General features: G+C 44.0%; 5 protein-coding genes across 7 annotated transcripts; 3 read left to right on the top strand and 2 right to left on the bottom strand.

Moving 5' to 3' along the window:
- Positions 1-5,935: 5,935 nt before the first annotated feature.
- On the bottom strand, positions 5,936-31,519 carry WDHD1 (WD repeat and HMG-box DNA binding protein 1). The gene is made up of 26 exons (XM_085063784.1): positions 31,445-31,519; positions 30,368-30,479; positions 29,835-29,859; positions 28,647-28,707; positions 26,574-26,685; positions 25,998-26,048; positions 24,783-24,878; positions 23,274-23,366; positions 22,251-22,357; positions 21,138-21,273; positions 20,790-20,979; positions 20,439-20,629; positions 19,642-19,826; positions 18,337-18,578; positions 17,699-17,836; positions 16,604-16,760; positions 14,804-14,918; positions 13,348-13,479; positions 12,644-12,861; positions 10,903-11,051; positions 10,185-10,244; positions 9,320-9,363; positions 9,024-9,182; positions 8,504-8,643; positions 7,412-7,547; positions 5,936-6,830 (listed from the first exon to the last, which is right to left on the bottom strand). Exons 1-26 carry the CDS (start codon positions 31,510-31,512, stop codon positions 6,630-6,632), a joined length of 3,318 nt encoding a protein of 1,105 aa, XP_084919910.1. The 5' UTR covers positions 31,513-31,519; the 3' UTR covers positions 5,936-6,629.
- Positions 31,520-32,517: 998 nt separating this feature from the next.
- Positions 32,518-40,787, top strand: SOCS4 (suppressor of cytokine signaling 4). Its single transcript, XM_085060998.1, has 2 exons — positions 32,518-32,653; positions 38,944-40,787. The coding sequence occupies exon 2, from the start codon at positions 39,045-39,047 to the stop codon at positions 40,353-40,355; it is 1,311 nt and encodes a 436-aa protein (XP_084917124.1). The 5' UTR covers positions 32,518-32,653; positions 38,944-39,044; the 3' UTR covers positions 40,356-40,787.
- Positions 40,788-59,510: 18,723 nt separating this feature from the next.
- On the top strand, positions 59,511-71,828 carry MAPK1IP1L (mitogen-activated protein kinase 1 interacting protein 1 like). Its single transcript, XM_085060999.1, has 4 exons — positions 59,511-59,609; positions 67,536-67,563; positions 68,097-68,810; positions 69,267-71,828. The coding sequence occupies exons 2-4, from the start codon at positions 67,540-67,542 to the stop codon at positions 69,276-69,278; spliced, it is 750 nt and encodes a 249-aa protein (XP_084917125.1). The 5' UTR covers positions 59,511-59,609; positions 67,536-67,539; the 3' UTR covers positions 69,279-71,828.
- Positions 71,829-80,514: 8,686 nt separating this feature from the next.
- On the top strand, positions 80,515-85,271 carry LGALS3 (galectin 3). 2 transcript variants are annotated; one of them, XR_014852382.1, is made up of 8 exons: positions 80,515-80,600; positions 82,723-82,776; positions 82,904-82,926; positions 83,214-83,708; positions 83,858-83,946; positions 84,184-84,352; positions 84,970-85,179; positions 85,223-85,271. XR_014852382.1 is itself a non-coding variant. In XM_085061002.1 (7 exons), exons 3-7 carry the CDS (start codon positions 82,909-82,911, stop codon positions 85,123-85,125), a joined length of 927 nt encoding a protein of 308 aa, XP_084917128.1. In that variant the 5' UTR covers positions 80,516-80,600; positions 82,723-82,776; positions 82,904-82,908; the 3' UTR covers positions 85,126-85,271. The 2 variants fall into 2 exon arrangements, 1 of the variants encoding a protein (XP_084917128.1); XM_085061002.1 differs by having other exon boundaries at positions 80,516-80,600; positions 84,970-85,271.
- Positions 85,272-86,219: 948 nt separating this feature from the next.
- DLGAP5 (DLG associated protein 5) lies at positions 86,220-106,385 on the bottom strand. Of its 2 annotated transcripts, none has more exons than XM_085061001.1 (20): positions 106,251-106,385; positions 105,503-105,560; positions 102,764-103,013; positions 101,340-101,542; positions 100,784-100,888; positions 100,262-100,346; positions 98,463-98,567; positions 97,637-97,711; positions 95,720-96,008; positions 95,217-95,335; positions 95,014-95,131; positions 94,538-94,623; positions 93,852-94,012; positions 93,055-93,147; positions 91,411-91,630; positions 90,164-90,413; positions 89,754-89,811; positions 88,543-88,708; positions 88,123-88,172; positions 86,220-87,452 (listed from the first exon to the last, which is right to left on the bottom strand). In XM_085061001.1, exons 3-20 carry the CDS (start codon positions 103,002-103,004, stop codon positions 87,330-87,332), a joined length of 2,547 nt encoding a protein of 848 aa, XP_084917127.1. In that variant the 5' UTR covers positions 103,005-103,013; positions 105,503-105,560; positions 106,251-106,385; the 3' UTR covers positions 86,220-87,329. The 2 variants fall into 2 exon arrangements, with proteins under 2 accessions (XP_084917127.1, XP_084917126.1); XM_085061000.1 differs by having other exon boundaries at positions 95,014-95,134.
- Positions 106,386-107,330: the final 945 nt, after the last annotated feature.

Consider the following 107,330-nt stretch of genomic DNA (forward strand, 5'->3'; position numbering starts at 1 on the left):
GCAGGCTATAAACCAGAAGAATCAGTGAATATTTAAGGTTGGAAATGACCTCCAAGATCATCAAGTCCAACCATTCCCCCAGCACTGCCAAGGCCACCACTGACCATGTCCCCAAGTGCCACATTCACATGATTTTTGAACACTTCCAGGGATGGTGATTCCAACACTTTCATGGGCAGCCTGTTCCAATGCCTGACCACTGTTTCAGTGAAGAAATTTTCCCTAATATCCAATCTAAACTTCCCCTGGCACAGTTTGAGGTCATTTCCCCTTGTCCTGTCCCTGTTCCCTGGAGCACAGCCTGACCCCATACCTGGCTGTCCCCTCCTGTCAGCAGCTGTGCAGAGCCACGAGGTTCCCCTGAGCCTCCTTTGCTCCAGGCTGAGCTCCTTTCCAGCTCCCTCAGCCTCTCCTGGGGCTCCAGACTTTCCCCTAGAGGGAATGTGCCTTGTTTTTCTCCCCTGTGCTTGCTCAGAACTTGGAGGTTATTTTCACTGTTTAAAGAGAAGAAATTCTTAAAGAGCAACAAAACAGGGAGTGCAAAAAGCCCTGAGATTGTAACATGAATTATTCTGAAATGTAGAATACAAAGTCTAGAGGAGGTGAAAGCCCTGTGCACCCACTGGAGGGTACCAGGGTGTCCTTGTGAGAGCCAGGGGATGCTGCTGGGGGCCAAAGCCCATGGGGAAACCCATCAGAGGCCTCCTTGTCTTTGAAAGTAGGGAAAATATCCAACAGGGACGGGATGGAGCAGGTCTGTGTTCAGGCTGCAGCTCCTTGACCTGTTTGAATCTGCCAAGGTGTCTCATGGCTGTGGTGGCATCAGGTGGGACCCAACTGGGAAGAGCTGGAGCATCATTCCTGTGTGCCTAAGGTGTTTCTCAGGGTTGGAAGAGTGGTGTCCCAAAAGAAACCTCTCCATGCTGAGGCTAAGAATGAGGAGACCCCAGGCAGTCCTCACTGGGGCAGATTAAGCCAACTAAAAGGTGTTTCAAAAGGAATTTCTGCACCAACAGATGCTAAAAAGCTGTCAAAATAAACAGAAGTCATGCACAGAGGACACCTGTTTTTGCTCTGCTGGCTACAAAATGAGATCATTTAAGACTGGGCTCAGAGCTTAAAGTTCAGGATGATGAATTCCACTCTCTCAAACCACCTGTGTTGAGCCAACACATCATTAACAGCTCGAGCAGCAAAGGAGCAAAGCAGATCAATCCTGCTGCTAACAGCAAGTCAGACCCCAACGTGGTCCTGGAATAATGACTGAGCCTACAAGGAGATGAATCTCACCATCCCAGCCTGGAGACATCCTCCCTGTGCTCTGGAAACCCAGCCTGGGATTTATCAGCCCTGGAATCAGTGCGTCAGTTCAAAGGGTGAATCACGAGCGCTTTAATTCTATTACCCAGAATAACGAGCAAAATTGATTACAGGCTCCTAAAATACTTGTCTCTTAGAGGAGGATTTGTTGCTCCATGAGGACAGAGGATACCCAGGGTCTGAGGGATTTTCTGCAAATGGGATCTGCATTTTAACTTCCTCAGTGGGGTCTCATTTTAGAGATGAGACTGGAAGTTGAGTTTTTTCCTACCACAGCTTTCCTCTCCTGCCTTTGCAAAGCAGGGACACAGGATCTCCTGCCAATGGGCTTTTCCTCCCCAGATTTGGAAAACTTCAGAGGAATTGGCCTGGGCAGGCTGCAGTAGGTGATTTCATGTTTATGAATGTGAAACCAGACATGAAACAAAAGTCTCCAGGCTCACATGGACCTGGATGCTTTTTCCAAGAGAAGCTACCTGACATCAGCCAGGACAATCTTTAGGCCCCTCCATCCCACCCCATCCCACCCCATTCCATCCCCAAGGGTGGCTCTGGACTCACCCTCAGGTGGAAGGGAACAGCAGCAGTGTCCCTGCATGGCTCCCCTCAATTGCTGCTCACTGCTATTACCCCGAGGTATCGATAATGTGATTTGGACACCAGGCTGTTCCCTGGCAACACATGGCTTGAAACTATTCCTGCAAATTTCCCCTGCCATTCGTGTCCAATTGAGTCAGGATCAAGTGGCTCTTTTCACAGCCTGGGTCGGTATTTGTGTTTTGCTTGCCTTTAAGTAAATTATTTACTATTAAATTTGGACAGCAGCATTCAGCTGAGCACGTTCAGAGCATCAGCCAGGCAGAGGGAGAAGCCAGATCTGCTGTTCTCTGTCAAAGCACTCTGTGAGACACCCAACCTCCTCACAGGCAGTTATCACTACTCATCCCCTCCTTGGATTATCCAGCCAGGACCACCAGGTCACTCCATAATCAGCACAGTTATGTTTTTTGGAAGAAAGCTGAGGTGGATCTCACAGCCAGAAGACCTTTGAGAGGGGAAATTTTATCCAACTGCAGGTTCTGCCTTGCCCAGCTCTGCCCTGAGAATGCAGGAGTGATGGATCCATCCTGACTCTCCCATTCCACAGAACCATAAAATCATTTGGCTTGGAAAAGACCTCAAAGATCACCAAGTGCAACCATTAAACCAAATCACTGGGATTTCAAGCACAGCCAAAGAAAACTCTCCAAATCCCAAATAACACGAGATGGATTCATGACATGCAAAGGGCAGTAAGATTTCTCTGTCAGGACTTCGAGTTACACACCACTAAAAATAATGAGCAGGACAAGGAAAATATCCCTGGAAGTGTTTGAGGCCAGGTTGGATGGGGTTTGGAGCAACCTGGGATAGTGGAAGGTGACCCTGCCCATGGCAGTGGGGGAGCAAAGTGAGCTTTAAGGTCCTTTCCAACCCAAACCAAAAAAACCACCACAGGAAAAGCATTTTCCTCTCATTATATTCCTGTCATCCTCCTCCTTAGCTCATGCCTGGTCTGGCAACACGATGCTCCAAAGGCAAAAAAGGCTGGGCTGTGTCACAGCATTGTTTTCCTTCAAAACAAAACTGTATTATGAAACAAATGCTGGGAAAGGCAGAGAAAATATTCCTTGGTTTATTTGTAGCACAAATGTTCTCACTCTGAATAAATGCCGAGCTTCCTGCAGACCTGGCACTCCCTCTGAACTCCAGCAGGTTAGTGCTGCTAACAGACTGTCCATCATTTCAGGCTCCTTTTGTTGGGTTTTAGCTGCATCTTTCCAGCCAGGATCAGCTTTGGGGTAGATTTGGAACAGTAGCAACAGAGGTAAATGGACAAAATGTCACATAGAGGAATATTCAGGATTATTCTCTTTTACAGACTTCATGACTTGCTTTGGTTTTCGTACATTACTTTTAAAATGTGACTCTCTTCTCCAGAAAAAGTGCAGAAAAAGGGAGTTTTTTTAAGGTCAAATATGCAGTGAAACACAACAACAGCCTCAGACACAGCAGAGCCTGGTGGGTCAATTATTGGAGCCATTAAAATCCAATCCAAAGACTGGACATTTCTCCAGTGCCATTCTTCTCTCTGGTTTTCCAAGCTCCATAGGAGCAACAAAGACCAGGCAGGCTCCTCAGCACAGTTTTCAAGTTGACTTTTCTAAAATTCCTTGTTTTCCAGCAGAAAGGTGGCAAATTCAGGACAAGCAAGCATTTCTGAAGACTTCAGTGAAATTCTATTGAATTATTTCAGAACATTCTTTAAAAGAAAATATTATAAAAAATGAAAAGAAAAATCAAAACCAAACAGTAGAGCTTTAACTGTTTTCACTTGAAAATCCATTCCACATTTTCTGTTTCTTGGTCTGGCATTTCATTTCCACTCAAATTAGGATTCATACTTACCCCTGCCCTGCTGGTGCTGTTGCTGGATGAGTGAGCCCTGTTCCTGACTGGCTCAGCACAGCTCCCTGGAAAGCTCCAGGTGATGAGGGATGTATTTGTAGCTCTGCCTGGAGCTGTGTAATAGAGCAAAACCCAGCTCTGATGATAGAAATGTAACAGCAGCCTCATGGGAGGTGATCCTCCCAGCACTGAAGCAGCTGAAAAATTCACTTCCATGGTCTCAGGAGCTGTTTGCTGTTTATGGCCATGGACAGCAATCACCAGGGAATGAGACCTGAGAGGAGCAGCTGAGGGAGCTGGAAAGGAGCTCAGCCTGGGGAAAAGGAGGCTCAGGGGGAACCTTCTGGCTCTGCACAACTGCTGCCAGGAGGGGACAGCCAGGGAGGTCATGCTCTGCTCCCAGGGAACAGGGACAGGATGAGGGGAACAGCCTTAACTTGTACCAGGGGAAGTTTAGATTGGATATTAGGGGAAAAGCTCCTCACTGGAAGTGTGGTCAGGCTCAGAACAGGCTGCTCAGGGCAGTGGTGGAATCTCCATCCCTGGAGGGATTTAAAAACTGCATAGATGTGGCACTTGGGGACATGGGTTAGTGGTGGCCTTGGCAGTGCTGGGGATGGTTGGACTCAATGGCCTTGGAGGTAATTTCCAACCTTAAAAATTCCATTATTCTACCCACAGTCACACAGCTCTGATGCAAATTTTTAAATCTGGTGGTGGAAACAGCTTTGCCAGCTCTAACCAGCCATGAGATCCAGGCTGTGACCCCAAAGCTGTGGACATCAGGTCTGATGAAACCCACAAACTGCAAAAACTGTTCTGCTGGGAGAAAAAACACATGGAAACCAGGGAGCTGCAGGCTGGTCCCCAACATCCCCAGTGACTCCCATGATACCACCCCCTAAATCCAGGAACCTCCTTCTAAACTGACCTTTGGCAGGTTTGTTCAGAAGAGCCACAGACTGCAAACATGCAGCTCCCAGAAAATGCCCCTGGAAGTTTACTTTGGCTGTTTCCTCCCTCCACTGGGAGCCAAAAGGACTTTGGATGCTCTGTAGGACCAGCTGGGTGCAGCACTGGGTGCCTCTCCAGATCTAGTGGAAGGTTTCCCTGCCCAGGAGAAAAACATTTCAGTTCACCCAGCCCAGTGATGTTTCATCAGGATGTTTTCCTTACCACTGCAATCCCATTTTCCCCCAATATACCCAGACAGGCTTTACTGCCTAAAAATAAATCCATCTCTAATACAATAATTTCTTCCCAAAGAATGCAGGAAAATCACTATAATGTGACTTTCCTCTCTAGAGCTTCCTGCATTATGCTAGTGCAAAAAAATTATTTATGTTAAATATTACTTGCTGCCCAGTATCAGCTTAAACAAATAAAATGTGAAATAATAGATAAGAACTGTGGATGACAAAAATGTTGAAGCTGTCAGGTCTTCAGGATTTTCTCTGTATTTCCCTACCCTGGTTGACATCATGACCCTCTGGTTTTTGTTTTCTCCAAAATGACCCACAGCCATTGCTAAAATAGTCTAATAAAACTCTTATGTTAAAATTTAATGACTTTTACTGAAATCTCACTGAATCTTCAATCTACAGATTTCAATGTTAAAAGTGTGTTTTTAATGCAGTCATTTGCCTTTTATACAATGAAAGAATTGTTTAGGTTGTAAAAATCTTTAAGATCATCAAGTCCAACTGATGCATTTTCAGTAATAATCCCAGAATGGTTCAGGTTGAAAAGGACCTTAAAGATCATTCCATTCCACACCCTGTCATGGGCAGGGACACCTTCCACTATCCCAGGTTGCTCCAAGCCTCATCCAACCTGACCTTGGACATTTCCAGGGATTCAGGGGCAGCCACAGCTTCTCTGGACACCCTGTGCCAGTATGAAGAGGAATGACAAAAGAAAACAAGGAAAGGATGCAAACACAGAAAAAAAAATTGAGAACTCTTCAGTCTCAGCTGTTATACTAAAAAAGTTACATTATTTTAACTGATCTTAGAAAATGTTTCAAAATTTGTATTTGCTTCAAATCCATTTATTAGTATTCAAATACATTCACCCTGTCTCCAGAGCAGGGTAAAACCAACTGACTGCCTTAGGGCTGCTAGGCAGAAATGTGTTTAATTACAACTGCAAAGGAGACTCCACCACCTTAAACAAAGAAACAGCCACATTTTATTTAAAGAAACCAACATTCAAAACAGTACAAGTTCTGAGCACTTTCTGGACCCTCCTGAGGTATGGATTGGGAAAGCACATTGGCACAGTCTGGAATGGCTTGGCTTTGCACACCTGACCTTCCTAACTCAACTTCTGCTCTGGTTTTTTATCCCTCCCCATATCAGGCTCTACCACTGCCACAGATGTTGAAAATGCAGCTTAACATGTTAACCTTTCTTTAACGTGTTAACCTTTCTTCCCCTCACACCCATTTCCTAGAGTGTCTTACTCTCAAGGCAGTAGGGATGGTAGGGAAGCCATTATTTTGCCTCTCTAAAACCACAGGGCAGAGTTTGGATGTAGTTCACCCTCCCCAGAAGGATTAACCTGCATTTAGCACCCAATTTCACCAGTATCAAGGCCCACAGGGTGCACCACAGCCTCACAGCACTGCCTGGGACTGTGCTGCCAGGGAACAGCCCATGAGCAGTAAATTGTAAAAGACTGTGAGAGGGGATTCAGCATTTCCCTCAAGAACTGATAAAAATACACTTTCTAAAAGACTATTTGGAGCCAGGCACTCTTTTTGCCAGTGCTCTTGAAGCATGGCAGCCAATTCCTCAGCACAGAGGAGTTTCTTCCACGAATGCTTTCAGAACACAGACACTGAGAAGGCACCACTTCATTTAGCTCTGCTTGAAGGCAAAAGCTGACAATCTGTTGTTTGTGGATTGATCTAAAGGCTTGGATTTTTTGGATGCATTTGTGTCCTCAGATTTCTGCTCCTGGTCCTTTTTCACTTCATCTCCCTCAGCTGTGGGACGCTTTCGCTTTTTGTCTTCTGCTGAGTCATTGACTCTTCCTCCTCTTGCTTTCTCAGTCCACACCTTTGAAGGAGAACAGAAAACTACAAATTACGCCACAAAACTCACCACTTTGTTTTATACACCTTATTACTTTGATTTTAAGGTACTGAAATAGTTCCTGAGAAGAACTAATAAGGATTAAGTAAGGAACTATTTCCTTGCTTTCCTTTCTTCTAAAAATATTCTCCTTCAAAATTGGACTTGGTTTGAAACTGTGTAAGAAATTGAAGCTCTTAATTGTCTTTCTGGAGAAATGAGAAACCCAAAATGCCCAACAAGTCAAATTAGAACAAATCTAAGCCCCAGTGAATTAAGCCTGGCTATGGGACTTCAAACTTGTTCCTTTCTCTTTTGTTATTTGTTCATTGATTACGTTCCTCTCACAAGCCTCACTTTGGAAAAGCTGCTTTCTGATATTGCTTATTATTCTGTTTATATGTTCATAAATTATATGTCATACATCATGGCACAATTCAAAACTGAAATCCATAAAAATGGACAAGAGTGGAATTTAAAGAAAAAATTCCTACCTGAAAATAGCCCAAGGGTTCACTGGAGGGACAAAAATATCAAACCCACAGAATTAGAGAATATTTTCTTACCATCCTTTCCTCTGATGTCAGCATTCTAAATCGACTCATGCCTTCTTTTATTACTTCTGCTTCGTTCAGATCAGGATTATCTGCCAAAATGTTTGCTCTGTTCTCTTCTAGCCACATCTGGAAACCTGTCTTTGGCCTAAAGCAAGCACACAAAAATTATTTGGTTAAGAAGATTACAGGAAAGCCACATCCTCCCAAAGCAACATTTCTGAACAGCACCTAACTGGATTTTTTTGTTCTCAGAAGACCTCTCAAGGCAGCAACCTCCTCTCACCCATTGCAGGATGCTCAGAACATGCTGACAAAGCAAGACTAAGTCAAGCATTTTTATTAAAACTGTGATATATATGGAGATTAACATTCCACTTTTAGAATGACAAAGCATAATGGTTCTCTTCCCTTCTGACAGGGTCCCATCAACTTAAAAATAGAGCACATTCATTAGCACATCTCAGCTCATCCTTCTCACAGCTCTCCATGCCACTTGTTGTAGAACATCTTCTGGAAAGGTTAATGAAAAGAATGCCAATCCAAATGAGTAATAATTACCTTCATCTTCCTCAGTTAAATGAAGCCTAAATGAAACATGGTTGTAATAATGCAGGTTTTATGAGGACTGGGATTGTTAGGAAATACATCTGCTCCCCAGGAACAAGACAGATTAGAGCCCTAGCTAGGAAGAGATGTGCTCCTCAGGTGATTGAAGTTTTTATTGAGCTTCTCTTTAAAAAAAAACCACCAAAATAAAACCTTTTCACATAGGACCCTTAGCTTTCAGACTTGGAGATTTTCTAGAGCTGTTTAAACTTTCAGCATTTCCTACACTTGGTTTCATTTATTAAAGGTCATTACCAGTAGTAATCAAGGCAAAAACCATTGCTTAGAGCCCCAAAATGATATTTTGAATTGCTCACTAATTATTTACTCCCACATTTCTGAAGTGGGTTCACAAATGTGACAACTTGTGAGCTAAGCTTTAATCTTCATGTTATATTTCTTTGGCCAGTCCAACATCTTCAGAAATAAAACAGGTTTTGGTCTTGCATTTCTATCAAAATTGGAATATGGCATTGAGGTGCAAGTATCACTCACCTTCTATTTTCTGTGTTTTCCTGTGCAGTGACTTTAGCTTCTTGGGACTCATTTCCTGCTTTTTCTTCTCTTTCTTCCACTATTTTTTCACTGGGATTAGTTGTAGGTGTGCGAGGCTGGAAGAAGGAGGCTGCTAAAGCCTACAGAAATTGAGAATAAGAAAGAGAAAGGTAAAACCACCTCATTCTCAGACAACATGTACCACATAGCCTAACAAACCCCAAGCCTTTCCTGAAGACATAATAACCACTTGCATTAATAGAACATCTAATCCATCCAATTTCAGCACAGATGTTTACTCTATTTAAAATAAAAACTCAAGATGCAGTACATAAAGTAATTTTTACAATTGATTTTTTTCCTGCTGTTTCATGTGCTTTCATAGTTGTTGCACTATGCTTAAATGAATTTTGCCATCTAAGCTGCTTTACTCACAGGCTTTCATACTCGATAAAAGCTGGTAAAATTCAATTTTTGTTCTTTCCTCCTGAAACAATGTAAGGAAGACTACAAACATTACCTGCTTGGTCTTGGGTTTGGGAGTCAGAGGCTTTATAACTGGAGGGTTCTGCTTGTTCACAGCTCGGCTGCCAGACGAAGATGTTTTCTTTGAGTATTTGCTCATAGTGTCTAAAACATTTGCTGAGGGCATCACTGGGTCCTTTTTGCTGGATGACACCTAGAAAAAAAATAAATAGATGTTTTATTTATTTGCTGTCATGTTCCCCTTCAAGGTAGCTGTTATATTGGAAACTTCAGACAGAATCTGTTGTGGTTTTCTGAGCATCACAATCAAACCAGCTGCAAAATTCTTACCTTAAATGGATTCACTCGTCCTCGGCTGCTGGATCCAACCAGAACTGTTTCAGAGGAAAGACAAAAGAATGTAAAAATGTGTGCACTCACACATGTATCTAAATCTTTGAAGCAATGTGCACATTTGAGACGAGCAGAAAGACACTTTAATAACCCTGTGAAGGTTATGCTGTACGTGCTCAGCTATTCTTAGTTATCAGAAATGCCACACAGGACTCACAGCTTAAAATACAAACCCAGAGGAAGACCCAGTACTTCCTCCACTCCCAAATCCGTTTCCACTCCTATTATTCTTGCTCAAGGGTTGGCAGGCTGCTGGAGGTCACATTCTGCCCCTGCCTGCCCATACTCACAGTTCTACATCAGGATTACTCACTCTGCCTTGCAAGTGATAAATGGGCCTGTGATTAGTGAAACAAATCCATTGATCACTGTTCTCATTTCTCCCTTGTCCCAAAGAATGCCTTCATGGCATAGCCAGGCAGGCACTGATTCAGCATTTTTGGCACAGCTAAGGCAATCAGAACAGTGTTATGGAACATCATTAGGTAATGAAGACAGGAACAGGGAACCTCTTAAAAATGTCAGAACAACAATCAGTGCAACCAGGCCAGGTTGGACAGGGCTTGGAGCAACCTAGTCTAGTGGAAGATGTCCCTGCCCATGGCAGGGGTTGGAATGAGATGAGCTTTAAGCTCTCTTCCAATCCAAGCCATCCCATGATTCTGTGAATTTCCCATTTGACAACACTGTTATGCACTAAATTTAAGTAGTAATGGGAGAACAGAGGATAAAAACAGGAGCAGATGTTGTGAAGAATGACAAAGGGGTCGTCATTTTATCCTGGAATAAATAATTTACTCACCAGACTTCGGAGCAGTCACCTCTGCTGAAGTGACACCTTTGGAGAAAGGATTTGGCTCTTCTGAAAAGAAAAGGGGTACATACTGAAGTGCAATAAAATGTCATAGGATAACTTCTTAAAAACCCAAAAAACAATGAACAGACAAATAATTAAGGATGGGGCTTGGAGCAACCTGGTCTAGCGAAAGGTGTCCTTGCCCAATGCAGTAGGGCTGGAATTGGATGATCTTTAAAATCCCTTTCCAACTCAAACCACTCTGTGATTCCATGATTACAGCGAAATTACCTTTATCTTAAAGCATTACTTTTCATTTTCAGACAGTACAAAAACTTTTACAAAACCACCTGTCACTTCTACCTAGATTTAGAATTGTACATTTATTTCTTAAACCTTAAGCTTATTCCTTAAATTGTGCCCAGCAAACTACCCATCCATCAATTCAACCCCTGCAAGACTGGAGCTGAAAGAAAAGTAACTGATTAGAAGGTGACCCAGTCCTTTAGGAATAAAATCAGAAAACAGGAAAAAGTCCCCCAGGAGCCCTGCAATGGTTAGTGAGTACAATGCACACCCAGCTGTGACACAGCAGCACACTGAACTTGTTTCTCTGCAGTGCCTGCAGGCACAGGCTGGAATATGGACCCTCTTCATTCCTTATTAAGTCTGCAAAAGTTATCCAGATAACTTCCGGTCTATTCAGAAAATATATTTTTCTTACTCTGTTTTTGCACTTCTGGGATTTCTTCTGCTTCCTCACAGGCATCACTTTCTTCAGCATCTTCAGCATCTTCAGCATCTTCCACTTCTTGGTCCTGCTGAACATTCCTGGCTGGCAGACGACTCCACTCCGTGGCAGAGCTGCTGTAACTGAAAGGAAGGAATTCAGCAGAAGGAAGTGGTCACCAAATTCAGAAGGAAAACTCAAACAACTGATAGCAAGCTTACTTAATTTAGGCAATAAGAACAATAACATTTGGCATTTATGTGCCAGATTAATTATATTATTAATTATTATTAATTATACCTTGATTAAACTGTGATGATTAAATTAAAGGTTCATTCACCACTTCATAACTGTATTGCCAGAACACTTTGCAACACATAAAAATGCAAATGTTAAAGATCTTCTGTAAGCTCTATTTAAACACATATACCTCCAGTATCACCAGATCACTTTTCTGCATCCACGAATATACATTGTATCATTAATATAATCTATATTTATATGAACATATAATTATATTAATATAATGTACACATATATTCATGTACGTGAATATACAGGTAGCAACGTGGATATATAATTTCACACTCAAAGCATCACATTTTAACACTTGATCTGATTATTCTCTAAATTCCCAGTACAGTAGGAGGTACAAGTCTTGCATTTTCCTCCTAAAATTTGCCAATTACCAAAATCTGTATAACATACATAAACAAAAGGTTCATTTCTTTCAACCAAAACAGTCAGTATTAGATTACTCTGGCACTAAGAACAATACAGTGTTTGTGATGGATTTTAACCCTCAGAGTGACTGAAGTTGCAGACAAGGGATTACAGCTTCCACACATGTTCCAGAACAAGCCAGAGCATTCAGAAATGAGTTTTGACTGTGCAATTTCACACAGAAGAATAAGGGAAAATACTGCAGAAAAATTCAGCAACTTATCACTTCCTTTTGCTTAAAAAAGTCCCAAACTTCATACATAAAATTGCTACAGGAAGACATTGCTTCCAACAACATGATCTAAATGAATATAAGTATATAATATTATTATAAATTTAAATATGTTAAAAAACAACCCCACAACCATTTAAAAGCAAAACCACCAAAACACACACACACACCCCTTTTGCCTCATCATGTTTTACAAAGCAAATGCAGGTAGGAGAGGAAAGGTTGATAGCACAGATACAGAGAAAAATAATACAAAGCCAACCTGTAGTATGTTCCATAGCTTTGAAGAGCTGGCATTAGTTAGGAGGGAATAAGACTAAACAAGATAAACTGAGATGGGGTGTTGAAAAAAGGGAAGGAGTAGAGGAAGATAGGATTTTAAGACAGGCCTAGAATGAATCAAGATTGAGAGACTGCAACAAAGAGGAAAAATAAAATAGGTGGGAGTTAAATAACCAAAGGTAGGGAAAGGTGGGAAGAAAAAATTTGAGTCAGAGCAACTCAGTATTGAGCCTGCTTTGGCTCTGAAGCTGTTGGACACAGGCAGACAGGAAGCAAGGAGTGGAGATATTTCCTTCTGTGTTGGTATCCTGGGACAAACAAGTCCTCACAAGATATCAAAAGGATGTACCATTTTACAAGTATAATTTACACGCAAAACAACACAAACTGTCACTTCACAACAAATGTACTGCAAACCGTGGGCCAGAAAAGTGCATCACAACATTAACAGAGCAGTAAAAACCATCCCAGCTTCTCAGCCATGGAAATTCCCATTACCCAGAGCTCGAGTGCTTTCGGAAATCCTCTTCCTCCTCTTCATCCCCCTGTGCTTCTGCCAGCTCTGAGGCTTTCTCCACAGCCATCTCGCTGAGGCGCTGGGCGAGGTTGAGCCGGCGGGAGCGAGAGGCGTATTTGATGGCCAAATTCACCACGCTCTGGGTCATGAGGTCAGCGAGCTCCACACAGCGGAACTCACGCTCCAGTTTGCAGGAAAGCTGCAAGAGAAGAGGCCTGGGGAGTCAAATGTTTCAGTTTCACAGCTCCATCGAGATTCCTGCAGGAGGATGTCATGGTCTTGGTGGAGTGAATGAATAAAGACAAGCCACCAATGATCATGAGCTACATAGCAAAGGAAAAGCTTTTTATTTCCTTCTTCCCCCACCCTTCATACTGATCAACAAAAACAAGATTAACTGCAGCCCACCTTTTACCATAGTCTGCACTGGCTGGATCACATCAATCCCTACCCAGACTCTTAATAAGAGGAATCACATCAACATGTACATCAAATGCCATCTACAAATAAATTACAGAAGCATAAAATGGTTTGGGTTGGAAGGAACCTTAATGCTCATCTCATTCCAACCCTCTGCCATGGGCAGAGACACCTTCCACTGTCCCAGGTTGCTCCAAGCCCCATCCAACCTGGCCTTTAGCACCTGCAGTCTCAGGGATTCTTTCTATTATGTATATGTACTTACAGCAAACAGCTTCATTAGAAGTTCCTGCTGTTCTTTCACTGCCTGATTTTTAGCATTTTCATCAAATTCATAGCCATTTTTGGATAAGTAATCCATGTGGTTGTGAAATATGACAGAACGCCAGTACTGCTCCTGAAAAAGGGAGAAGGATGTGTGTTGGAACTCAGAGGGGAAAAAACATAATTTCTAACAATTCACAGTGCATTTTATCAACTTATTCTTAAATGTTCCTTTTGTCTGACAATGAGGATGAGGGGTAGACAATTCTCCTTAAAGTCAATGCCTACCAAGGAAAAGATAGATAACAAACACACACAACCTGATCCAAGCAGTTGCCATGTATGTTGAATTCCATTTACACGACAGGCTTGCAGAAGGATTCACCCATATCCTATGTTCACCCATATCCTATCAGTATAGACAATTCTAGAACAAGTTAATTATTTTATCTGCTGTCCCAAAGCAAACTGGAAGTATTCCAGAATAACTCATTAAACTTAGACATTTAACTGTGAGACACATAAACATTAAATACAATGCAAGTATGGCTATTAGACCAGGCTAGCCCTGTTTAAAATAATTATAAACTTATTCAAAACCAGTATGTTTTCAGATTTACTGGAATAACTTTTCTTAACCTACACATATTCCCTCAAGTCAAATTAACAGTTACTGCCATTCTCCTCCCATTATTTTGGGTGGAGGGAGGAATGGAAGAAATACTCTGTCAGATAAAGAACACAAAGACTTAACCAAATGAAGGAGAATTCATTAAAAACGACAGTATGTTTACTATTGAAGCTTTTTATCTACAGTTCTATCAAAGCGAATAAATTTCAAATAGCATTAAACTGTTCAAAGGCTGAGGTTAGAATTTGATGTTCATTTCTCATTTGTGCAGTACAACTGAGCATCGCAAATTTGAAATACTTAAACCAACAAAAATTGAAGAATACAGATACTTTTCCAGAAGTTGTCCACAGGCACATCTTGCTTCAACCAGCCTCTAAATAAGCCAAGCCAAGCCAGAAAACCTGTGTTTTCAGTGATTATATGAATTTGAATACTTAGTACATCTTCCAAAAATTTTACTATGCCTAAAATATTAAAACCCAAGCATTTTCAAGAGCATCTTGACAGGGATCCCAAAATCTGGTATCACTACCCACTAAAAAAATGAGAGTGAGGAAGACTTCACTGGTCAGAAATAGATTATGTATAAACACAACTCTGCATCAGCTCTGCCAGTTTTATTTTGTATTCTTCTAGAAACAGTTGTGAACTAAACCAGAAAAGCTACACAAAACACTAAACCCAAATAGCCCCCTTGGCCACGTGTTTTACTCAGAGTTTGCACTATCCTCTTTCACAGCAGAGGTGATTAATAGCAGTCTTGTATTATCCCTGCTACAGGGACACCTGAGACTCCCAGCTGTGACTCCACACCATTCCATACCTCCATCTGCCCCTTCTCTGTTGTCACTTGACAGTAAGGGAGTTTAAAAGACAGAATTGCTACGGCAGGTCGTGGCAGGGTGGGAGGGAACCGAGCTCCTTTACAAGGAATGCACCTGTGGCAGGAAACAAAACAAACCACAGTCACCAGATGTTCCACATCTAAACCATGTGTCCTAAGCAGCAAGATACTTTAAGAGGATTTGTCCTTAGAAAGTAGTAATTAAGCGACTGGCTTAAATACAGCGATGTGTAAGATTGCATGATAAAGTTATTTTTACATGGCAAGCAAAAAAAGACTTCAAAATCAGCAAGGCATAGGATGCTCTTGTTCACAGTAGAAACTCCAAATGTGGCATGTAGCACACACTGATCTTAATCTCACATAATGTTTGACTTAACAGCTATTACAAAGAATAAATGCAACATATTAAAATCAAAAACCACTGAACAACTGAAGGCATAGACTCGTTGTTGCATCATATTTAAAGGAGTAATTTCTGGTAACAAGCACTTAAGCAAACCATTGAGTGGACAAGAGCTGTATTTCCTGCAGCACCAATGCAACATTGACAAAAACATCTGGGTTTCTGAGCTGCTGTTTCAGAGCAGCTTTTGACAAAAAAGAACAGGAAGCATCAGTGTTCTGGCTATCTCTTAATTAAGGCATGTGGTGTTTCTACAACAACCCTCCCCCTCCTTATCTTCATTATGCTGCTGGCTTTGAGGAAAATGTTCTCTGCAATTCAGAGAGCAGCATTCTCTTTCTTGGAGCAGAAGGAAAAACTCAGGATGAGAGACTCACAGTTGACCATCTTATCACTGGGATGTGTCCTGCACATTTTTGGTGAATTTTCAGGAGGCAAACATAATGATTTGGAGGGAGAAACAGGCAGGGAAATGACATTTAACAGAGATAGCAAATTATTTCCCTTATTCCAAAAAAAGCAGAGGATTATGAAGGATGTCATATAAGTTTAAACAAAATGCAGTCTCCCACCAAACTCTACAATTGTCCATGACTAGTAAAGTAAGAGAATCTAAATTTCAGTAAAGTATCTGAGCTGATGGATTCTGCTCTGGTAGGAAAAGGACAGAGACCACTGAATAAAAAGGGCTACAAATAAAACTTAGCAACAAAATGTCCAGCATGCATGTCACACTAAAAAGAAACAGTAACTTAGACACACCAGTATCACATTTTATAGAGAAATGGTTAACTTTCAGCTAAATATTCGAGCAATTTAACATCCAAAATGTTTCTTCAAATCTACAGTTAAAATATTAATATAATAACAGACAGCTCTGATTTATCTATGTCTAATGATGTAGATTAATTATAGGATTGGATTCTTTTTAAAGGCACAAAAAGGGAAAACATAGGGGAGGGAAAAGCTACCAAGAACCCCAAAACCTTGGAAAAAAAAGAAAAAACAACAAAACCATCAAAAGCAGAAGCAGATTTCTAACAGCCACCATAACTTCAGGAAGTTTCTGTAGCAACATGCAGTTTTATAAATGTGTCAATAAAGTGCACACACACCTCTCAGCCAAGGCAAAGAGCCATAATTAATTGGTTACAAATTATAAAACTCTAATGAGTTACTCAAAATCAGTTTAACAATGAATCCTCCAGACAGAATTATCTTTGGGAAGTTACCATTTGCTGTGCATATTTCCCAGCCACTTGTTTCAGCACAAGCTGAAGTTTGCAGTTTCTCCCAGTAAAAAGGGATTGAAAATGGATCCTCTGGGATTGAGTACCAAGACAAACAAAGCCTTTCCTGATGAATTATCTGACCTGAGCTGCTGGGGGTTTTCATGGACGCCAACGACCCAATAATGATCATATTTCCCTTTGCAATGCTCTCTGGTGTTGCACACTGGAACCCAAGTGTTCCCAAGTCCTCTGTTCAGCATCCGCACGATTCCCTCGGAATCCACGTAACAAGGAGTACCTGTTTGTTACAAATTAAAACAGTTTCCTCTGACAAGCTACTAATTATAACCCAGCAAGATGGAAGTGGGTACAGCCGGGAAATGATGGTTTTCATCATTTACAGACAGGACATCCTCTCTCAAACACAACACAAATTGGTTGGGAAAAGGCAGTTTCCTTGGAAAGATGCGCCACCTTCTGTCAGCCAACACCACTGCTGCTCAACTGACAAACTCAAAATTAAAGCATTTTATGGAGAAATCGAATTTATACTGCTTGGGCAGATTCCCAAAGGAAATCAGCTATTATACCATTACTTTTTATATTTATTATAAAAGGTCCTCCCAAGCTACCAACTTTTGGGGGTCAGGGAGCTCTCATGACGTACTGCAGAGTTTATTTCTTTTGGCTGAGCAGGAGAACCAATCAGGAGAACAAGTTCTGATAATGTTTGAGTGGGAAAATATTAAAGATCTCTGACAAATATATTGGAAGAATAGAAAAATAGAACTTGGTTTAGCGTTGAGGAGATTGAAAGGAAAAAGTCCAGGTCCGAAGATCAACATTATTAAAAGGGCATTAATTATCCAAATTGTTCCATAAAATAACAGGATGGTTTGAATTGGAAGGGACATTAGAGATCACCTTGTTCCAACCCCTGCCACAGGCAGGGACACCTTCCACTATCCCAGGCTGCTCCAAGCCCTGTCAAACCCGGCCTTGGACACTTCCAGGGATCCAGGGGCAGCCACAGCTTCTCTGGGAAACTGTGCCAGGGCCTCACCACCCTCACAGATAAGAATTCCTTCCCAATATCCCACCTAGCCCTCTGTCAGTTTGAAGCCATTCCCTCTTGTCCTGTCACTCCATCCCTTGTCCAAAGTCCCTCTCCAGCTTTCCTGTAATCCCCCAACAGTGTCAATATTTCTCAATACCTCTCATGCAGATGTTTCATACCTTCTCCAGAGAATCCAACCCACACCAAATAGGATTTCCTTGTAAGAGAAAGAGGGTCTCCATGCAAGATTTGTTTTTTCTTTCTTCCTAGTTCCATCAGCTGTACTCCAAGGCACTGGTCCCCATCAAACCCAGTACCTAGGAAGAAGTTTTCAGTGACTGTGTTAGAAAACAGAAGAATTGCCTTGGCTAAATTAGTTTTGAATCAACACTTAATGCTAATGCAGGGCTATCCATGAATACCACTGTCAGCCACACAACTATTTGTCATTTTGGACACACAAGATGTGCATAACAACAACTTCCTTAATTTCCTGTAGTAATTCCTTCTGGCACATCTGAAACCCAGGTTTAATCTATTAATTTCACTGCTGCAAAGCTCTCCCCTTCCCCACAGTTTAATCTCAGCATCCCAATATCAAACATAGGCTCTGCTGTCAGAAGTCACAGATCTGTGGGTTGTGATGGATGTGCTTGCAAAAGCATCATCCAGAAGAGGAAAAGGAAGAAACATCACAAAGAAAAGAAGAAAACACTCTCTGGTGATTACAAACAAATTAATTACTGTGTGAAGCCAGTGAGAGACGAGGATTGAAAACAACCCCAGCTCCAAAAGAAGATAAAAGGGAGAAAATTACCTCTGTGATAAACAATCATCAGCTGCTCTCCATGTCCTGCCATGGACACCACTGGGCCTGGGAGACTGAAGATCTCTTTCTGAACTCCCCCAACTGTGAACACACGGACCAGCAGGGCACTGGTGGCACAGGCAGCCCAGCCCTGACCCAGACAGATGGCCTCAATCTCTTCATCCTTTGGCATATCCACAGTCCACTCCTTGTTGGCATCCCAGGAGCCAAAATGGATGCAGTGGAGCTTGCTAAGGCACAGACAAAGAGCCAACAGATATCTCAATGTGAACTAAATTAAATACAGTATCCAAAACCACACTAGTATATTACATTTTTATCAGAGATCTGTGATGGGATGACAAATTTCAAGTGGTCATTTGCAAAGGTGTTGCTCTTATTATTAGGAACTGAAGAGCCAGCTTGACCTCCAGCACTGCAGATTTTGAGTCTCTAAAACCTGAAGTAAAGGTCTGAGGGCAGATTTTTTAGATGAAAGCAGATAAATGTCCTCCTTCACATCTTGAATATCAGTCCTTATTAGAAATCTGTCATATTATGCTGTCTTTCAAAGGGAAAAAATATTAGAAACTTCAGCTCTTCATAATTGAAAGCTGCCTATGACCAATCCACAAACATTGTGCCTTTTGAGAGATTACCCATTCCCACTGAGAAAAACACTGACACTTTCAAAGTCAGACAACCAATATATAACAAATAATGTTTTTAAAGGATGCTTTTCAACTTACCACAAGGCTGTATCTGTGAAAATAAGAAGAAAGCGTTTTCTTCAAGAAATATCCACAGAAACCAACAATAAAATATTGTTGCAATTGTTCTTAAATGCAAGAACAGAGTTTAGCTGGCCCAGCTGCTTAAATCTTTCTGTGGTTTTCATAAACTTGTGTTTTTTGCACTTGTAATTCTTATGGGTATCACCAAACATCTCCTTAGCAACAGTGTGAAAAGAAATAACTGAATCCTTATGATTGATCTTTGATCTGAGCAGACTGAAAAACTATTGTTCATGTTTACAATTCCCTTTGAGCCTGCAATGTATGAAGTTTCCAGTATATATATATTTGAAAAAGGAATCGAAAAGAAATCCTCACGAAACAAATTATATTTTTCAATACTCTTGAAATCTTCAAGTAGGTGGAAGCTAAAATCCTCCTCGAAATTGGTCCCATAAATAAAAAGCATGATCAAAAGCCAAAAAGCTCGAAATTGATAAAAGCTGAAAATAAAAGCCAATATATTTGAAACAAGTTAAAAGTAGCTCCCTGTGACAGGTTTTGCCGAGCAATGACTTACCTTGCAAGTTCCTCTGTACTCTCACAGGCCAGCAGAATGGCTTCAGTGGAGAGGTCAGCCATGGTGTGGCCCAGGGAGTTTGGGAGGTGAGTGGCATGATGCACAGAGGTGTCATGGAATTCAATATCGATGGCGTTGTCCTGCTCGTCGTTGTAGCAGCGAATGATTCCAACGGAATTCCACACCTGCCAAAAGGAACAACACACACCCAAAAATACCCATCAAATCAAAAGCCTTAAACTCATCAAATCTACTGCCCTAAGCCAGCCTGCTGTAACTATTTTAGCTGAAACAAGAGTGGGTGGGAGGCTGGAGGAGGACTGAAGACCTGTGTAATCAGGACCAGTGGTTCCTAAAACAGCTGAATTAGGCAGAAGGTAGTTTTACCCTCACTGCTCAACCATCTTCTTACAAAATCAAGTGTGAAGAACTTGCAGATTGAAAGAAATAGTGAATGATTAACATACAAGGCTTAGCAGCACAAAAATACCCACAATTCTGACTAAAAAAGGATTTTTAAATGGATTTGGTAGAACTCAGCACAGGTACAAACTGTATAGCTTGATTTTGTCTGAAAGCCAAGTATTTATTTCTAAAGCTACTGAAATGTAAACCAAAACATTATGGAGTCCTTGCATGAAAATAAAGCTACTTTCCATTATTTAGCTTCACACGCTGAAGTATTTAAAAAAAAAACCAAACAATCAACAATCTTGGCTTATATAAAAACACAACACGAACTGGACAATATTAAATATAAAAGAAGCATCTAAATCTAAATTAGCACAAAGATTTACCATGAATCGATGCATGAGATGCACAGGAGTGGAGCCAGACTGGAAGGGCTTTTGCCTGGGGGTTGGCATTGGCCCATCATAGAAAGGTTGTTGTGTAGATGATGGTGGCAAAGCTGAAAAGCCACCAATCTGATCATCACCATCATCCTCCTTGTCAAGAAGATTGGAACTAGCTTTTATCAACCCAATATCTAGAAGTTAAAAAAAAAATCCATCTTACACACAGTATTATGACAGACTATAGGTTTAAAAATTTTTAAACAGTCAAATTTCTCTGGAAAAATAAAGCAGAATATATGTGAGTAGAGGATGCTCAGGAAAACAGCTCTGGCAAATAAGTTCATTGTGTACCTAGTGAGTTATCATCGTCATCAATTACTGCCCGTCTCACATGGCCTGAGGGTTGCACAATGTCATCTGCATCATCCTCATTATCTCCAGTTTTTGGGGAAGAAGGTGGTTCAATTGTGTCCCCATTTAAATAATCATCATCATCACCATCAAACAGATCATTGTAGTCCTTGGCTGCTGCACTGGCAACCTAAAACCAGATTAGCAATTAGCACAAAACTCCTTTAGGACATGGAATTCAAGAAATTAATACACAAGAGGGAACTTGCAACACACAAAACAGAATGTTCAATATAACTTATAACCTAAATAATTATATTAATTCAGGAAATCATTGGTACTGAGCACCTTGTCATTTGGCTTCTCTATGTCACCAATATTTTCCAACAGCCCCAGATTTCCTTCAGTGTCTGTGTAAGCAATTTGCTTATATTTAGGGTGCCATGCCAGCCCACAAATTGAGTATTTTTTCTCATGCTTCATCCTAAAAAGGATAGGAAAATAATGCATTTTTAGTAAGCTTCTCAGGGCAGAACCCTCCCCACCAAGAATTATTGGAAAAAGTGGTAATATTTACTGGTACAAGAAAGTGATATTACACATATTAGGATAATTAATAGGTGACCTTCAGAGTAAACAGCTGCTATAAAAAAATAGAGCAAGTCTTCCTTTTCTATGAAGAAAATAATTTAAAGTTTAAAAAGCAATCAGACTCATATTCTTAAAACAGCCTCCTGATATACATATAGAAGATAAATTCCCCAGCACTCATTTATTCCAGAACCATCCAGTTATAGGAAGAACATTATTTGTTTCTCTTGCACTAAACTGATAAGTTAATCCTCTATCTTTTCCACCCTTTATCCTCACAAAAAAATCATTCCATTAATTATTTACATAATCTGTCTATAATTCTTAACATAGACATTACAGTTACAATCAGGTTTCTTATCCAAAATATTCAGATAATTCTCTTCTGTTCTACCACTCTTAATATTTTTTTTAATTGGGGGGATAGTTAGGGTTTTTTAAGAGCTTTAACAAACCAAAGTGCAATTTGCCAGTCTGTCCTTTTTTGCCTACAGGTGAGGATGACTGACTGACTTATCTATATTTCCCTCCCTCGAGGAAACATGTTACTGACAATAATCTTGGGGTTTGGGATGTGAGGAAAATTTCTTGCCATCAAAGCTCTCCTTTAATCAACAATCAGATTCAAAAGTAGTAACAGATACTCACAGAAGGACAGATTCTGGAATTCGAACAAAATCCACATTCAAGTCCCTTTCTTAAGCTGCCTGACAGGTTAAACCACAAAACCCTGTAAATCTTACTTACTCTTTTTTAAAGAGGCAGAGTTCTACATTTGCACAAAACACTTTTACAGAAAAGACAACAAAATTCTATTCCAAGAAAAAAAATATTAACTTGGGGATGGATTTATGGAACAACACTGAATACCTCTCTATGCACTGCTGGGTTTCCACATTCCACACCACTATATTCCCATCCACACTTCCAGCTGCCAGGAACTGCCCACAAGGAGACCAAACCACAACATTCAGGGGCTGAGGAAAGAATAAAACAAATAACAATCAAAAGTGACCAATGCATGCACAGCATTACTGTTCTGGAGCTTAAAACAGACAGATATTCTGGAATAAAAAAAATTAATAATAATCATCTTTAGCAAACCATATCCAGCCTCCTGTATATGGGCTGGGGGTAGGTAGGTCTTTTTCTTTAAAAACTATTATAAAAATGGTTGCTTTAAAAAGGCATTCTTTAAAGATAGCACACCTATTTTTGTTTCAGAATATCCATCTTCTGTCATTAAACACTGCCATGAGGTCAAACAAAACCCAATTCTACACATGCAGACAGAAGCAGAGTGTATTTTGCAAACTCAGCACTAAATGTTGCTTTATTTATTTTGAACTTAATACAGTTCCATAAATTAAAATCCAAGGCTGTGTGTTCTGCATCTTAATAACTCTAGAAGGTGGTTCTCTTCAACCCAAATATTTCCAAGCACATAGTGAGGCCAAAAGAAAGAAGGTGGCACAGTCAGGTCTACTAAATTTCAGCTCAATAAAATATAAAGTGAACAACTCCCATCTCTGTTCTGTGTGCAAATAATACTCCTGGCATTTTCTGTAAAAAGCTCTGTATTTAGAGCAATTTGTGAAAACAGATGTTCTTCAGCTGCAGTGGGTGAGTCACCAGGAGACTTTAGAGACCTGGTGGGTTACTATAAATGAAAGAGGGGAATCAGAGCCACATCAAGGTGTTTGACATCATTCAGTATCTCTGCCCTGTTTTCCAACAGAAAGTAACAGGATCAGAAATTAAACAGAAAATGTGAACAATCATTACCAGGAAAAAGGGGTCAGGGAAGGGAGAGATACTGTGCAGAAGACAATTGCTAGAAGAATAACATTTAAATTACAGAGTATTTAACAAGCCCATGGTTTCTGCACCTACCTGTGTGATGGAGGCATCTGACAGACTGAATTTACTATCCCAGGTTTCTCTTCTGAACAGTTCAACAACTTTATCCACAGGAACTGCCAGCAGCTGCTCAAAGGAAAAATATTACACAATTTAGAACAAGTTACCTGTCAAATAGAACCCTCAAACAGCACAGCTCCTTCATTCAGAACCCTTACAGATGTGACTGCCTCAGTACTCAACAGCTCTCTAACATCCCAGCCATGCCAACTGAGAGAGGAAGCTGAAGTAATTTAAATTACAAGGTTCTGTAATGCTTTCCACATGCAACAGAGCAAAACATGCATGTTTTTATTGTAATCTTCATTTCCTTCTGGCAGAAAACTGCACCATAAGGTTAGAAGTTCTTATTCATCAAACATCTGACACACATACACATATAGTTGTCAATGCTCTGAGCACAAGGCTTAGATTACTCTTTACCCTCCCTCCCCAAACTCCTTTTGATCAGGCTACAATTTCTCAATAAATCTGATTTGAATAGCTGATTCCTAAAACAATTCATTTCATCTTTGATAAAACTACAAAAATGTTACTGGCTGTTTACTTCTTTAGGATTTATTTTTTTTAGGATTCAAACAATTTCCTTTGTAAGAGAAGCAAGACAACTGCTTACATTTCAAATGCATGAGTGTGTGAAGAATTAGCCTAAAAGTTGAAAGTGTTTGTTTTTTATGCAATATGGATGTTGAAACCATTTGTACTGAGGGTGACACTCACTCTTCCATGGAAAATTGATACATAACACTGTCATAGCAGCCAAGGATTTTGAAGAATCATGGAATCACTTAGATTGGAAAAGACTCCTAAGGTCATCAAGTCCAACCACTAACCTGACAGTGTCATCTTCACCACTAACCCAAGTCCCCAAGTGCCACATCCATTGGGCTTTTATACCCCTCCAGGCATGGGGACTCCACTACTGCCCCAGGCAGCCTCTGCCAGGTCTCACAACCCTTCTGGTGAAGAAATTTTTCCTAATATCCAACCTAAACCTCCCCTGATGCAACTTGAGGCCATTTCCTCTTGTCCTGCTGCTTGTGACCTGGGAGAAGACACCAATCCCCACCTGACTACACCCTCCTGCAACTTTGATCTTCAGGTGAAAAAAAAAGGGAGCAACTTACTGAGGAAATATTTACAGAGTAGGGCAAAATTTACTTAAAGCAGGGAAGGACAGAAGTCCTTTGATGCTCTGTTGTGAGCAATTTGATTATTTCCCTCGTGTACAATGTTCCTTCCTATTCAGCACAACAAGAGTGTTTAGTGCTGGTTTAGGTTGACAGCTGGACTCCTGCCAAACACAGTCTGGAGCTTAAACAAGGAACCATTTCCAGCTTTTCATGTTTCCTAAAAGGGAACTTCACCCCAAATATTTTCCTTACTCCCAGGAGGTGCAATTTGGGTTTGCCCAGATTGAATTCTCCTGTTGGACTCGGAGGCAAAAGAAAGATTAAGATGTGACAAAACAATGTCACTTACCTTCCCAGTGCCAGGTTGCCAGGCAAGCCTGCAGATTGATTTAGCATTTATCACATCATTACATTTCTGCAGCAGCAGCCAGCTTTTGGTGCATGTCTGAAAACAAAATTTAAAAAATAAGCTTTCCAGCTCAGCAAAAATCTACTGTTTAGTATAAATTCTTAAAGGAAAAGGCTGGGGGAAAAAAAAAAGCAAAAAAATAGATCTAAACTGAAATAATCCCTTTCATCAAAATACAGTAGTACATACTGCCTTAAAAATACTTTGTCAATGTAGCCCTGAAACTCTTTTAATGACAATGAAACTACTTGTAACAGAAATAAGATCAGCGAACATGTATTTTTAATCAAGTGCAGAACAAACGAGCTCATCTATTTTTAGGTTATAGAGAAATGTGGCCAAAAAGCATTTTTCAAACCCAGATCAACTGCAGCAAGGTGACACACAGCAGCCTGAATATGGTCCCAGCAGTGTAAGGAATGCATGGCTGTAATCTCAGATCCCAGCACAGATTCATGCATCAAACTGCCCCAGTCCTGGAACACTCTCAGTGTAATTTCCCCAGAAGGTACCCAGTGTCAGTCTGGAACATGAGATTTCACACTACAGCTATGCTTGTGTCTTAAAAAGGTAGCAATCCACAAGTGAGGGGGGTATATTTTCAACTGTACTTACAGAAATAATTCCTCAGGGATTCTTATTCCAGTCAAAGGCTTTTAGCAAAACTAATGTCATATCCATATGCAGAATTGCTTTATTAATGCCTTCACCTGAAATCCTCTTTTCAAGTTCCTTAGAGTTCCAAGAGCAGAGCCAAAATGTGTTTATTACAATTAATAAATTGTTTACCACAATCAAAATTCCTTAGACCTGAAAGCAACGAGCTGAAATTCTGAAATGAGGACTCTGATGTCAGTTGCTATCCTTATTTTGTCCTTGGCACTTACAGTGTTGGCCAATTAGGAAAGATGAACGGAAGGAATCAGAGATTTCACAGACAGGAAGAACAAAACACAGCTACCCTGGCAACATTTTATAATCAGGTTTTGGAATTTCTCCCAGTAGCAGATAGAAGTATTCTGTGAAGCGTTGCTAGATTTCATCCCCAAAAGGAAAATCATGTTGCAGGAAGGTTATTTCAGTCCAGCTCTTCTTGCTGTCTGTGAAATCCTGGATTTCTTAGGAAACACTTGACATGGGAAGGGCAGCTTTTACCTGATCTGCAATGTTCCAGACTCTGACAGAACCGTCACAGCTCGCCGATGCCTCGGGAAGAGAACGGAGTAAACAAATTAATAATTAAAGACAGAGAGAAATTAATGCTACAAAATGGAAAAATCCCTATATGCTACAGACATATGATGGCGGTTTTAAGAAGAAATCCTCCCTGTTTAAATCACTTAAAGACTTAAAATTTGCCAATGCTGTCATCTTGATAATTGTACTCCAAGCTGCTCTAATTATAAACCCTCATACTTCAAGTGAGCTATTTATTTGCAAAACAGGCTCAGAATTAATATTAAATTTCTTTAGCGAGGCATCTTTTCTCCTCTAAATTAGATTTGAGAAGAATATAGACAGTAACTGAGTAGTAAAGCAAAGACTGAGTACTCCTAGGAGGCAATAAGTTGGGACACACTCCATCACCAGCAAGGTCAGCTGAAATTAAGTTGTCTCATCTGCCCAGCCACTGGTTGGTTTTTTTTGTAAAAATTACATTTTTAACTTTTTTTTCCACCCAGGGAAAATAAGATTCAAAGCAGAAAGCAGATAAGAAAGGGTTTTTTTTACCAGGTAAACATCCTTGGGGTCAAAAGAGAGGCTTAAAACAGGAGCATCGTGTCCTCGGAATGTTTTCTGCTGGCTGCTGTCAGTCACCTCCACAACTTTGATCATAAAGTCACTGCAGATCACAATGACATCAAATTATTAACATTGATTTTAACAATGACAAACTGTGTTTTTATGGCAATAAAAATCGGGCATTAAATATCTTTTGGGGAAGTTACAGCTCTCAACACCATATGATGTAATGGAAAATGAGGGTCTTGTGGCTTGTTACAATAGGAATAAGGCCAGATTATTTTAATCAGAATATTATTTTTGTTCATGTCAAAATACATAAAATATGGTTGTTTTTTGAAAAAGATATATGTACACACAGGCCACGAATGTGTTTAATATAATATTCTACATGACTTATTAAAAATGTCTGCTCAGATACCAGAGAGCTGATGACTTAAGAACTATCTGCTGAGTGGGACTAATATTCACTACTGTAATTATTTAGTCACGTGGCTTTAAAAAAAAAAAAAGCAATTGCAAGTAGTTTATTTTGTGTGACATTTTAACAAGATTTTAAAGACTATTTAGTGTATCAGATACAATAAGAGAATTTCTACAACTTCACTCCTTCTTCCAAAATTACAGCCATTGGTGCAGTTTAACTCAAAATATCAATCCTAACTCCTAAGACAAAGAGCTCCTGTGACAAAATTCCAGTACCACTCCCTCTCAAACCTCATTGCAACACCCTCAGAGAGAAATTTCATGTTAGGACCTAATTCTATAGGGATGACCATTACTTTTAACTGTTTTCATATAGTTCATGTGAACTTTGGCAGCCAGCTGGATGTTAAATTTATATAAAACTGAAGTTTGCAGACCCCATGTAAAAATGGAGAAATCTGTGACAAATAAAAGCATTTTTTCTTAGCTGCACTCCTTCACTTCATGGCTTCTCCTTCATTACCTTACAGAAGATCTCACTGAGGGGTGGCCTGACAGTCTTGTGAGCTCTTTTTCCTAAAAATGTGGGAGCCTCAGCCAGGCTGCAGGAGTACTGGGGCTTTAGAAAAATTTTAGAAACAGCAAGGAATTTGCTGTCTGCCTAATCTCTCTAATCAAAGTCAGATCCTGGGGCAGAACTGTTCCCCTCAGAAACAAGCACTGGCAAAGGGCCCAAAGCCATGATCCCTGTCAGATTTGGAGATTACAGTGGGTACTGCCCAGCCTCCCAGTTTTGGTGCAGCTGCTGCCAGAGTTCACAGTCCAGCATGTTCATCCAAAATGCTTTTCTGGTTCAATTCACACTGAGAGGAGTCAGGAAGCAGATCTCTGCCATCTCCCCAGTGGAGCACAAATTCCACAAGAGAAGCAAGCAGACAGCCTGAATTAGCTGTGACTGCCCAAAGAGTTCACCAAATCCAATTAAGAATCACCTGAGCCTTAAATACCTGAAAAATCCCACCAAAACCCCATTGCCTGCCAGCTATTCTGCCTTCTCTGTTAAAGCACTAGAGTATATTCTGTAAAAGCACACGTGCTGCCCTAAGAAAAGAACTAAACTGCATATTAAATTCCCCTCAGGCAAGTCTTGAAAGTGTCATCTGTTATCATTTGACAGATCAGTGATGCTTATGCCAGAGAATGACTCAAAGCTCTCACACAAATCAGAACCAATCTAACTTTTACATGTGCACATTCATCTGCAGCTCCATGATCCTGAGCAGTCAGGACATCATCCTCAGCTCCCAGTGACAAAACCCCCTATGAGAGGAGACATCCATAAGGGTGAACACTTGTGCATCAGACTGAGAGCTGAAAACACTCAAATACCATAAAGAAATTATTTCACAACACCAGAGTTCTATATAAAACTACTTGGTGGATCAAGTATCTCCCAGAGCATCATTTCCTAAGCTTCTTTTCATTCCTATCTTCCCCTCCATCCCCTTGAAGGCATTTTCCAACATTTTAAAGCCCTCAGAGGTTTGTGGGTTCATGACCTCGTTGGTAAAAATCAGCCTGTGAGGGATTTGCCAGATTCTGTGCTTTTACAGAATATTACCTTACCCACATTACCTGGATCCAGCAGCAACTCTGGTGCCATCCCTGCTGAAGGTGACATGGTTGGAATTCTCAGCTAAATACCACCAGGGAAAGATGAGAAGTATATGAACTATAGCTCAGTTCTTTGCAGAAAACAGAAGGCAGATGTTTAGTAAAAATTAATCCAGATTTTAAAAACTGCAAAACAAAGGAAATAATTATCCCATACTTGGAAAATAATATATCTTTAAGTGACAATAGTACTCCTCAGTTGTATACAGCAGTAAAACTTTAAAATAAAGAAATGCCTTATTTCCTTTTTTACGGTATTTTGTGGGGGAAGGCAGTACTGTGGTTGGGGTTTTTTGTTAAGCTGTCTAAAATTATAGTAAAAATCTTGAAGGTAAAGAAAGCAGCAGTTAGCAGTAAATAACCTAAAAAAAATTAAAGAGATTAGATTTATTACCTAAATTACATTAACGTCTCAGAACAGTCCCTGATGACATTTCATTAATGAAGAGTAATTTCTGAAAAAAGGTTTCCTGACATTTAGTCTCTCACTGTTTAAAAATAAAAAAATCCTCAAAACTAGAAGCACTTTTTTCAATTTTTCCCTCTAGTATTAAAACCAGGATTTTTCTTCATCCATTCTTTAATAGTTTCAGCAATTTCTGGCTCTGCCACTGATTTGCTGTGAGAACCCACTCAAGTCACCTCATTTGGTTTTTGAAAGGACAAGTAATGTGATGAAAATCAACAGCAAAACACTCTAAAAATCAATGATGAAAATAGATTGTACAGGTATTGAGGAACAGACACATGAGGGATATTAAAAGGGACATAGGAAAGGGGATTCATTTAAAGCAGTAGTTTTAAATAGGGTTTCAAATTATAATTGTTATAATGCAATACAAATTTGTTAATACTCAAGTTATTTCTTCTTTCATACTCCTCTCCAAAAATCACAAGTAGTTGAAAAACAATTTTAAAATTTCCCTTTATCACTTCCAAATTAAACACACAATATTTGTAGGACTGATGGAGGCTTCTGGAAGTCTTGTCTTCTAAAATTGCCGCAAAGGCAATATTTTAGACCCACTATTATTACTGTAACATAGCAAGAATTGGACATGAAGGAAATAATGTGACAATTCTCACGCTAAATACATGAACATGCATAGTAAAAAGAATAAGTTTCTATTATATAAATCCTCTTCTCACTTTGGTGACATAGGGTCAGAGACATCTTTAGCCCAAACAACAATTTTGAGAGCGAAACAACATCAACCAATTATTAAAAAAAAAAAGTTACTAAACCATTAGACACTTTGTGAAAGCAAGTTTTGATTAAAACAGATTATAATTCCTTGGACCTTAACACAGGCCTACATAAAACAACCTCTTGGCTTTCTTCCTAATACTTGATGATCACATCCTCTGCTGGGAAACTTCTACTAACTCACATGGTGAGAAAACACTGAAACAGGCTAAAAAGTTCACTGCATGATTAACTTAATCTGCTGGGTTTGTTTCTCAGAAAGGAGATCAAAGTCAGAAATTAATATAACTGAACGTGAAGGAAGAGGTGGGGGGGGAATACATTACAAAAGTTTAGGATAAGGAATAATTCCTCTATGACTGTGTATGGGGTACAGTGAGTTGTGAGAGGTAATTCTTGTTCAATGTTACCCACAGAAGCAGCATCCCTGAGCTGGAAAATCCCCAGCTGTGAGGAGCTGTGTTAACAGCCATACCTTCAGAGCACATGAGTAAGCCTTTTCTCCCACATTAATGGACTTTGGGTCATCGTCATCCAGGTTTTCCCAAATCCTAACATCTCCATCACTGCCACAGGTTACAATGCAGCTGTGGAAAGACACAGGATTTGTTAACATCCAGGAATCTGCATCCTTTTTTGAAGTATTTGGTTGTAATGCCAAACGAGGCTTTTTGTGGTTTCAAGGGATTGTTACTCGATCATCTTTTATGAACAGTCTTTGTGCCAAGGCTAAAGAGCTAAAGAAAGGAATAAAATAATATGGACTTTAACCATACTCAGTACATAAGGTGTATCCCTTGAGTTCAGTTTGAGAGAGCTTGGGTTTTTTTCAGTTTACCTTTTAATCTATAAAAAGGTTACACTAAATAGATAGTTTATATTTATACATTCAAGAACTAGCACAAGATTAAAAGATAGCAATCCCAACATTGCATTCCTTCAACTATATTTTTAATTTCTTAGTGCATACATAAACATATTTACTCCCACACTACACTGATTTCTGCTAAAATCTATGAAGTCACTCTCATAAAATGTGTATATAGAGCTTTTATATATATACATATAATACTTACTCTCTCTCTATATATATACATAGGGATATATATATATGATTACATTTCAGTTATAAATCAATCATTTCTAAACTCAGAGCACCTAAATATGTAACACAGCCAGTTCTCAACACAGGCATAACCCAAAGGACTTCCTGGACCACGCCAGGCCATAAATCCATCCCAGTATCTCACACAGCAGTGATTGATATAGAAATTTATAGAACAATTAAGACAGCAAAAGCCCTCTAAGACTGTCAAGTTCAACTGTTCCCCCAGCCCTGCCAAGGCCACCACCAACCATGTTCCCAAGTGCCACACCCACAGGGCTTCTAAAACCCTGTGGGGATGGGGACTCCACCACTGCCCTGGGCAGTCTGTGCCAATGACTGACCACTCTTTCAGTGAAAAAAATTTTCCTAATACCAAACTCCTGGGAAAGCGTCAGACAGGAACAAGTCCACCCCTCCCTCAGTCTCTAGGAGCAGAGCTGTTACCTGCCAGTGTCATCGAAGCAGACATCAGTGTGTCCCTCGGTGTGGCCATATCGCATTGGCTTCTGCATCTTCACTCCCACCTGTTTATGGAAGGGGAAAAGGAGGGGAAATAGCATCGATTAAAAAGAAACGCATCACAAAAAGCATGCTGGGACACCCACCCGTTCAACCACCTGTGGGGATGGGGACACAGGGATGGGAGCACTGCTGGGATGGGAGCATAGGGATGGGGACATGGGGACACAGGATGGGAGATGGGGACACGGGGTGGGAGATGGGGACACTGTGGGGATGAGGAGATGGGAATGAGGACCTTGCTGGGAAGAGAGCATAGGGATGGGAGAAGGGGACACTGTGGAGATGGGGGACACGATGATGAAGTCACAGGGACAAGAGATGGGTAGCGATGCCACCACTGTAGCGATGGTGACATTATCGTAGGGATAATGGGGATATCGTAGGGATGGGGATATCGCAGCGATGGGGATATCGCAGCGATGGGGATATCGCAGGGATGGGGACATCGGGATAGGGGTACAAGGAAAAAGACATGGCAACAAGAGGGGGGAACATCACAGGGCTAGGGACACTGAATATTGCGGGGATGAGGGACATGGTGATGAGGTCACGGGGACAGGAGATGGGGACACTGTAGCGATGGTGACACTGCAGGGATGAGGATATCGCGGGGATGGGAGATGGGGACACCGTGGGGATGGGGACACGGAGATAGGGGCATGCGGACGGGGACAGGGCGGGGATGGGGCCCGGGTTAGCGGGGCCCGGGTTAGCGAGGCCCGGAGGGGCCTGGCACACTAGGGCCTGTCCCTCGGCCATCCCGGGGCAGGCCGGGCGAGCAGCCCGCTAGGAACCCCGATTCCCCCAGTGCCCCCTCGCTCCGGGAAGGCTCCGCACCCCGCGGGGTCTCGGCGCGGTGTCCCCGCCATCCCTCCCTCCTTCCCCGTGTCCCGCCGCTCACCGCCGCCCGTTCGAGCCTTCCCGCGCCCGCCGCCGCCGCTCCGCCCTCAGCGGGGCCGGGCCCGAGCCGTCACAGCGGGGCGGAGCCGGGGCGGGCAGGGGCGGGCAGGGGCGGCCCCGGCAGCGGGGATGGCGGCGGCGGCCGGGTGAGGGGCCGCGGCTGCCAGCGCCGAGCCCGCCGAGCCGCCGGCAGCGGCTGGGGACGGAGCGGGAGGAGCCCGGCGGGCCATCGTGAGTCGGGCTCGGGGGGTTCGGGGCGGCGGGCGTGGGGAGCGCCGGGACGGGGAAATCGGGGTCTCCTGTCACCGACGGGGCTCGGGCTCCGCGCCCCTGTCAGTGCCCGGCGGGCTCGGACCGGCGTCTCCTGTCAGCGGGGAGCTTGGCCTGGGTCCGCCCTGTGTCGCCGGGCAGTCGCGCCGGGCTCAGCGCTGTGTCCCCCGGGAGACTCGGGCCAGGCTGGGCTGTCCCCGGGGAGCTCGGCCCGGGCTCCGAGCCTTGTCACCGAGGGGACTCGGGCCAGGCTGGGCTGTCCCCGGGGAGCTCGGCCCGGGCTCCGAGCCGCTGTCGGTGACGGGAGGCTCAGGGTCTCTTGTCGCCGAGGGCGTTCAGTCCGACATCTCCTGTCACCGGGGGGATGCAGCTCCAGGGTCTGCGCTCTGTCACCAGGAGCTTCGGTGCGTTTGCTTCTCTAAAAAGCCCCTTGCCCCCTGTGTGATCCTAACCCATCTAGGGCACATCTATTCCCTGTTTATCCATCTGGATGTGGATTAAATGGCAGCAGCTCCAGAGGCACAGGGACAGCAGGGAAAGCCCAAAAGAGGGGCTGTGCCCTTCACCCGCCTTGGGCAGCACCCCTAAAACAGCACAGGGCTGTGCTCAGCCGGCTGCAGCATCAAACCCTGCCGGAGATCATTATGGTCATTATGGAATTACTCTGGAATTCCAGCCATCCTGGTGCGTGTGCAAGGTGGAGTTGACAGCAGTTGTAGTCAGGCAGGTAACGATTGCACTGCAAAAATCATTATGGGTTTGGGGGTTTTTTTTGGCTGAAAAATAGGAAGAAAGCGTCGTGGCGGATTTCTTGAAGCACTAAAAAAATGCTGGAATTGAACATAGCTGATATAAGGAGTTAAAAAACAGAGTTATCTGTTTTCCCTTTATGTAGCCTTAATGATCTGGCCCAGTTTATTCCTGCTTCTAAGAAAAAAATTGCTTCCAGGCAAAACCCTTTTATCTTCAGTTTTGCTCTGCAGCAGTGTTATTGGTGGTTGGGGTGAGCACAGTGATTTATTTATATTGGAAATGTGGTTCTTTCTAACACTCACATTGCTGGTAGTTTCATGAATGAAGAAGTGACAGGATTACAAAGCAGGCACACTTCTTTAAGAAAAAAATAAAAATATGGCCAGATTTCATTATTAAACCTCGTGGAAGCTGTGTAGAGACATGTTTTCCACGGGTGTATCCTACATATTTCAGTAAATCGTGATTTCTGGCGAGGATAATGCGTTCTAGAGAAATGATTCGGAGCTGAACTGCTTATCAGATGAGTGGGAAGACCAAGCTATTCCTGCTAGCAAGCCGCTGCCTGGGATGGAGACAAATGCCTGTCAAATGTGTTTATTTTTCTTAATCACTTTAATTTTCAGAGGCTCTGATACAAACTGCACCTAAAGTATTTTGCAGCATAAAAGCCATTTTACATTCCGTTCTGTGGAACAGCTAAATTCCTTGTCTGGAGGTGCTGCCTGCTGGGATAACTCTTGGAACAGCATGGGAAAACAGAGGGGAGGTTTTCCAGGGGGGTGTCAGTGGCCACTTGTCCAAGGCACTGCAGGCCCTGTGGCTTGGCCATGTCCGAAGTGACACTGCAACAAATGTAAAATTTTACTTGAAATCCGGTTGGGAACTCAGCCTGCTGCTGGCTTGATTAATAGGTGTGAGTGGCTGCGAGCGGGGCGGGAGCGGGAATCGCTGCTCTCCTGCTCGGTTTCTGGGTGGAGCACGGAGTGTTGGTCATGGACCATAAAGCTTTCACTGATTTAGTGCTGGAGAGGCTGCTGTGGTTTGCCAAGCGCTGCCTGCATCTCTCCCTCCACACATGAGCAGAGCTTCATTAAGGCAGGAGATACGAATAGCCCTCACCTTTGGCACCTGCCTCCAGCTCAGTTCACCTCCTGGGAGTGAATAAAATATTCCCTGTGTTGGGGTTAGCTGGGCATGGCCCCCCTCCTCCTACAGTTCTGGGGATAAATCAAGGGGATTTCCAAGGAAGGAATATTTAGGTTGCCAATGGTACCTTTAGAAAGTCTTTTTCTTGTGTGTGTGTGTGTGTGTGTGTGTGTGTGTGATAATTGCTTTAATTTGCTGGAAAGACCTCTGGAGTCAAGCTTAGATATTTTTGGATGGTATTGTAAATCAAAGTAAAGCCAAGACTGAAGAAAAATAATTTAAGGCAGAGGAATTGATTTTTTTTTTTTTTGGTTATCCTTAGTAGGTTAGGAAGGTCAGGTTTTAAAATGTGGTCTTGTGGCCAAAATCTAATTGGGTGAAATTAATGAAAGCAGCTTGTGACCAGTGAGATTTTATTTTAAAATAACTTTAAGTTGCAAGAAAAAGTACTCCAGTTTATTACAGCTTGCTCTTCTCTCTCAGGATTTTATCAGCTCTACAAAATCAATTTCCATAAGAATTCCAAAACTGATTTATTGTTCTTTCTGAGCCATCTTTTGTTGTTTAATTAGAGGCACAATACAGCGACGTTTTGTGTGCTTGAACAGAAAACTTTCCAAGTACTTCCTGCACTAGAAGGGCTGTGCAGCGTGGGAGCAGAGAGGTGGTGGGACCTCCATCCTGGGAGCTTTTCAGGACATGGCCAGGCCATGCCATGACTCCCCTGAGCCCACACTGGCAGCAATCCCTTTCCAAGTGGGAGGGTGGGCTGGAGACCCCCCACCATCTGCTCTTTTTTTATACAGAAAGGGAAGCAGCTTGATGAAGAGGACTGTTAGGCTAGAGGCAAGGATCCAGCAGCTCAAGACATAAGTATCTAGTTAAAGCAGTTCAGTATTCAAGTGTTTATTGAATTAATAGAAAAAAGGTCTGTCTACGGTTATGGTTTTGATTCTCCTATTGGCATTATTGATCAGACATATGGTGAGGCTGCTGCTGTCTTATCACAGCTGGGGATTGCAGCCTACCCTTGGCTAGGAGGGAATATTTTTATCCCTCCAAACAGTGACTGGATATTGCTTTTAGTCTGGCCTTGAAGTCTTAGTGTTGAGGCATCACCTCGTGAAAGGAGCAGCATCTTGTCTGCAGACAAGAGAAGAACCTCTGAAGGAGTGAGCTGGGCAGAGCACAAAACCAGCAGCAAAACCCACCCAGCTCTCTGCCTGTCCTCAGGGACTGTGGCTGTGACAGTGTTGGGTAACCTTGGACTACCAGCCAGGTCCCATGGCCTGAAGTGAACTCTGTTCATCCCTTCATGTGCATTTATCTTTGCTGTTTGCTTAAGGGAAAGAGTTTCCAGCATAAGGGTTTTGTCAAATCTGCCATCACTGGAGATGCCTGAGGCGTCCCCGTGCAGGACGAGGCTTTTGCAGGCAGGACATTCATTATTTCTCCCAAAAGGAGCTCAGAACTGATGCGTGTGAGCTGCACAGCGCTGGACTCCTCCATTTAACCTTCCCCTCTAGGGAAAAGTACACTCTGTGTTCCCTCTCTTTTATCCTTGCCCTCCTGTCCTGCTCTTCCAGCAGCGCTCCAGCTGTTAATGGAAGTGGTGGCATTTCCCCTGGACGCTGCAGTGAAGGGAAGAGCTGGTTTAGATGGATGGCCCGAAGTGATAATAGAGCACTGAATGCCTCCCCTGCTCTTTATGCCTTTTTCTTCCTGACACTTCAATTATTTTTGCTCCCCATTTTATTGGTGGGGCTGTGAATCACCGATCCAGAAGGGCATGAAGGCTGTAATGCCAAGCAGTGGGATTCGGGAGTTTGTAACACACGGTCAAGTTCAAACCTGGCTTTAGTAGGATGACATCCCTTTTTTCTTCATTTGTTCCCTGCTCTTTTCACAGCTCTAGTGCTCTGTCTGATTAGCAATTCCTGCTCTGACGTGGCAGAACTGGCGCCTGGGTTCCAGCAGCCCTTCAAACCCCAGGGAAGCAGCTCTGGCTAATGGTGCGTGGCTTCCCAGCATCACGTGCTGCTTCCCTTCCCCAGCTTCAGTTTCAGGGTTCAGGTACCACTAATGATTCACGACAGAAGAAAGGTACAAAGGAGAAGATGGCTTTACAGTTCAATACAACAGCAACCCAGAAATTCCATAAAGCCCCGAGCTTCTTTCAGTTGGAAGGCTGAAGTTAGGAGATAACAGGCACTTCTGGGTTTTGTGTGTTTTGCAGTTTTTAATTAAAAGCCCATATTCTGCCTGTTCTTATGCCTTATATGGGCTGGATGAGCAGAATGAGATAACTGAAGGTTTCAAAAGCAATTACAAACTGTTGTATCCTAATTTTTAAGCACTTGACTTTGCAACCTCAGTGATACCTCTCTGTTCAATTAAAAATCCCATATATAGACAGTTAATGTATTTTACTACAGGATGAATCTAAAAACTTTTTGTCTTCAGTGACTTCAGATTATCACCAGGATAAACGAGATTGCTTTTTTCCCCTCTTTTTTTAATTGTGGAGAAAATTCAGTGCTCCACTCTAGTTGTCTCTGGATGAAAAATATCAATGTTCCAAAAGCAATCAATGAATCCTGGTCTAAATAAAGATGTTTTGAGTCTCATATACAAATGTCTTCTTTGTGCCTTGCCATGCTTTCGCAGAAAAGTGATTCGCAAAATCCCTTGAGAAGAAAAATAAATCTTAAATTTAACCTTTGATGTGTAATTGCTGGAATATGGACCCCTTCCTGTGATTCCTCTTGGTACCAGTGAGGTGCTATTCATCTGCATTGCTCTAATGCCATTTTTCCCCCAACACATTTGCAATGTTGAACCTACCTTACCTTCATTCTACATTTCTGCATCTCCTCCCTTCCCCTGCCTTTTCCTTTCCCCCACAGCTCTCAGGTCTGTGGGTTTTAAATAAGGAATGCAATGTGAAAGATTCCTGGGTGAAAGTTCCATCTGGGATGCATTTGGCCCACAGATTGCATGTGAGCCTTTTGGCAAGGCTGTCTTGTTCTTTTACTGAAAGCAGAGGCTGAACTCAGCCTGCGCAGCCCCAGGGGACTGCAGAGAGGTTGTGTCATGCTGGCTAATCCTGATGATGAGAATGGATTGAATGGAGAGAGGAAGTGGATGCCCTTTTCTTTTCCTGCTTAGTATTTACCATGTCAATTAGTTGTAAAAAAAATCCAAAACCCCAAACCAACACTACAGAAAAACCCACAGCCAAAAAAAAAAAAAACCCAGTGCAACAGAGGAGCTGTGCATGGTTTTGGTGCAGAAGCATCACAGAATCATAGAATATCCTCATCATGATAAGGGATGGGAAATATTTCCACATCCTGCCATGCCTCGGGGGGGTATAGCATCCATACCATATTGCTATCTATGTATCTTGAAAAAATCCTGCTCCACTTTCAACTGAGTAATCAAAAGAGGATTTTTTTCATCTTCTTTCAAAGTGCAGCAGTCAAAAGGAAACCTCTTATCTATTTGAGAATTCAATATACCTTTGGAAACAAAAGAAAATGAAATCAGCAACCGTAGGTCTCAAAGCAACACTGATTTTAATAATGTAAACTTCCTTCTCTAATGAGTAATAAGCAGTTCCATCTTTCATGGCCTTTTAAAATTGCTTTTAGTAAGGGGCTGGATTGTTTTAATCCTTTTCAGTATGTAAAGCCCCAGATATTTCAATCCCTTAGGGCCTCAGTATTTCCTAGCTCCTTTCCTTTGAAAAGGCAGAGGAAAACAGCTTTCAGAAACTGACAGAATCTGTGACTGATAAAATTTAGGTTTGGTTTTTTTTTTATCCCGAAAGTGACCCAAAAGTGTCAGTTAAGAAAAAGATCTCTGGCATCCCACCCTGTGGATTAGTAGCAAACAGGCATATCATCTAGGTACAGTAGCTCTTTGTACTCTGACCTACTTGTTTCTGTTCTGGTTTGTTCCTTCCTGAAAGGTTATTTGGAAGAGATGCAGAATTTGCTCCATGAGCAGCTAAAGCAGTATCACCTGCCCCAGGAAGGGTTTCCTTTTGAAAGGGACCCTGGCACAATGGGGTTGCCAACACCTAAAACGTTCTGCTCTGCTGCATAGTCACAATGGAAACTCAAGAAATACGTATGATAGCTTCATGCAGGATGCTTTTCCCAAGGAAGGGTTAAGAGAGCTTTCTCAGGCTGGTATTTTTGGGGTGTGCTACTGAAATCACCTCAATCACATGATTTTTACGTGGTCAGCAATTAATTGTCACTGTTGTGCTGTATCCACCAGCATTGCTGTTGCATTGTGTGTGTGCATAGCTGCTAACTGAGCTGTGTTTTCTTCTTCCTTAGATATTTCCAGAAAGTGCCTCGAGGAAGCTTCCTTATGTAGAAAAACCCCACAAGAAACACAGTGTGCACTTCCTGGCAACTTGTGAAGCAAAGCTGTCACGATGGCAGAAAACAAGGACAGCAGTGCTAAAAACGCAGATGTGAGGCCCAAAAGCAGCCGGAGCAGAAGCGCAGACAGAAAGGATGGGTATGTCTGGAGTGGAAAGAAGCTTTCCTGGTCCAAGAAAAGCGAGCATTGTCCTGATGCTGAAACTGCAAGTGCTGCAGGAAGGTCGGTGAGTGATTTAAGGAGCCAAGAGAGGAAGTACAGCTGCTCGTCCATCGAGCTGGATCTAGATCGGTCCTGCGGCCACAGGTTTTTGGGCCGGTCTCTCAAACAGAAGCTGCAGGATGCTGTGGGTCAGTGCTTTCCCATAAAGAACTGCAGCAGCAGGCATGCCTCTGGACTGCCATCCAAAAGGAAAATCCATATCAGTGAGCTGATGCTGGATAAGTGTCCTTTCCCTCCGCGCTCGGAGCTGGCTTTCCGGTGGCACTTGATCAAAAGGCACACAGCCCCTATAAGTCCAAAGGCAGAAGAATGGATAATTGCTGATTTATCCCAGCAGGAGGAAAGGGAGGATCAGCTGCGAGATGAGGAGATTGCCAATGGGGGAATGGACTCTCCCTCCCAGTCCTGTGACTTCACAGACAGCAGCTCCTCTCGGGGTGACCCGAGGCCTGAGCTGGTGACAGGTAAGGTGGCAAGGAGCAATAGAGATGAGAGTGACATGGACTCTGACGACGAAGTCGTAACTCTGTGCACAAGTTCTAGAAAACGAAACAAGCCCAAGTGGGAAACGGACGATGAGCTGCTACGGATGGAAACGCCTCCGAAATACCATACCCAGATTGATTATGTCCACTGCCTAGTGCCAGACCTCCTGCAGATCAATAACAATCCCTGCTACTGGGGAGTCATGGATAAATACGCAGCTGAGGCGCTGCTGGAAGGAAAGCCAGAGGGAACTTTTCTGTTACGAGACTCTGCCCAGGAAGACTATTTGTTTTCTGTGAGCTTCAGGCGCTACAGTCGCTCCCTCCACGCCCGGATAGAGCAGTGGAATCACAACTTCAGCTTTGATGCCCATGATCCCTGTGTCTTCCATTCTCCTGACATCACGGGACTCCTAGAACACTACAAAGATCCAAGTTCCTGTATGTTCTTTGAACCACTTTTATCCACTCCCCTGAACAGGACCTTTCCTTTTTCTCTCCAGCATATATGTAGAACGGTTATTTGCAACTGTACAACTTATGATGGTATCGATGCACTTCCCATTCCTCCCTCAGTGAAGCTGTATCTGAAGGAATATCATTATAAGTCAAAAGTTAGAGTGCTCAGGATTGATGTACCAGAGCAGCAAAGCTAGAAAATATTTTTGTGAAAGAAATTGTCTCCAAACAGACAACAGTATGTTCAATCTTTTTCTCCTTCTAGGTTTTTTTTTTAATAGCAACTTGATTATTTTTTCTTTTTCTGCATATTATTTACCACCCAAACTAGTCTCTGTCTAAATGTACTTTTGAGTCTTCACAGCTCTCTTTTTTAGAAATTATATTCATTGTGGGCTTTTGGTACTGTTCCCAGGCTAGAGTTTTATGGAATTCCAGGTAGGCTTTCTGGTATTTCTATAGATGGATAGTCATTAGATCTAAAACCCCCTGAAAATCGGTTTTGAACTTGATCTGTCTTTTCTATTGTAGTTGACGTGTTGCTGACATGATTGAAATAATGCACTGTTAACTAAAGATTGACTCATCTGTATTTTCTGCATTTCTTTTAAAATGAGTGCTCTAGCCTCTGTGTGTGTCTGTCTGTCCGTCCATATCCACTGCAGTAAATTTGTCAGTCTATTTCTAACATTACTATTCCAAGCAAAATGAAGTTTGAAAGAGGATATGATCTTGCTATAAATACATCAGGGGACTAAATACCAGGGAGAGGAAAAACAATTCAAGTTAAGGACAACACTCAGGGCAGGAACAAACATGTATAAACTGGTCCTGAAAAGATTTTGGTTGGAGAGGAGGAAGACTCATCGTCATCAGAGCAGCGGGGCTCTGGAGCAGCTTTTCATTTTGTATAATAGCAGTAAAAAAGCAAACTGCTCATAAACTGGGATTTGATCAGTGTCTGGAAGAGATAATCATGTAGTTGCTTATGATAGATGGGGCTTGGACTTGGGAACTCTGTTTCTGTGTTACTCTTTCATTATATGAAGTAGCCAGGTTTCACTGTAGGAGCTGCCGCTGCTTAAATAATAAAGCACAGGGTGGGAGGGTGAGAAGGAAGATATTTCCTTAAAAATCTGCATATTTAACTGTGTGATTCTGCATGGTTGAGCCTGCCGTGACAGTGAACAACTTTCCAAGTATGTTAGTAGGGGGGTTGGTTTTTTTTAATAAGTATAGTTTAAAAAGAAAAAATTCTGCTGATTTTTCTTGCAATGTGAAGCATTCGGTCAAATGGCTTCCTGCCAAATTCCATGTACGGGAAAACCATGCTTGGATAATGCTCCTAAAAGCATTACTTACATTACATGGATAGGCAGATCTGCTGCTGAGCTGTTGGTGGAATCCCACTGAGACTCAGGGGATGTGGGTTCAGGCAGGAAACTCCAGGCTGGCCTTGGGGTGCAGCTCCAGTGGTGACCTGCAGTTCTGTTCCCTGGGTGTGCTTTATCTCCTGTCCCGAACTGGGCCAGGAACTCCTCTGAGATGGTATAATTGTAACTCCAACAACCACATTGTTTCTTCTCCTTTGATCGCAGGGAGCCTTTGTATCCTCTCAAAATGCTGTTGAAACTGAGCCCCAAGCCTGCCGAGTTACAAATGTCTTTAATTTCATGCGTGTGAAAGATCCTATCAAAAAATCAGCAATGACCTGTGGGTCACGTTATCACAAAGTGGTTGGGGTTGGAAGGGAGCTCTGGAGATGATTCAGTCCAACCCCCTCCTCAAGCATAAGATCACATCCAGGTAGGTTTTGAATGTCTCCAGAGGAGGACACTCCACAACCTCTCTGAGCAGCCTGTTCCAGGCCTCCATCACCTGCACAGTAAAGAGGTTTTCCCTCATATTCAGATGGAACTTCCTGTGTGTCCATATGTGCCTGTTTGTCCTTGTCCTGTCTCAGGGCACTGCTGGAAAGAGTCTGTTCCCATCCTCCTGACACCTGCCCTTGTACAAATAAGGTATTTGTATGGATTGGTCGGTTCCCCTCTCAGCTGTCTTTTCTCCAGAGTTGAGGCCCAAGTGCCTCAGCCTTTCCTCATGAGAGATGCTCCAGTCCCCTCATCACCTTCACAGCCCCTCCACTGCAGTCACTCCAGTAACTCCTTGTATTTCTCATACTAAGCAACCCAAACTGGACACAGCAGTCCCAGCTGAGCTCTCACCAGGGCTGAGGAGAGGGGCAGGATCACCTCCCTCAACCTGCTGGCCACACTTTTCCTCATGCAGCCCAGGATACCATTGGCCTTCTTGGCCACAAGGACACAGTTCTGGCTCACCCCAGGTCCTTCTCTGCAGCACTTCCTTTCAGCAGGTCAGCCCCCAGCCTGGACTGGTGCATGGAGTTATTCTGCCCCAGCTGTAAGACTCTGGATGAACTTCCTTAAATTATTCCCTGCCCATCACTGGTTGAACTTCCTTAAGTTATTCCCTGCCCATCTCTCCAGCCTGTCTGGGTCTGGCTGAGTGTCAGCACAGCCTGTTGGTGTGTCAGCCACTCCTCCCAGTTCTGGATCACCAGCAAACTGCTGAGGGTACACTCTGTCCCTTCATCCAGGCTGATGAATAAGCTGAACAAGACTGGACCCATCACTGCTCCCTGGGGAATCTGTGTGCAGGCAAGGAGCAGTAGAGCACAGTGCTCTAGAGTCTCACTGCAAGATTGTAGACTCAGACTAAGCAATGCTTCTATTTGAATCTTTTAATTTCACCTTATATAGAATCCTGTAGATTTGTGGACAACAAATCCATCCTGCAAGGTGGCTGCTCAGGAGTTACCAAGGCAGCTTTTCCATGCACCTCCACCAAGGACCTGCCACCCTGCCCTTGCCCCCAACCTGAGCAGATCAAACCCTGTCCACTGAGCTGCTGCCACTGTGATGATGTAAACAGATTTCCAGGGACATCTGCCTAGAGACCAGCCCGTTTGTTTCCCCTGGGTTTTAAATAGGTTTTGAACCAAAGTCTCCAGGGAGAAAATGCTAACACATCAATCCATGGCATCGCACATGGATGAACTCTCAGCTGCTATAAATCATCATGGCTTTATTGATACACTTATAGTGGCTTATCCCAGCTGAGATCCTCCCTCCTCCATATCCAAATGGAATTGTGGGACTGATGTCAGAAAAATAACCCCTTTTTTGTGTAATTTTTATCTTGTGCTGCTTCCATTCATTGCCTTTTGCATAAACTCTATTTTATCAAGGACAGCTTTATATTGGTAACTTAATTTTTCACCATATCACTGCCATTTCTGCTCTTGTCCACTGTGCCTGTTCTGGTGGGATGGTGGGCTGGGAGTTGGGTGGCTGCAGTACGAAGGAATAGCATCTGGTTCAAGATCTGGAGTGACATCAGAGATATCTGCAGTCTGTTTGATTAAAATTCTCTCTCAGAACCTCTTAATTAGGGCTAAAACTCATCATTTTAGATAGGGATTAGCATTATTTTTATGGCAAGACCACAAAAAAATAGAGCTTGACCAAAAGTTGTACTTCAGAAGTTAGTGAAGGCCACCATCATTTTCAAAGCCAGCAAAGATTTTGTCCCTTTAAAATGAAAGGCCAGGAGAGAGCATTTTTTGGGGGTATCATTCCCCAACATGCTGCATTTCATTGTCATTCTGGATACAGCCTACATTGTTTTGAAATGAGTTGATGCATCACTTACCCCAAAAACAACTTGAGCACTCCAAATTTAGGAAACCTATGTAATACAGCAGTTGGGGGAAGAAGGTGTGGTGCATAAAAATAGTGCCTAAAAAAACTGTGGGGCAGTTAATTGCATTTGTTTAGAGAAATCATATGGAGAAAGTATTGATAAATGGGATTTTGTGAAAATTCCCCCTATTTTTTCCCTGGTTTGTTTGTCCACCTGTGTGACATTTGTCCCTAATGACATTGAATAGTGTTACATGTGCAGTCTGTGGAAGATCCATGGCAGGAACTGTACATGTTTTATGAAATGGAAGAACTCAAAAGGTCTATTTTGTTTAAACCCATTTACCTTCTTTTCTCTTCTTTTCCTCTCTACTTTAGATAAACCTGGTAGGACTGGTTTTACAATATGCCAAGAATTGTCATCCTGAAGTTTTTCTCCCACTGCTGTCACTAACAGTCCTACCAGTGCTGCTCACTCCAACAGCACTTTACAACACCTTGACCCAAAGATAACTAAGCCTTGAATTCAGTTTTGAAACCCTCTTAAAAATTAGCCTAAAAATCAGGGTAAGAACTTCCATTTTCTAGTGTCACAGAATCCCAGAATGCTTTAGGATGGAAGGGACCTTACAGATCATCAGTCCCAACCCCTGGGACTTCCTTCTACTAGATCAGGTTGCCCCAAGTTCCATCCAACCTGGCCTTGGACACTTCCAGGGGTGGGGAGTCCACAGCCTCTCTTCTCAGTCCAAATTCTGCCAAGACAGAAATCCTACATTCTTCAGGATGAAGGTTTAAAGTGGAACAATGAAAGGTGCAAAGATGTGCCAAAAACCTTCTGTTCAAGGCTGTGCAGCATGTCAGTGGTTGAGCAAGGTCATAACCCAAAGGTGACCCTGGCCAAGCCCCCCTGTTTTGGGGCATCCAAGCAGCTTTGCATCAGGAATTGTGTCTGCATGATGTGCTTTGAATTGTTTTGAAAGTTGCCCCATAATAGGACAGCAGAAACATTGTGTATTGAATTGGTGTGAACAGCTTCTGGTAAAAAAAAAGATCTGATTTTCATAAATTATTTTTATATAAGGAGCAAAGAAATGGTCAGGCTCTTGATGCACGCTGGGCAAACTACATATACAAGTTTTTACAGGATGGTTTTAAAAAAAATTAAACACTCTTCTCATTAATTGTGTCCTCTGGAGTTTGCTTTTGCCTGGAATGACTTTTTGCAGGTCTATAACGATGTCAGTCGTTGGCCTGGGGCCGTCGATACAGAGCAACTTCAGCTCCAGCAGGATCATTGATGGGCTTGGGGTACTTTGTGTGTCTGATAATTGGGAATACACATTTCTTCTCGATTTTCCTATTCTCAGCATTTGTCTTGAGGAAATCCAGGATTTATTTGGAGCAGGATATGTGTATCTATAGTAGCACATCCAACTTAAAAAAAAAACCCAACAAATTATCATGATTTAAATGCTTTCCTTTTAAAGATGCTGGTGGGCTTCCAATATGAGGAAGAAATCCTTGTATGATGCAGTCATACAGGGCCTTACTATAAAACTGACATGCTCTTAAATAATTAAAAAGGGGGATACTTTAATTTTGAAAAAGGATGCTGGAGGAAGGAGGTTAAAGGAAGCTTTTAGTCAGATCCAAGGTTAGATTTATTGATCTAGTGATCAATTCCTTTCTCTTTCCTGAATTTAAAGCTAATGGGAGACTGTGGTCAGAGATGAGTGGCTTTTAGTTAAGGTTTTTGACTCTTATAAATAATACAACAAATGTCCTAGTAAGTAATAAGAAATAAGATACTCGCTCATTCTTTTTAAATAGAACAAACGTGGCAAACAAGACTCAGCTGTAATTTTTGAAGTCATTTATTAGACAAATTGCTCTTCTCTACTTCTTTTACAAGAGAGACATAAACCATTATATTATTTATTCATGAATCATAGCCATTAAGATGATAAATCAAATTATCAGCTTCCTGTCTCTCTTCAGTTTTAATCATTTTTTATAGTTCATGCACTATAAAGACAGCTTCCTTCCTATGAAACAAGAGACCTTCAGAGACCTTTTTATTGTAAACGTACATTTCCTTCCCATTTTTAAGTATATCCTAGTGATTTTCCCTGTCAATTTTATCTGCAATAAAAATCCAATAAGGAACTTGTTCATTGATTCAATATAGCAAAGTTAGCCATGAAGTAAGTGATTTTGGTTAACCTCTGAAATAACAGAGCACTGGAAAATGCAGTTAGAGGACATTTTTTTTGCCACCCCTGAATGTGCATGGTGGCACAATATATTTAATAGAGAGAAATATTTAATAGAGAGAAATCTTGACACAAGCTGATGTCTGATAGGTGTGTCAGACCCTTCGCAAAGGGTTTAATAGGATATCTGCAGTAGTATCACTTTTAAAATGCATTTAAGCTCATTTTTTTTCTGCTCTATTCACACAGCCAGCACATCTTCGCCTCTGCCCGTGAGGTGGGAGAGCTGAGGCTGCTGTGTGTGAGCTGAGATGCTTTCACACATCCTCTCTTCTCTTGCTTTCCGCCTGCGTCTGTCTGGCCCAGCGTCTCAACGAGCTGCACGTGATGCAGTGTGGGTGGAGAAGTGTCCATTCAGGAGGAAATGCACATCGATTTCCATTCCCAACAGCAGCAGCCAACTGGTTTTAAACTTGGTCATCGTTGTTAAAGGATATTCCTTGCTCAGGAAGCACTGGTGAGGTCAGAGGTACTGAGGGTGGAAGAGGAGCCTCTGCCTCGCCAGAAATACTCATCCGTGCTACAGTGTAAAAATCAATACTTGTTTACTCAACTCTATGAATAATAGAGTTTTGGATGTAAATATATAATTTATGCATCTAAAATCTATAGCGTGGGGCTGACGTGAGGTGCAATAACTTCCCTATATCCCTTTTAAAAATCCCCATGGCGTCTGGGTGATGAGTTATCTGGCCAAAACACATCCTCAGGCCAGCCTCCCCACAGGCAGGTCATTGCAAACATCTTCCTGTGGGGATCCTTTAGGAATGATTGCCAAGAGCACCACGGATGGCCTTGCATGGGTATTCCAGATATTTTATTGCTAGGGAGAACCCCTTAAATGGTGTGGGTTTGGGACCAGTCTGAGGGATGCCTGAATCAAGCACAGCCCCTATGCTTGCCACACCATGATCAGAGGGCTGGAGCAGCTCTCCCATGAGGAAAGGCTGAGAGAATTGGGATTGTTCAGTCTGGGTGACCTAATTGTGACCTTCCAGTACCTGAAGGGAACCTACAGGAAACATGGAGAGGGACTTTTTATGAGAGCATGGAGTGACAGGGCAAGGGAGAATGTATTCAAAGTGAAAGAGAGTAAGTTTAGATGGGATATTACGAAGAAATTCCTGGCTATGAGGGTGGGGAGGTCCTGGCACAGAGTGCCCACAGAAGCTGTGGCTGCCCCTGGATCCCTGGAAGTGTCCAAGGCCAGGTTGGACAGGGCTTGGAGCAACCTGGGATAGTGGAAGGTGTCCCTGCCCATGGCAGGGGTTGGAATGTTATGATCTTTAAGGTCCTTTCCAGCCCCAACCATTCCATGATTCTGTGATGAACATTCTCACAACATAATTACCATCATTTCCCAGTGAGGATATCTGTCCTGTTTAAAGGACCAAAGCCAGAGTTCCTCTGCTAAAGCTGGTCCCTGGGAATATGGATTCCTCTTCCCTGTCCTGTTGCTATTCCTGGGGTTCTTGCGTATCAAAATGGTGCAGCAGGAAAAACATCAGGCCATGTTACTTACTATAATCCAACATTGCTGGGAAGTGCCAACTTAAAAATATGAATCCAGATTTGAGGTAGGAGACCCTCCATCTATCCAGGAGCTCTTCCATCTTATTTTCCTTATTTTTATTTTTTATTCTTCGGGCGTAAAAAGTCTTAGTTATTTCTTGATTTGGATGTTGAGCCACTAGCTCAGAGCGTCTCTAGAGTTTGTCTCAGCTGAACAGGTTCACTGCCAGACCTTTTATTTTTAATCTCTGTCAATTAGACTAGACCACAGTCCATGGCTTGTGCTAACTTGGGATTTTTTCATCCAGGAAAAGGCTGGGTTTGTCCTTCCTAGCAGTTACATGATTGTATTTCTAGGTCAGGTCTTTATGTGTAGCCAAATGAAGTTTCAAATTGAACAAAACACCTAGTAAGGGTCTTGATGCTTGATGCTCTTATGATTAGAAAGTTGTCTGATCAAATTTTGTTTCCAATTAAAAAAAATTGGATTAGCTTTCAGATAGAGACCTTCGCTGTTATTTTTAGTCTGCAACTAATGAACCCCTGAAAATAGAGTGTATAATGAAAATACGGTGATTGGTTCTGCTGGGATGGTTGAGAAAATACATTAGCAGATCAGAAAGGGTAATAAATCTTCCGTCACAACCTTCCTCATTAAACTAGATAATTTGAAATTGCCTCTGGTGTATTAAACAGTTCATTATTTTGAGGGGAGCAACACGCAAGACAAAAGAGTTGTGTTCTTTTAATTGGTACCCAAAGCCTGGAAAAGAAAAAAATTAAGCAAATTTAGTCAAGAATAATCAATCTGAGCACTGGCTGTGTTGTCTGGAGCCATCTAAAACTTCTCATCCTCTGACTCAGGGGAAGGGAAGGAGGAAAGGTCTCTATGAACACTGAGGCAGTGAGAAGGGAGTAGCTCTATTAAATATGAGATTTGCACAGTTGCAAAATTAGGTAATTTCAGGTTTGTGGGTATTTTTGGGATGATTTTAGCATATTAGAAATTAATCCACTCACACAGCCCCAAACTTAATTTCTTTATCAACATTGTGGTGTTATTCCAAAAGCCTCTCATGCAACAACCACACAAAGGGTGCTGTCAGCCTGAAGGAAGGGTGTCTGCAAGAGCAGGAAGGATAACCAGGCTGGGATAAAGGGGAGCAAGAGAGGGGAATTGGGCTAACAGCTGAAGCAGGGAAGAAAGCCAGTGCCAGCCTCTTCTCTGTGGGGATGGCTGTGACCTCGCAGCAGTGGGAATGGGAAATCTCCACCCTGGTGCTTTTGGCAAGGAATATCTCTGTGTGGTCTTCAGCCCCCCTAGAAACTCCTCATTCTCATCTTTGACCTGGCGAGCTGGAAGCTGAGGACAAGCTGAAGGCTGTTTTTGTCCCTCTCTTTACAGCAGAACCTCTGGCATCAGACTGGGAGCTGCCTGAGGTGTTGCCGCTGCCAAGGGACCGCAGGGTTGGCCACAGGGACATCCTGTCATTTTCACACTCCTGTCATTTTTACACTCCTGTCATTTTTATACTCTCCGAGACAAATTATATCCCAGTGTGCTGCTGCTGGCTCTGGTATCCTTGTACACCAGGAATCTTGGTCCTGTGCCCAAGGAGAGGGCACACATGAAGGGGAAATAGGAGAATATTTTATTTGGGCCAAATGGCCAAAGTGGGCACTGAGTGGGAGGGTGTGAGCTGGAGCACTCAGCCAGATGAGGCACTTTGTTGTCTCGCTAAAAACACACACATTTATTAAGGTAAGGTTAAAAAAAGTTCCCCGTTTGAGCAAAAGCATCTTCCCAAGTCCTCCCCTCCTCCAAAGGAGTTATAAAAATCATCTCTCCTCCCCTTCCCAGCCAGCCTTCCTCACACATGAGCAATGCCTGGTTTCTGCTGGATATTCCCTCCTGACAGGATCTTCTGCTACCTCAGGTATGATCTGCTGGTACAAATTACCTGAGTGGGCGGCAGATTCTTGGCTAGACAAAAGGCCAGGCAAGGAATAAAAGGATCCTTTCTTTCACAGGAACTGGGAGGATGCACTGAATACTTTGATGTTGTGCTTCGTATAATAGCAGAAGCACAAGGAAATAATCCCTTGCCTTATCTGATGTGCTCCTTTTGTTGATTCCAGACAGGCAGGATTATTGAGGGGGGAAAAGAAGAGCAGGAAGGAGAAGAGGGAAAGAGGAGGCAGGGAAACTGAGGAACCAGAGTCACCTCTTCCCAAGGGCTTCCCAAGCTATGAGTTGTGTCCCTGCTCTGTAATCTTCTATCCTCCTTCCCCCAGCCGATACTCCTAATTATTTTGATACCCACACACTGTCATCAAATACAACTCCCAAAAGCACACTTCAGAACTTTGGTTGCCAAATGTTTGGCCACATTCGGCTGGAAATTATTCCAGATAAATTCATTCAGCACTTTACGAGCTAAAAATGGCACATTTGTTAGCACACAAATAACATATGGCATTAGCAAATGAAATTTAATACTGTAACAGCTGAAATCACAAGTGGGGCTTATCCACCTTAACCTGAAATGCTCAGGGGGAGGGAGTAAAGCAAAAAAAAAAACCCGTGTACACTTCCATCCATCGCCCATTGGCTGTAGTGCTGTCATGAGCATCCAAAATTCCTTCTTGTCTCTAATACAAAACTTACTTAATTTTCTATAAAAGCAGGACACATACATGGCCACACCAGGCTGGGACAAAAGTCCATCTGATTGAGTCCTCTGTATCCCACAGTGGCCACAAGTGAAGGCTTAAGGAAGAGGAACTCAGGCAGTGGTCACCCCAGTACATCAATGTGTGCATTACTCATCTCCAAATAAAAATAAGCATTGTATGAGATTGTTTTGAGTGAAACGCTGAATTGTTGCACTGGACAATGCTCTCAGGCATGTGGTGGGATTCTTGGGACTGTCCTGTGCAGGGCAAGGAGCTGGACTCGATGATCCCCGGGTGTTCCTTACAGCTCAGCATATTCTGTGATTCTGTGATTCTGGATTTATGGGCTAAATGTTATCATGTGTCAGAATTTCTGTCAGTAGGGAGAGCCACTGCAAACAACCGACAGCAAATCAGTGAATGAATGAGAGTGGATCTCCATGAAAGTGCACTTCATTCATTTGCTAATTACAGCTCGTTTTTAATTAAGAAAACACATTTTCGCAAAAATGTAATATATACATTGTCTAAAAGAAAGGTAATTTCTAGCAGTAGCAGACCTAACCTCAGTGAAATCTTTGCTGAGCGAAAGAGTCCTTTCATTTTTTACTCCACTTTAGCATAATCGTTTAGCTGGAGTCTGATCCTGCAATCCTTGCTCTTACCTACTTGTTCTTCAGAAACAATGTGTGTGATTAGGAGCTATTCAGAACTTTAAAGAGGACTGCTCTGGTTGTTTTTATCTCCTGTTACTTCTTTAAACCCGCGGTTCGAGCTGGGGGAATGCCTCCTGTTTGGGGAGTTGGTCCTCTCTGCTATTTTGGCAGCACACCTAGTTGTTTTCCCAGAATGTGTTTAGCTGCAGTAGCGCCGAGGGAAGGAGTGTGACACAGTCCCGAACAAGACTGGTTTTCTCAGGTCACCAGCCGGCCTGGGCGCTGTGACACCGGGCTGGAATATCACCGAGGAAGTGTTATTCATGTTATTTGTGTTGCAACAGGCGCTCGGTGCTGCAGACCTCGAAACCAGACCGAGGAGATGCTCCACTTCCCGGAGAAATTCAAACTGGGGAACAATGGATGGCTCCAGGAGCGGCGGTGGAGGCGGGTGGGCTCGGCAGCAGTGCATTAACCAGGCCGGGGCTGCAGTCATGGGATGGGGAATCAAAGGAAGGGAATTTCCCAGAGGAGGAGGAGGAGGAGGAGGAAAACGAGCTCCTGCCAAGCGGAGCAAAGGCAGCGAGAGATCTGGGAAAGGCAGGCAGCGGGGAGCGGAGTTTGCTGGAGGCACTTTTTAAATGCCCGTTCTGCTAAACTGCCTCCAGCACAGCCCTGGGGAGCACGGAAATAACAAGGCAATTATGTCCTCAGATCCCCGAGATGCTGTTAGAGCCGAGCCCGGGATGCTTTGCCATGCACTTGATCACAACAGTCGGTCCTTCTGCTTTCTAAATGGCTGTAGAGAGGAGTATTCCTGCTAATTAATTGGGATGCCTTCGCCCCTGGAGGGGAGAAGAGCTTACGGTGGGATTTGGAATCTGTTTCTTCAGACAATCTTGCAAACATTCACAGGAGGAGGAATGCTGGCGGCCAGGCAGGGAGAGCTGAGCTAGGGTATGATGCTCACTCAGCCCGGAGTGATTCTACTGCTGGGAAGACTCACGATGAATTCTAGATGTAGGATTTCCGTGCAAAAAAAAAATCCGGTGCTGGGTTGACATTATTTTGCCCTGCTTCAACGAGAACTCCCCAGGGTAAAGCTGCACAAAGACAAACCTGCCACTCAAACTCAGCAGGGTTGAGGCTTTCTCATCTCAAACCTCATCCAAAAAGCCCTGAAATCAGTGAGGAAGCTTGGAAATGAAGTTTGGATCAGGCTCATTCCAAACCTTCCGTTATCTCACTTGCAATTTATCACTGAAATGACTGTAATTCTCCCCAGGGAGAATTTCTAGTATTTAAACAGCTACTACCCTGCATAATTTCTTCCTGTTTTCATAAGAGAAAGAGGAACTGAGAACATTATGCTAAATGCCTCAAGAGTCCAAAGAATAGAGACTTTTCACGGAATTTTCTGAATTTATTATCATTGTGAGAGATGTGGCTGGAAACAACCCCAAGGTTAAAAAGTTCAAATTATTGTTTTCACTTTTTTTTTTTAATGACTCTGGAAGTGATCTTGACTTCAGTTAATTCCAGCTTTATTTGCACTTTAAAGGATCTCTGTCAGGCAGATATTAAAAATATATACCTCTCATTTATTTATAGGACTCCTTCATAGTTGGGTGACTATTGACTTGACAAATCCATTTGACCTAAAATATGACTAAGAAGTGTATTTGCGGTTTGTTTATTAGTTGAGAAGTCCTTCCCGGGCTAACCTGTTTTCTGGCTGTACTCTTCCAGCAGGCTGATGGAAAAATAATACCCAAAGAAGGAAGCAGATTCTTAACAGTGATCATGAAAACTGCTTTATTCTCAGGGCATTTCTGCATGGCATTAGCGGCTAAAAGGCACCACTTCAGCCCAGCACTTAAGCTATTTGCTTAATCAGGGCCTGAAAGCTGAGGAGAAGGAGGAGGAATGGCATGGGTGTTATTCCCACAGAATTTCTTGAAGCATTAAATGGTTATTAGGTGATGGGACAAGATTTAAATGTATGAAGTAGCAGTGGGTGAAATTCGTGGGTTTTTGATGGGGTAGCCCAAACTGACAAGGCAATTGCAGCCATCAAATCCCTGCCCGGAGCAGGGAGGGTAGAAGTAAGATACAAAACTCAGTCCTGGAATGGTGTAAACGCCCTGAGCTGCACCAGGCAGTCGGTAAATGCCCACCCCTGTTCAGCGAAGAAATGTTGGGGGAAAATTCTCCCACTCCGAGAAATTCCTAAAACTACTGAAATTAAGAGAAGAACATCAGGAAAGCAGAGAATGCAGCTCAACCATGCTGCCACACCCCGCTGGATCAGCTCTGGATGTAACACTTTCCACAGAGTGTTTTTTACTCAATACTCTGGTCGATAATTCATCACATGCCCTTCAGTAGCACCTTTGTCACATCAATGACTTAGAGATCTTTCACGAGCTCAAACGATCCTTCCGTGCCTCATTCCCTGCATTACTACAAGCCATTTGCCTGTAAATGTGTTCTTTGGCACCCATCAGTGGATCATTGACCTTGCCAGTATGGCCACAGCATCAATACACATCTGAACTAGAGACATGAACAACTTGGTATCGAGCATTTAATTTCATGTATAAAATCCTAGAATCATTTAGGTTGGAAAAGAGCTCTAAGATCATTGAGTCCAACTATTACCCCTGCACTGCCACATGCACCCTGTCCCCAAAGAACATGTCAGTGGCTGTGCAAAACCAGAGACCTCAAAGCCCCTCAGAGGTTTGCAGAGAAAAGTGCCCGAGCACAGAAGTGTCTCCCAGTGAAAAAAATGGATCCCAACACAGAAAGATAAAAACGAGGCACAAAGATACACCACAAATGGTACCACGGGGAAGTGATGAAAAATGGAGTGATTGAGATTTCAGCAATCCGGGCACATCCTTCCTGCTGGGAGCTGCTCACAGGATAGCAGAGATCACCAGCAGGCATCCCGTGCTACAAATGACACTGTCACACAGCCTTGCCTTGGGTGGGTCTCCCACGGCTGCTGTTGCAGATGTAACCCCAGAGTGCCAATTGCCAGTGCCCTGGAGGCTTGGCAAGGGGAGGATCACGCCACATTCCTCCTCTTTCTCCTTCTCCTGAGGACCTGGTGTTGCCCACAGTCATGAGGCCAGCTGGACCTTTGGGCTGTCCCACTGTGACTATTCTAAAATCTCTCCCCCAGGGATGTGTGAATGTGCCTGCGTGTTTATATCTGTCAGAGCATCTGGGCCATGGGGAAAATCAACTCTGCCCTCACTGCCTGGGCAAAACCTCCACAGCCAGTTATTCCTCACCTCCTCCTCCCTCTCAGGAAAAAAAAAGAGCTTCATTTACAATTGCAACATCAGAGCGAAATAAAATAAGGGATCCTTTTATCTGCTTTTCAAGCTTTTGGATAAAGACATTTTCCAGCTTTTTCTCCACAGCAGTGAGCACTTGAAAACATGATCCTTCAGAGAACGAAGGGCCATAATTCTATATTATCATCTGCCTGTTGGAGCCATGGCTGTCAGCCAGACAGCAAATGTCACACAACTCATTGAGAGCCTGAGAGGATTGCAACACCATGCTGGGAGCCACGCTCTGGGATTGGGCATGTGGAGCAAAGGGGAAGGGCAGGAAGGAATCAGAAGGAGGAATCAGAAGGAATTTAGGACATGAGAGGGAATTTCTTCATGGAAAGGTGGTTAAACATTGGAAAGGGCTGCCCAGGGAGGTGGTGGAGTTACTGTCCCTCAAGGTGTTCAAAGAATGACTGGATGTGGCACTCAGTGGTCTGCACGGGATGACAAGGTGGTGACAGTCACAGGTTGGACTCAGTGATCTTTTCCAACCTAAATGATTCCATGACAGAGAGAAGTGATAAAGGTTTGGATCCCTCCAGGAAACTGTGGTTCTCAATCTGGGGGTGAGGGGAAGGTGAGCACCTCTCTGAGAGGACAGATGATGAGGTGAGTTCTATTGCTGTCACCTACAGAGGAATTTCCTACTTCTTATTCACTAAAGAAGAAAAAAAAAAAGTGAAGAGAGCTCTGTCTTCTGCTGCCAGACATAATCACCAACTCCAAAACCTGAAAACAAACTCACACAGTAACTTGACACATGATCAAGGCTTTACATATCCACCACTGTGGGAAGAAAATGTACCCAAAAAATTCACTCCTTGTCACAGAAAGCTCATGTGTTAGTACCAAAGTGACTGTCGAAGTGTCTTTAATGACAGTTCACCTGCTCATAATTTCACAACAAGCAGACAGCTACGCTTCCTTTCCAGTTCAATCCAGTTTATCTCCTCTCCTGAATAGGGTGAATTTGCCATCCCGATGCACTTTGAACCAGTTTTACGATTTTATCTTCATGGCAACAAGCCTCTGCTTTGAGGAAGAGCACTTATTAACTAGAGACAGCGTCGTTTTCAAAGTGATTTATTTTATGAGAGTTTTGAAATAAATGATCAGTCAGTGATTGGCCATAGGGGAAAAGCATATAAAAGCTTACCACATGCATTGAACATACCATCTGGTATCCTTTAAAATCTAGCTTCAGGGTGGCTCAGCTAATTCTTCAGAGTGCTTGATGTTCACAGAGCACACTGAGGCATGAATAGAAAAGAGAGTGACATCGCCCTGTAAGAATCAACACTGGAACTGAAGATTAATATCTTATATCTCACTGTTCCGGCCCATCAGCAAGAGACTGGCATTTTCTTAATGAAAGCTGACGTTACATTCCAGAATTTTAAACTTGTTTAAAAAAAAAAAAAGCACCAAAAACCTAATTCTTTTCAGGTTGGATAGCAAAGTGATGCCTCCACTGTGTGTTGTTCCTCCTGACTGGCTGATGTAAAAGGGAGGTACAACAAAGATATTGTTATTGTTCCTTTGAATTTATTGTTCACGGCATGAACAGCCCTCCGGGTGCGATAAAGTTCCCTGCCTCTGATGCCTGTCACAGCTCGAGATCTGTGTTATTGTCCCTGAAAAGTACTGAATCGGACAATTTAAGTATTGTCTGTTGGTCTTTTACCCCAAAACAAAGGCCGAGGCGGGCAATTATGCCCAATTTTGTCACTGAAAGACAAGAGAGATGCTGAAACCAGAGGGAGTTCAGCAGGGGCCACTGGCACAGTTAGGGGCCAGAGGATGAAGAAAGGCTGTGGAAATTGTGTTTTTGAGAGGGGAGAGAGGGTAGGAAGGACCTCACGGCAACCGCCAGCCATGCAGGCGGGTGGTACTGAGTGGGCAGAGGTACATGGCAGGAGGACAAACCACAAGTGCAGCAAGGAAAGTCTGACGGGATGCAGGAAATAACAGCAGCATTCACAGGAGCTGTATTTAGGGACAGAACATCCAGAGAGGTTGTGCAATCTCCAACTTTGGAGACACCCAGAACTCATGCAGACAAGGTTCAGAGCTATCCCTGTTTTGAGACAGAGGTTAGACCAGAGCTTCCTTCCAATCCAAATATTTACATGAAGCTGAGCTAAAAACAGAGTGGCCAGTGCTCGTAGCACAAAGGCAGCAGCACAGACCCTGCAATGCAGGGCTGTAATAAAGAATTGCCCTCACATTATCACACCAAACAGCCTTTCTGAATAATTTAAATTCACAATTTCACCCCAACGTTTCTTTCATTACATAATTTAGTGTGCAAAGTAACATCTTCCAATAGGATGTGGCCAGGGCTCAGTGTCAGCCCCTCCTAAGTCCTATTCCTGGCACTAAGAGGAATCAATTGAATGTAAATTCCACACTGGCACAGGCTGCCCAAAGAAGCTGTGGCTGCCTCATTCCTGAAAGTGTTCCAGGCCAGGTTGGATGAGGCTTGGAGCAACCTGGTCTAGTGGAAGGTGTTCCTGCCCAGGGCAGGGGGTTGGAATGAGATGCTCTTTAAGGTCCCTTCCAATCCAAACCATTGTGAGATTCCTTTTACAGCCTTCGGCACATACATACACACAGCTGAAGAGCTGCATTTGCCCAAAGGAGGAGAAAAAAATTCAAAAATTCATCATCCTTTCTGCTTCTACACATTGTGTGATCCTAAGGTGAAGCCTGGCAAGGTTGGTGGTGAGATTATTGATTAAAAGTGCCATTGAAGTCCCAGTCTGATATTTAAAGTGAGACATCACCACCGTTTGTCAGCTGCATGTTTGCTCATTAATTAAGGTTTCTAACTACCAGATTGCTCAGGAAGAAACGTCAAGCTCTGGGGACTCCTGCTGTCACCGCTGGCAGCCCCAGGACACAGCAGGAGCTGCCCACAGCACTGCCCTTTCGAGCGTGGAAAAGCAAAGGTGCCCTGAATACAGCTGGGAGGAGGATTGATTTCATTCTTATTTGCTCATTTCTCCCGAGGCCACACCACAAAGGCTGTTTCTACAGGAACTCCCAGTGATCGCTGGACTCGGAAAGGCAATTGCTAAAGAGCTGTGAAGTCAGCCTAAATTTTCCATGGCTTTTATTTAAATTCAGAAGACAGGCTGTCATGTCCTTGTGGGATGGGGTCTATAGCAAATGCCCACTTAGTTTTGGTAGTAATTATTTACAAAAATTAATCAGTAAAAACATTGCCATTTTATGCCTGTTGGAGCTACCATAGAATTCCAGACTGGTTTGGGCTGAAAGGGACCTTAAAGACCGTCTTATTCCCACACCCTGTCCTACACAGGGACACCTTCCAAAATCCCAGGTTGCTCCACGCCTCATCCAGCCTGGCCTTGAACACTCACAAGGATGAGGCAGCCACGGCTTCTCTGGGAAACCTGTGCCAGGGCCTCCCCATGCTCACAGCCAAGAATTTCTTCCCAATATCCCATCTCACCCTGCCCTCTGGCACTGGGAAGCCATTCCCCCTTGTCCTGGCACTCCAGGCCCTTGTTCAAGTCCTTCTCCAACTCTCCAGGAGCTCCTTTAGGTCACTGGAAGGGACTCTGAGGTCTCCCTGGAGGCCTTCTCTTCTCCAGGTGAACACTCCCAGCTCTCCCAGCCTGGCTCCAGCCCTTGGAACATCTCTATCGTTTCCTCTGGACTTGCCCCAGCAGCTCCACATCCTTCTGATTCTGGGGACCTCAGAGCTGGACGCAACACTCCAGTGGGGACTCAGGAAAGCAGAGCAGAGGGGCAGATTTCCCCCCTCTCCCTGGGAATTCAGCCCAGGACACGAGCCGTTTCTGGGCTGCCAGTGCCCAGCTCCTGCTCCTGTTGCTGTTTTTTCCCTGTTAATTCAGAAACAGCCGAATAATGACCTTGAAAAGCACAAATAGATGCTCTCTGCCGAGGGAAGGGCGCCAGCGGCCGGGTCGGCATGCGCTGGGCATCGCCTGTGCCCGCGTTTCTGCTGAGTTTAACGGAATCATCCGGGCATGGGAAGGCTCGGGATTAGTGCCATAGCTGGGGAGGGCAGGGCAGAGAACCACATAGCGTGTTTGGGCCCTGGAATAAGGAGGCACACAGGGAAGGGGCAAAGGGAAAAAAACCCAGGTGCGACTTTAGGTTTGAAACGTGGAAATTGGACGGTTTGGGATAACTTAAAATGAAATTTTGGTGGGATTTTGTGCAAGCTGAGGGGAAATCCAGGCTTTGGGTCATGGCCCCAAGGCTGACAAAGCTCAGGGAGAGTTTGGACAAGGCTCTCGGGATTGCTGGGCTGTCGGGATTGCCTTCAGACATTCCTGCTGGGCGAGAGGAAAATCAGAATGAGATTTTCAGCAATAATATCCATGAGGAGTAGCTGTTTATATGACTTTCCATTACACTGTTTATATGATTATTAATTACACTGTTGAACATGACAGAAGTTGTGCAGCTCCTGCTGAAGTGTTTGTTCTGGAGGCTGTTGGCTGGAGGTCTGAACAAATCGATGTTCTCAGAGCTTTTACTGGAACCACCTATGACAATTTAGCTTGCACACAGGAAGAACATTTTCATTTCTTAGTAGCTAAATCGATTTTTTTTTTTTTTACACCAAGAATATTTTGACTTTTGTTTCCTCTGAATGGACAGAAATGCAAGCGCTTTGCTTTGTTGGTTCTGCTGGTGTTAAACCGCACGGTGCAGTTTGCGATTCACGGACGAGGGGGGGCGACATACCAAGCTGCTGCTTTATATATATATATTTTTTTTTTATTTAAAGCGGTGAAAACGGTGGTGAAACGCTTTTTCCCAGCAGCTTTCCTAGCCCGGCGGACACTGCGGTGACACCCCGGGCTGACTCCCCTCACGAGCCGCGCCTTCCCCTCAGGGCTGCCGTCACGTGACCGCGGGGAGCCCCCCCCCCCCCGCGCTCATTGTCACGTGACTCAACCCACAGCGCGGCGGCTACGGGCGGCTGGGGGCGTGGTCTGCATACGTAATTATGGGGCGTGGCCACACGAGAATGGGTGTGGTCTATAGCGTGATGTCGCGTAGGGGGCGTGGCCAAACGGGGTGGGCGGTGCCAGTGACACGGCGGCCGTCGAGGGGCGTGGCAACGCGCGCGCCCCTCCGGTGTGCCGTTCTGGGCGTGGCCTCCGTGACGCAGTTCCGCTTCCGGTGCCCGTCGCGGTGGCGGTGGAGCTGCGGCCGCCGCGTCGCTCCGGGCCTGCGCCGGCTCTCCGCGCCCAGGTACCGCCACCCGGCCCCGCCGCCTGCGCGGGCCCTGCGCCGCCGCGGGGAGCGCGGGAGGGCGGGGGGGTTCTGCCGGGGAGCCGCCGGGCCGCGCCTGAGCCCGCCCGGAGGTGCCGCCCCGCCTGCGGGGGGCGGGCGGTGCTGTCCCCGCGGAGCACCGGGGATGGCGTGTGGCGGGGCCTGCTGCTCTGGGGCGGCCGTGGCGGCGCTGGCTCGGCTGGGTGAAATATTTGTTCGGCTTTTTTTTTGTGCTGTGCGGTGGCGATCTTATTAATGAGCACATCAGTGAGCGGGGATTGTGTATAAGTGACTTTAACTTCGTGCTTCATTCTAAAGAAGGGCGCAGGAAAGTCGGTTTTTCCGAGTTGATGGGAAGTTGGTTTATGAAATTTTAACGTTTTTAAGGCAGCTGGCTAACGGGGAAGGCCAGCGCTGTGTGGTATCAGTGCCTACCGAGAGCTGCCCGCCTGACAGGCTTTGGTATTGATGGAAAACTCCTTCCCAGGTGAATTCCCTGGAAAACGGTGCCGATCTGATGGTACCGAGCCTGATTTGCCGGTGTTGTGATAACAAAAGTAGCTGCTTTGTGTTTTTGAAACCAAACTGGCACGCCCTGAAACTGCCCTTCGCAGGAGCTGTGGAGATCAGTGGCTGAAGGAAACATCCGTGGGGAATATCAGGCCAGTCCTGGAAAGCAGTTTGGGTGTTCTTGAAGCTTGAGTTCATTCAAGTGCATTTTAGCAGTGCCAGGTGAAGATGTGAAAGGTGCCAGGTGTGTCCAGCTGGTGAGATTGAATCCTGAAGAGCAGTTTTGCTGTGGAAGAGCCTCTGCTAAGGAGCAGGAAGGTGTGTGGGTTTGTGTGTCAGAGGTGAGATTACAGCTGGAATGTGACACATGGGTTGGATGTTTTGTTAGGGGGTGACACCAAAACCCTACAGTGAAGCTGTTTGATAGACTATCTAACTCCTCAGAGTCTGTGTGTTTAGTTCATTTAAACAATTAAAATAATTAGGCTGATAATGTTTGAAAGGAGAAGAGAGGCTGCCCAGAGAAGCTGTGGCTTCTGGATCCCTGGAAGTGTCCAAAGCCAGGCTGGACAGGGTTTGGAGCAACCTGGAACAGTGGAAGGTGTCCCTGCCCTGCAGGAGATTGGAATGAAATAATCTTTAAGGTCCTTTCCAACCCAAACCATGCTGGCATTCTGTGATGTGAGGCTCTGTGGCTCTCAAGAAAATTTAAAAGCAACTCTGAAAGATCAGTTTTAATCATTCCGAGCTGCTGGACTAAAACATCTTTTTGAGGATTCCCAGGGCTGGGTGGTGTGGAGAGGAGGAGCCTTTGGCCAGGGAGATTCTCTGCTCTGCCCTGACTTTGTGTCACAGCTGGCACACAGACAAGGCACCTCCTTGTGATCCGTGTCTGCCGGGTGTGGGACCATCTGCTCGTGGTGTGGGGAGCAGATGAAGGGATCAGCTCTGGGCTTGGTGGGGAGGCAGCTGTGAAACTGAACGGCCTGACAAGGGTGAAGAGTTGGCACAGATCACAGATCCTTATGGCTTTGTGTTTTACAGCTCTCAGAAACTGCCAGGATTTCTGTTTCGAATATTTTTTTTTTTCCTGGTAGTTGATAATTTATAGCAAATGCCACAGTTTGGTTGTTGGTCTTAATGAAATCTGTCCTGAAAATCTGAAAACTAAACGTCTGATTTGTGTAATTTTTATCAGTCAAAACAACTGGGAAAGGGGTAGAAATATCCCCAAACCTCACGTAGCAACTTACGATGTAACTGTTGGTTTAGTTTGTTAGTTAATTTTATTCTCCCAATGGATAAATACCCAGGGCACACCAAATTGTTTTATGGTATGTGAACACTGGGGAGGCTTTGAAGATGGGGAAAGGGCCAGAGGAGACCACCAAGATGATCAGAGGGCTGGAGCAACTCTCCTTTGAGGAAAGGCTGAGAGTGTTGGGATTGTCCAGCCTGGAGAAGAGAAGAGAAGGCTTTGGGGTGATCTAATTGTGGCCTTCCAGCACCTGAAGGGAGTCTGCAAGAAAGACGGAGAGAGACTGTTTAAAAGAGTGACAAGACAACGGGGAATGGTTTGCCACTGACACAGGGCAGGGTTGGATGGGATATTAGGAAGAAATTCTTGGCTGTGAGGGTGGTGAGGCCCTGGCACAGGTTTCCCAGAGAAGCTGTGGCTGCCCCATCCCTGGAACTGGGGCTTGGAGCAACCTGGTCTAGTTGAGGAAGGTGTCCCTGCCCATGGCAGGGAGTGGAATAACATGGTCTTTGAGGTCCCTTCCAACCCAAACCATTCTGGCATTCTATAAAGGCCAGCTCTGAAGTGTTGATATTTAACGCCCGAAGCTGCAGAAATTTGCATATTTTAGAAAACATTTAGAAGCTGTCAAAGATTTGGTGTCTCTTCCATTTTCTCCGTGTGCTATGTTGGGTAGTTACACTTATGTGGGCAGAAATCCTGTTGTAGATGAGGTTATGCTGGTAGGAATTAGTCATGTTAGAGTGACAAAGGAACCTCTCTGCTGAGGCAGCCGTGCCACCCAGTGGAAATGCAGCACAGCCTGTTGCATCCAGAAAACCTTTTTCTGTGTTTGAAGGATGATCTTGGAGACAGGAACTAAATCTGGCACATCAAGTGTTGGAAGAATGTCATACAACTCAAAAAAAAAAAAAAATAGGCAAGCAGTTGATGCTTCGTTTTGGGTAAGGAAGAAAAAGTGCATTGGACAGCTCTTCCTGGTGAGGGTTCATAAGGACTGATGGTGGATAAAAGCCAGGAAAAGCAAAAGCATGGGAGAAAACGCTACTACATCCATAGTTTCAGTGGGATGGATGTGATCCAAGAGGGTTTGGAGCTCCAAAAACCACCGTGGAGCTGGTTTGTTGTGGAAGCTGCTTAGTAGGACTGATTTAGCGCGGCACACGTAGCACCACGCTTCCAGAAACAGGCGTTTCACAGACCTCTCTGAAAGTCACCAGTTGGTTGTGAATGCTGCTGGAAGATCTCTCCTGCCAGAGCTGTGTTGGAATTGTGCTTCCCAGCCTTTCTCTGTTCCCAGCTGCAGCCTCGCTCATCTCACCTACCTGCTAGCAATTTTTGGGAGCAGCTCGTGGGGATCCAGCAGGCCTTGCCCTGTGACCTGAAGGTTTTGCAGGGTGTAATTTCTGGGCACGTGCAGTGAAGTTCTTTGTCCCTCTCGTGGCTCTTCAGGATAAAGGATGAGAGCGATTCAGCTCCTGGCAGCCTTTTTTTGCAGACATTGATGATCTCTTTCCATCCCTCACTTCAGTTTCGTGCCTCTGGCCATTTGTGTCCTCAGAGGTGGCTGAGAGGTGATGCCCTGAGCAGCAGAGCTGGAGCTGGCAGGCTCTGGGCTTCTGGAAAGCCAGAGATGTTTCCAGGGGCGTTGGCCTTTGGAAAACAAAGGGAATCTTATCTTACAGCACAGTGGATGCAGCAGGACTTCACTTTGCCAGCTCTGTTGTCTTTCTGCTCCCTGCCAAATGACTTTAGCTCCTGAACCCTCCTTCCATTTGTTCTTTCTTCATCCCAACTCCAGGAAAGGATTATTTCGAGTAGAGTTTAAATGTGGCAAAACAAATGTGTGTTTCATGAATGGGGTTTTTTTCTGCTCTTATCAATGCTTGTGCACTAGGAAAGCTTCAAGAGATAAGTGGTTAATTCAGAAGTCCATTTGTTAATTCTGATGACTAAAAATCCCATCAAGCCACCATTCAGTGTGGGGTTTTTTTATAAAATCTTGAGCCCACATGTGACCAGGGGGAACCTTAAAATTTAGTTACTTGGAGGTCTTCTGTCTGACACTGTCTCTGAGTCTGATTTGTGAGCATGTGAATGCCTTGGGCAATAATTGTATTAATATAATTGATATTCCTGTAAGGCTTTGACTGAAACTCTTTGACACGAATTCCTTAGTGTTGAACAACCTGAATGGAATATAGATTCCAGATTTAAGTACAGATGAGTTCATATGTTGTCTGAATGTTAAGGGTAATTTCAGTTTCTTTTTTATGAAATGAAGGTGGCAGTACCCAGATTAAATGTCTGTTTAAAAAACATCCCTGAAATAGGCCATCCTGTCTGCAAGAGGATCCTTGACATGCTTGGCATGGGCTCAGTTATCCCAAATGTTGCCAACAAATGTTGCTCTTGTCTGCTTGCCAAAGTAAAAAAGCCACTAAATCTCATTATAAGCTATGCTTAACTGCTTTTTTTTTTTTCTTTTTTTTTTCATAAATCATGCAGCAGAATTGTTCCCTTCACTTTCATGGCACAGAGATATTTGGGAATGATCTACTAACAAAGGGGATATTTATTAATATTTGGGAAGCAGGCCTGTTTCAACTGTATTCACCCACTGCTTGACTTGAATTTACTCCTCTCTGACACTTTTGTGGCAGATCACAGGATTTTCTTTCAAGTTCTCCTTTAGTTTTATTTCTTCTCTTCCTTCTCTCCCTCGCAGCAAATGTTCCAACTTCTTCTGTGGACTTTTTTCAATCTGTTACAGATCTGTTTTTCAGTTGGTCTTATCCCATCTCTCCATCTGCCTAAAGAAATGAGGATTCTCTTGACCTGTTTTGGTGGTGTTTTTTTGATAACATGATGATGATGATGATGATTATTATTACCTGTGCACTTATGTAATTTTTTTTTTTTACTTGTCTCTATATTAATGATTGAGTTCCTTTATTTTGGGGGTTATATTAAATAGCTTCTCTGTCCATGGAGATAAATTGAACTACAGTACCACCAAAAAGCACCTGTCAACTTCTTGAGTGTGGTTAAATGCAAAAATTAATGAATTCTTAGCCTGAGAGATATTTATTGAAGAGAAATTGAGTTTCTGGTAGATATGTCTCAAACAGCTGAGCTGTTAATAACGGGAGCAGAAACCACTTCCCTGATAGAGTTCAGTTGGTTTCTCAATTTTAAACAAATAGTCCTTGATCTGAACATGTTCCTCATCTGAGACAAAGAGTCCTTACTTGAAAGAGCTACTGCAGCTATAAATTAATACTGGAGTTTTAACAAACCTTTGTATTCATGCAGTTAGGCACTGAATTCCATCAACTTTGTGGATGCATATTTCTTAAATGGTTTATTTAAATTATTAGGCATTTCTTAAAAGGTTCGTTTAAATTACGAGGTGTTTCTTGACAGGTTTATTTAAATTACAAGGTATTTCTTCAAAGGGTAATTTAAATTATGAGGTGTAACTTGAAAAGTTCACTGGGTTTCCACAGAGGTTTGGGTTGTTCTTGTGGTCATAAATAACTTGGGAAATGAGATGAGCAGTGTCTTGTTGACACAAAGCCATTCAGGAAAGTAAGGATTAGGTAATAAATTGGCAGAAATAATTCAATGGCAATAAATCTGCTGTAATTCAGAGTAGATAAATGTAGAGTGGTGCAGATAATTTCACATATAAAATGCTGGGCTGACCCTTGACACTGAGGAATGAAATATTGCCACAGAAGTGTCACTTCCACAGGGCTCAAAAAGCAGCTGAGACATTAAGAAGTATTAGGAAGGAAATAGAAGACAAACCAGAGCATAATTAGGATACTGTATAAATCAATGGTTATCCCACATCTTCAATTCTCTGCAGTTCTTTCTTGTCATTCATCCCAAAAGGCACAAAAGCCTTGGAAAAGCCTCAGATTGAGGCAGGGAGAATAATCAAAGGTATGGAATAGCTGCTGCACAAGGGTCAGGGATAGAGCTGGAGCTCAGCCTGGGGAAGGGACACCTGAAAGAAAATGGTCAAAATCTGTAGGATAATGATCAGCATGGGCAGGGGGGATAGGAATAGACTTGCTGATTTCCTCAGCTGCAAGAATGGAGGAGAAATGAGTGCAAGTAGTAAAATCCAGGTTTAGAACAAAAAAAGGAGGTGGCTTTTGTGCAACAAATAGCAGCCTGTGGAGCTCCTTGCTAGTGGGTGTTGTAGGAACAGCACTGAAGTGGGCAAATGAGACATCCCCTCATCTAAGTGAGGTAACTGGATGTGTTTGTGAAAAAGGAATTATTTGAGGGTTACTGCTCCATAGAAATTGTCTGCAACTTAGGAAGTGTCTGAGCTTGGAATCATTGAAGTGTTGGGGTGAGTGTCATTCCTGTTCTTGTTCTCTACTGGTCATTGTCAAGATAAAATTGGATGCTGAGCTAAATGGCCTCTTGTTCTGATCCAGAACTGTCCTAAGGTTAGGAAATTGCGTAATAAAATTGTAATAAATTTACAATACAGTTTCAAAGAAGACTGTATGAATAATATAATGTAAATAATGTGAATATATATGAATCTGGAGGAGCTTATAAACCTATTTGATCTGGACTCTCTGCAAGCCTCTGTTCCTGAGACTGTTCTCTGTCTTAAAGTCAGTTCTTCATCATCATCAAGGGAATACAAAAATTGTGTTTTGTGGGGGTCAACTTTGCAGTAGTATTTGTACTCTTGACTTCTGTTTTGCATTTTTCCTTCTCTTACATTCCTTTCTGTCTCGTACACTCTCCCCTAAAAATTCTGGCTGCTCTTGCTCATCTTTTTAACAGTTCCTCACCTCTGGTCAGTATTTGTTAATGTGGCTCATTGGTCCCTATTTTCAGTGCTCCTTGGAAGTGTGGAGAGTTTGGAAGTTGGATACACATTAGTAACACCTCTGTAATCAATTGCTGAAGTTGGTGAATGTAAATAAGAACATCCTCTGCACTTGGTGTGCTCTGAAATAATTGGGGGATAAACCATCAGCAAACTATAGTTCTTGTATTTTTGGCAATGAGATCTCAGTGGGGATTCCAGCTCTGAGGTCCCCAACATCAGAAGGACATGGAGCTGTTGGAGCAAGTCCAGAGGAGGCCATGGAGATGCTCCAAGGGCTGGAGCTCCTCTGCTCTGGAGCCAGGTTGGGAGAGCTGGGGGTGTTCACCTGGAGAAGAGAAGCTCCAGGGAGATCTCAGAGCTCCTGCCAGTGCCTAAAGGGGCTCCAGGAGAGCTGGAGAGGGACTGGGGACAAGGGATGGAGGGACAGGACAAGGGCCTGTGGCTTCCCAGTGCCAGAGATGGGATATTGGGAAGAAATTCCTGATTTTGAATATGGAGAGGCCCTGGCACAGGTTGCCCAGAGAAGCTGTGGCTGCCCCTGGATCTCTGTGAGTGCTCAAGGCCAGGTTGGATGGACACCAGGAAGGTATCCCTGGCCATGGCAGGAGGTTGGAACTAGGTGATCTTTAAGGTCCCTTTTAATCCCAAACCATTCAGTGATTCTCTGATTTAATCATATTTTGGTTTAGATACATTGATTTCACCCACAAGAATCCTCATATACATTTTCCAAATCCCAGTTTAGAAAACACCTGGAATCCTTCCCAGGCATCCCTGTCTGGGCAGGCTCCATATTCTCCATATGAATGCTTAAAATATTCCTCCCTTTTGCAATGTGACCCATTTAATCCTGTGTCACACCTGTCTGAGAGGAGGCAGGTGGAGGCTGAGGACTTTTCCTTTTCATGAGAACTTTTTCCAGAGGAAAGTGTTTGGGTTGCTCTGTGAGTGCAGGGAGGCAGCTGGGACAGCAACAAACCCAGGGCTAAAACACAAAGAGTAAATTTATTCCCATGACCTCAGTAACTGGGGATCCCCAAAGCAGCACCTGGGCACAGGAGTCCCAGCAGACATGGGCACTGATCACCCCGATCTGTGCTCCAGGATCTGGTGTGGGCCAGAGGTGCTAAAACCAAGGCACCAAGAGGTGCTGCTGGTTCAGCACTTGCTGTGCTTCAGATGAGACAAATGTAGATGTCTCATGAAGTCTTGCTTAAAAATACCTTTATTATTTTCAACAAATTTCACTTTATCTTACCTTACTTTTCAGCACAATGTCTGGAACTGATGATTTTTCGGTAAGTAACAGTTTTTCTTTCCTGAAGATCAGCCAGTTGTGTTGATTATTCCAAAAGCTGACATAGTTTTTTGAAGGAAAAGGGGAGCTGACAGCTGAGAGATTTCCTCTGCATCTCAGTCGTGGTGTTTTCCTTTTGGGTAAATGTAGCAATCCCTGGACTAAACATCGGAAGCTGCTGGGTGCCTCGTGGGTTTCTCTCCTGTGACACTAACAAAGGAGCTGTGCTTTAACAGCATCAAGATAGTTGTAATGGAAATCTAGGAAAATGTTTGCAGGTTCGTGCCGCAGTTGCCTGTTGTTCCGTGCGGTGGGTCGCCTTTTATCTTTGGGATCTTTTAACAGCGGCCTGTCAGAATGCCTCTGCTGCCTTAGTGATAGGAGCTGCACAAAAAATGAATGTAATCATGTGTGTGCAGCCACCAGGAGCTCTTCTGCTCCCGCTCTGGCAGTGGAGTGTAGACACGTGGTGGGGGGATGTGTGCAGCCAGCCAGTCGGGCACGTTCCGTTCTCACCGGCGCTTTGTCTTTCAGTTGGCAGATGCTTTACCAGACCAGTCGCCTGCTAAAACCTCCAAAGTGAGCAGCACCAAGCCTGGCCAGCAGCCCGGGCAGCCTCCGCAGGGCTGGCCGGCTTCCAACCCTTGGAATAACCCCAGCGCCCCCCCTATGACTCCCACGGGACTGCCACCAAACACATCGGCTTCCAGCGTGCCCTTCGGACCTCCTCCAACGGGAATGTATCCTTCAATGCCCCCGGGACCGCCTGCTCCATTTCCTCCTCCTCCTACTGGACCCTCCTGCCCTCCTCCTGGTGGTCCATATCCACCCCCAACTGTGCCAGGTCCTGTCCCGCCAGGGCAGTATCCTCCACCAAATATGCCCTTTCCAGAGCTTCCAAGACCTTACGGAGGTCCAACAGAGCCAGCTGCACCTCCTGCTCCTGTTGGGCCATGGGGATCCATGCCCTCCGGAGCATGGGGACCAACAATGGGAGGGCAGTATCCTGCTCCCAGCATGCCATATCCACCCCCAGGGCCATATTCCGCTCCTACCCAGACTCCAGGGGCTGCGCCGACAGTGCCATGGGGTACAGTCCCGCCTGGAACGTGGGGACCTTCACCGCCCGGGCCATTCCCTCCACCCACAGGATCATATCCAGCTCCAGGACTATATCCTACGCCCCCTAATCCTTTTCAAGTGCCATCTGGTCCTGCTGGTGCTCCATCAATGCCTGGTGGTCCCCATGTGAGTATTTCATTTTGGTCTCAAATTACTCTAAATTATTTCACGTTTAAGTTGGGGAAATTCGGTAGCATTAAGACCTGTTAGTGCAGGTAAGGACTTTCAGCACACCTGTTCTATTCCTGAAGTCAGTGGGATAACAGCAACTTGTTAAACTTTAAGTACACTAAAATGGTAAAAGCATTAGGTTGGAGTGTGTCTCACGTTATAGTGCTCTTCCACTGCTTGGAAAGACTAAAAGCCAAAAAAAGGGGGAAAACCTAGTAATAATTTCTGAAAAATAAAGTATTTTAGTCTCTTTAATCTAGAGAGATTGCTGCTACAGCAATAGGGAGGGAATAACAAATTATAAGGATGAATTTGTGATTTATTAAGTGATACTTATTATTTGTGATTTGTAACTGAATGAACTGCTGTGTGAAAAGCCTGCATTGACCATGACTTTATTGTCTCTTGCAGCCTTACCGCTGAATACGTTCTGGGCAACAAAATACTGTAGTTTTCCACCTTCATCCACTACTTACAGAGATTTTTACAGTTTTTGTTTCAGTAATGTATGGGGCTATGAAGAATTGCCTCTTGTATGTGCATTTGAGGTATGAAGGAGCAGTTTACATCGATTTACCTTGCTCATATGCTGGCATAATTATTTGGTTTTAATCAAGTGAAATACAAAGAGAAGAAATCAACTAACACACCTGTGGTTATGTTGGCAAGTATTCCTTGGAAAAACGGGAGTTGCCATGTAAGGATTATAAAGAATCAGGCCCGTGGAGCTAAAAAAAATTAATTCTTAAATTTCCATTAATGCTTTAAGTCTTGTTGCCAGACTCGTGCTGGTCATTGAACAGATGGATAGTCATATTTTGTCTATTTTCGGGTTATTCTAAAAAGTCAATAGAGAAAGTGTTTCAACATTTTAGTCAAGAAACCTGATTTTCGAACGTGCTACAGTAATTCAAACTAACAAGACAGAGCATGTGAACTCGAAGGTTTTCTCAGCATTTTGTACATACTCAAACCAATTGCTCGGTCTGGGACTACGGAGGAGAAGAGCCACGTTTGGAAGCCTTGGTGTGACTTGTCACAGCACACTGTTGGTGTTCACAAACAGGCATTCCTGTGCAAGTGAAATAACCTGGATGTGCAGTTAACTTTGAATCAGCAAATGTGAGTTTTGTGCATGCAAATGAGGACATCCTGTTGCCAGTTCTCATTCTGTGGTGGTTGGAAGTTTGGCTTGGTCTGTGTAAAGAGAAACTGATCCCCGACGTAGGTACTTCCCTATTTCTGACCTGGGTTCTAGTCATTTCAAATTTGACTTGGCTGCTGGGTTGTGTAAACCTGGCAGGCTTTTTCAGAGTCCCTGGAAACTGAACTTGAGCTTAAAGCCCAACCTGAGCATTCCCTTCCCAGCAGTTTTTGGCACAGTTGTGTCACGACAGAGATCCTTGTTGCCGCAGTTGGGCACAAGGGGATCTCGTTTGCTGTCCCTGGGAGCAGCTCCCTGTTCCCAGCTGGGTGTCTGCATACCTCACGGAGTAGGTGGAATTTGGGAGAAATTGAATGTCAGGAAGCCTGTGCACTGCTGTGCAGCTGCCTCTCCCAAGGGGCACTGCCCTGAGTTTTCATGTTCTTGCCATATCTGTGCCAAGCACATCCGAGGGGTTTGCCAAGACACAGCCACGTCTCTTGGTGGTACTTCATGGCCTACACTTGGACCACGGACAGTTTGTTTCCTCCCCAGCTGGGGATCTCCTAACTTAGCCTCTGTGGGTAGAATTAGGAACAGATTTTGCTTCACATGGTAGCTCATTAGGGAGTCTTTGTATCATGGAACTGTGAACACGAGTTAATTCTCTTCCAGTACCTTTGTGGCTTCCTGCATGCATGTGATGGACACTCAAAAAGCACATGGGGTGACCTGGTGGTGATGCTCCTTGGTAATCATAGCCTTTATGACAAAGTCCTGACAGTATTTTTGCAGGAGAAAGCAGCCAGCTGAGCTGTGGCTGCATTAATCCAGTGTCATGAAAGCTGATAGCAAAGGAATGTCTATTTTTTGTTTTAGGAAGACAATACTGGAGCTGAACAAAAATACTTAACATTTCAACTTAAACCCCAGCAACTTAACCCTTGGAATGAGAACCAAAAGTGCAAGTCTTCACTAACCTTAAAAAAACCCCAGTTGCCCCCCAAGCAGACTTGGCAAGACTAATTAAAAATTCACGTAAGCAACATTGACTGCATTTGCTCAAGTGCATTTTTGATACCTGCAGCCTTAGACTGTAAATCATTGTAATGAAAAAAGATTTATTCCAAATGAATGGATCATGCAGTAGCAGCACTCCAGCTGGAATTGCACTGGCCGTATGTCTCTGCAGGGAATGGGAAGAGGTAGGAAAGGATAAAGCAAAAGTAGCAAGTAATGATTTTTGGAAAGGGGTTTTGTAAAAGTAACTAGACTTCTAGGTTCTTCCTGAAATAGGCAGGATTTATTACTGGAACATTTAGGCTAAAATTCAATATATATGGGATGTTTTTCAATGTATATTCGTATTTCTTGAGGTCATGAAAACTGTTTCATAACCCCTTTGTTTTTGTGAGCAAAGTTCTTTGCATAGCAGTGAAAAGGGTATTCCTGTTAATCTATTGTGTAAAAACTCAAGGTGTCACTATATACCGTGTAGTAACTTTATCACATGTTATGTCAAGTGTGAGCAACTTCTGGCCTGAAGCTTTTGCAATGGAATTTGTACATTTCTATGCATCATTTTGAGTTCAATTGCTGAGGAGTTCGTTTTGACTTGTGCTTTGAGGTTGACATACTGCATTTGTTTACAATAAGAAATATAAGCAATCACATCTTTAAAGTATAGATTATCACCTGCTGCTGTATTTTCTTTAGATGAAACAAATATTGCTGTATGATAGTGAGAAGCTATAAATACAGGATTTGATATTTTTTTGAAAATGCTGTCACTTTTGTATAAGATTAGACATTAAACGTATTTTCAAGACTGTTGTGTTCACTGTTTTTCAATTCCTGCTTTTGACATGCCTGTGTAGACTTTTGCCTTGAATGAATAGTAAAAATAGGACATCCTTGATTTGCAAAGCCTGAATATAAAATCAGAATTACTTGACTTCTGTGAGTGTTTTTCCTCTTCCTTTTGTGATATTTGCAGCCTGTACATAAGGGATATTAAATGTGGATGTGACCATGGCTCTGGTGTAGCATGTCAGCCCCAGGTACTGCCTGTTCACAAATTCCTGGGTAATTAAGAGAGAAAAGATCTGGTCTTGCTTCTTCCAAAGGAGGAATGGGACTATTTTTCACCTGTGAAGAGTTGTGTGTGTGTGTGTGTTTTCTCTGCCTCTGAACAATTCCTGTGCTACATTTTCACACTTGGATGTGGTAAATGACCCCCAAACCAATGTTTTTATGCACTTACCAGGAGTTTGATGGAATAAAGTGAGTGACAGAAACTCCAGGGCTTGGCATCAGTGTGAACTTCTAAGTCTGAGCATTACTTTTGGATACATTTCCATGTAGTGACTTCCAGAGCAGTTCACACTGAGCTGGGCAATGCTGCTGCCTTGGTTCACACCTTCACCCATCAGGAAGGTAAAGATGGCAGCAGTGAGCAGGAAAGATTAGAAACAAAATTATTTATCCACTTTGAGGCTTGAGAAAAGCTCTTTTTAGCCCGTGGTCCAAAAATAATTCTTACATCTGTTAATAGAAGAGTGCAATGTGTGGGCAGTGCTTTATCCTGAATGTTCAGCTGTGGGATTGTCCCTTCCTCTGGATTTCTCAAATTAATTGTGTTTGCAACGCTTGTGCATCAGTAAAAACGTGGGCATGCAGATCCACTTATGTTAATTGCTGCCCTGCAGACCCAGAAAAGTTCAGATGAATATTTTTGAGGGATCAAGTCCTATGAGGAGCAGCTGAAGGAGTTGGGGGAGCTCAGCCTGGAGAAAAGGAGGCTCAGGGGGAACCTAGCTCTGCACAACTCATGACAGGAGGGGACAGCCAGGGGGATTGGGCTCTGCTCCCAGGGAACAGGGACAGGATCAGAGGAAATTACTTAAAACTGCACCAGGGGATGTTTATTTTGGATGTTAGGGAAAATTTCTTCATTGAAAGGTTGGTCAGGCAGTGGCACAGCTGCCCAGGACAGTGGTGGAGTCCCCATTCCTGGAGGGATTTAAAAGCTGTGTGGATGTGGCACTTGGGGACATGGGGCAGTGGTGGCCTTGGCAGTGCTGGCAGAACGGTTGGACTCAAAAGACTTTTCCAACCTGCAGGATTCAGTGATTCTAAGTGATATTTATCCATATAACTCTTAGGAGAGGAGTACAAACCCTTCCAGGGGTCTTGCAGAGTGGTCAGTGAGTGGTTAGATCTGCTCTGTAGGATGTGTCAGTTCTGCTCCACTCTAGTGCAGATCCATTGCTGTGCCCAGGCATGGATGGATTCACTGCCAGCCTGTCCAAACTGCCTCCACGCTGTCCCAAGGGAGAGATGGTGATCACAGAGTGGTTTGGGTTGGAAGTGACCTGAAAAACCATCTCATTCCAGCCCCTGGCATAGGCAGGGACACCTTTCACCTTGATAGGAAAGGTGTCCTGAGCCTCAGTGCAGTGACAGCCCTTCAGCATGTGTGGATTACATGTTCCATGCATATTTTTATTAATATTGGCTTCCCTATTTCTGAAGTTAAGCACAGAATTCCAGTTGTTAGAAGGCAATCCCATACACACCACACAGCCAGTGTGCACTGATATCTGTCATCTGGCACATCAAGAAGCACAAGATTCAGCTCTCACACAAAGCTTCCAATCAATGCATCCACACAGCAGGAATAAATCTCATGGTGTCACACACCAGGGTGTGCTTATCCCACAGACAGCTGGAGGAAGATCCCAGTTGGACTTGGACCTGGATGAGCCCCGTGGGTGGATGCTGTAGGTATTTGTGCATGCAGGGAGTGTGCTCTGTACTCACTGCCCAGCTCCACCCAGAGCCACCGATCCTGGGCGCCTGTGCTGCTGCTGGGCTGTGGTCTGGCGACGTTTGGTGGCTCTAGAAATTGTACATTTCCCTATTTCACTTAGTGTTGGCCCAGCTTTCCCTTTTCCACGGTTGATGTAGTGGGAGGACCTAACTCCTTTCGCAGGTTAGTGGAATGAGTGAACTAAAAATGTGCCAGCAGAACAAATTTTTGGTCACTCCTGCCTGCAGAATCTCTCAGGTTTGTTGAAAGCAGGTTGCCCATGTGGCTGTCCCATCTCTGGAATTGTTCATGGCCAGGTTGGATGGGGCTTGGAGCAGCCTGGGATAGTGGAAGATGTCCTTGCCCGTGGCAGGGAGTGGAATTGGAGCATCTTTAGGGTCTCTTCCAACCCAAACCATTATGGCATTCTGTGATACTTTTGTTTCCGAGATTCACTGGTTGATCAAGTTGTCCCATTTGATGACAGTGGGACTTTGTATCCCCTGCGCAGCAGATCATGAACTATGATGGAGTTACAAGTTACACCCAGATAAATGACAAGGGGTGGTCACTGTAGCAGGAGGAACAGTTCTGTTCTCTGTTATCACTTTCCAAAGTGAACCCTCCCTGTTAAATGAGAGACAGGGAGATAAAATCACACTGCCTGTGTTCCTGTCCTCTTCCCAACTTTCTCATGACGAGACAGGGAAGGGCTGAGTTGAGCAGCCCTAGGCACACCTTGCCTTTCATTTCAGCTCCTCCTGCTGTCAGCACAAGATCTTACCTGCTCTTGCAGATTCATGTCCTTGTGATTAGGGGAGGGAATTGCTCTAGCAATTAACCCCTAAACTCCTGCAGCAACTCACAATTTCATTCCATGTGGGAATTAGGAACCTCTCAGCGTCTCTTCCCACCAAGAATCACACAGGACTCTGAAGAAAGTAGTACTGTTTTATGCCTGATTAAGAGCAAACATGGAATTTATCCATTGAAATAAATCTGGAAGATGACAAATGACACTGGATTTCATTTGTGAATTCCTGGGCTTGGCATGAATGGAGAATGGCATGGAGCTGTGCCAGGGTGGGTTTAGGTTGGATTTCAGGAAAAGGTTCTTCCCCCAGAGGGTGCTGGGCACTGCCCAGGCTCCCCAGGGAATGATCACAGCTCCGAGGCTGCCAGAGCTCCAGCAGTGTTTGGACAATGCTCTCAGGAATGCCCAGGGTGGGATTGTTGGGGTGTCTGTGCAGGGCAGGAGTTGGACTCTGATCCTTGGAGTTCCTTCCAACTCAGGACATTCTCTGGTTCCTGTGGCTCATGAATGCAGTGTTGTCCTGGGGCAGATCCATGGCTTCTGGTGAGAACCCCAGAAGTGTGTGCTGACAAGGGGGTTTTGTCAGGATACTCCACTTTTCTGAGCTGTTAAAGGACAGTGAAAAGTAACTCTGTACTGTGCCTTTTCACAAGAAAGTGCTTAAATTTGCACAGTGTGAAAAGCTTTCCATTGCAGTGCTTTGTGTGACAGAAGTGGTTCAAAGGGGTTGTTTCCAAATTGTCTGTATTGCCTTCAGTTACAGGCAGCACCCTCCAGCAAAGAGAAGGTGACAGAATATCAGTTAAAATTCACATAAAGTGGGGGAAATTACAGCTTTAATACCCTGCTGCTGCTCTCACTGCCTGCCAGGCTCTGTAAATCCAGGGGTTGCTGGCACTCCTCAAGGAGAGATTTATTTTGAAAGATCTTTAATTCAGGCACTTCAAAGTCTCAGCAGCTTCCACGCCAGGCTTGCATTTCTGCATTTCTGCCTGGATGGTGTCCTGTTTTCCCCTTGGAAAGCCACACCACATAAACCTGGAATACTGGGGTGATCACAGTCTGTGCTGGCACTGTCACCATCCTTGTCATGGTGCTCCTTTCCTGGGGCTCCATCCTGGCTGTCAGAGTAAGGAGCTGCTAAAAGGAGAGTGGGAGTGGAGAGAAACCAAGCAAAAAACCACTGAGATTGGGTTAGGAAAAAAAAATTTTAAAAAATTTAGAAGTATGTTGGAAAAACGAGCTTGTGAGTTTTGTGTAAAAGCCAAGCACAATGTGGTCCCTCTGGATTTTGCTCTCAGAGCTGGTGGTTGTCCCTTCACCATCCTGCTCATCACCAGAGGGCTCTGCTGCTGCTCCACTTGCCCTGCAAAGCCTCTGGGAGAGGTGGCTGTGTCTGGTATTAATTATTTTTAACTCTGTTTTTTTGATAAAAAAATGGGGAAAACAACATTTTAGTGCCATGTGGTGCTGCTGGGAGAGGTTGTTCCAACCTGCACCTTTGCACAGACATTGCACTGCTGAGCTCTGGCTGCTGCAGGGGGAACACAAACACAAGAGGTTTCAATCTGAGCCCTGCTTAGTGTGAGGCTTCACAGCAGAATAAATTTCTGTGCTCTGCAAAAATCCACTGCAGGAAAGGAAAGGGACTCCTCCAAAGCTCTTCCCTTTCCTTCTCCTCTGGTTTCCTGAGCTGAGGCAAAAGCCACCCATTGAGGTTGGATTTGGTAATCCTAAAGGTCCTTCCCACCCTCGAAGATTCTGTGATTGCTGTGCAATAAAGCTATTTTAAACTCTTCAGAGTGGTTGGTGCTGCTGCTTTCTGCTGGACCAGGCTGAGCTCTCCTGGCTTTCTTTGCCCTTTGTGTTTTCTTCCCAACCCCACATGCTCAGTGCAGCTTCCCACAGGGATTTTACTCTCCTTATGGAGAATCTTTCCCAGAGACAAGGAGGGTTCTGCCTGCCCTCAGTGAGGATTGCCCTGAACTGATTAAATCCCTTCCTTCAGCACAGCACTGTTCCTCTCAGCTTTTCAGGCCTGAGTAGTTTCTGTAAGCTTGGATGGGTTGGCTGGGCAAACACAGAGGGTGGGCAAGAAAAGTCCTGGAATCTTGGATTTGGATGGCAAAGAGCCATGGGGGTCTTTGGCCCCATCTGCACAGGCATTTGGCGTCACTGTAGGCATTTCTCCTCCAGTTATTTAATAATATTTGCAGGAAGGATGCTCCACAAGGGCCTCTGGGCATCAGGCTGCAGAGGAGGATGGAATTTCTGTGAAGTGCCAAGCCAGGGGGAGTTTGAGGACTTTCAAAAATCTCTGTTGACACAAATTGCTACAAGACTCATTTAACGCTTGAAAAGCAACTTATGCTCAGATCTGAATGCCAGGCTCAAAGTGCTTCTCATTTCCTCATCTTTAATAATAGAAAAGCTTCAAACCTTACAGGGTTTTGCTCATCAACAGCAGCAGCATAAGAAGCTGGGTGAAGATTTTGGGGTGGACTTGCAGCTCTCCTGGTGCTGCCAGAGCAGGAGGGGAATGGGTGAGCTGCAGTTTCATGTTTTCCAGGAGAAGGAGGAGGAAGCTCCAAAGGCAGGAGTTTTACTTTGGTGCTTCATAAAGAGAATAAAAGGAGGATAAAGGCAGCAAGTCCAGGCTTGCTGGTCCATGTGAGGCTTCATGTGAGCAGCAGGGGTGGTGCTCCTTCTCCAGTGATTTTCCTTCCTTTACCATCAGACTTCAGTTGCTGAAGTTCTCAATCTTCTCATGGAGTTTTTCCTCAGTGCTGGGCCAGGTGATGTTTGGGGAGGAGAGGATGGGGATGCAGCCAAGGAAGCTCAGGAATGAGCCATCTCCCCAAAAGGACCTCATGAGGAGGAGGAAGAGGAGGAAGGCTCCTCAATCCCTGCTCTCAGAAGTCCTGAGAGGATATGGCCCAAGTCTGACAGGTCACAGAGGAGATTCCCCATACCTGATTCTGCTGTGATGCCATTTTTATCACTGAGGAGAGTCTGAGGTGACTCAGCCACTGGAATGTGGGGCTGAAACTGCAGTGACAGCTCGGGGAAGGGCAGTGAGGGGCTCCCCAAAGGCTCCTCAGAGCCTCATCCCAGCTCTGAGAAAGGAGGTGGCATTGTCACAGCTCCCCAGCCTGGGAGGTGGCACAGAGAGGATGAATTTAGCACTTTGGGATTGTGCCAGGCTCGGCCTCCCTGGCAGATCTGCAGCCCAAACATTGCACACTGTGGGTGCTGCCAGTCCCACACACCAGTCAGGCCACAGCAGTCACAAGGCAGGGAACCATGTGGATGTGGGTTGTTCTGATCTGGGAGGGGAAGTGCATCTCTCACGCCATGGAGCTGCTTGCCCTCTAAATTGATTTCCTCCACGTTAATTTCCCGTCAAGAAGAGAGGAGCAGCTTTCTGTTTAATAATTTCCGATGAGCAGTTTGAAATTAGTGCTTTAAAGTTATTTAACTTCTAGAGATCAGTTATCTATTGCAGTGGGGTCTTTTTTTACAGGTCTCTTTCCACAGGCTGCAGTGAAGAGCATCAACCTCCCCCAGCCAAACCCAGCCACTGTTAAACATCACTTGGCTATTGGAGAAATGTTGGGAATTTCAAAATGGGGAAAATAACTTCTCCTTAGAGTGTTTGGCTGCAGTGAAAGGCAAGTTGGAGAGCACATCCCTAAGAAATGGGGTCTTGTGGCTGATTCAGCTCCCTGGGTTCTCAATCTCCCACCCCTCGGGTTTGCAATTTGGGGCTTTAAATCATCTGTGATCCCAAGCAGGGTTTTGTTTTACATTGAGAGTTCTCTAAAGCAAACAGAACACTTAGGAGCACTTAAAAAAAATTCAAACCCACAGAATATATCGATTTTTTGAGGCGTGACTAATTCTTTCCCCACTCTGGAAGAGCCAGGGTTGCACTGCCAGGCTGGGAGTGAGGGGATCTCTGTGTCTCACATCTCCCTCCAAGATGGGCTGTTCCTGCCCTGCCCTGCTCGCTCCTGGCAGTAAACCAACCTTTCACTTCCCTGGATCCCGAGAGGCAAAGCTGTGAAGCTCAGAGGCCACACCTCGCTGTGCTGTGAGTCAGATGGGATGACTCAGATGAAGTGGAGCATCGCTGGCTCTGAGTGCAAAGGGCTCCAAAGGAACCCCGTGGATGCTGAATCACGGAATCACGGAATGGTTTGGGTTGGAAAGGACATTAAAGATCATTTCATTCCACTCCTGCCAAGGGCAGGGACACCTTCCACCAGACCAGATTGCTCCAAGCCTCATCAACCTCACTCATTGTCCTTGCTGCAGCTTGGTTTGCTTAAATGAAGGAATTAATTAGCTCTGGTTTTGATTTGTGCATTCACTGACTTTTAGTCAAATATTTCTCTTTAACTTCATGTGTCTGTTGCATAACTGGAAGTACAAACCTTATGGCACTGGAACTGGGAAAAAAAACCCAGGCAAAATTTTTTGGTTAAAGTTTGAAGCCTTTGAGTGAAATCCTGAAAATAGCAATACAAGTTTTCCATGAAAATCTCTCTTGCCAAAGACATCTTGAGGGACTCAGGGAGGAAAGGAAAAACCTGTGAACCAAGGAGTTCATGGAGCCTTGTCTGTGCCACAGGCTCAGGAAACTCCAGCTCCTCTTGCCATGGGTCAGGGATCCTTCACCATTACTGGCTTGAGTCCTCTCCAGCTCCCTTTGCCCTAAAACACCTCCAAAGGCATTGCAGTGTCTGTTTACTGTGGGTTGGGTTGGGTGCTGTGAGAGGCAAGTGGAGCAGCAGCCCCTAATTAAGTGTATCTTATATACTAATATGCTTAATACATATTACTTAATACATATTAAGTATAATATATATCTATTTCCCTGGAATACTTAATTCCTGGCCACTCCCAAGGGCATCCCTGGCATTTTTACACACCTAGGTTTGGTCTGAATCCCTGTGACAAGTATTACATGGAGCTGAAGGATGTTAAAATCCAGGCTGGAGCCCCGATGGAGAGGAGGATGCCCTCTTTTAAGCCAAATATTTTAGATAGGCAGAACAGAACCAGAGGAATTCATACTAAAATTAAACAAAGTCAACAGATTTTTGCCTTTTTTTTTTTTTTTTAATATCAGCTGCAGCATCAGCTGAGCTCTTTAGCTGAGCTGCTGCCTGAAAGAAGCAGTCTCTACATCTGCAATGACACCAATTAGAGGCTGCAACCCTTAATAACCTTTGGTCAGCCCTGAACTGCTCAGGGAGGTGGATTAGGTGGTCATTGTGGGTGTCTTCCCACTGAAATCCTCTGTTCTGTTGGATTCTAATCCAGTCCCTTCTATCCCATTCTATCCTAATTCCCTTCCTTTCCTTCCCTTTCCCCCTCCCAGCAGCACAGCACAGCACATCAGGATTTCAGCACAAAACCACCTTTTTCTTTTCCATTGCTTCAAGCCGTGGAGCCCATTGAGCAAACCAGAGATGATTCACCCTCAACCTCAACTGAAATGGGGCTTGTTGCAATTCCAGCTGCCTCTAACAGCTTCCCAGAGCCCATCCTCTGCTGGCCTCGCTGCGCCGGGTGAAAAAACATGTTTTTTTGGGCTTTTTTGGCTTTTATTTTTTCGGCGGGAAGGAGAAAATGCTCAGAATTTAAAGCAAATTCGTATTTTACCAGGTTTCATTAAACCCGGGGGGATGGGGCCCTGAGACACACGGGGAAACCTCTGGAAAACATCTGGCGGTGGCTCCAGGTGGGCAGGGCAGGGACAGGGGAATGGAACTGACCCAGGCGGGGCACAAACCGCCAGAAAACCCAATTACTCTCTGTTAACATCCCCCGCCGGTGATGTCACGGCCGATAAAGGGAGCCCAGCGCTGTCCCCGGGCTGTCACGGGTGTCCCTCCCGGTCCCTCCCCGTCCCGCCCCGCCCCGCCCCGATCCCGCCGTGCCCAGAGCCCGCAGCCGAGCCGCACGCAGGTGAGGGGATGGAGCTGCCGCGGGGATCGGGGGGAACAGGGGGGTAAAACACAGATATCCCGGGAAAGGAAGGGTTGGGGGAGCGCTCGTCCCGCTGGCAGTGCGGGTGGGACACGCGTGAGCTCCCAGGGGCTCTGCGTCCCTAAAGCACTGCGGGTTTAGGGGCGATGGTGGGATGGTGACTGCGGAGGAGCCCGAAATGGGGTTTGCAGCCCTGCCTGTGCCCCAAAATCCCCGCGGAGGTGAGCGGGAGGCTGGAACTCCCAGGGAGACGCCAGGGGAGGTGCAGGGATAGCACCGAAAGGAAGAGAACTTGTGTTTCTTCCCCAAACAGAAGTTTTTCCGCTTGGTGTGGATATAAGGAATGTTTGGGGTGCTTTACGGATTCTCTGCCGGGGCGGGGAGAGCTGAAGTGAGTTCGAGCTCAGCTGCTGAAGTGCTGTTGGAAATCAGAGCCCAAAGTACTCCATGAGGAGAGGCTGAGGGAGCTGGAAAGGAGCTCAGCCTGGAGAAAAGGGGGATCAGGGGGACCTTGTGGCTCTGTGCAGCTCCTGCCAGGAGGGGACAGCCAGGATGGGCTGTGCTCCCAGGGAACAGGGACAGGACAAGGGGAAATGGCCACAAGTTGCGCCAAAGGAGGTTCAGGTTGGATATTAAGAAAAATTTCTTTGTGTAAAAGTTGTCCAGCCCTGGCACAGCTGCCCAGGGCAGTGGTGGAGTCACCATCTCTGGAGGGAGTTCAAAGCCATGTGGATGTGGCACTTGGGGACATGGGGAAGTGGAGGGCTTGGCAGTGCTGGGGGATGGTTGGACTCGATGATCTGAGAGGACTTTCCCAGCCTCAGTGATTCTGTGGTTCTCTGCAATCCATCTCTGGGGCACAGCCAGAGGAGATGTGAGTAAACCCCTTTCCAAGGCAAATAACCCAGAGCAGCATTTCCAGAGAGCTCTGAGAGCTCCAGCACTGCAGTGACAGAGAGGTGACACCTGGCTCCAAGCCTGCCTGCACCCTTTGGTGGCAGAGGATTGGTGCTTTTTGGAGATTTTGGTTACAAACAGCAAACTGGCCATCCCAGACTTGACTGAGAGACAGGAGATTCTGTCCCATTGGGGCCAAAGGGAGCAAAACTGCTCCTCCCTAAGACATTCCAGGGAAACTGGGGATCATGCAGGACCTCCCACTGGAGCAGCACAAGCCATTGGCAGCCATGGAGCAAACCTGACGTGGCTAGGGGAGTCAGCAGGAGCTGTGTGCACCACGAGTGCCAAACCCAAGGGCTTAGAAAGAACCCAGAAGGCAAATCAAAGCTTTGAGAGATGTGGGTGATCCAAGCACTCTGGGCTGCTGGATGCCGCTGGAAAAGCTGTCTTAAAAACCCCGTGGGCTCGGGAGAATGTTTTACAGGGAGAGGAGTTATTTGTTGGTTGTGAAACTTGGGGGTTTGTTACTCCTGAGGCAGGGCAGCCACACCTCCTGCGAGCTTTGTGCATCCCAATGCTTCTTTCAAAGAGAATTTGCCTTCTCCCTTTTAAATTTGGAATTTTCCTTTTCTTTCCCTGTTTTTGGCTCTCCCTTTTCCCTTCTCTTGTGAATGCTGCCTTTGATGGGAGGAACCCAGCTCGGGCTATTCCTGTGCCCAGGCTGGGGTGGGTTCGGCCAGGCTGTGGTGTGGACTCAGAAAACTCGTAAAGCAGCTTTTATCCCTTGGCCCAGAGCCACTGTGTCCCTCCCACGGTGCCCTCTGGCCAGGATGGGACAACCATGGATGCATGGGAGGAGAAAGGGGACCTGGATCCATAGCTGCCACCCTCCTGTCCCCATTCCAGGCCTGCTGGCAGCGCCCATCCCATGTGTCACAGGGTGGCTGCGTGCCCCCAGTGTGCTGTGCTGGGTTTGGAGCTCCCACACAGCTCCTGGCTGATGCTCTGCCTGCACTCCTGGGGATTCTGTTTGGGTTTTTTCATGGAAATCTTTTCCAGGATGGTGCCTCAGGGCCGGGGAAGTGAATAACCCTGGGAGTGTTGTAAGCTCAGTGGTGGATTTCATCCGGAGGGTGTCTGGGCTGGATTTTTCGTGGTGCATTCAGGCTGCTCAAGGCAGTGATTCCCGTTTATCCCACAGGTTTTGGACCAGGATTTGTTCTGTGGCACTGGTGCTGTCGGCTCTGCTGAGCAGGTATGTGATGAGAACTCAGCAATTGCCATCAATTGCCACTCTAAACTGTAACTCCTCTCAGAAATCTCTGCGTTTTGGATGGTGCAGGTTAAAAGTGACTGAAGCTTCCTTTGTCTTTTTGTTTTAGGAAAAATGTCTGACGGTTTCTCGGTAAGTATGGATTTCTTTAAAAACCCATGGGGGCTGTGCCTGTGGCCTTGAAGCAGAGAGCTTTGGCAGGGATGGGAGGGAACATATCCTTGCTAAACTGCAAATCCCCAAACCCTCTCCAGTTCCATCGGCACTCAGTGGTTTTCTGGGATAAACTGGGGAGCAGCTGAGAGTTGAGCTCTGCCCTTGGCACACCCTGCAGGCTGCAGATGATGGATATTGGAGAGCTCAACCTGATCCCAGGAGGAATTTCCCCACCCAACCCTTGTCCTCTCCTCTGTCCCCAGTTATCCGACGCCTTGGCTAACAGCAACAACCCAGCTCCCTGTGCCCCCCCAGCCCAGGGCTGGCCCTCCTGGGGGAACCAGCCAGCAGCTCCTGGGGCATTCCCAGGCTATCCTGGTCCTCCTGGAGCCTATCCTGGAGCACCAGGGGCCTATCCTGGAGCACCAGGAGCATACCCTGCAGCACCTGGAGCATACCCTGCAGCACCTGGAGCTTATCCTGGAGCACCAGGAGCTTACCCTGGAGCACCTGGAGCTTACCCTGGAGCACCAGCAGGACAGGGAGGGTATCCAGGAGCACCTGGAGCATTCCCTGGAGCACCAGCAGCAACAGGACCATGTCCTGCCCCAGGACAACCACCCAGTGGCCCTGGATTTGGGCCTTCTGCTCCCCAGGGAGGACCAACTCCTCCACAGGGAGGACCAACTCCTCCACAAGGAGGACCAACTCCACATGGAGGACCAACTCCAGCTCAGGGAGGACCAACTCCTCCAATGGTAATGGCTCCATCATTATATGGGTTTCTGTTTCTTCAGTGTCTGATTTTGCCTGGCCACAGGAGGGGCCTGGGGCTGGCTGTCCCCAGGAGGGGCAGTTGGCTTTTGACATGATTTTTTGCTGACACCAAATCTCTGCTGTCTCCCAGAAAGTGCCCTTTGAGCTGCCCCTGCAGGCAGGACTCGTCCCTCGGCTGCTCATCACCATCACTGGCACTGTGAACCCCAACCCAAACAGGTACTGGGGTGTCCAGCTCCGAGGGTGGGGTGTTTCCATGGAGCAGTAGGGCTGGAATTTCCATTCCTAAATAACACCTGCCTGATGTAACATCAAATACTGCACTAAATCAACATGTAAATGCACTGTTGTAGCCCAAAGGGGTCTGTGGGGTTTTCTTTCTGCTGTTTCTGTGAAGCCTGTAACAGAGTCCAGGGCTTTTGTGGCAGAAGCAGCAAATCCTTTTTTTTTTTGCAGGTTTTCACTGGATTTCAAGAGAGGGAATGACGTTGCCTTCCACTTCAACCCGCGCTTCAATGAAGACAACAAGAAAGTCATTGTCTGCAATTCCAAGTTCCAGGATAACTGGGGAAAGGAGGAGAGGACAGCTCCCAGGTTTCCATTTGAAGCTGGAAAACCCTTCAAGGTACCAGAAAAACCCATCCCAGCTCAGTCACTCTCAGTCAACAGCACCAGGAGGGTTTGGGCAGCAAGACCTTGTAAGGGTGTTGATGCTTTAGCACAGGAATTAGCTCCCAGGGTGTTTCTGGGGCATCCCATGTGCTTCCCTGGTTATCCCTACAGCACCTTCCCAGCTCTTCTGACCCTCTCCTGCAGCTCCAGCTGCCCAGGGCATAACTTCTCCCCCCTCCTGCCATCCCCATGGATTATGAAACCCTCCTTATTTACACTGTTGCTCTGCAGCAGTGGTTGGACAGGTTTCTGTAACATGTTTTCCCTGCCAGCATTTTTTTCCCTGCAAAGGAGGCTGACACTGTGGAGTCCTGCTTTGAGCGACTGGCATGGGCATGAGGAGGCAGAAACTGGGCTGGAACATGGAGGAGGGAGAGCACAGGAGTTTTGGGAAGGCAGAGGTCACTGGTGTTGCAGCAGAGTTGCTGCTCCAGCTCCTCCACATGCCCCAGGCTGGACTCTGCTGGCAGCAGCCTCCAGCCAGTGCCAGCCTGCTCGAGCCTGTGGCTTAAAACAACTTCTAGAACAAATCCAATGGGGTTTTGGGCTGATCTGGGGTTTTTATTTCAGCTCCAGATCCTCTGTGAGACAGATCACTTCAAGGTGGCTGCAAATGATGCTCACCTGCTGCAGTACAACTTCCGTGAGAAGAGGCTGAACGAGGTCACCAAGCTCTGCATCGCGGGGGACATCAACCTCACCAGCGTCACACCCACCATGATATAGCTGGGGGGAAACCTGGGCAAACTTTGTGCTCTTTTTATGGTGTAACAGAAGTGCCTTCTCCACTCTGTGCTCTTTTTATGGAAAGTAATGGAAATGCCTTTCTCACAAGACCACTGTGAGGTGTAATAAAACATTTTCACCTGTAAGATTTGGTTTTAATGTCTCAAGAGACACAACACCCTCTGGGCAAGCTGAGTTCTGATGTGGAAGGAGCTGAATGCCTGCTGTAGAGACAGCAACAAGGAGTTTGACTTCTGTGGAGAGGAGTACTTGGGGAAGCAGCCTTGGCACTCAGTCTCTGGTCCTGTGAACTTGGGCAGCAATTCTCTAGGAAGCACAGGGAAAACCTGACAGCTTCCAAGCCTAACCAGGACAAGGCATTTTGGCAGAGGGTTCAGAGTTGGAGGAAGCAAAATCTCTGCTCCCCGGTGGCTAGAGAAGTCATCCCTGTCCTTCATCTCTGCCCAGCATGTCCCAAATCCCTCCCAAGGGAGATCCCATCCCTATGAGCATTACGTACTCCAAGGAATGGAGCACAAGCCTTGTGCTTCTCCCCACTCAGCACCCCTGTGTGAGTCAAGACCGGTTTCAAGGGTGGGGAAGTTTATTGGCAAATTCACCCCGTGAGTCAGGCTGGTAAAAAAAGAAAACAGAAGTATGTTCCCTTTGCTGTGAGTCACTGCAGTCTTGTCTGGAAAACAACAGTGCAACAGCCACCACTGAAGTTTCCAAAGATTTCTCTGACGTGTCTCATGCTGTTTTATAACAGTGAATCCTTTTATACTTTGAGTGCCAAGTTACAAGCAGAGTCCTTAAAATTTCCAGCAGATGCAGCAGTTTAGAGCAGCACACTGCTACCAGCAGCAGGGAGAAGCTGTGGCTGTCCCTGGATCCCTGGAAGTGTCCAAGGCCAGGCTGGACAGGGCTTGGAACAACCAGGGACAGTGGAAGGTGTCCCTGCCCATGGCTTTGAGTTCCCTCCCAACCCAAACCATTCTGTGCTGATGAGTGACCACAGCAGGAAATTCACTGAGTACCTGAAAGTATCCCTAGAAGTGGAGTTTAGTAATGAATAAAGTGGATTCCAGCACACATCAGCTTCCTCTCTTTATTTCAGTGTAATCAGTACACAGCTTCCAGGTTAAAACTTAAGCCAGAGGAGCTCCCCTGGCAGCAGCAGCAACACCTTCTGCTGAGGGATTGAATTCTCTGCTTGGTTTGGGATCAAGGCTGGTGGAAGGATGTGTGTGTTACACTAAGGTCACTGGTACAAGAAGAAGCCCAGTGAGGTATTTGTTAAAAATACAACTGGTAGAACAGTAATAATACTCCTGAAATCCAGAGTCTATAGAACTGGCATGCTCCTTAGAGACAAATATTTTACAGTCTGGAGGGGGAATGCACAAGGAACAAAATGAGAGAAGAGGCTGAGCTTAAACGTGTCAAAAACAAGGAGAAAATATAATTTGACTTGAAGGTCCTTAAGATACTCAATAGAAAACTGCATCCTTAAAGGAAATAATATCAATGCCTATTTTAATACAATGCCAAGAAAAGGTATTATCTGACTTAGAAATCCTTGTTGTGAGTTAGTTTCTAATATTACAAACCCAGTGGTTGTTAAACACACCAGGAAAATTTCCCCAGGAAAGAACTGCATGATTCCAGCTCTGCCCTAGCTGGTGCTAGCACTCCAAACCCTGGAGCCTGAGGGTGCAGAGGTACCCAGAGCAGTGACAGAGCATGGAGCAGTGCTCTGGGGAGGGAACAGGCTGGGTGTCACCCCAGGAGGTGCCCTCCCAGCAGAAACAGGGCACAGGCACAGCTGGTGGGGTGGGCACCTTGCAATAACAGTAAGGCATGAGGTCAGTTAGGCCAGGGAAGAAAAGTTTAAAAGGGAACAATTTTACAACCTGAAGGAGACAGGAAATACAGGAAACAATACCAACATAAAAATACTCCAGGTTGCAGTCAGAATTTACAGCCAGAGGATACAGCAGGGATCAGCAGAACACAGCTTGCTAGTGATATACAGCAGAGCTTGGGGCATCACAGCTGCACCAGAAAATGATACAAAAGCCATTATCAGATCCACTGCCACAGGTAGTCTTCCAACACAGTTCAGGGCAGCAGAATGTGTTCCAGATACCCTCTGTGAGCTTCTTGTCCATAGAATTTACATATTTTGCACTTTAAGTCACTTTTCATTTATCCCCAGAGGGACCAACAGGAGAAAACACTATGAGGTCACTGAACACTTCAGCTGCTGCAAACTTCTGGGCTTTGGTCTTGACTGGAGTGAAGGGAAGCTCAGCATCCAGCATTGGCTGTGGAGGAGGCAGAGTGTGGAGTCAGTGTTTGGAACACACAGAACCATGGAGCACTGGAAGGACTCTGATTTTCCCAAGAGTAACTTTGCAAGCTTATTTCCAGGCATAAAATAAAAAGTGATTACACATGGTCTGTGTTGAAGACAGACACTCCTTACTCAAGTCAGTAATCCATATTTTTAAAGAGGATTTTTCACAAGAAATCCTACACACAAATTCAATTAACAGTGTGAAAGCTTTTGCACGCCTCCTTTTCCCTGCTGAATGTTACTTCCAGCCCTAAATGTTGAAGTGATTAAAAAAAAGTTGGGATAGACTTAAAAAATTCCAGGAAGAAAGTGCAAGGAAACAAGGCTACATTAGGGAATATCTACAAGGAAATTTGTAAGAAACACAATTTCAAGGCTCAATCTGACAAGAATCAGACATTGTCCTGTTATAAATGTCTTGATTCATCCTACACTCATCATGTGCAATAAGGAATATCAGTGTGAGCCCAGGCAGGGAGACAGCTGGAATGTGGTTTGTATTTAAAGCTACATGAATTGGCTTGATAACATCTTTAAGAGTTTAATTTTCTTTGTGCAGTAACTGACTCTGCAGCAAAGGTTAACAGTCCTGCACCATGCAGCTTGTCTTAGTCAAATAAACTTGAAGGTCAACTTACCATATCAAAAGGATTTCTGTCAATGAGTGTCAAATCACCACATGAAACATCTGGAAAATAAGTATATAATTTAAAAAAAAAAGTGAGTCTGATACTGCCAAAGCTGAAAAAGCAGTATTGTGTTCTGCATTTACAAAAAAAAAATTAAAATCTAAAGTCTAAATTGTATTAATTTCCTTTTATATTAGCTTTCTGCTTCACATATCACACTGAAACTATGCAGGGAAATCCAGGAGCACTGTTTGCTCACGTGCAATGTGTGTTTTAATCACACCAGCTAAAGGAGGCTTTGCTAACAGCACACACAAATCAAGCTGACAGTGATTGCAAAGAGTAGTATTTAGATTACCATAAAACCTTAAAATAACCAAAAGGCCCCAGCAATGCCACCCAAACTACACCATGCACTAAGACATGCACCTGTTTGATGCATCTGTGGCTCTCCAGACTGAACAAAGTCTGTGTCTGTGCTGGGATCCTTCTCTGGGCTGCCCATGACGATGTCTTGTCCTTGTTCTGCAGCAGAAAGCTCCATCTCTTCCATGCCATCCATTGCTTTTGGCTCACTGCTAGAATTTCCCAGCACCTGAAAAACAGGGATTTGCTGTCTTCCCAGCCCTGTCTTTGTTATGTCAGACCAAGTCCACACATGTCATCTACAGTTTTTATGGACAATTCAGGAGAGATGGAGTTTTAACTCCAGGCACTGCAGGCTTGGGGTTTAAGGCTGTGATCCATATTGCCAAACATCCTTTAAAGCCTGAAAATCCTTTTGACAGCAAAAAGGAAGTTCTTCCACAGGAAAGAAGATTTTGAACTTCAAGTGTTACCTGGTGACATTTCCTCCAGAAAAACCTATCAGCAATACTGAAAGTTTTCCCCAGAGAGTGAAATCTCCAACAAGCAATTTCTCATCTTGATAAAGGATGATGTAAAAGGCATAAGAAAAGATTAGTAACCAAGATTTTTTTTTAATATATATGTAGGGGGATGGGAGAGGAAATGACTGCTGCAGTCATGCACAGATCCAAGCACTAACAAATAAAATGAAGGTACTCCATTTCCAAGGAAAAGTACTAAATGTTAATTAACTCCAAAGCACTGGCTTTCAACTGAGTAGCACAGTATAATCTAATTAGAGGCCACATTCCTGGTTTTTTAAGGCTACTCAAACACAGGCATGTCACATTTCAGAACATGGATTTCTGACACTTGGATTAGTTCTTGCTATACCTTTAAAGAGATTAACAGCCCAATGCTCTGCTATAGCAGCAGAGCTGAGAGTGCTGCAGCTTTTAGTCATGGTCCATAAATGCACAAGCATTTAAAAAATTCCCACCAGAAAACAGGATGTGGTGGACTTCCAGCAACATTGCTTGTCCAAGTGACAAGTGTGCTCATGGAGCAGCCAGAACCTCCAAAATACAGCTCTAATGAGCAAATCAAGGTCTCCAAACTGCAGCAGCCCCCACCTTTGTCCATCCTCAGAGGGAAAAAGCCCAGAGGAATACAGAAGATTCCAGTGAGGATTTGATCAGAAATCCAAGTGTCTGGGATAATCAAAAGAACCTTTTCCTTTGCTAGTAATAATAGAGTATGTAAAGCACATCTATGAACCATGCATGACTTACCTCACTTCCCTCTGCTGTGCCAGCATCAAGATAAATTTCTTCTGCAACCATAGAAATGCTGGAAGAGAAACCAAAACATTTTAATTCTTCTCAATCATCTTCATCAATCCCTTTCAATCATCTTCTGACTTGCCCAACTAATCTTAAAATTTGTTCTGCAGTTTTGCTGGCTTGGTTGGCACTGGTGAGCTACATCAAACTTCCTGGGCAAACAACAAACTTCTACCCAGAACCAAATTACATTTGGGCAAAGCTCTTAATATTTACTTAAGGGAAAGAAAAGGCCCAAGGACTTTGCAAACTTCATCACTGCCAAACTGAAAGGTAACATTTAATGGGTATTAACATCATGTCTTTCAGTTCAAAATGATTTGTACAAGGTTAATTAAAAGCTGCTTTAACATGCCTACCTTTGTTCAAGAACACCATCAGGGAGTTTATCCAATGGGAGAGTTTTTTCAGTGGGAAGTTGGTCCATTTTCAAACTCTGTGCTGGGTGGAAGCCTTTGAGGCCTGATGGGGTTTGTTTTGCAGTTGCATCCTCAGTGTCACAGAGAGCAGAAGGGACATTCAGGAGCAAAGCTCTGCTGGATGACCTTGGAGTTGCCAGTTTTCCAGGAGTCCTCTGGGAAGATCTGTGAGGTGTCCTTGGAATCACACCTGAAAAATGTGTTTAATGTTTCATTCCTACAGCAGCTCCCAGAAGCTGAAATTATCATTATGATCATTATGATTTTAACTAGGGACACAATTGCTTTCTGCTTGCTGAATCATCTTATACAAATATGACATTGATATCTTGCAAGGAGAAATTGAAATTATTAACTTCCATCTTTCAAATTAGGCAATTTTAATAGAATTTAAAAGACAGATTCAGAACTGATGCTCAGAACAGATTCTCAACTGGAGTTGGCTTAAACCCAGTGTTGCTTAAAGCTTTTCAGGAGTTCTCCTCTACTGAGAAGAGGCACACAAAAAAAATTCTTGTTTTGTGATGACAAAAGAGATTTGCACCAAAAAGAAAAGGGGATTTAAAATCAAATTATGAACTAGAAATGGAAGGAAGAGAAGCAGAAATACTGGAAATACTGGCTGCACATAGATGTCAATAAGATAAGATGCTGAAAATGAAGTTATATTTTGAGCACCTGTTAAAAACCCCAAACTATTAAACAGCTTTTATAGCAAACTGGATTATGTTACAATCTCGTTAACCATGAACACAGATTATGGGTAGACTTTATTTGCAGCTTTGAAGAGAACACTGCAAGAGCTTTAGTTAAAAAAAAAATCCCAATTCCTGTCCTACAATTAGAAGATGTGAGCTGGCAATGACTTTGATGAAGAGGCTCGTCAGCTGAACCTGGGAACACTCAGATTAGAATTTCATTATTAAATTTATGCTGGAAAAACATGAACCAGCTATTTCACCTCTGTCTAAGCAGGGATTTCACGCTGCCATAACCACTCAAATCAGCACATTCATGTACACCAGTTTACTTTGGAGCCCTGATGTAATTAGTCACTAGGTTGAAATAGTGTGTCCAGTACTGGAGTTGTGGTCAGTATAAACAGCACAATTCCCCTCCCCAGTGAAATGGATTTAACTCTCTTCAGTACTTTCAAGTCACAGAAACCATTATTAAGCTTAACCTACCTGAAAAGTTTTTCACAGGGCTTTCAATCCTGAAAAATCCTGCTTCAAAAACCACTTTTTCTACCTCTGGCAGCCTCTCCTGCTGTGTACCATCAGCAGCTGCCTCCTGCTTCATTTTGTCCCTCATGGCTGCTTTCACAGAAGCCAGGCGGCTCCGGGCAGCACTTCTGGCAGCTGCTTCCAGCTGGGCTTTGGGCACTCCACCTGGAACAGCCTTTTTCTGGAATGGGAAGAAAGTCTGGGTCACACCTGGAAACTCTGGATAGAAGTAATTACACAAAACTCCACACAGGTGGTGGTGCCACAGACACAGCAAGGAGCAAAAAGGAGGCTCAGGGGGAACCTTTTGGCTCTCCACAGCTTCCTGACAGGAGGGGACAGCCAGGGGGGATTCAGGCTCTACTCCCAGGGAACAGGGGCAGGATGAGAGGAATTGGATTTAAACTGTACCAGAGGAGGTTTAGGTTGGATATCAGGAAAAATTTCTTCATTGAAAGGGTTGTCCTGCACTGGCACAGCTACCCAGGGCAATGGTGGACTCCCCATTCCTGCAAGGATTTAAAAGCTAAGTGAATGTGGCACCTGGGGACATGGGGCAGTGGTGGCCTTGGCAGTGTTGGGGGAATGGTTGGACTTGATGACTTTTCCTCAACAATTCTATAATTTTATGCATCAAGTTCTCTGCTCATCCCCAGCATCTCTTGGGCTGCCATCCAGCTGTTGAGGTAAGTCTGTGATGACAACATTAAGGGTTTTTTTCAAATTAATCTGCAGTTCAAAAAATCCTCAATACAACTTTTTTTGCTAATAAATTCACTAAGATTTTGGAAGCACTGGGATGCAGGGACTCCTAGTGGCAGGCACAGAGTGTAACCACAGGACACACTCCATGCAGTCAGTGAAGTCTCTCCTGGCATTCAGTTTTCCAAGGGAAGTTTTGTTTTGTACAACCTGTGGGGTTCTGGCATTTATGGGCAGCTCCCACAGACCACACTCCCTCTGTTTTTCCACACCTGGAGTTTCTTATCCACCTTCACATCATTTTTATGATTAGTTAAGCAGTCTCAAGGAACTGCACAGCATTTAGGCAATGCAAATATGACTTGATATTCAGTCAGAAGCAATTGTATATTTCAAACCAAAGAGTAGATAAAACAACTCACATTACAGCTTATTTTGCAACAAGCAGTAACTTATTTTGGAGAGTGTCAGAGCCATTTGTGCTTAGAGAAGCAGCAGTTTAAAGCCACCCATGGTGTTGGCTTAATGGGACACCATTATAATTGAGCACTCCCTGCTCAAAACTGGCAGTCACTCCCAAATTCCTGTGTGGTTTCCTTTTCAGTTAAGTCAGTGTCAATGCCAGTGGCCCAGATAAATTGGTTTACAACTGAAGGGTAAGTTTATATCCTAAATTTAATACATTTGTCTTACTACCATAGAATCCAATGACTCAACAAAAGTAGTTGATAATTCTTAGTTCTAATCTTACCAGCCAAAAGAAGCAACTAGGAGTAAACCCACCAAATAAAACAAGTGCACGTGGGAGATGCAAGAGAGAAGGTGCATCCTAAGAGGAATTTCACTTAAAATTTAATAAATCTAAAGAAACCAAAGAAGATGTGCTTTAGGGGCTATTCATACCTTGAGAAGTGCTTTGCTTGGGACATCAAGTGGCTGCCACTCATTGGCTTGAAGCTTCTTCAGATTATCAAATTTTTTATTCACATCTTCAATCTGTTGGTTACATTTAAGGAAAGCAAAATAAATACATTGCAAAATAACCTTTATCCAAACAAGCAGTCTTCCATTCTGCAGGAAACAATCTCTCAAGTATCTCTGAAGAAGCAGACTATGACTAAGACCATAACAAACCCATCTTTACATTTAACTACTCACAAATTCTTTTGCTGAGTGCTGATTTACAAATACTGGCAAGAGCCCTTCTGATAATTTAGAATATTATATTTCATTCTGAAACCAAAGAAAGCATTAACAGAGGAAAAGAGATGAAGGTTTTCTACCACCTAAGCTCACCCCTAAATAGTTGCTGTATTTTCTACATTATTCTCATACTGAAGCATGGAAATTTTCAGGTGAGCTCCAGAAATTTTCCAGAAACTGGGAGGTAGATACTGTAACTGTGTCCTCACTCCAAAATAGAGTAAGATTTGTCTGTAAGAGACAGACAAGATACACAGGCCACAAGAAGACACAACAGAACTGGTCCATGAATTACAAGTCTAAATGATTCATGAATTATATGATTGAATTATACTAACTGCAACTATTCACTGCCACAAAGTATTAAAACAAGGACCTGCATTTTTTACATTAAAGATAAAAACCAGAACCTGAATAGTAAAAAAGTAAGTTTCAATCCATGGTTTGTAAAGAACTCCATCAGTTTTATTCTAAGAAGTTAACATGCAAGCACATACCTGAAAATTAACCATATCCCAAAATCCATCCAGGTCTGCACACGTTGTTTCTTTTTCACCTCGTTTAAATTCACAATTATCAACCAGACCTTCAAACTGTTTGAACCTTTCCCCTATGAGCAGCCTTGTCTGACCAACTGTGGTGCGAATCAGGTCTTTAGCTGAGAGCAAAAAGAAAAGAAAATACAGGACATCTTGGAAAAATAAGTGTTTGAAGAGTCTGGAATTTGTTGTTCATCTATTGAAGACCTGCGATACAATTCAAATGAAGGTTCCCTGTCCACTTGCTTCTTACCAAAAAATTACTATCTCTTAAGTCTTAAAGACGAGCATTAATGGAGTCATCTTTATTTTCCCAGATAAGGACACTTATTCCACATTAAAAGCTAATCTTATTTTTAAAAAATCAGCTTGGTTAAAGCTCAGAAATTTAAATACACTTCAAACTGGCATCAGAACAAGTATTTCGATGTGCACTTGGTTCACTTTATCAATCACCATCATGTCAAGTGCTACACAAATTTTAGTAATAGACTTTTTGACTTGAGGCAGATACAACTTTAAACTTTCTAGTACAGCTTTGCAAATATTTTTTGCTATTTGGCAAACAGCAGATCCATGTCCTTCCCTCTGTGCCATTTAGCTCCCATAACCCCCTCCTAGTGCCTGTTGCAGCTCATTCTTACCATCCTCTGGAATCTCCAGCTCAAGGTTTCCTTCCCACTGGAGGCACTGAGACAGCAGCCCCTCTGTCTCAGTCCGAAGAATGTTTCTGAAAATACAGGGATAGAGGAAAAATAAAGATATGGAGAATTCCCTGACTTGTGGCTGTTACTGGTTACTATCATTTTGCTTTCAGAGAAGCCACAGTCTTTCAGCAGAAGCCATTAGGTTGTTTTGTTTTGCTGACTGGCTGAGGTGCAGTTTCTTTTCTACTGCTTTCAAGCTCACATTCCTTAGGACAAAGCCTTAGTCTCTAGAATTTTATATTCTCTCCTTGCACCAAAGATACAAAAAGGAAGACAGCAATGTGTGCCTGCTCAGGTCACAGCTGACAGACACCAATCACCACTAAATTAAGCTGATCTTTAGAAGATGTCTCATTATTCATAATAAGAACCTTCAAATGGACATCAGGGAAGTGAAACAAGTAAACCCAAACCTGAAATAGGGCACATCATGCTCTTGCTCTCTTGTATCATCTGACTTCACTTCAAGTGCTGTTGAGACTGGAGTTGTTCCATTTAATCTCTGAGTGGAAGTTCTCTCATCAGATTCACCTGCTGAAAAACATGGAAGTAATTTGTTCAGAATCTGGTGATAATTAAAAGCATTAGAACAATAAATTAAATGTGAACTTCCTACCTTGTCCTTTCACACTTGTGGTCATTTGCTGTTCTTGAATGCCTTTAACAGCAGGTGAAATTTGACTTTTTATATTAGGCTTTCGTGCTTTAGTTTCACTGGATTTTTCAAATATTTTGCTGGAAACAAACCAAAGTACATTTAGAGTTAACACACATTAAGAAAGTGACATCAAATATAGCCAAATACACAGAAGTGCACAGTTTAGAAGGCAAACCTCCACACCACACTAGAGAACTCAAATAATAAATGAATAAACCTGTGCAGATGGATATAAGGCAGAGTTCCTAACAGCTGCTCCTAAAGCATTATGACAGAATTATGAGTTATACCCATATCTGCTGTTGTATTAAGTCCACATTTAAGCAGTGATAGAAACCATGATGATCAGGTGTTACAACACCACAGGTTTATCACACAATCTCTCTATAGACAAATGTCTTCTCTATCCCCACAGAGAGATTCACTTGCATTTTAGGCCCCATTAGAAGGAAGAATCTTACACTGGAGATTTTGAAAAATTCCAGACAGCACTGGGTGTCAAAAGAGCTTTTGCCCTTGAGGGAGACATGGGTGTAACTTTGTAGGTTGCTAATCCACTCAGAGGCTGAAACACAAAGTTTTGAGGTGCAAAAGAGCGTGTTCTGGGTCTCCTTGGAGAAGAATTGTTGTTTTCCACTGAGGTTTGTTCTTGCTGAAGTTCTACTGGCATTGAGTGTTTGGAATCAGCTGTGGAACTTTTCACCCCTGGATCCACTCCAGCACTTGTCTCCACTTCATGTTTAGGAGGAACTACCTGTAACAGCATAAATAGACCAAAAAAAAAAAATAAAATCAATCAAGTGTTTACAATAGGCATGGGCTGAATTATAATATGACTGAAAGCCATCAGGGAAGGGAACAGCTTAAGGTGAATCACCTCCTACTACAGCACACCTGTGATGCAGTGATGATTTACCAACAAGTCCCACCATTTCTGACACCTGAAAATCATTCTTGAGACAGAAGTAACACTTCACTACAAGGAATGCAACAATCCACTCCAGAGGCTAAAGCACAACACCTCAGCTACCAAAACAGTAATTAAAATTGGCAACTGCTTGCTTCCACTGCTAGGAGAAAAAAGCTTTAGGGTGATAAAATCTTCAAGAGCAGAATTACTGGCTCAAAATCCAACCAGGCCAGTCAAATAATCATAGTTTATACACAGACTTCAATCCAAAGACTGAAAAACAAACTGGAATAGGCTGATAGCTGAGGAATGCAGCTCAAGACAAGTGCCATTAGCACCACAGAATGTCATTAAAAGAGGAGAAAAAAAATTAAACAATAATTCACATTCTTACAAGATGAGTGACCAGATAGTCACACAGAACACATTTCTGAGATACCCAATTGAGAGATTGTTAGCTCAAGTCAGCCAGAAAAACTTTGGGTGTTTTTCAAGAAAATACGCATCTTCAATCCACTGAAAGTCTTGTTATACTTGAGTCACCCCTGCTAGGAATGTAAACTTTGACTCGTGCTTTTAACCAGCTTTTTCAAGTGGGCTGACTGTGGTTACAGCAAGAGTTTACCAACTGGCAGGGACTTCTAACTGTGAAGAGGAAGATACAATTGCTCTTACCTCCCTTTGTGTGTGATTGCACAATTTCAAACACACCAGAGCACAGCTGCAGTTACAGAACAAGGGTGGAGATGGGAGGTGTGAGAGTGCAAAGAAGGAGAAAAATCATGGATAGCTCTTGGCACAGAACTGTCTGCACATGAATTAATACACAAATTCTGGAATAGCACCAAGAACCACAATGACTGCCTTCAGATGTAAATCATGCAGCAAATAGCATTCTATCCGGCAAAGAATAGCATTTTCAGCTTTATTTTTTGGTGGTTCAAAACCTAAATTTGTTTTTATTTCTTAGCTTCTAGAGTCTCATATCGTTACCTGAGCAGGAAAAGGATCCATTCAGAATATACTTCAAAAAGGAACGAACTGAACAAAATTTACAGCCGTTTGATTAAACCAGGAAAGCAGTTTTTCTTTCTGATTAGAAAAATCATCAGAGATCTATCATGTAAGAGCTTCTTGTCTATTTTAAATTATTGTCCACATCTGGATTAGTAATCAAGTCATCCATCAATCACAACCATATCCATGGTGGGATTTGTGGGGTTGTCCTGTGCAGAGCCAGGACAAATGATTTTTGTGGGTCTCTTCCAATTCATGGCATTCTGTGATATGAGTACTAAATTTGATCTTAATTTTAAAAACATGGCAGTATAAATACATACAGCTCCTTCCCAAAATCTAGCTTATTAGTGAAATTACTATTCCTATGCTTGAACACTTCAGCTACAATGACATAGTTACTGGCTTTTAAATCAGTTTTACTGCTTTTCCATGTCAACTATTAAATTACCTACCTTTGTGGTATCAGGTTTGACAGCTTTCTTCTGCTTTCCTATGTTTGCTGTCTTTCTCTGTGACTGGTTACCTAGAACAAGAGATCAAAAAGGCATCTGATTGAGGTAATCTTTCACCAAAACACTGCCATAAAAATCCAGTTGCTAAAGACATGAAGAGATTGTTTTATTTCTTGAGTGGGAGGTGGCTAGAAGGAAGATACAGCATTACAAAAGTTCATTCAAAAGAAAATCTGGCCTAGGATTTAACAGCCTAGTAACAGATGTATCACCAAGAAAACAGACTCATTAAGTCATTAATCTTCACATGCTGTCATATACTAACAATAAAAGTCACTTTATTGCCTTAAAGGTTAGAGAGAGTGTCAAGCCAATTGGAGTTTAGATTTTTAATTTCTATACAACATAGGAATTCTGTTGGTAAATTGAATTCCAGTGAACAGGCAAACATGGACAAAGACAAATTCCTAACCTGAAGAAGAATAAAGGCTCTCATCTCTTCCAGAGATGTGTCTACTCCTGCTCACACATCCAATAATTATATGGCCATAAACAGTCACACACCAAAGTGGCAAATCTTCACCAGTTCTGGCTTTGTTCTTTGAGTTTGTAATTACCATGTGGACATTGATGCTCCACACTGATGGGATTTTGTGGGAAACTCTCCAGTGTTGGTTTAATATCTTGATTTAGATATTGCAATAGAGCTCCAGGTGGAGTCTGAGTGACACAGCATTTAGTCCTTTTCTTAGATGATCATTTGGCATGACTTAAATGCAGTCTAAAGTCCAGCTGAGCTACACAACTCTCTGCCTCACTTACCAGCAGTAGCAGCAACAGCTGTTGGTTTCAGCACCTGCCTGGCTGCAGAGGCAGCTGCTCTGGTGACTCTCACATTTGGGGCTGGTTGGGCTGCAGTCTGCAACACTGCAAGAGATTCATTCCAGAGATTCTGAGTTTAATAAGAAACTGCACTCCAGTAATAACTGAAAGCCTACATTTTGTAGAAATCAGAAGAATGCTAATGAGCAGGGTTGGGTGGTTTTGGTCAGTGCAGTGTAAACAGCACAGTTTGCAACACCTCAGCATCCAGGCAATGCACTGAGGGATCCTGACTGGAAGAGGTTTTACTGTTCAGGTCCATCAAGGCACCAGTGTGCTTCATGCACAAAGCCTAAGGAATGCTTCCCATGGCTCCCTGCAATCAGAGTCAACACCCTCCCTGTTTTACAGATGAAATTTTCTAGAGTAATAACTTTGCCACAGTTATTTGCACAGCTGGAAGCTTAAGCAAACCACTGGTATAACAAAGTGATGCCCTGGCCATTACATGAAAGATTTCCAAGGCCAGAATTTAATGTAATCTAACAAAGTACTCTTAAGACTAATTGCCTCTGAAATATTTTATAAAACATGACAAGTTCATGCACCGCATTACCCATCTTAATCATTTTCATCTTTGTATTTTAGCACTGTTTCTAATAGGCTTTTGAAATGACAGCGTTTTCCTGCACAGACAAATTTCACAGGAGCTCTTTATTCCATATTCTGCCTGTCTGAAATCCTGTAGCCCCACTTGGTTACTGTTAATGCTATTCCTGTCTTTAATGTCAAGCTGCGATTCTGTAGAAGCTAGAACGAAAAGTTGGGAAAAAATTACTGGATAAGTAACTACAACATTGGATTTATCAAACATTCACTTCCCAAGCATTTCTTATATTGGTGTTTCATAGAGCCACAGAATGATTTAGGTTGGAAAAGACCTTAAGGATCATCTCATTCCAACCTCCCTGCCATGGACAGGGACGTTCAAGTACATATGACACATATCCTTGATTCAGTACAAAAGGAATAATCAAATATAGTGGATGATTATTTTTCAAAAATTGAACATTTTAATTGTTATAACAAACACTGATAATAGATCTTTTCAGTATTCACTGAAGGCACTACTGAAATTTCTTTAAATAAAGGTCTGCTGCTTGCTGATTTAATTAGATTAATGATGTGAAGGTCATTTCACTCTGAATTACTGACTAACTTGCATTAACATCAATATTCCACATGACTTGCCTGTATCTACTTAAGGCATGGATATCACTGGGCTGTGAGGAAGAGTTTCTGATCCAAGGTATTCTAGACCCTTGGAGGTGGCACAAGGTGTTTTTTTACACACTGTTTTCTTAATAAATATCTGTAATTGTAGCATAGAAAGTGAGACACAGAAGGCACTTGCTCTTCTGTAACAGCAGCAGTCACTACCTGTGATCTTCTTGGAGGCAAACAGAAACCTCTGCACAGCTCCAGGAGCAGAGGCAGCTGGCACTCATGCAATTCTGCCTACTGACCTGTTTCTTTTCCCTATTCCTAGGGGGAATAATCAGTAAGCAGGACTGTCAGTATCCTGCATTCCATTTCCCCCAGCCTATGGAGGCAAGAAGCTCATGTGATCCCTGGAGCCACACGCTTGAGAATCTGCCAGCTGCTGCCCTCACAGCTGGTAGGAATGGCCATCTTAAAATCTCCTCCTTGCTTCCTACACACCAAAATGCACTGTGGATCTTTCCCCCAAAAAACTCCAAACCAGCAGTATCCTTTCAGGTTCAGATGTACTTCCATACCTTTCTCTTTTTCAGCCACTTTCACTGTATTCATCTGTTTGTGTCCTGGCTGTGTAGGGCGCACGCTCTGCCCACGGGCACTGACCTACAAGAAAAAAACCCCATTTTTTTGTGAAGTATCACATTTCCAGAAATTCAGCAGCCCAATTTCTTTCCTTATCTTTCTATCCTGGATTAGAGTAAAGCAAAAAGTCAAATAATTTGGCACAGAGGGCTTTAAAAAGTCGAGAGACATTAAGGATAACTACAATAAATTGGTTTAGGGATATGTTAACATGAATTATCCAACTAGTTAAGAAACTGGCAGAAAAAGAATGAAGAAAAATATTTAAGAAACAGTTTCAGTATCTTGAGGAACTTGACTGAAAAACAGATCAAGAAAACCTGTGCTCTTTTCTGCTTTTACTGATCTAATCAAACTTGTAAAGATACTACCCGGAGTCTGAAATTACATCCTTCTCTCTAAATTTAGTGATTGAAGTTTATATATATGTATACAATATTTATATATGTAAAACAAACCGTAGAGGACTTAGAAACAGTTGGTATCAGAGTTGGTATCATAGATTTTCCTTCTTGGATCTTGGCTTTTGATCGAGTAATCCTTCCAGAGAAAGCAGGAGCTGCCTGGGAACATCCCCAAGGAAACAAGAATTAATTCACTCCTTTTCCCCCCTCATCACTGAGAGATTGAGCAAGGACAAATGTGAAAAACATGTCTGTGCAAAATGGATCAAGTGTGTAATCTGGAAAGGTTTCAAAGCTGAGTTGATTAAATATGAACAAGTTACTAGTTGTAAAATAATGTAGCTGTTTCATTTGTGGATAAATAATTTCAGTTTTTGAACTGAACATAGTCATAAATACAAAAATCCACATACCACTAGTACTATTTCCAGTTTTGTTTAAAAAAGAGAATGAGCCAAATCACTCCCTTATCATCCCTTATTACAATATTAATAAAGCATCTGCAAAATAAACAGTTTATTTGGAATAACACACACCTTGTAAACAACCAGAAATTTTAATAGCGTGCACAGATATAATTAATTTAGATATTAAATATTACCCTTATTACCTTATCTCTTGGCTTTTCCACCACTGGTTCCTCAGGTGCAAGAAATCCAGGTGCAGCTGGTCTGTAGAGCCCAACTTTGAACACTCCCTTCTTGGCTTTCTCTCTCTGCTCCTGCAGCTTGCGGAGCTCCTTTTCTTCTTTGTAGCGCTGCAGCATCTCCTTGCGCTCGTTCATCCTCTTGGTGGCTGCATTTGTGGTTTGTTCTGAAGCAGACATGGAATATACATGTTATAGACATGTTATAAAATCATGAAGATGTTTCTGAGTCAACATGAAGTCAGAAATTCCCAATAAACTTTTCCAAGCTAGAAGAGGAACGTGTTGAAGAGTAGAACTGTCTGGAATCTCTTAATTGCTTTAATTCTTCCCACTAAAAGGGAATTCAGTGGTAAATTTCAGTTTACAAATACACCTCCCCAAATCCACCTGAGGATTACTGTGAGTTCATTCCCATTTCACAGACTGTTCTTGCAAGGTTGCTAGTATGAAAATTAACACTTCAGTTACTCATTTTGTTTATTTTTACCAGTTTCTCTATTCAAACACTTGTAATGTCATTGAAAGCAGAGCTTCAGATACCAAAGTCTGCCTCAGGCTGAGGGTAAGTTTTATGAAAGAATAAAACCTTAAGATGATGCCAAATTTGAATTATATGTCTACCTGAAAAATTAACATCTACTTACACTTGAAATCTATTAAAAACAACCAAGAAAAAAAATAATAAATTCCCTATTTGATATTATTATATATTGACTACACTCCAATAATCTTCAAATAAAGGACCATCCTCCCAGAATCTTCTGCTATCAAAATACTAAAGGTAAAAATATTTCTTAAAAAAAACTGTTAACATTTTTAAATGTTAACTTAATTTCCTAGACTACAAGCACCCAGGAGAGCCAGGGGGCAGAATTCAGCATATATGGAGGCCCTCTTTTCTGGGAGGAAAAATAAATTGTCAAAATCTACCCATTATAAAAATAAAATTACACTGTGCATTTATCCATTAATAATTTTATATATACTTATAATATACACTTGCCCATTGCTAAGCACACTTTAAACACAATAGGCATCAGTTATGTTAGATGGTATTTTTAATTGGAGTTTTTCGTGTCTGAAAGGACAAAGCAATCATTGAGACTCTTCCTACTGAATATTAACAAAATCCATTCTTCCTTATGCTGCTGCAGCCAAATTAGAGCAAAACCTCATTCATACCATCAAAGGAATGAGGAACACACAGCTGTATTAAGATTTTATTTTCTTGATTTTAACAATTGGAAAAGCCAATAGGTTTTAAATCTTATACTTTTCCACCAAATTAAAATGTTGACTGCTATCAGGTTTCTGTGATAATGCCACTAAATCTACTTAAAATTTTTAACATTAAAAAAAGGGATCTACAGCAAGTCTTTACTTACTCTGCTTCACATTGCTGTTCTCTTGAGAGCACAATTCCCTGTTTTCCTTGAGCTCAGAAATTCCCCTCTCCTTGGAGAGCTGCACATTGACATCTGCCAGGCCAAACTGCCGGCCTTTTTCAAAGAGCTTGTGCCTGTTCTCCTTCTGGGCGATGGATTTCCTGCGTGCAACCTTGGTTCTGAGGGCTTCTGTACTCAAATTCTTCTTGTACCTACTGGCAAACTGGGAGGTAGCAGCCATCCTGATGACCTTAGACAACAAGCACAGTGATTAGGAAAATTGTGTCATGGTTTGTATTCCCTTTTTGGTAAAGCTGGCATGTTATGAGCAAAGCCCTGAAATTCTTTGTTTCTGAATGTGACCAAAGAAAACAAATGACAATTTCAGTAATGACTCTTTCAGCAATTTCTCCTTATTTTTATTTATTCCAGGGACCAGTTTGGTTGTTGAATGGTCAACAAGTGTGACACAGAATTAGGAGGGGAAAGTGCACCCATGCCTTGGATTGGCTGGGCTGCTTTCTCCACAGCTGTTTTCCACATTAAGGAGATGAGCAAGTAAATGACAAGGCTGTAGGACAATACTTGGAAGCAACATCCCATTTAGATTAGACCTATCTGATAGCAAGGAATTTTGTCATGCAGCAGAGTACTCGGAACCAGGATGTTTCCAGGATGCAACTGCAATACAACAGTGGTTATTTCAAGCAGCATTTTTCCCATCTTTTTTGACCTGAGAAAGCCTTAACCCAATCATCAGTTGGTTTGCACAATCTGTGCTAACAGTACCTAAAGGGGCTATGGGAGAGCTGGAAAGGGACTTGGGACAAGGGAGGGAAGGACAGGACAAGGGAGAATGATTTCCCACTGCCAGAGGGCAGAGTTAGATGGGATATTGGGAAGGAACTCTTGGCTGTGAGGGTGGGGAGGCTCTGGCTCAGGTTACCCAGAGAAGCTGTGGCTGCCCCTGGATCCCTGGAAGCATCCAAGGCCAGGCTGGATGGGGCTTGGAGCAGCCTGGGACCAGTGGAAGGTGTCCCTGCCCATGGCAGGAGGTTGAAACAAGATGGTTTTAATGTCCCTTCCTACCCAAACAAATCTGGGATCCCATTATCTCCTGCATCCCCACTAAAACCTGCTTTGTCAAGGGTTTTCCACCTCAGCCAGGGTCTTTCAGACATCTCATCTTCCACCACTTACAGAAAACATCTTTACACTAAGTGGGGTAACAGAGCTAAACTAAATACCCAACAGTTATTAATTTATTGGTAAATTGGTGATTTGCTGAGGTTCTTCATTTCAAGACAGCAAGTTCTAATCAAACTACAGGAATCATCAGTGAACTGGACTGAAAAGCCTTGACAGTGAGTGTACAGGATTTCTTGAAATCCTTCCCATCTATGTGCTACCAAAAGCCAAAAACTCACGCAGCAGCCTAACTGGAAAACCCAAGCGTTAGAAGAAAAAAAGCAGCAAAAGAGAAATAGTGCAGAAATAAACTGCATGTATTTATGGAAAAAGCAGTCAAGTAGAGAACCTGAGCTGCTGGAAGAAGGAATACAGCCCAAAACTGTTCAGATGCCATGAGTGCTGGCAGTGGCAGCTCCTTGTTCCCCACTCCATGACAGTGTTCATTTGTGGGGGAATTTGCACAGCACCAACAGCATCTGCACAACCACCTGGACAGAAACCTAAATGGGAGTATTTTGCCTCTTTTTTTCTGATATGTTCAGTGCTGCAGGAGAACAAAATGGTCAGTGGAAGTTAAAGAGCAAAGTGTAATAAAAATCAGGACTCAAATCTGGGACTGGATCTCCTTCACACAATCCTGGAAGAGCTGGTCCATGCCAGCACCACCTGGTTTGTGAATATCTTGGGCTTCACCCTGCATTTTGCATTGCAGCTTTCAGAAATTGATTAAAAATGCCAGTTAATGATGATTACAAAAAAACTCCACTGCAGCTCATAGGTCATATTTGCCCTGCTTTACATTTAAGTGATTAAGGAAGGTTAATTCATGAGCATCTCCAATAAACATATTTGAGCTGATCTGTTAGTAATTACAGAATTAGTCATTACAGAATTGTTAGCAATTACAGATCTTGTTACTAATTACATGGCATTACAGAAAACATAAAGAAAACAGTGGGAATATATCTCTTACTATCTATGTCCTAGAAGCAGCAGGCTTTTGAGCCCAGTGGATGAGAAACATTCCTCAAAGCAGCAGTTGGTCTCTACACTCATCTTTTTTCAGGACAAAGTTCTTAAATTTACCCTTAAACTTATTCTTTAAGTTCAGCAATCCTTTCAAAGTGCAGGCACAATTTTTAACCTTGATGGTAACACAACCTATATTCCCAGAACATACATTGTTATCTATAAGGGAAGCTTTCAGCCAGCTGCACTTGCCTTAAACACTGATAAACATTTAACACTTTTAAAGGGGATTAACATTCTATCTCCTGCTTTTAATATTTTCCCAGTTTTTTACTGCAGTACAATTCCATTTAGGACTTCTCCCGTGAAGAAGTGATCCACATTTCAGTAACAAACCCTGCAGAATTATAAATCTTACAGATGATGGCAAATGTAATAAAACCAGAGAAACAGAGAGACTGTCCCATGAAGGTATTCCCAACCCATGTTAGTAAAAGCAATACATGTTACCAGTGATCTCTGTGGGGTCATTAAAAACCGATGGCATGCTCAATATCCTAAAAATTAGGACAAAAATACCTGTCTCCTCTTCCTTCCAGGTTACTGTTCCAGTGGACTATCTTGCCCAAACAGGAGCCTAGAAGATTGTTATTTAAATTAGCATAAACTCAAGTAAAGACCATCAGTAAGAAAGGGACAGAGGGCTTATACAAAAGATTTGTGACTAGCCAACATATACTAGTAGAAATTAACGCTGAAATTTTATTTTTATAGATAACAGTGAGAGAAAAGGGTCGCTTTTGACCAGCAGCACCCTCAGAAGTAAAGGGCAATGCGAGCATGAAAACATTCAGCTGTTTTTTAGCCTGAACAGCGAGAAAACAGAGCAGGAAGAGCAAACATCGCTACGTTTAGAGAGGAAACCCGTTAAGCTTAGAGAGTGAGTAAAACTTGAACTCAGCCGTTTAGAGACAGGTCCCGGGGGTCGGGACAGACTGCTGGGCACAGCTCCAGAGCCGCTGGGAGGGGGCAGCCCGAGTGTCCCCTCAGCCGGGATTGTCCCCTCAGCCGGGACTGTCCCCTCAGCCCGGGTCTGTCCCCTCAGCCCGGGACTGTCCCCTCAGCCCCTTCCCCGCCAGCGCTCCGGGGTGTTCCCAGCCCACTTCAGACAGAAGGCACCGCTGCCAGCCCACCCTCAGGCGAAACCCCCATTCCAGGGCCCCTCATGAAGCCAATTCCCCGGGTCTCGAGCTCCCCCAGGCCCCTCAGAGCGCCCCCAGGACTCCCCATCCCGCCTGGCCCCGCACCGCCGCCAGCCCGCCATTACCTGCCCGGCCCCGCGCGCCCCGCGGCGCACCGCCCGCCTCGCTTTCAAATCTCACCCGCCGACGCTCATTGGCCAGCCGCGGCCCGCCCGCTCCCATTGGCCTCACTCGCCGCCGCCGATAGGCAGCGCCGAAACGCCGGAGCGGCTGCTTATTGGTGGCCCGGTGGCCACGCTTAATTTTCATTGGCTGATCGGGGAATTTCCCCGCCCTCGCTTGACGCTGATTGGCTGGTGGTGTGAGGGGATGAGGCGGCTGAGCGGGCGGGGGTGAGGTTGGTCCTCACTGTCGGGCGGGACGCGGGGGCGGCAAGATGGCGGCGAGGGTCATCTGTGCCTTGGGGTCACCTGTACCTGGAGTCACCTGTGCCGGGGGTCACCCGGTTCCGGGGTCACCTGTGCCAGGGGTCACCCAGACCTGGCGGCACCTGGGCTTGCGGAGCCCTCAGTGCCACCGGGACTCAGGGACAGGGATGAGCTCTGCTACCACCCACAGAATCCCAGAAGGAACTCCAGAGGCTCATCTGGTCCAGTCTCCCTTCTGAAGCAGGGAGGTCCCAGAGCACAGGATTGTGTCCAGGCAGCTCTGGATGAGGGAGACTCCACACCCTGTCTGGGCAATCTGCTCCAGTGCTCGGTCGCTGCACAGGAAAGAGGTTCTCCCTCACGTTCGGGTGGAACTTGTGGCCATCAGTCTCTGCTCGTCCCCTTGTGCCACTGCTGGGCCCCCGGAGCAGAGCCTGCTCCATCTCTGAGGCCTCCCTGCAGACAGGGACAGAGAGGGGTGAGGTCTCCTCTCAGTGTCTCCTCTCGAAGCTGAGCAGCCCCAGCTCCCTCAGCCTTTCCTGGGCAGGGACATTCTCCAGTCCCCCAGCCATCCTCCCCTGCTCCACACTGCAGGAGCTCCTCGTCTTTCCCGAGCCGAGGAGACCACAAGGTCTGTGTGCACATCTCAGTGACTGCGTTGTGTCACCCCGAAGCCAGGTCTCCACAGGTCTGAAAGGGCCACAAGCACATTATTAAAGTGTTTTTATTAAAGACCTTTCATTTCCTCCCATACCTGCATCATACCAACCCCGCGGT

This window comes from Lichenostomus cassidix, chromosome 5 (assembly GCF_008360975.1).
Source record: "Lichenostomus cassidix isolate B80296 chromosome 5, HeHo_3.0, whole genome shotgun sequence".
In the NCBI taxonomy this organism is placed as follows: Eukaryota; Metazoa; Chordata; class Aves; order Passeriformes; family Meliphagidae; genus Lichenostomus; species Lichenostomus cassidix.

Bases quoted from the DNA above. Each gene is read 5' to 3' on its own strand.
- SOCS4 (XM_085060998.1), top strand. From the start codon at position 39,045: ATGGCAGAAAACAAGGACAGCAGTGCTAAAAACGCAGATGTGAGGCCC.
- LGALS3 (XM_085061002.1), top strand. The intron at 83,709-83,857 runs GTAATGGCTCCA...GCTGTCTCCCAG, and splicing joins GAGGACCAACTCCTCCAATG to AAAGTGCCCTTTGAGCTGCC. The intron at 84,353-84,969 runs GTACCAGAAAAA...TTTTTATTTCAG, and splicing joins AAGCTGGAAAACCCTTCAAG to CTCCAGATCCTCTGTGAGAC.
- MAPK1IP1L (XM_085060999.1), top strand. From the start codon at position 67,540: ATGTCTGGAACTGATGATTTTTCG. The intron at 67,564-68,096 runs GTAAGTAACAGT...TTTGTCTTTCAG, and splicing joins CTGGAACTGATGATTTTTCG to TTGGCAGATGCTTTACCAGA.
- WDHD1 (XM_085063784.1), bottom strand. From the start codon at position 31,512: ATGCAGAAGCCAATGCGATATGGCCACACCGAGGGACACACTGATGTC. The intron at 26,686-28,646 runs GTAATGTGGGTA...TGTGATCTGCAG, and splicing joins AGAGTTGCTGCTGGATCCAG to TGACTTTATGATCAAAGTTG. The intron at 18,579-19,641 runs GTAAGTCATTGC...TCTGTGCCTTAG, and splicing joins AGTACAGAGGAACTTGCAAG to CAAGCTCCACTGCATCCATT.
- DLGAP5 (XM_085061000.1), bottom strand. From the start codon at position 103,004: ATGGCTGCTACCTCCCAGTTTGCCAGTAGGTACAAGAAGAATTTGAGT. The intron at 94,624-95,013 runs GTTTGGGTTTAC...CTGTATTTTCAG, and splicing joins CATGATGTGCCCTATTTCAG to AAACATTCTTCGGACTGAGA. The intron at 87,453-88,122 runs GTAAGTTGACCT...CCTCCTCCACAG, and splicing joins ACAGAAATCCTTTTGATATG to CCAATGCTGGATGCTGAGCT.